Source organism: Nicotiana tabacum, chromosome 22 (assembly GCF_000715075.1).
Source record: "Nicotiana tabacum cultivar K326 chromosome 22, ASM71507v2, whole genome shotgun sequence".
Taxonomy (NCBI): Eukaryota; Viridiplantae; Streptophyta; class Magnoliopsida; order Solanales; family Solanaceae; genus Nicotiana; species Nicotiana tabacum.
The window spans coordinates 221,974,962-222,119,140 of NC_134101.1; the positions used below are offsets into that span (position 1 = coordinate 221,974,962).

The 144,179-nt window shown below is 39.8% G+C and overlaps 1 protein-coding gene and 1 long non-coding RNA gene across 7 annotated transcripts; both read left to right on the forward strand.

The window, feature by feature from the left end:
• The first annotated feature begins 45,996 nt into the window (after positions 1-45,996).
• LOC142176586 (uncharacterized) lies at positions 45,997-56,502 on the forward strand. 2 transcript variants are annotated; one of them, XR_012705270.1, is made up of 4 exons: positions 45,997-46,965; positions 47,211-48,825; positions 49,071-50,682; positions 56,199-56,502. It is a non-coding gene; the product is annotated as an uncharacterized LOC142176586 (long non-coding RNA). The 2 variants fall into 2 exon arrangements; XR_012705269.1 differs by lacking the exon at positions 56,199-56,502 and having other exon boundaries at positions 46,011-46,965; positions 49,071-50,752.
• A 21,985-nt stretch (positions 56,503-78,487) lies between these two features.
• LOC107831709 (DNA repair protein XRCC2 homolog) lies at positions 78,488-97,013 on the forward strand. Of its 5 annotated transcripts, none has more exons than XM_016659500.2 (12): positions 78,488-78,775; positions 86,336-86,483; positions 88,374-88,531; positions 90,703-90,773; positions 91,852-91,914; positions 93,258-93,398; positions 93,946-94,048; positions 95,338-95,374; positions 95,457-95,548; positions 95,649-95,795; positions 96,191-96,383; positions 96,479-97,013. In XM_016659500.2, the coding sequence occupies exons 1-10, from the start codon at positions 78,593-78,595 to the stop codon at positions 95,670-95,672; spliced, it is 1,020 nt and encodes a 339-aa protein (XP_016514986.2). In that variant the 5' UTR covers positions 78,488-78,592; the 3' UTR covers positions 95,673-95,795; positions 96,191-96,383; positions 96,479-97,013. The 5 variants fall into 5 exon arrangements, with proteins under 5 accessions (XP_016514986.2, XP_016515002.2, XP_075100376.1 ...); XM_016659516.2 differs by having other exon boundaries at positions 93,264-93,398; XM_016659524.2 differs by having other exon boundaries at positions 78,500-78,775; positions 88,386-88,531.
• Positions 97,014-144,179: the final 47,166 nt, after the last annotated feature.

Consider the following 144,179-nt stretch of genomic DNA (forward strand, 5'->3'; position numbering starts at 1 on the left):
AAGTAGGTCTTCATGTCTTCCCTGGTGAAGTATGCGGGCATAGGCTAGAGGATGAGTTCCCCTGAGGGAGCTGTAACACTAAGTCATGAATGGATGCAAGCTGGGAATATAGCATCCCAAATGGTCCCTCGGTGCAGTTGTATGTGAGGATGACTCTAATCCGGCAATAGTAGTGATGACTTTCCTCTTCTTGCTCTTTACTGCACTACCCTCACCCGTTACTCTCAATGGATGAAAGGGTTTGTTGGGCATAGGCTGGGAGGATGAGGTCCCTTGAGGGAGCCATAACACTAAGTCACGAATTGATGCAAGTTGGGAGTATAGCATCCCAAATGGTCCCAAAGGTGCATTTAACTGTGAGGATGACTCTGTCCGACAACAGTAGTGGTGACTTTCTTCTTCTTACTCTTTACTGCACTACCCTCGCCAATTACTCTCAACGGATGAAAGGGTTTGTCAGCTGGAAACCAACTATCGGTGCTATGCACCTCAACCTCTATCCGCCTGCACAATTCTGTGATCAGTGAAGGAAATATCAACCCCACGTTGTCATCTAACGAATACTCTCTCAGCTCCCTCGGGATATAGTGACCAACATTCACAAGAATGTTGTCTATAATGCATGCAACGATCAAGGCTCTAGTGTTGGAGACAACTGAAACATTTCTACAAGGTGAAACCCTGTTGTAGAGGATATAGAGCCACATTTTGGCTTTAGCTGTGAAGTCGATCGACTTCAAACCCTTTCTCTTGTTGGCCCATTTTGCTATCATACTTGCAGGATAGTGTTTAGAAACTAGACACTCTCTATTATCGCAATGATCCTTTTCTCGCACTTGCTCAAGTGGATGGTTAGGAATTCCGAGTATGTCATTAATCTGCTCAGTCCCAAACCTCGTAGTTTTACCCCTTATGGTGTGTTGTGGGTTACCGAAGTTTGTACGCTTAAGGTTCGCGTAAAATTCATGAACCCACTCCTCATTGGATTTGCACGGGGTAGGAATGAAGCATGACCATCCGGAAGTTTGTAGACGACCATAGAATTCTGGGAGCCGCTCGGCCAATTTATCCTCGGCGATCCCTTTTTCAAGCACGATCTTCTTTATGATAAGATTGTCATAATACCAGCGTTGACAATCAGCAGACATGAAGTGTGAATGATCAAATTGTTCCTCAGCCTCCTCCTTAATTTCATGATGAAGCGGAGCATTTTGTTCATGTTCGAGTCCATTTTAGCTCAAAGTACCTTAACAAAAATCAAAACAATATTAGTCAGGCAATAGAATCATGTTAAGCAATTTAAAACAATGCAATTAGGCCAAAGAATCAAGTTGAATAGGCCCGGGAAGCTCCAGTTGCAAAGCTACTGGAATTGCAGAATTTACCCAATTTTCACACATGCGGAAGAACCATCGCAGGTGTGGTCCTGCTTCTGTAGGTTTTCCTCCACTTCTGCAGTTTTGCCCTAGTTTGCCAAAAATCACACATGTGGAACAGTCAACGCAGGTGCCAGGCCGCATCTGCAGCACTTCTTCCGCTTCTGCGGTGTTCATCCAAGGGTTCAACACCCAGAAATTTTTGACTCTTTTCACTTCTGACATGATTTTTACCACCTAATTTATACTCAAGACTTATATATTAGTGCACTACATGAACCTATGACTCTATTGAGACTAATTATGTGGTACTTAGCATACAATTTTCTTTTGGGCAATTTGTCAAACACATGACAAACAGAGACGATGATATGCCTTTTCTTAATATGGTACTCAGACTTCCCAACAATTTGCTTCATCAGTAGCAGCACACACACACACAGTCTCAACCATTTTTCCTCACTCCTAAAATTAACAGTGATTAAGAAGAAAATAAAAAGAAAAATTTGAAAACTTGACTATAGAGTAGCCGAGATGAAGAAGAAGAAGAAAACGAAAAGAGAATTGTTTGTTATGCAATGCCAAACACTTAGAATTGGTTTTTTGAAAATTTTTATATCTAAATGCGAAAATATAAACTAACCTAGAAAGCAAGTAAAATGATCAATGGATGCAAGTATAGATGCATTGGAAATTACACTCAAGTAACGATCCAATGTATTTCACGATTTTACAAATATGAGTGAGTTTATGTTACTTAGCCTCGGGTAATAATTCTATATTAGCATCTTCGGAAGACTAACAAGACTTCCTAATTGAATTATCCCTAAAACAATTAAGAGATTAAGCACACCCGGATATGGCTACAAGTAGTTCAATCCTATCCCTAGGTAGAATCTATAAAATGAGGGTTAAAGCCTCAAGTTCTTATTAATTAATCTTTCCCAACCCCAAATAATATTTACCAAAATTAATTCGAAGTTAATGGACGAGTCCTAGGGTTAGATAATCCCTTTGGAAACATTAAAGAACAAGATATTTAATCCACACTCAATACATAAGCACAACAAGATATTTAATCCACACTTTAAACATGAATATTTCCATAAACAAGATTCAAGTGTTAAATAAAATACTTCACACTTAGATATTCAATACAAAGCAAGGAAATGAAGAAATGAACATAAGTGGGTAAGAAATTCTCAACCAAAAGCTTCAAATCTTCAAGACCAAAGTGTGTGTGCAAGAAACCTAGTTTCCAAACTTGTTCTCTCTAGTCTTAAGCCAAAGATGTGTAAAACAATCTGCTAGGTCGTGTATTTTTGGGTTTAAGAGTTGCGAAAATGTGAAATGTCATTCCTGCCTAGGTCTGAAGCCCGTTGACCACACTTGTGGAAGAATCCTCGCAGGTGCAGCTCCGCAGATGCGGATTACCTATCACATATGCACAAATTGAAGAAACTTCTGGCTCCGCAGATGCAGACTCTCAAGTGCAGATGCAACTCGCAGAAACAGTTCTTGTCTCACAGATGCGATCCCAAGTAAGTAGATCTGTTCCACAGATGTAGACCATTTCCTCACAAATACGAGGTCGCTTCTGCGACCAGTCTTCTGCAGATGTGGGATCACTGAAAAGTTTTGCATTGTTTCAACCCTTTTTTGCTCAATTCTACTTCAATTGAATTCAACTCTCTTCACGTCATCATTTACCTGAAAATCTAACAATACACACCATAAACACCCTCATATTATAGTTAAAGGACATAAAAACTAAATAAAAGAGACTAGAATGAGTGGTAAAATCACCACTCATCAAGAGCAAAGGCCGGTTGAAAAATCACTCCATTGGCTGAATCATACTCTAGTATGTTCGAAAAGTTGAAGTAGATGGACGTGATTGGACCCATCGTTCCCCACCATATGCATCCCGATTCATATGGATTTCAAGCATATACTAGATGTTGATGACTGTTGGACTTTGAAAAGGGCCATAGAAAGATAAAGACGCATCGCTGAAAAGTTGATTGTTGTAACAAATGGCGAGGACTCTCCTAATGTGACAAACAAACTATTACCAGCACACAATGATTTTCATTTTGTGGGAATGATTGGCTGAGATCAAGAATATAAGCCGGTTGGTCAAGCAGAAATGACAGTGGGAATGATTCAAGAAGGAACAGTACTGGAAGTAAGTCCAAGCCAAAATGTGTCACTTATTGTGAAAGGCGCCCAGATCTCAAAGAAGGCAAATTTATTTGTTCCAAAAATCTCGAGGTTGGAAGTCCGCTCCAGTATCCCAAGCCCAAGGTTGTATGTCTTGGGAGGCCACCCTGTCATGAGGCAGAATCAAGGTGGTACAAAAGGTATAATTGTAACAGCCCAACCCGCTAGTGATATTGTCCGCTTTGGCCTAGGTCCTCACGGGTTTAAAATGCATCACTAGAGTCTAAGGCTTGTTAACTTATATACCCTGCATCTCTCCTGTGTTTTGTCAATGTAGGATTCGCCTAGGGTGTCACATACACCCACTTAGGGATCAGCATCCTCGTTGAGGTTTGCCCCACCACCGTTCAAGGTTGCACGCGGAGTGGCTTTGATACCATATGTAACAACCTCGCCCGCTAGTAATATTGTTCGCTCTAGGACTAGGCCCTCATGCGTTTAAAATGCATCACTAGAGTCTAAGGCTTCTTAACTTATATACCCAGCATCTCTCCCGTGATTTGTCGATGTGGAATTCGCTTAGGTATCACATACACCCCCTTAGGGACTCAGCGTCCTCGCTGAGGTTCTCTCCACCATCCTTCAAGGTTGCACGCTTAGTGGATCTGATACCATCTGTAACAGCCCAGCCCGCTAGACTAGGTAAGCCTAACAACATGCAGAATAACTGAAATAATGATTTAAAGTATCAAAACTTTAACAATTATATAAAATAAAATCTGCCACTCAACAATGTACAACAACAATAACATACCTAGTAAAATCCTACTAGTGGGGTCTAGGGAGAGTAGAGTGTACACAGACCTTACCCCAACCCCGAAAAAGGTAGGGAGACTGTTTTAGACAGACTCTCGGCTCAATAGGAGAGACAATAATATCAGAAAAGAAACAAAAGAAAAGGCATGTAACAACAAAAGATGCTAGAAAGAAAATAAAAACAACGAATAAATGAAAGGACAATAACACAAAACTATGAAAAACAACAATGTGAACACAACATAGACCGCTAGCAAACCTAACAAAAACTCTATTAGACTACCCGGTTTGAAGAGGAAAAGAAATCTCGACTATCCCCTAGCTTACCACCCTAATTTTCAACCTCCACGTGTTCCAATCAACAGCCATATCCTCAAAAATCTGAAGTCGCGTCATGTCCTGCCTGATCAACAATGTACAATACCCAAAACACGACGAAATATAAGTCGCAAGCTCTATGAAGTGATATTAAATAACTCTATACAATAGTGTCTGTTTACCGTGAAAATGGTAACAATAATTAAATTTGTAAATGGGACTCTAAAAATATGTGATCTATTCTTGAGCTAGTCGTTAGAGCAGTTGATGCTAATAATGTGAAGTTTAACGATGAAATGCAAGCTAAAATGAAGTAGTAAACAAATTGAGGGGCCTGTTACCCGGATGCAGGACTGGTCGATGGGGGACCTCGAGGTTGATATTCGGGTCGAGCTCGAGCTATTGGGAAAATCGTGAATGGGATAACAGTTAAGATATGATTGAATAAAGCTCTTTAGGTCCAATACCGAGCGATAAAATGAATAACAAGTAAGAGAACGATGAATATTAAAGCGGCCTCTAGCCAGTGAGAACAAGCAAATTAGAAAGAAAAGAGAGAGAGAGAGAGAGAGAGAGAGAGATTATTGATTTTGTGGAGAAATGGAGCAACATCAGCCTCCTATAAGGTAATGCGAGTTCCCTTTATATTGGAGGGGAACCCAGCTACTAGTACATGGGCATTCATTATAAAGTGTGGTGATGGGACGGCTTGACGCGACGCCTCAACATAGGCTCTGGATAGGTCCGCCCTGTCAGACTTAGCCATGTGCCTTAGGAGCTTCCCCCTATGTCCTGAGGGAGGGGAATCGGTCGTGGCTCCATGCCTTCGGGGTCTTGAGGCATTCTTACGAAATGTCTTGATAGCGAGAAATTAAGTCATCTGATTTTCGCCACACACAGATAGTCTCCGTGTTTCCCAGAACGAAGCGAAGGGAAACGATTCTAACACTTGACTCCTCGATCTTCTTACAGCAACGTCACACTAGTGATGCAACCCGTGGTGCGAGCTTTGTGGCAACCGGGTCATCCTATGGTTCTTGTGTATTTCGACTTCATTCTCGATGACTATGTCGTGACCCCCTATAAATGGGGGTGACTTGGCATTGTTTTTCCTATCCCAGTGCCTTCGCTAGCTCATTTGCCCATTCCTTCTTATCATCTTCTTCTATCCATGAACATCATGCTTGGGGCTCATGGTCTCAAGGCCATTTGGCGGAGCTCTCTTAGATTGTGTTGTGGTCTTTTGCCGGGGCTCCCCTTTGTCGAGCACAATCATATTGTCCTTTTGCTGTTGTGGTTGTTGACATGTTTGTTATGGTTGTTTCTGTTGGCCCGAGGTGGTGACAGATGGAGGCCAAATTTCCTTGTTTGCAGAAAGCTCTTCGGATTACATACAGCTGCTCAAAAAGAGGCTCGGATTATACACCGCTGCTCACCTTCATACCCCGACTTGACGTGGTGCTCTGCCCCAAGCTGGAGGGCTTGCACGACTAGATGTTCCAAGAAGTGGATTCTAAGTAGCCTTGCAAGTGGGACTGAGGCTTGTTCGGTCCGCTGTCTCTCCGATGTTCTCATGGCTAGCGAGGGTCCCCGAGTTTTGGAGAGCTATGGCATTTTTTCATCCCTCCCTGCTATTCGTCTTATCCCTTGGGGATATCAGTGTGGAAGGTTGGGATGAAGCTTCCAAGGATGTGCGTCCTGAGGCACCTATTGTAGGAGGCAGACTTTCGAAGGTGGACCGATCTTCGGGATTTTACTTCGCGTGTTCATCCTTTTGTTTATTCCTTTATGCATAGAGATCCCCTGCAGCCTTTTGTAATTGTATGTAAGGACCCCTCGAGGGCTGTTGTACATGGATTTTTATGAATATGAATATACTTTATTGACTTCTACTTTCGATTCTTGCCTTATTTTTGTATGCTCTCGTGCCCTTCGAGGACTTTTGAATGCCTTTCTTTATTATTGACTGTTGATATCTAACTCGTGTGTGAGCATTCTTTCTGATCCTCTGTTGATCGATATTGCTCTTTTCCGAGCCCATCATCGTACCTCGGTCCAAGCCTAAATTGATATGATAGGCTCGGGCTGTCGGGCCCTCTGAGTTGTAAGGAGATAATATGCTGAGTTTCGGAGCTTTTTGAGAATGTTATCCTGAATGGAGGTTAGCTTTGGGTACCTTGGGGTCCCTTTTGACCTTGATGCAGATAGATTTTTGAAGCATATAGGATAGACTTCTATTGAGGAGTTGCATGTACTCAGGCGCTGCCTCGAGCCTTTGTGGAGCTTTCGTGATCGAAGCTTCGCGTGCTTATTTCTCTTTTTAGAAAAGGAAACCATGAGACCGAATACCATCTTGAGTCGAGTGATGGCGTTAAAAGCTTCCTGAAGTCCGACTTCTTTTTGGTGGGGATCCTCGAGGTAGAATGTTGCCTCGAAATTGGAGATAATACGGCCGACTCTTTGAGTCCTGGCTTCTCGTCGAAGGATGCTTTTGGGATTAGGTATCACCCTATTGATCTGTATTGAGGTTGTTCGCATCCCGAGGCTCACTCCGGGTAGGCGATTCATCACTGCTTCTCGCATATATGTGGGGCGGCCTTAGCTTCTTCGAAAGACCTCACTATTTTAGATAGTTGCCCTTCCGCTTTGGCATAGGGTTCTTCATTTCTTCAGGCACAAAAGGTGTTGGCGCACGTCCTTGCTCTCATTTGTTAGTTTTACCATAGTCATGGCAACCACCTTGGGGCCGGCCCGGCAGGGAGTGGGGAGTGTTGCTCCTGGCGCTCAGGAACCGTGGGAGTTCGCTTTGAAGACAGTGTCTTTGATAAGAGAGGGACAACTGGATATGCTGAGGAGATACTGTGGATGGAGCGAGGGGATAAAGCTGCAGGTGATTTCCCCAAATGAGATTATTACGGACTCCATTGATGGATTCTTGAGCGTATACCTATATCCTTTCACATTTGGCCCCCTTGATTGGGTCGTGCTTGATTTTTGCTTGAAGTATCGGGTTACTTTGGCGCAGATGCATCCGTCATTTTGGCGAGTGGTGCTGATGATGAGGTTCTTTGCGGAGAAGGTTGGGCTTGAATTCATGCTTAACCACCTCGTCAGGCTATATCGGCCTTTTCATCACCAAGGCCTGCTAACCCTGAGGTGCCATTCGTTCACACCCCTTTTGGTTAATGATGAAGAAGAATGGGATCGAGAGTGGGCCAGTTGGTTTGTCTGGGTCTAGACGGTCGAGATTACACCTATGGAGCTTTTGCCATTTCCCGAGGGATGGAATTATGCATATGAGCAGAACGTCTGGTGCTTTTTCAGATTTTGCCTATAGCAAAAATCAGTTGAGTAATCGTGTTTTATCCCTTTTCACAACAACTTCATCGACGTCGGGTGAAGTTCTTGACCTTCCTGGCTGGGTTCGAAGGCTGGTGACCCATTCGACTTGCGATGAGCATCGGTGGCAAGTTGTATTCCATATCAGATGGGGAGAAAAATACTAAGGTATGCGCGCACGCTGCCTTTGCCTTGGCCTTCGTATATTTAATGTAACATTTCCCTCCTTTATTTTGTACAGGCTTTGCCGTTTGCAGGTATCAGGCGGTTCTTCGGGGTGAGGCAGTGCTCTTCTAAAGGGGAGAAGGATATGTCGACCTTCGAGCCAAGGGACGACGGCGATAAATGGGATTAGCACCCGTAGTGTGACAGAGCTTTTAGTGGCGCTGAATGGGCCCATATCTTCGAGGAGAGGGCATCGTCCAAGCCAATTGATCCTGGAGTATATGATTCCCGGACGACGATTCCTCCAAGTTAATACGCTTCGTCCGAGGTTGGTTCTCTTGGGGATGAAGAGGCAGGATCAACATGAGTGTGCTCTAACTTCGAGGAAGTCCGCCTGCTTCACTTCGTGGTGAGTTTAGGCAACATATTTCTGTATTGTGCGCCCTCCGATCTTCATCGATTTTTCCTTTTGCGGCCCTGTGATGGGCTTAGCTCTGAGCTGCTTCGTCAAAGAGCCAAGCTTCGGAAGCTTCTGGACGAGGGCGAGTCCCTTAGGCTTCTTAGCAAGGAAAAAGAGGTAGAGTTGTTGCATTGGCGATATGAGGTGTACCGAAGCTCGAATTACGAGAGCTATATGATGGAGTAGGTAAACTTTTATAGCGTACGCCTTACTTCTTGTGGACATTAAGGTTAACCCCTTTTTATTATACTAGCTACAGAAAACGACAGAGGCCTTGGAGTACCTTAAGGGCAACATCGACCACATCGAAAATGCTTGCGGTGAGCTAAGGGCTAAGGTGCAACCTCAAGCTTTAGAGGAGACAGGCGTTTTGACCAAGGTCCCTACCTTCGAAGCCCAACTCCGCTTGGCTTGTGACAACGCCAAAGTTCAAGCGAATATGATCGGGAGACTTAAATCTGATCTCTTGAAGATTAGGGCTGAGATAATCGATGCCCGGGCTGAAGTGGCATTAAGCCAAACTAAGGCTGATCAGGAGATGGCGATTCGTATGAAGGACGTTGTTGATGCCCAAGCCAAGCTGAAGCAAGCCCTCGACTGGGAGAAGAGGATCTAGTAATATGTTTGTTGCAGATCCCGAAGAGAGGTACTGGAGGAGATCGGTGCAAGGGGCTGCATTCTCTCGGAGGAATTGTCTCGAGCAAGGGCGGACGAGCGTGACGCTCGATCTCTTCTTGCTGACGTCACGGAGAGCGAATCTGGCAAGTTGTAGCCATTTGGAGCGGAGTGTCAGTTTCGCCATTTTTCCTCTTTGTATTTGATACTTGTGGAGCATGTTTGTAGGTGGAGAGTGCACCTTTTTTGCGTATGTAAGATAAGAGGAAACTTGAAGCTTTATCTCTCCTGCATCTCTTTCTGTATTGCTTTTGACCAGGCATGTTAGTTTCGGTGATTGGCGGGAACCTCGTAGGTCCGGAACTGATCAGGCAGGCCCGGAGGCTTTTAAGTACGATCCTTGACGTGAGCAAGAATTAGGGCCTCTGCGTTTTGCCCAGCTGTTTAAGCTTAGTCTCCGAGTCAGGACTTGACTCGAGCTTGCCCGACCTTCAATCTTTTGTGCCCATATGGGCAGATAGTGATTGTTCTTATTTCTTGCCCTTGGTCATTTGTCGTTTCAACTATTTTGGGTCTAGTCTCTGAGTTGCATTGCGATTCGAGCTTTAATTGACCCTCAAGTTCTTTCATGCCTACATGGGCAGACGATGATGGTCTTTTGTTCTTCGTGTCGAAGTGACCTTACAGGCGCGTGTCCTGGAGGCTCACTCGGCTGGCGATAGTGGCATTCTTGTCGTTCCCTTGGGCATATAATAGTTTAAATATTTCGGGTCCAGTCTCCGAGTCGTGTTGCAACTCGAGCTTTAATTGACCCTTAAGTACTTTCGATGTTTAGACCTGCGATAGTGCCTCCTATATTGTTCTAGTCGTTGAGACCTTTTAATATGTGGCCCGGAGACTTGCATGGTTAATTATTTTGGATTCGGTCTCTGAATCCTCAAGTTGTGACTCGCGTTATATTGATTGTATCAGCCATTTTGACCATAGTCATATATGTTTGGCCAGAGCCGTTTTTCATCCCGAGTATTAGTTTAGGCATCTACACTGAGGGTATGCCCTTTCGGGATTCTTACAAATGCGACGTTTAGCCTAAAATTCAAGATCTCCATGCCTGTTCAGGTCTTACAGTTTGTCATGCTTGTTGAGGTCTTAGAGTTTTTGTTGTAGTGTAGAATAGATCTAGTTACGTCGAGTCTGCCCGCAAGGGGTCTTACAGTTTCGGGTTTTCTAGTGCATGGCGATTGGCGATAAGTTATTGAGTTTTCTTGGGCTCGAAGGCCACTGTTTGTGAGCTCGGAGCTACCTTGTTGGGGTTTCATGAGCCCGAAGTTCTGACTCTGGGGTCGTGCAGGTGTCAAATTGTTGATGCTAAGTCCCCGAGCGTTTCGGGATGTATTCGGTGGAAGGGTTCCAGCCGAGAATACATTGTTATTTCCTTGTTTAGAGAATAAGATGCTGAAAAGATATCCTTTTATTGCTTAGCATAATCACTCATTGTTTCATTGTTATGAGCTTGGCCCGTGCAGGCGCGGCTCCTCAGACCATTTGATTTGGTACATAATTAACTATTGAAACTTAGTCTGGAGTTTCCCGATCCTTCCGAGGGAATGGTGCCCTTAAAAGAAGATCATCGCTCGTCATTTGTCTGCAGGAGAAAGCCTGCGATATTGTCGGATCCTCGTCTGGGAGTACATTTCTCCGCTAATAATCTTGCTGGTGAGACCCTCTTTGGGGCGGAAGTCCGATTGAGGAAACAATGTGGTGGGCCCTGTTAAGGCTTTGGGATCTTCGGGTGGAGTTAAAACTTCCGAATGTCCCGAACGGCTATCTGCGTATAGGTTAGTGAACAAATAACAAAGGAGTGAAGCAGTTCTTCCTCACCACGAGATGTGTAGGCGACATTTCAGGATTTGGTACGTTCCTGCCCTCTCGAGGTGTGAGCCCTAATGTAGCCCTCCACTGTGTTTAATCAGGCTTGGCCGAAGATGTGATTGGTTTACCCTTTGATCCTTCCGAGGGGAGAGGCATTGATGTCGGCGATGCGCTATATGGTGGGGAATTTCCCCTCATCGCGTATTGCTCCCTGTAGACTTATTTTAATTCCGCCCTTTGAGTGGGATTTCATCCTTTTGGCAAAATGGGGCTGATGTTGTGTCTGGGCGGTATACTCGTGGCCATCTGACTAAGATGTTCGTACCATGCACCTTCTTTGATGGTACAAAGCCCGGCGTCCCAGCTCAATCTTAGACTGGCTGTATCGAGAGAACGGTATTCCTGCTTGTTGTGGTGATCATCGTTTGGAATCCGTCAAAGATTCGGGGTGCGGAAGCGATTTGGTTCGTTAGTCCGAACTGCCCCATTGACTTTGGTATGACATTGTTGGTATGCTTGATCGAACCACCTATATTCATGAACACATGTTTTATTTAGAATAGATCAAACGAGGGAGAGGGTTACCAATGCATCAATATGAGGCCGAAGCGAAGTCTCGGTGTCTTTTTTTCTGGATGTAAGGGTGTCCTCTGGAGTATATCCCTGGACTCGTTCTTTCCTGGCGACGAACATTTTTACTTTCCATTTTATGAGTCCTTGGAGGATGTCGTCGCTCCTCCACTGTCACGGTAATACACAATGGCTTGTTTGCTTTGTTCTTCCTGGTTGCCTTCCTCCCTTGGGGCTGGATTCGAGCCTGATCGCTCGGCAGTACTCGGTGGCGATTTTCATTAAGTAGCACAGTCATTGTTCTCCTGAGCTGATGGCCATTTTTGACCCCGTTGCCGCATGCGCCCTGCGCTTCCTGCGCCAGGTTGTGGTTCCTTTGAAAGGGTCTTGGTCGAGTAGGCCTAAGTCGTTCGGCATCTCTGGTTTCACTTATGGTGATCATGATGTTTGGTATAGCAATGCTGAAATCATATTCTGCTGGGCGGTGTGCCCCTGTCGGCCATGCCTCGTCGAACCTGGTTCTACTGAAGATTCCTCGAGGATGATTCCCTCGAGCTATTTCCATATCGTTGCGAGGTAGGTTGCATCTTGTGGCGTTCCTCCTATCCGTGGAGCATAGGTGGTGCCTCCACCTATTTGGCATTAATCTCTTTGTTGGGAGCCTACTTGGGTACACCGAGCCCGATGAGGCTTCCGGATGGTCGTTCACGGCCCTAATTCGTGGCTGGTGCTGGATACGGACACCCGACCAGATCGCGGTTGGATATCTGATCAAGATTTGTTTGAAATGTCCTAAAGTCATCAGGAAAAATTTGTTTAGGCTTCGGGCGAAGGCCTGTATCGCCCAGTTATCTGAAACCGGGGGCGATCTCGTTCGTTCTATTAGGGAACGAGGCGCGACTTCCTGTGGCGGTTCATTCTCTCTTTGTTCGGTCTCAGATATGCCGGGCTCTCTCGTTACTGCTTCGATGGCATCAACGTGTGCCTCTGCGGAGGAATCTATTGGTACGGTAAGCGAGTTTGCGAGGTCAGGCGCTAGGCTGCGGCGCCACATCATGGTCCCTTTTGATAGTGTTTCCTCGAACTTCTTCAAAGAGACGGGCTCGAACTCATCATTTTGAAGGTCGCTACCTTTTCCCGCACATGTGTAAGCAGTGATGTGTTCATTAGGATCTGTGGTCCCGTTGTATTTAGGGAGTTCTGGCATTCTGAACTTCTTTGGAATAGGTTTCGGAGCCGCTTCCTCTGGGAACGGCTGTTGCACGAACTTTCTCGAATCTACACCTTTCATGACCGGGGGTGCTCCCGGGATCTGTTCCACCCTAGAGTTGTAGGTCTCAACTTTTTTATCGTTGGCTGCAATCATTTTCTCACCCGATTCAATCCTTTTTGTGAGGTTCTCAAGCATCTTCACTATGGCAGGGTCGGCCACTGACCCATAATTGCTTGACCTTTGGGGTACTTGCTCGATAGGGGGAGCTGTCTCTGGTGCTGCTATGCTGGGAGTCTTCGGATGGCTTTGCAACTAGGCAATGGCCAATTTCTATGCCTGCAACATTTCAAAAATATGAAGACTAACTTCATGTTCTTCCCGAGCCAGGATTTTTTGAGCTTCATATCGGTCGCTACGTCGTGTGCTCCTATCGGTGTGAGAAGTTTTGTCGACTTGTTGCGTGTCCTGTGAATCCGTGTTCGCTAGAATCAGTACGGGCGCATTATCGGGATTCTGTGGTGGTGCTCCAGCGGTCGGGACAACACGCCATTTTCCCCGTGGTTTTCGAGGTTGTCGTTCTCGACTTTGTTAACCGAGCCATACATTTTGACTTGAAATCAAAGGGTCCTGGACAAGAAAAAGTGTGAAAGATAATGTGTGTTTGTATAATGAAACCAGCAAGAAAATAATCACTATTATTTTTAGCCCCATGGTGGGCGCCAAACTGTTTACCGTAAAAATGGTAACAAGAATTAAATTTGTAAATGGGACTCTAAAAATACATGAGCTATTCTCGAGCTAGTCACTAGAGCAGTTGATGCTAAGAATGTGAAGTTTAACGATGAAATGCAAACTAAAATGAGGCAGTAAACAAACCAAGGGGCCTGTTACCTGGATGCAGGACTGGTCGATGGGGGACCTTGGGGTCGATATTCAGGTCAAGCTCGAGGAAATGGGATAACAGTTAAGATATGATTAAATAAAGCACTTTATGGCCAATACCAAGCGATAAGATGAAGAACAAGTAAGAGAACGATGAATACTAAACCGGCCTTGGGCCAGTGAGAACGAGCAAATTAGAAAGAAAAGAGAGAGAGAGAGAGAGAGAGAGAGAGAGAGAGAGAGAGAGAGAGAGATTATTGATCTTGTGGAGAAATGGAGCAACATCAGCCTCCTATAAGGTAGTGCGAGTTCCCTTTATATAGGAGGGGAACCTGGCTAATAGTACATGGGCATTAATTGTAAAATATGGAGATGGGACGGCTTGACGCGATGCCTTAACATAGGCTCTAGATAGGCCGGCCCTGTCAGACTTAGCCGTGTGCCTTGGGAGTTTCCCCCTTTGTCCTGGCTTCGATCTCCGTCTTCCCTAAGTCTTGCCTCGACGGGCCTTGAGGGAGGGGATTCCGCCGTGGCTCCACACCCTCGAGGTCTTGAGGTATTCTTTTAAAATGTCTTGATAGCGAGAAATTAAGTCCTCTGATTTTCGCCGCACACAGTGTCAAAATAAGGACAAGTAAGTAAAATAATCCATGTGGAGGGGGACTCTAAGACCTGTAGACGCTGGCAGGTGTACCTTGAAGTCTCCACGTGTGGACTCTACTTAGTGACGCCCAGTAACAAATCAATACCAAAATTGATATCCCTGTGGGGCGGCATGCCTGGAAACTCCACCGAAAATACATCTGGATAATCTCTCACTACCGGAACTGACTCAACGGTAGGAGTATCAACACTAACATCTCTCAAATATGCAAGATACGCATCATATCCCTTCCCAACCATCTGTTATGCCTTAAGGAAAGACACCACCCTACTAGGAACATAATCTAAAGTACCTCTCTACTTCAACCACGGCAACCCTGGAATAGCCAATGTCACCATCTTGGTGTGACAATCAAGGATAGCATGATAGGATGAAAACCGGTCCATGCCCAAGATAACATAAAAATCTACCATACTAATCAATAATAGATCGGCTCTAGTCTCAAACCACTAAGAACAACTAAACACAATCGACACACACAGTCAACAACAATGGAATCTCCCACATACGTGGACACATAGGCAGGAGAACTCAAAGAATCATGGGATATACCCAAATGCGGAGCAAAATAAGATGATACATAGGAATAAGTGGAGCCTGGATCAAGTAAAACTAATGCATCTCTATGACAAACTAGAACAGTACCAGTGATAACTGAGTCGGATGCAACCGCCTCCGTCCTAGCAGGAAGAGCATAATATTTGGCCTGGCCTCGCCCTCTAAGGCGACCTCTACTTGCTTGACCTCCAGCCCTGGCTGGTTGTGCAGGTGGAGTGGCAACTAGTGCGATAACCACGGGCTGAGAAGCCTGAGGGCCCTGTGGTATACGTAGGGCCTGAGTAGTCTGTGGAGGTACACCCCTCTCGAGTAAATCCCTCACCATATGACGAGTGTCAACACACTCAAAATAAGTCATTAGAGGATGTCGTTGCTGGAACTGCTCAGGCCTGATCGGCTGGATTGACCGCTAAAAGCACCCTGTTCAGGAGGAGCACTAGACAATGGTGGTGCATAATGGGGAAACTAAGGTCTGGGAATGGTCGGAAAACCTCTTGAATCTAGAAGTGTTGAATAAATAGGGCGGCTCACATAGCCTCTACCATGACGAGTTGCAACTGGAGCACGGGCACCACTATGTGTGTCAGAATCATGAGGCCTCTTGGCCTCCCTCTCCACTCTCTTTTGGGCCTACATACCCTCCAAACTCCTAGAGATCTCCACTACCTACTAATGTGGGGCGTCCATCTCCAACTCTCGAGCCATAGTGAATCTGATGCCAGGTTTGAGCCCCTCAATAAATCGGCGAACTCGCTCTCTGACAGTAGCAACCAAGGTCGGTGCATGCCTGAACAAATCATTGAACTGGACTGCATACTCTGATATGGTCACAAAACCCTAGCACAACTTCTCAAACCCTGCGCCCCATGTATCCTTAAGACTATGGGGAACAAACTCCCTAAAGAACATCTCTGAGAACTGATCCCAGGTGAGTGAAGCTACCTCGGTTTGGCTACCCAACTTATACGCCTGCCACCACTAATAAGCCGCTCCCTTAAGTTGTAACTTAGTGAAAGCAACCCCACTCAACTCCACAATACCATAGTACGAAGGATGCAGTGGCACTCCTCAAGAAAACCCTGGGCATCCTCTAAAGCCAATCCACTGAAAGTAGGAGGGTGGTTCTTCTTGTACCTCTTGAGCCTGATCTACTCCCCCTCAGAAGTCATTGCCCTAACCTCGGGCTGAACTAGGATGATCAGCTGCACTGGTATGACCTCTAGGACCTAGTCAAACTGGACCCACTACTTTGGGGTGCAGACGGCAAGAGTTTGTGCTCCTTCCCCGGCTTGAGATATGGCAGGAGCAAGTGGAATCAACCCCGCTTCAGCTAAGGTACCAAATATGCTCAGAACCTGGGCAAAGGTCTTTTGAGGTGTTGGGGTAGTAAAATATGTCTCAGGTGCCTGTTCTCCAATCGGAGTTACTGGTGGCTCCTCTATAGCAGCTCGGGCAGGTGCTCTAACTGTACCACGTGCCCCTCCTCGGCATCTACCCTGACCTCTCGTGGCTCGAGTAGGGGGCACGGGTGTCAGATCATCAGATCTATCTATGCATGTCCTCACCGTCTGTGAGAGAATAGAAAGATAGAGATTTAGAATTCCGAAGTCAACAAATTCGCAGGATAGGGAATCAAGGAAGTGAAACTTTTCCTAACAGTTCCATAACCTCCAAAGATAAGTATAGAAGTCTCCGTACTGATCCGAGAGATTCTAGTAAACTTGCTTGTGACTCATAACACCTATCAACCTAGAGCTCATCAATCAACTTGTCAATATCCCAAGTACCCTTTGTAGGATGTCGTGACGGCACCTAATCTCTAAGACTAGGTAAGCCTAACAACATGCGAAATAATTGAAATAATGATTTAAAGTCTCAAAACTTCAACAATAATATAAAATAAAATCTGCCACTCAACAATGTACAACTCCCAAAACCTGGCGAAATATAAGTCACAAGCTCTATGAAGTGATATTAAATAACTCTATACAATAGTGTCAAAATAAGGACAAGAAAGTAAAATAATCCAGATGGAGGGGGATAAGAGGCCTGCGGACGCTGGCAGGTGTACCTTGAAGTCTCCACGCACAGACTCTACTCACTGCCACCCGGTAACAAATCAATACCAAAATTGATAACCATGTCAGGTGTTATGCCCGGAAGATCCACCAGAAATACATCTGGATAATCCATCACTATCGGAACTGACTTAACGGTAGGAGTATCAACATTGGCATCTCTCACATATGTAAGATACGCATCATGTCCCTTCCTAACCATCAGTTGTGCCTTAAGGAAAGACACCACCCTGATAGGAATAAAATCTAAAGTACCTCTCCACTCCAACCACGGCAACCTTGGCTAACCAATATCACTATCTTGGTATGACAATCAAGGATAGCATGATAAGGGGACAGCCAGTCCATGCCCAAGATAACATCAAAATCTACCATAGTGAGCAATGATAGATTGTCTTTGGTCTCAAAACCACTAAGAACAACTAAACACGATTGATATACATGGTCAACAACAATGGAATCTCCCACAAGCGTAGACACATAGACAGGGTGGCTCACATAGCCCTTTCGCTATATGTGCCAGAATCTTGAGGCCCCTTGGCCTCCCTCTCCTCTCTCTCTCAGGGCCACATACCCTCTAATCCCCTAGCGATCTCCACTACCTGTTGGTATGGGATGTCTATCACCAACTGTTGGGCCATGTTGTATCTGATATCAAGGTTGTTGAGCCCCTCGATAAATCAATGAACTCGCTCTCTGATAGTAGTAACCAAGGCTGATGCATGCTTGGACAAATCACTAAATTGGATTGCATACTCCAATATGGTCTTAGAACCCTTGTTCAACTACTCAAACTCTGCGCGACATGCATCCCTAAGATTCTGGGGAACAAACTCCTTCAAGAACATCTCTGAGAACTAATCCTAGGTGAGTGAAGCTACCTCGACCGGGCTACCCAACTCATACGCCCACCACCACTGATAAGTCACTCCCTTAAGTTAGAACGTAGTAAAAACAACCCCACTGGAGTGCACAATACCCATAGTATGGAGTATAGGTGGCACTCCTCAAGAAAACCCTGGGCATCTTCTGAAGCCAAATCGTTGAAAGTAGGAGGGTGATGCTTCTTGTACCTCTCGAGCCTGATCTTCTCCCCTTCAGAAGCCGATGCCCTAACCTCGGGCTGAACTGTGATGATTGGCTATACTGGTATGACCTTTGGAACCTGGCCAACCTGGATCCGCTGCTCTAGGGTGAGGGCGGTAGGAGTCTGTGCTCCTCCCCTGGCCTGAGATGTGGCAGGAGCAAGTGGAATCAACCTCGCCTGAGCTAAGCTTCCAAACATGCTTAGAAACTGGGCGAGGATTTCCCTAAGTTGGTATCAGAGCTCTAGGTTCATAGGTGTTATGAGTCACAAGCAAGTTTAGTAGATTCTCACGGATCGGTACATAGACGTATGTACTTATCTTCGGGAGGCTATGCAACTGTTAGGAAAATTTTCACTTCCTTGAATCCTTATTGTGCGAATTTGTTGACTTCAGAATTCTAAATCTCTATTTTTCTGTTCTCTTACGAATGGTGAGGACACGCACAGCTTAATCTGATGATCAAACACCTGCTCCCCTTGTGAGAGCTACGAGAGGCTGGGGTAAAGGCCGAGGACGGGCACGTGGTGCAGCCAAAACACCTACCCGAGCTTCTATAGAGGAGCCACCAGTAGCTCCAGTCGAAGAGTAGGCACCTGAGACGCATGTTACTACCCCCAGCACTTCAGGAGACCCTCGCCCAGTATATGAGCATGTTTGGCACTTTAGCTACGGTGAGATTGATTCCACTTAATCGTGCCACATATCAGGCCGTAGGAGGAGCACAAACTCCCACTGCCGCACCCCAGAGCAGCAAGTCTAGGTTGAACATGTCCCAGAGGTCATACCAGTGCAGTCGGTCATCCTAGTTTAGCCCGTGGTTAGGGCAACAGCTTTTAAGGGGGAGCAGATCAAGCTCGAGAGGTATAAGAAGTATCACCCTCCTACTTTCAGTGGCTTGGCTTTAGAGGATGCCCAATATTTTCTTGAGGAGTGCCACTGTATCCTCCATACTATGGTATTGTGGAGTCGAGTGGGGTTGCTTTCACTACGTTCCATCTTAAGGAAGCGGCTTATCAGTGGTGACGGGTGTATGAGTTAGGTAGCCTAGCCAAGGCAGCTTTACTCACCTGGGATCAGTTGTTAGAGATGTTCTTGAGGGAGTTTGTTTCCCAGGGTCTTATGGATGAATAGCGCGCAAAGTTTGAGAAGTTGCACCAGGGTTCTATGACCGTATCGAAGTATGCATAGCGCATAGAGTTTGTTTCCAGGCATGCAGTATCCTTGGTTGGTACGTTGATTTATCTAGGGGCTCAACCCTTATATCAGATTCAACATGGCCCGAAAGTTGGAGATGTACATCCCATACTAGCAGGTAATGGAGATCGCTAGTATATTGGAGGGTGTGTGGACCTGGGAGAGAGATGAGATGGAGGCCAAGAGGCCTCGAGATTTTGGCACATATAGTGTTGTTCAAGCTCTAGTTGCAGCCCGTCATGGTAGGGGTTGTGTGAGTCGCCCTGTTCATTCAATATTTCTAGCTTCCAGCAATATTCCGACCACTCCCAGGCCTCAAGTTCCCCATTATGCACCACCATTGTCTAGTGCACCTCCTGCAAGGGGTGCTTTCAGCAGTCAGTCCATCCGATCAGGCCCGAGCCAGTTCTAACAGCCACATCCTCTGAGGGCATGTTTTAAGTATTGTGACACTCATCACATGGTAAGGGATTTCCCCAGACTCATGAGGGGTGCATCTCTACAGACTACTCATGCCCCACATATACCACAGGGCCCTCAAGCTTCTCAGGCCATGGTTACCACACCAGTTGCCACTCCACTTGCATAGCCAGCCAGGGATGGAGGTCAGGCAGGTAGAGGTCTCCCTAGAGGGGGAGGCCAGGCTAGATATTATGCTCTTCCTGCTAGGATGGAGGTAGTTGCATTTGACTTAGTTATCACAGGTATTGTTCTGGTTTGTCATAGAGATGCACCAGTCTTAATTGATCAAGGCTCCACTTATTCCTATGTATCATCTTATATTACTCTGTATTTGGGTATATCCCTTGATTCTTTGAGTTCTCATGTCTATGTGTTTACGCTTGTAGGAGATTCCATTGTTGTTAACCATGTGTATTGGTCGTGTTTAGTTGTTCTTAGTGGTTTTGAGACCAGAGATGATTTATTATTGCTTAGTATAGTAGATTTTGATGTTATCTTGGGCATGGACTGGTTGTTTCCCTATCATGTTTTTCTTCATTGTCATGCCAAGACGGTGACGTTGGTTATGCCAAGTTTGTCGTAGTTGGAAGGGAGAGGTACTTTAGATTATGTTCCTAGTAGGGTGGTATCTTTCTGTAAGGCATAGCGGATGGTTGGGAAGGGATGTGATGCGTATCTTGCATATGTGAGAGATGTTAGTGTTGATACTCTTACCGTTGATTCAGTTCTGGTAGTGAGGGATTATCCAGATGTATTTTCGATGGATCTTCTGGGCATGCCGCCGACAGGGATATTGATTTTGGTATTGATTTATTACCTGGCATCAGTGAGTAGAGTCCGTGTGTGGAGACTTCAAGGTACACCTCCAGCGTCCGCAAGCCTTGGAGTCCCCCTCTACCTGGATTATTTTACTTCCTTATCCTTATTTTGACACTATTGTATAAAGTTATTTAGTATAACTTCATAGAGATTGTGACTTATATTTCGCCAGTTTTTGGGAGTTGTACATTGTTTAGTGGCAGATTTTATTTTATGTAATTGTTGAAGTTTTGAGACTTTAAATCAAAATTTCAGTTATTCTACATCCTCTGAGACTAGGTGCCATCACGACATCCTATAGAGGGAAATTGGAGTCGTGACAATAACCGAGCCGATCATAATCAAATCCGTCGTGCAACCCCGTGTCACAAACACAAAACAATTCCTTGGAACTACAACAAAACTATGGTGACCTACAAAGGCAAGGAAATCGTAGGAGATTAGAGTTGAGGAAATCCAAGCAAATTAGAGAAGGTCAAATGCCAAAAAAGAAACCAGTCACTTAAGAAGAGGCTAAAGAGCTTTTGAAAAATATGAAAGTTCAAAATTACTCAATCATTGATCAGTTGAGAAAGACTCGTGCTCAAATCCTCTTCTATCTCTGCTCATACATTTAGAAGAGCATGCCCATGTACTGATCAAGATCTTGAACAAGGCACATGTCTCAGAGAAGACCATAGTGAATCAGTTAGAGAATAGGGCCAACAAATTTTTTGAGGTGAATAGAATCTCTTTTACTGATGGTGAACTCCTCGAGGAAGGAACCAGGCACAATAGGGCTTTACACTTGACTGTCAAATATGAGGGGCACTATGTAAAGCGAGTCATGGTTGATGGAGGCTCAAGTGTAGATGTATGTCCACTCTCCACCTTGCAAATTATGAAGATCAATATAGATAGAATCCGACCCAGCAATGTTCACATCCGGGATTTTGATGGCTCAGCGAGAGATACCATTGGGGAGATCAACCTCACCATGACAATTGGGCCGGTTGATTTTGAAATTATCTTCCAAGTAGTGGATGTGGAAACTTCTTATAACTTTCTTCTTGGAAGGCCATGGATCCATATGGCCCGAGCTATGCCATCCACCTTGCATCAGATGCTTAAGTTCGACCATGACATGTAAGAAATTATTATTTACGGAGAAGACGAGTCATCCATCTATAAAGACCCATTTATTCCATGTATTGAGGCCAATGAAGTGTGCGAGTCCGTCATCAGGCTTTCAAAGTGGTTGTTGTGAACCATGTTGAGGAAGGAAAGCACATTTTGCATCCTCGTCTTTCCGCCACATCTGTAATGGTGGCTGCACTAATGCTGAGACAGGGTTATGAGCCAGGAAAAGGCTTGGGAGTGTCATTGCAAGGAATTTCGGAAACCATTTCTCCCTTTAGTAACAAGGGTACTTTTCGCTTTGGCTTTAGGCCAACATAGAAAGATGAAGACAAAGCCAAGCACCACAAAAGCATGGTTAGGTCTTGCTTACCAATCCCTCACATTTTCTACACTTTTGTCAGGCCACGACTCCAAGAGGGTCAAAATTCCTTAGCACAGTAAAACATTGATTAAATTTGCCATGGCCTCAGCAAGATGTTTTCTGAAATGAATATGATCCAAGCTAGTGAAGGCACTAGTCGTGCTGATATGCAACTAATTGGCCCAAACACCATGCTCAACAATTGGGAAGCAGCTCCTCCCCCACAAGGAAGGAGTCTTATTAGTTTGCTTTTGCAACTTCTTTTCTGTATTTGGGTTACTTTCAAGGTCGTAATCAAAACATCTCAGTATGATTGTTTTGTTTCGATGTTAACCCTTCTATCCTTTCAAATACAATGAAATGCAGTTCAGTTTTGTATTAAGTTTTGTATCTTTTCCTTTCCCTATCATTTTGTTTTCATTTCATTTTTGTTAATGCCAACTTTAATAACATGACATGCATGCGAAATTCACGCCCAGATCTTAAAAAGATATCTAATTTCAAAATAATGCATTAAGAGGTTGAATATGATAAAGATGAGGCTGTTGAGGAAATAAAAAAGGAATTGGAACAATTTGAAAAAGCCCAAACTCAATGAAACTGAGCCAATTAACCTTGGAAGTAATAAAGAAATCAGAGAAATAAAGATAAGCATTCACACTAAACAAAAAATCAGAGATGCCTTGATTCAAATTTTATTTGAATATAGAGATGTGTTTTCTTGGTCTTATGATGATATGACGGGTTTAAGTGCTGATAGGAAATTATGAAGCAATTAAGGCGCTAATGTGGTCATAGCCGTCCGATACACTACCTGGGTGGCAAATGTTGTGCCTATGCCGAAGAAGGATGGAAAAATTAGAGTCTGTGTTGACTATAGAGACTTGAACAAACCAAGTCCAAAGGATAACTTTCCTTTACCAAACATCCACATCCTTGTAGATAATTGCGCAAAGCATGAGATACAATCTTTTGTGGATTTCTATGCCAGATACTACCAGATTCTAATGGATGAGGATAATGCAAAAAAGACCTCTTTCGCCACTCCATCGGGTATATATTGTTATAGGGTCATGTCATTTTGTTTGAAGAATGCGGGGGCAACTTACATGAGGGATATGAACACCATTTTTCATGACATGATGCATAAAGAGATTGAAGTATATGTTGATGATGTCATCATAAAGTCAAAGACATAAGTTGATCATGTGTGCAGTTTGAAAAAGTTCTTCGAACGACTGCGAAGGTATGACCTTACGCTCAATCCAGCCAAGTGTGCATTTGGGGTTCTATCTGGGAAGCTCCTCAGTTTTACAGCCAGCCGTAGAGGCATCGAATTGCACCATCTAAGTTAAATTCCATTCGAGATATGTCACCCCCGAAGAACAAAACTGAAGTCATGAGTTTGCTCGGGAGATTAAACTACATCAGTAGGTTCATTGCTCAGCTCACAACCACGTGCGAGCGCATCATTAAGTTGCTGAAAAAGGATATTGCTATCAAGTGGACGGACGATTGCTAAAAAAAATTTGACAGGATCAAAGATTATCTATCAAAACCCCATGTACTGGTCCCACCTAAACCTAGTAGGCCTTTGTTTTTATATCTATCAGTGATGGATAATTCCTTTAGATGTGTTTTTGTCAACATAATACGATAGGAAAAGGAACAGGCAATCTATTATTTGAGCAAGAAGTTTATCAAGTATGAGCTATGTTGCACGGACTCTCCAAAATAATGACGCACCCATGTCGGATCATCCAAAAATATACTATTTATTTTTGGAGGATCCGACACGCACCCGGCAACATTTTCAGAGAGTCCGAGCAACATAGATTATAAGGTTAAGTATACCCTTTTAGAGAGGACATGTTCCTTGACTAGGGTTGCTCAGAAGCTAAGGCATTATCTTTTGGCATACACTACTTAAATCATATCTAGAATGGATCCTTTGAAGTACATCTTCCAAAAGCTAATGCCCACTGGCAGGCTCACAAAATGGCAAATTCTGCTCACAGAATTTGATATCATCTATGTCACTCGCACCGCGATGAAAGCACAAGATTTGGCAGATCATTTGGCAGAGAATCTAGTCGATGATGATTACAAGCCATTGAGAACATGCTTCCTAGACGAAGAGGTCATCTCAATAGAGGAAGTAGTTTCGAACGACAACCGTGTATGGAAAATGTATTTTGATGGGGATGTCAATATCAATGGAGTTAGGATCGGGGAAATCCTCATATTACCTATTGGACAACATTACCCTGCAACATGACGGCTTCAATTCTTCTGTACCAATAATATAGAAGAATACGAGGCTTGTATCATGGGTCTAAAAATGGACCTTGATCTGGATGTGCATGAACTATTGGTTATGGGAGATTTTGACTTGTTTATCCGGCAAGCCCAAGGTTAATGGGAGACTCGAGACATCAAGCTTATTCCATACAAACAATAAGTGCAAGACCTAAGCAAAAGATTCAAGTCTATCAATTATAGGCACATTCCCAGGTTTCACAATGAGCTAGCCGATGCCTTTGCTACCTTAGCCTCAATCATCCCTTATCCAGGCAACACTCATATTGATTCATTGGAAATCCGAGTTCGGAATCAACATGGTTATTGCAATACAATTGAGGCGGAACTAGATGGTGAACCATGGTATCATGACATAAAATGATTCTTGAAAACAAGGGAGTACCTGGAACATGCCAAGAAAGATAAAAAAAGAACTATAAGGCGGCTCGCTGGTGGTTTCTTCCTGAATGGGGAAATCCTGTACAAAAGGACACCAGATTTGTACTTGTTGAGATGCATAGACACCACAGAAGTGGAGTGGATCATGAGTGAAGTGCATTAGGGGGTATGTGGACCTCACATGAATGGATATATTTTGGCGAAGAAAATTCTATGTGCAGGGTAATATTGGTAAGATTGCTTTAGTTTTGTTCGCAAGTGTCACCATGCCAGATTCATGGCGACCTGATTCACTCGCCTCCGTCGGAATTGCAACACATGTCCTCCCCTTGGCCTTTTGTTGCATGGGGAATGGATGTTATTGGGCCAATCGAGCCAAAGGCTTCAAATGGGCATAGATACATTTTGGTCGGACCATTGATTACTTCACCAAATGGGTGGAGGTAGTTACTATCAATGCAGTCACTGAGAAAGTAGTGGTAGACTTTGTTCATTCCAACATCATCTACCATTTTGGTATACCAAGGACCATTATCACTAACAATGCAACCAATCTGAATAGTCATCTGATGAATGAGATATGCGAGCAATTTAAAATTGTGCATCGCCATTCTACCCCTTATTGGCCAAAAGCCAATGGAGCTATTGAAGCAGCAAACAAGAACATCAAGAAGATTCTTAGGAAGATGATCCAAGACTTCAGGCAATGGCATGAAAAGTTCCTTTTTGCTCTTTTGGGATACCCCATGACTGCTCGCACATCTGTGGGTGAAACTACTTATGTGCTGGTATATGGAACTAAAGTTTTAATACCGACTGAAGTCCAAATTTCCTCTCTGCGAATCATTGTGGAATCGGAGATTGAAGACACTGAGTGGATCAAGACCCAATTAGAAAAACTAATGCTGATTGATGAAAAATGGCTAGAAGCAGTGTGTTTTGGCCAGTTGTACCAGCAAAGAATGGCACGCGCTTATAACAAGAAAGTGTGCCTAAGGCACTTGAGGTAGGCTAGCTCCTTTTGAAATGCATCCTTCCGCACCAGGTAGAAGCTAAAGGAAAGTTTGTCCCAAACTGGAAAGGACCCTACATCATCAAGAAAATGTTACCAAAAGGGGCCTTGCACTTGGTAGATGAAGAAGGACGAGCACCAAGCATGACTATTAATGCAGATGCAGTCAAAAGATATTATGCTTGACATATACCCATTGCAGAACTTTCACGCATGATTTTCTTAGATCAAGATGACGAAGGTTATCATTGCTCACTATCCCAAATAGGTGTCACCCTTTTGTTAATCCTTTTGAGTCGTATTTTTCTTCTTTGTTTTCCCTCTTTTTGGAACCTGTGTACAGGTAAAAACAAAAAACAAAAAAAATCAAACAACAAATCTTCTGAGTCAGTGAACTACGTTTGACTTGATTCCGAAAGGATACGTAGGCAGCCCTACCCTGGGTTCGGTCCCATCCACAACAAAAAATCCACATTCCGGGTATTCCAAAACTGTTGTAGAAGTTTGCTTATTTTTAACGGTCGTTCTGTAAAAACAACTCCAAAAGTTGTAATTCAGTTCAAGGATCTTTTCAAATTTTCCCATTAAAACCTTTTGATCGATCTTTGAGAATGTTAAAGTCACCATGCCAAGGGTGTTGGACAACCTACCGTATGTAGTATCTTCGTCAAAGGCGGCAAAGAAAAAAAACGAAAAAAAAAATGAGAGAGTCTTATCGGTGAAAACCTATATGGGCATTGCAAAGGAGATAGTGAGTAGAGAAATGAGAGACTCTTATTGGTGAAAACTCATATCGGCACCATAAGGCGATTGTGAGTAGAGAAATGAGAGAGATCAATTGGTGAAAATCCACAAAGGGTGCTACTGATTGAACGAGAGCCTTCAATACTCCGGCATGAGCACAACCAAGAACTCGATTTCAAGACGAACATTTGCAACAGATTTTGAGAATTAGATAGCTCAGCCGTATCAAGCGTCCAGCCCAAAACATGTCATGATTCATTGAAGTCGGCACATACCTCCAGATAAGTCTCTCTATTCCTTTCCTCGAAGGGGACACCTTTTGTTTAAACAAAGTTCTTTTTCACTTTCAATTGCTCCTCTATTTTTACTCATAATTTTCTTTGAGTCCCTTTCAGTCTAATCTTGCATCAAAACCGAAGCAAAGAAATGGCTGCAAAACTGGCTACGATTTCCCCATAATACCGAGCACAATTTGAGGTATATACGATATTGACAAAGGCACAAATTCATATTTGATCTCTTTTGATAAGCCAAATAAAGTGTCTCAAAGAAACTGAAAAGGTCGCCTAAGCAAGAATTGCTTCATGGGAAAAGTTGATAACACTACGGACACAAACTAGTACTGGGTGCAAGACAACTAAGTTTGATTTTAAAGGGAAAAATTGCCTTGCCTTAGGGACAAGGGTTAGCAGTACCATAGACATCTGGATATGAAACAGTCGGGGCAACGTCGAAAAGCCAAAGTCTCCAGAAAGCAATACAGAGTATCCGAGCACCTCGGTACCATACTGACAGAATCAGTTCTTCGACAGCGGAGTGGTCGTGTATTAAACTACTTAGGGCTTCAAGGCCACAAACCGACCATTGCTTTGAAAATTCACAAAAAAAAAATTTGTTTGAAGTAGGAACAAAGCGGTGAAAAATGGTGATTCTCAAAGGACAAATGTCACCAAAGGTAAGTTCCTCAAAATCTCCATTTTTTTTATTTTTCAGCATGCATCACTATTGTTCATACCTCCCATTTTTGTAGCTTAACTCGGGTAAAACCTTTTCGCCTAGGAGGATCCAGCTTATATTTTCGGGTAGAAGTACTCTTCGCTCAGGCTGTTTTTCGTAGCTTAACTCGGGTAGAACCTTTTCGCCTAGGGAAATAAAGCTCATATTTCCAGGCAGAAGTACTCTTCACTCAGGTTGTTTTCGTAGCTAAACTCAGGTAGAACCTTTTCGTCTATGAGGTCTAGCTCATATTTCCGGGTAGAAGTACTCTTTGCTCAGGCTATCTTATATAGCTTAACTCAGGTAGAAGGGATTCAGTACTTTATCAATAATCACGCTGACCCGTAGTTACATTTTCTTTCAGTAATACAGGGTATCAACCCTTGGTTACATTTCTTCTAGTGATACAAAGCACCAACCCCTGGTTAATTTTCTTTCTTGATATAGGGCGTCAACCCCTAGTTACATTCCTTCCTAGTGATACAGGGCGCCAACCCCTGGTTACATTTCCTCTCAATAATATAGGGTACCAACCCCTAGTTACATCCCCTTACAATAATATAGGTTACCAACCCTTGGTGACATTCTTTCTTAGTATTACAGCGCGTCAACCCTTGGTTACATTTTCTTTCAGTAATACAGGGTACATGTGATGACCTGGCCAGTCGTCTCATGAGTTACCGCTCTATTTTCCCCATTTCTACTTCTTATTGCTTTGTCTATCGGTTCTATTGGTTGGCTCGGGTTCGGAAAGCATTTGGTAAGGTTTGAGACACTTAGTCTCTTGTGAGGAAGCTTAAGTTGGAATAGTCAACCGGATGTTGACTTATGTGATAGAGGGATCGTATGTGAGTTTCGATGGTTTGAATAGCTTCGGGAGGTGATTTGGGACTTAGGAACATGATCAGAATGTGTTTTGGAGGTCCGGAGTAGATTTAGGCTTGAATTGGCGAATTGGACTTTTGGCATTTTTCGATTGATAGGTGAGATTTTGATATAGGGGTCGAAATGGAATTCCAAGAGTTTCACTAGTTCCGTTGTGTCATTTGGTATGTGTGTGCAAAATTTCAGGTCATTCGGACGTGGTTTGGTTGGGTTTTTTATCAAAAGCGTAAATTAGAAGATTTTGGAATTCTTAGGCTTGAATCCGATGCAAATTTGGTGTTTTGATGTTGTTTTGAGCGTTCCGAATGTTGGAAAAAGTTTGAATGAGGTTATGGGATATATTGGCATGTTTTGTTGAGGTCCCGGGGGCCTCGGGTGAGTTTTGGGTGGTCAATCGGACCATTCCATGATGTTTGGAATTGCAAAAATTGCTGATCAGTATTGTAGAGGAAATAGCCTTCGTGTTCGTGAGGAAGGCTCCGCGTTCGCGAAGGGCTGAGTGTTTGTCCATCACGTTCGCGGGGTGGTGTCACATTCACATAGAAGAAAATGGGCAGATGATCTTCAGGGGATTTCATTCATCGTGTTCGCGAGAGAGGTAACGCAATCGCGAAGGGTTAGTCTGAGGAAGCATCGCATTCGCGATGGGCAGGTCGCAATCGTGAAGAGGAAATTATGGTCAAAGTTATTTTGTGCTTCGCGAACGCCAGGCTTTGACCGCGTTCGCGAAGAAGGATTTCAGGCCTGGGCAGAATGTTTAAATAGTCGTCTTGTCCGCGATTTTGGGGTTTATTTCCACCATAGTTGAGTGTTTTTGGAGCTTTTTGAAGAGGAATGAAGAGGGATTCAAGGGAAATCACTTGGAGCTAAGATTCATAGACTTAATACTCGATCCTAATGTGAAACTACCCAATTAAACATGGAATTTAGCCTAAAATTGAAGAACTAGGGCTTGAAATTGGAGACCTAGAATTTGGAATTTGTGGTTGGATTTTGAAGCTTTTGGTATTAATGAACTCGGGGAGTGATAAGGAATCCATTGATGTGATTTTTTCCGAAATTCGAGACGTGGGCCCGGGGGTCGGGTTTTGGTAATTTCGGGATTTATGTTGTAAATTGAATATTTTTGCTTGGGCTTCGTTCCCTTAGCATATTTTGACGTCGTGATTCTGATTTTGGATAGATTCGACATGAGTGGAGGCCAATTCGAAGGGCAAAGGCATCGCGAGCTAGGGTTTGGACCGGATCGAGGTGAGTAATGATTGTAAATAATGTCGTGAGCATATGAAACCCCGGATTGCACATCGTTGTGCTATATTGAGGTGACGCACATGCTTGATGAGAAGCATGGGGTCGTTCGCTATTGGGGAATGCCAAATTTGGGCCTTGTGCTAACTATTTGAACCCATAGGAGATTTTTATTGATATTTTCTCGCTGTTTTGACTTTATACATGAACTCAATCATGCTATATTCCACTATTTTCATAACTCAGCCATGATTACTCTATTTTAACACTTAAATGATCTTTTAAATGATATTTTGGGCTGAGAACCATGTTTTACTATTGCCCGAGTGGCTTGTGAGGATTTTGACTGAGTAAGGTCGAGGGTCTATGTTGTGAGGAAACACTGATTATGATTATGAGGTCGAGGGCCTGAGATATGTACGCCATGAGGTGGCTTGTAGATACGAGGCCGAGAGCCTAGTGATAATTCCACGAGATGGCTTGATATTGCGCTTGGGCCGTAAAGGGCCCCTCCAGGAGTCTGTACACCCCCAGTGAGCGCGGGTACCCATTGTGATGTGAGTTATAGCCCGAGGGGCTGGTAATGTTCTGAGATATTGCCTTTATGTTGAGCCCGAGGGGCGAACCTTTATGTGTTTATCTTTCTTATTGTCTGTCATTTACCTGTTTAATTGTTGAAAAGGCATTTCATGAAGTTTAAACTAAATTTAAATGATTTTACATATCTTTACTGATTCGCTGTTTTTACTAGGTTTACTGCTTCATTATAGCCTATAATGTGCCTTATGTGTTTTCATATCTCTCAGACGTTTATTTATGATTATTACTAACTGAGTTTGAGTACTCACTTTACTCTCTGCACCCCATGTGCAGATTCGGGCGCTGCTGATCTTGCTTGCGACGATTGAGAGCTCCCGGCAGATTTCAGAGTTCACGAGGTAGTTGTTCAGCGTCCATAGCCCCGTGTTTCTCCCCCTTTATCTCATTTCCTTTCTCTGATTAGTGACTCTGTAGTAGCTTTGTCGACCTTTCTTGTATTTATCCGAATTTGGTAGTTGCTCATGACTAGTGACACCCGGGTATCGGGCTATGTTGGGTTGTATTCCGCAAATTGTTTTGTATTGTCACTGCTTACTTTTGGAGTTATATCATGTTTAAGACTAAATGCTTATTATTTAATTGCTTAAAACTGAATTAGAAATGTGTCGGTTGGCCTTGTCTTCACGGGAGGCGTCATCACGACCGGGTCCGGGTGTGAGGTCGTGACAAGTTGGTATCAGAGCCTAGGTTACATAGGTCTCACGATTCATGAGCAGGTTTAGTAGAGTATCGCGGATCGGTACGGAGACGTCTGTATTTATCCTCGAGAGGCTGCAAAACCTTTAGGAAAAACCTCATATTCTTGAGATTCTTGTCGTGCGAATTTGTTGATCCGAGTACTAAACTTCTATCATTCTATTCTCTCATAGATGGTGAGTACACGTGCTACAAGTCAAGATGGACGACCATCAGTACCACCAGCTATGGCCACTAGAGGCCGAGGACGCGGTCGTGGTCGCGTTAGGGGTAGAGGTGTGGCTCGCACAACAGCTAGGGCAGCACCTGCAGATCCACCAGCCGCCCTAGTCAGGATCAGGTCCCAGTTATGGATGCTCCAGCAGGACCATCTTAGGCACCAACTTTGCCCATTGTGAGTCTAGGTCTTCAGGAGGCCTTTATTCAGATTATATCAGTTTGCACTGGCCTAGCTCAGGCGGTCTCAGCTACTAGAGCCGCAGCTACTTCTCAGGCTAGGGGAGGCAATCAAACTCCCGCCGCTAGCACACCTGAGCAGGTCGTGCAGGGAATTCAGACGTCGTGGGCACATCCAGCCCAACCGGTTGTAGCTGCTCAGGACTATGTAGTTCTTGCCATGCCAGAGGATGAGTAGCATAGGTTAGAGAGGTTTGGTAGACTTCACCCACCGACCTTCAGTGGTGTAGAGGGCGAGGATGCCCAGGGTTTCTTGGATAAGTGTTAGAGGATGCTTCGTACAACGGGTATTCTGGAGACCAGCAGGGTCGCTTTCACTACTTATCAATTTTCTAGAGCTGCCTTCACTTGGTGGGAGGCTTTTGAGAGGCGTGGGCCTGTTGGTATAGCATCCCTTACCTGGCAGTAGTTCTCCGTTCTCTTTTTGGAGAAGTATGAGCCGCGGTCTCGCAGAGAGGAGTTGCGCAGGCAGTTTGAGTGGTTGCGTCAAGGAGAGATGACTGTGACGCAGTATGAGATGAGGTTCTCTGAGTTAGCTCGTCATGTTATTTGGTTGGTTTCGATAGATAGAGAGAGGATTAGAAGGTTTGTTGATGGCCTCACTTATCATCTTCGTATTCTCATGACTAGAGAGAAGGTGAATGGTGCTACTTTCGAGGAGGTTGTGGATATTGTCCGTGAGATTGAGTCTGTTCGTTGCCAGGAGCAAGAGGAGAGAGAGGCCAAGAGGCCTCGAGGATCTGGTAGCTATAGTGGTGCTCCTTCGAGAGGTCAGTTTTAGCACGGTAGAGGCCATCCATTCAGGCATGCTTAGCCAGCTCGCCCAGGTTATCGTAGGGCGTCATCGGGTCATGGTTCTCACAGTTCTCATCAGGGCCAATCATTACTTAGTGCCCTTCCAGCTTAGAGTTCGTCCCGTGCTCCATCAGTTCAGGGCTCTTCTATGCCAAGTGCATCTGCTAGTCACTCCGGTGCGAGGGGTTCCCTTCAGTCCCATTCTCCAGCACATGGGAGTTGTTATGAGTGTGGAGAGATGGGCCATATTTGGAGGTAGTGTCCTCATCATCTTGCGGGTTCATCTTAGTCGAGGGATCAGTCAACGACTTCAATGCCAGTTACTTCACCACCACCCGCCTAGCCAGCTAGGGGTGGAGTTTAGTCAGCTAGGGGTCGCCCCAGAGGGGGAGGTCGATCAGGTGGCGGTCATGCCCGTTTCTATGCACTTCCAGCTAGACCCGATGCTATTACTTCAGATGTTGTTATTACAGGTATTGTCTCAGTCTGCCATAGAGATGCCTCTGTATTATTTGATCCCGGTTCCACCTTTTCTTATGTGTCATCATACTTTGCTCGTCATTTGGGTATGCCCCGTGAGTTTCTTGCTTCACCTATTCATGTATCTACCCCAGTGGGCGATACTGTTGTTGTAGACCGTGTGTACCGGTCATGTGTGGTGACTATTGGGGGTATGGAGACCCGTGTGGATCTTTTATTATTGTGTATGGTGGATTTCGATGTCATTTTGGGCATGGATTGGCTATCTCTGTATCATGCTATTCTGTATTGTCATGCTAAGACAGTCACATTGGCTATACCGGGTATGCCATGGATTGAGTGGCGAGGTGTGACTGAGTATGTTCCTAGTAGAGTGATCTCATTCTTGAAGGCCCAGTGTATGGTTGGGAAGGGTTGTCTTTCGTATCTAGCCTTTGTGAGGGATGTCGGTGCTAAGACTCTCAGTATTGATTATGTTCCAGTTATGAGCAATTTTCCCGATGTGTTTCCTGAAACCTATCGGGCATGCCATCAGACAGGGATATTGATTTTGGTATTGACCTGGTACCGGGCACTCAGCCCATTTCTATTCCGCCGTATCGTATGGCACTAGCGGAGTTGAAGGAATTAAAGGAGCAGCTTCAGGAACTCCTTGATAAGGGGTTCATTCGGCCTAGTGTGTCACTTTGGGGTGTGCCAGTTCTATTTGTGAAGAAGAAGGACGACACTATGAGGATGTGCATTGATTATAGGCAATTGAATAAATTAACAGTTAAGAATAAGTATCCCTTGCCTCGCATTGATGATTTATTCGACCAGCTTCAGGGAGCAAGAGTGTTCTCCAAGATTGATCTCCGTTCGAGTTATCACCAGTTGAAGATCAGGGACTCGGACATTCTTAAGACGGCTTTCAGGACCAGATATGGTCATTATGAGTTCTTGGTGATGTCTTTTGGGCTAACCAATGCCCCAGTAGCATTCATGCATTTGATGAACAGCATGTTCCGACCTTATCTCGACTCGTTTGTCATAGTCTTCATTGATGATATTTTGGTGTATTCGCATAGTCAGTAGGAGCACGCGGAGCATTTGGGAGTTGTGTTGCATATATTGAGGGAGGAGAAGATTTGTGCAAAATTCTCCAAGTATGAGTTTTGGCTTAGTTCAGTGGCTTTCTTGGGGCATGTGGTGTCTAGTGAGGGTATTCAGGTTGATCCGAAGAAGATATAGGCGGTTCAGAATTGGCCCAAACCGTCCTCAGCCACAAAGATTCGCAGCTTTCTTGGTTTGGCGGGATATTATCGCCGTTTTGTTCAGGCATTTTCATCCATCGCATCACCCTTAACCAAGTTGACTCAGAAGGGTTCTTCATTTGTATGGTCGGATGAGTGTGAGGAGAGCTTTCAGAAGCTCAAGACAGCCTTAACCACAGCTCCAGTGTTAGTTTTGCCATCAGCTTTAGGTTCATATACCGTGTATTGTGCTGCTTCAAGAGTTGGTATTGGTTGTGTATTGATGCAGGAGGGTAGAGTTATTGCTTATGCTTCTTGTCAGTTGAAGCCCCATGAGAAGAACTACCTCGTTCACGATTTGGAGTTGGCTGCCATAATTCACGCATTGAAGATTTGGAGGCTAATATGTATGGTGTGTGTAGACATGTGATTTTTGACCTTCCCTAATATTTTTCATATTTTAGCACGTAAATATTTAATTCAAGCCTAATACAGCTATTTCAACTCATTTTAACTCTTTTACTTTATTTTATTACAAGAAAGCAAAATTTACAACAATAGGTTCATTAATGTTTTGTAGTCATTTTAAATCTTGAAAAATACCAAAAATAAATTTGTTTTAACGGCCAGTCTTATTTTAATGGTTATTTTACTTAAGTAGGATTAATTAATAAATGAGATAGTATTTTAGTCTCGTTCGCGGGGAAAGAATAAAATTTGGGCTCAAGCGACCTATTTTTAAGCCTAATTTTTTTACCTAGCCCCATAATTCCCAAGGCCATAATTCCTAGACCCATACTCGTTAACCTAAATATAATCCTAAAATCATAAACCAATACAAGGAAGCAAGACCTAATGCCTAAATCATCCTAAGGACCTAAAAGCTAAAAAACAAAAAAACAATACAAAGATAGACCCCTAAGACCTATACACACGGAATGAGCGCCGCTGACAAAAGAGACCCCCCATCCCATCGATTCCTTTCCTCCTACACAGACCCGATTCGCTGCCCTTCCTCTCAACCAGTAGCCGTCGATCCCATTTTCTGTCTAGAGAAGTTAGATTGTGTGTCCATTACCAGTCTAACTTTTGGAAAGGAATTTACAGCTTCCATTATTCATGAGACTTTGAAAGTTGTGGTTGCTCAGTACAATGCAAGCCAACTCATCACCTAGAGAAAGAATATTCAGAGCTTGAAATCGACTGTTTCAGTCCAAAATCTAGCTCAAAATTAGCTGAAAATAACTTCAAAATCAGGTGGAGTTCATTCTCACTGTTTTGATGTCGTTCAAGTTTTCCGGTGAGCTTCGAGACGTCGAAAGTTGTTGTCCAATTTTTCGTTCAAGTTGTCGGCGAGGTCCCAGCACCATCACGTTTTCTGTTCGAGTCCTTGTCTGATTGGTTGAGCTTTGAATCAGTATTGTAAAGACGAGAAGGGAATTCCAAATCTTGAACGTTCTCTCTCTTCCCCATCAAAGAACGTTATCGACGTTCCAAAGTGAAGCTCATTATTCTATGGTTTACCGAGGATTAGTTGAGGTTTCCGGTCGAGAGGTCTGTTGTCGTAGTCATGTTGTTTCTGCCTTTATGACCTGCAAAATCAAGTATTGAGGTTTGTTTCCTACTTTTTAATCTCAAATTTTGTCGGTTCCTGTAATAAATAAATTTTGGCCTTAAGGTTCTATCATGTTTTCTTGGATGAATTGCGAATATCATCGTGTTTCATTTTAGTAAGTTGACTCCATCTTTGTGCTAAGTAATTCAGTGATAAGATTGGTTTTAAGTTTGAGAAATGATATGTTACTTGGATATGTTTAATTGCCATAGTAAATTTTGCTTTGCTGTTGATTTCATTAGAATAAGTGTTCGGATATAAAATAATGGTATTAGTTTAATACTAAGAGGGTTTAGGCTAAATTCATAAGTATTAGTATACCATTACTCCTTAAATTATTTGTTTGGCCTTTAGAAATTAGTTAATTCACGTCATTTTGCTACTGACAGTGAAATAGAAAGGTTTATTTTGTGAAGGCCAAAATGCCATTAAGCGACACATCCTTGATCCTTCTGCCTTAGTTATGGCATTTGACCTGTTTCATCAGGTTTGTTCAAATCAGATTTAAGATACATTAATATTTGTTTATATCAGAGATTTTGATCACCAAAAATAAATACCTTATATGAAAAGGTCATTATTTATTCATTTAATATGAATTACAGAAGGCAACTAGGATTATCTTGGCGTATTAGTTCAATATTCTTAGCCTTATAGTCAAAGTCATGAGTAGTATAGAAAATGTCATGAACTCTCATAGTTGCTTTAGGAGCGTTATTTTAATAATAATACCTTCCTAAACTCGGGTGTGCATTTCATGTTACCCAAATCCAAATCTCAACAACGTTAAATAAATGTGTTTTGGATTGCGGGTGCATTTCATGTGGCGTGGTCAAAAGACATATTTTAGATGGCGTTGAAATCTTCCTTAAACTAATTAAAAGCGGTTTAAAGTTAAAATACATATAGGTTCAAAAGTGTTTTAAAATAAAATAATAGGCCAACTATAAAAGTTGAGCGACCGTGCTAGAACCACGGAACTCGGAAATACCTAACACATTCTCCCGGGTTAACAGAATTTCTTACCCGAATTTCTGTGTTCGCGGACTGTAAAATAGAGTCAATATTTCCTCGATTCGGGATTTGAACCGGTGACTTGGGACACCATAAAATTATCCCAAGTGGCAACTCTGAATTTAATAAATAAATAATCATGTTTCGATTGTCACTTTAAGTTGGAAAAAAATCCTATATACTCCCCTCTGGGGGTAGGAAAAGGGAGGTGTGACAGCTCTGGCAACTCTGTTGGGGACAAAACCCAGAATCTCTGGTTCAGAGTTCAAGAATTCGAGCTTAGATGAATTGTTATAGTTGGCTTTATCCATTATCTGATTTTGTTACATGTTTGGGCCTAATTGGCTAATTGTTGCTTTTACCGTTCTGATATTCTGTGAACTGTATATAAACTGCTACGAAACCCTTCTTCTATCTAAGTCTTCTAAATCATGGAGGAGTGTGCACTTCGTGTGACTTCTTTTCTGTTAGAGTCATATCCCAAATTTTAGAACGAGGTTCGGACAAGTTGCAAAGCCGGTGAAGCTTCTGTAATCCTGGTACGCTACCCCCCTCGGCTCGAGTTGTCCGCTCGGGTAAGCCAGGTCTAGAACAATAAACCCAGGTTTTAAATCTAGTATAACAAGACTTCATGGCGGATCCCTAGTAAGAACGTTTGCTTGCATCACGTGCATCTGACTTTGGAAACTCAACACAGGGGTTGGGTCTGTCTAGGACAGGTGTACCCCAAAATAACAGACCATCTTGATGCATCCTATGTGCTACATGTTGCATTTCTTCAAGGGTAAAAGGGTCATTTGGCGGACCAATGATAGTTGAGGGAAAATAAAAAAAATGCGAAAGAAAAGAGGTTGAAGAATAAAAATGAAGCAAGTGGCGCCCAGTTATAATTTTCTTGCACACCTTTTCAAAAAAACCAAAAAATTGAAAAAAAAAATTAGAGTTTGCATTTTCCCGTCATTTTTTTAAAAAAATGGAAAAAATCAAAAATAACAAATAGAAATAAAATCCAAAAAGATGTTTACATGTTTCATCATTTTTTCAAAACAAAAGACAAAAAATATTTTTTTCTCTGAATTAGTTGTTATTTTTATTTCTTGCCCGTATCCAATCTGCTTGAAATACGCATACCTGATTCTCGTCTTTCGGGGCGTGATACGTAGGCAAACCACATAGGGTTCGGTCTTCCTAGTGAGTCTTAGGTTCTTGGATTTGCGGGGTCTTAGCCAAGTCTTGAATTTTTAGCCACATAGGTTAATTTTAGAAAAATAACCGCAACCATGTCTTGCATATGTCTAGTAGGCAATGTTATTGTCTCACATAGTGTTGGTTTAAGTTTTCCAATACATGTGTGGATCTATCTACCGGAGTTTGAGCATGAAAGATACCCCAGGATCACTGCATTCAGGAGCTGCTCGAGGAGCCATTTTAATGTCTTTGAGTCAATTGTTCATGTTTTACTTTCTAGTCCTATATAGTAGTATACAGTCTTTTAGGTGATGTTAGAGTTTGAATAGTCTAGTTAAGTTTGCCTAGTCTTTTGTTATTATATTTCTTATTTTGTATTTTGGAAATGTGTTACAAGTCAAAAATCTAAAAAAAAAAAAAAGAAGAAGAAATTTTGCGTTTTCGTTATAAGAAATGAAAAAAAAAATTCTTTTGAGATTGTTTTTCCTTTAGGCAATTGATATCAAAATAAAAATTATTTTTATATTTCCTCTACTATATTAGGACCAAAATTCAAAAAAAAAGATAACTTTCTTTTAGTCCTTCTTTAAGGTATTAATTCCAAAATCCAAAAAGATTTTCTTTTGAGGTGTTTCTTGGGGAAATTAGTGGAAAAAAAAAATATTTTCATTAGAACTTAGGATATTGTACATAAAAGAAAAAACATACTTTATCCTTTGTTTATCATTAGAAATTCTTCTTTAGGCAATAAAAATTGAAATCCAAAAATATTTTGTTTTATCTTTTTCATTGCTTGTTTTGAAATCTTGCATCAGAATATCAAATGAAAATTCAAAATATTTTTCTGTGATTTACTCTTTAGATTTTCTTCCTAAAAAAAGGAATCAAAAAATATCTTTCTCTTCTAGAGTTTTTCCTTAATAGAGTATTTGTTTCCAAGAAGAAAGGAAAAAATTCGTTAAGCTTGAGTTTAGAATAGGTTATAGAACATTAAGTTTAGAAAAAACTTTTTTTAAAAAAAGAGAGTTTTGCTTCTTTTATTTCTCTGTTCTCGTCGGATTAGTCATTAAGGTAGTAAAAAAAAGAAAAAAAAAGGGAAAGTTATTTTGTTTACTTTATTCCCGATCTTCTAGAACTACACAAAGATCTGACTCATGCGGCGTCATGATACGTAGGGTTCAATCGAATCATCTTTTTTTATTGTTAAAAGAAAAAAAAGGAAAAAAGAAATAAAAAGATGAAATTGTGGGATGTGAGAAATGAGAGGAAAGAAAAAGTAAATTAGAAAAAGAGGAAGGAAAATGATCAAGCAAGTGCTAGAAAAGCAAAGAAAAGAGAGGATTGAAATGAACAAATTGGGATGATACCAACTGACCTTCGTACCCTCGAAGTCATTTTAGAACCGATAACTGTGGCTAGGTACATTGCACGTAAAGTGAGATTATCTTATGTTAAATGCCCTAACGCTAATGTGATAGCTTCATGTTGTTATATTCATAGCAGAAGGGTGGTTGGTTTGTGGTTTTTAAAGTGGTAACTCTTCTCTACAACATAAAGTCAAAAGGCAATGGCAGACAACATTAGAACTGAGTTGGTTGATACCGGTGCCCGGAAGCAGTTGTTTGAACAGGACAATGGGTTGGTTGAAGAGGTAAAAATGTTAAGACAACACATGGCGGACATGTATCAGGCTTGGATGACTGGGAAGGCACCACCCCCGCCACCACCTAGCTTCCTAGATGATGCCCTTACCCAAACTCCGTACCCAATGCCAGATGATCCTCCATACTCTCCAGATCCACCTGCTTATCACAGCTTTCCCAACCACCCCATTAGCTCCATCACTCGTCCTCCAATTATCTTTTTCCAAAATTGTCCTTCTGTCATCTCCACTATCCCCAAAAAATGAATACCCACTCAAAGCTCATGATGCCCAATATTACCCCTTAGAGGTTGCCCACAAGGTTCCCAACCCATACAAGCAGGGCCTACGGGATGAGCCTTATGTTGAAAATGAAAAGGTCACAGGAAAAGAAGGGCGAGATGGGATACCCAGGAGGCTGAAAGGCATAGAACAGTCCTTAAAGAACAAGCAAGGAATGCGGGACCAGGGTAGCATGGCTTACAAAGAACTGTCTGTGTCCCCTAACGTTTGCTTGCCTGCGGGATTTAAAGTGCCAAAATGTAACTTGTATGATGGGTGTGGAGATCCGGTATCCCACCTGAGGGTTTATTGCAGTGAAATGAGAAGTGTTAGAGAGAAAGATGACTTGTTGATGGCCTATTTCAGTAAGAGCTTGACTGGGGCAGCTTTGGAATGGTATAATCGTCAAGATGTTGGTAAGTGGCCTACATTGGGTGACATGGCTCAAGATTTTGTTCGATACTTTCAATACAAATCAGGTGTTACCCCAGACCGCTTCTCCCTATCTAAAATGGAAAAGAATCCGGAGGAAAGCTTTAGGGAGTTTGGGCTCAGGTGGAGGGAGCAAGCTGCTCGAGTCAGTACCCCGATTGGTAAAGAAGAAATGGTTGAGCTTTTCCTACAAGCCCAGGGGGCCACCTACTTCAGTCATTTGATCCCGGCCTTGGGAAAGCCTTTCAATGATGTGTTAAAAATGGGGGAGATGGTAGAAGAGGGAATCAAGTCCGGCAAAATCATGAGTTGTTCAGCATTGAAAGATACTATGAAAGACATTCAGAACATCCTAGTAATTTTGGATGGAAAAAAGAGAAATAGAAAAGATGATCTGCTGGGCATTCCTACTCAACACTTTCAGCCTCGACATCGACCCCATGGATATCCTTGTGCACCAGATGATCCTCCCTAATGCTACTTTTCTCCACAGAAACCCCAAAGTCGTACGTCACTTTCCCAGTACCCTGTCCACAATACACCACCATATGCTCCATACCCACGAGGCCCGTGATGGCCCACACCACTTCCCCAAATGTCTTACCCGCCCCCTCAAACATATCAGCCCCCTGCCCGCAAAAGGTTCCAACCGAGGCTAGAATATAAACTGAAAAGACTACTGAAAAAAGAAAAGGCTTTCACCCCTATTGGAGAATCATATGCTAGTTTGTTCCAAAGGTTGAGGCAATTGGACATGTTAAAGCCGATTTAGATAAAAATGCTAAACCCTTTGCCAAAGAAGTTTGATTTTTCCCAAAGGTGTGCATATTGCTCCGATGCCCCGGGTCAGAGTACAGAAAAGTGTTGGCACCTGGAAAATGCAATTCAGAAGCTTATTAATGCAGGTGACATTGTCGTGCAAAATTCAGATGCAGCAGACACTAGTCAAAGTTCATCGCCTGTCCGTAATGAGAAACATATGGTGGGTATGATTTGTTCTAAAAAGGAATATGAGAATTCTTCTGATATCCTCGGAGGTCCACGTGCTACGAAGCTTTTAGCGCTATCAGAGTTTGATCTTAAGAACGAGCTAGAAAAAGAAACCCAAAAGCAATTTGTTAAGAACAATGTGATGAAGACTTGTGAAGGTCTTAGTATTGTTGATGCAGAATTCAGTGGCTAAGATGTTGAGCTTGGTGATTGGAAAGATGCTCCTTTCTTGGTTAGCCAGGGAGGAGTCTTGGTGGTTTATTTTGTCGTCATTTCTATTGTCCGGGTTATTTTAGGGTTGTGATTCGGATATTGTTTTGTGACTCAAATCCTTCTATCCTTTTATTTTGCCTAGTTTGTTTAGTCATAGTAGCTCGTTTAGTGTTGTCTAAGTTTATTCTAGGTTTGTAGCCCCAGTTTAGTTTGTTTGTTTTGTTGTCCAAACCTTTTCACCATCTGTCTAATGCAATTTTTTGTTTTTTGTGATTTCTAGTCATTTTCGTTTAGTTCTCTTTTCTTTTTATGGTTCTTTTCCTGTTGACTCTAGTGACATGACATGCACGCATAATTCTCAGCCTGGTTTTAAAAGTCAATTTAATCACGAAGCAATCAAACAACGTTGAAGATGTAGGGACATTTGAGGGAAATAAGTAAATGCATTTTGAGATCACTTCAAGCCCAAATTGTGTGAAACTGGGGCAGATAGAACATAAAGAAACCCTATTGAAATGCATCGTGCCGCATTGGATTGAAGCTAAAGGCAAGTTTGCCCAAATTGATAGGAGCCGTTCGTGGTAATGAGAGTGAGAGTGTTTTCCAATGGTTCTTTGTACTTAACAAATGTAGAAGGCAAATGTGTGGATATGGCTATCAATTCTGATGCAGTCAAAAGATATTATGTGTGATTTCTTTGATTTGTTTAATTGTGTCATTTGCATCTAGCATGCTTTGAAGATTGGAACGACGAAGGCATTTTGTTCTTCTATCTAAACACTTTATCCTTTGTTACCCCCTTTAAGCCTTATTTACTTCCTTTCGTACCCCTCTTTTGGAATCAGTAGCAAAGATCAGAAACGCAAGCGTGAAAGATAAGTAAAGGAAAAGAGAAAAAAGAAAAGATGAAAATTAAAAAAAAAGAAAAAAAAACAAAACAACAAAAAGAAAAAAACAAAGGAAGAAGAAAAGAAAGAGAAAAGAGAAAATCACAACAAAACAAAGCGTTTCTTGTGACATGAACTACGTTCGACCTGACTCCCTTTAAGGATACGTAGGCAGCCTCACGGTTCGGTCCCACCAAAATAAAATTCATAAGTCCCCAAGCAAGAAACTGGGGCAAAAGTTGTGGTTGTTGTAAGAAATCTGATTCCGAAAGTTGTAATTTTGAACTCATTTGAATTGTTTTGAGCCTTTTCATACCATTTCTTTCTAACGCTTTCCAAAAGCCCACGTTACGATCCAAAGAAAGACCTCTGATCAGTCTTCGAGAGGTGCCAAGTCGAGCAAGTACAGGTGATTCATGTCAGGGGAAACACTCTGGTCCAAGCAGGAAAAATAATGAAAATGAGAGTCTTATTGGTGAAAACCCTCACGGGCATCATAAGGCGGTGAGAGCTGCGAGAAATCAAAAATGAGAATCTTATTGGTGAAAACCTTCACGGGCACCTTGAGGCGACCGTAAGTTGAGAGAAAGAACGAAATGAGAGAGGCTTGATGGTGAAAGCCCTTCGGGCACTACAAGTCAAATAAGGATTGTGAACCAGATTGGATAATCGTAGCATTGAAGCTCAGTTTCACGGTTTAAGGATAACAAGAGTTGGACATCAGACTTGCTTACAGAATAGGCCACAGGTGCATGTCATGGTCATTAGAGTTAGTATCCACATCTGATAGGTTTTTACTTTGTAGTTTTCTTGTTAGGACTTATCTCTTTCCTTTGTCCTTTACTCTGTTCCTTTTGTCTTGTTTACTTTCTTTTCCTGAGTCTGTTGGTCAAAATAAGTGATAAATGACTTTAAAATTTGCCACCAGCTTTCCAATTACACAAAATGAGATTTGGCTAGCACATCAAAATGGCATAAATCAGGAAAGAACAACAAGCGCACTGAGTTGGTAACAATCAACATGCTTGGGATCCATGAGAAATACAAAGGTCTGGTATGTTTCAATTCATGAATAATGCAACAGATAGAGGATGTTGGGTGAACGGGTCAAAGGTATTCTCTATGATGAGATCAACAAAGAAAGTGGTTAACCAGTGACAAGCGAGGTCTTCCAAGCAGAAATCAAAGTTATCATGACAAGTGAGGGAACAATAGACTTCAAGGCCAAGGCCAGTGATTTAAGTTAGGAAAGAACAGCATGCGCACTAAGTGGATGGCAATTAACGTGCTTTGGAATTCATAAGAAACACAAAGGTGCAGTACATGTCAACACAAGAGCACGATGCAACAGATGGAGAGTGTTAGGTGGACGGATCAAAGGTATTTTCGGTGAAATACAAAGGTTGGTAAATGTCAGTTCATGAGCAGTGCAACAAATAGAGGAAATTGGGTTTGAACGGAGAAGGGGTATTTTCTGTGATTAGGACGACAGAGAAAGGTTAGCCCATAAACAAGAAAGGTCATCAAGTGGAAATCAGTTATCATGGGAAGTGAAGGAGTAATTGCCCTCAAAGTCAAGGCCACAAACCAACCACCACATTTTAAACTGACAAGATTTTTCTTTGATTGAAACAGGGGTAGAAAGTTACGATTGTTTCGGGGAAATTCTCCATACGGAAAGGCAAGCACCAGATAGGTTTGACTGTAAATTTTCAGGACCGTCCTGGATAATGGGACTTAGCTTTAATACTTTCTTAGATAACAAGATATAGCAGAAGTAATACCTTCAGAAGATATAACTTAGCTTTAAAATTATCGTTTAATTAAGAGTTGTCAGGACCCTCCTAGATAATTGGGAGTAGTTTAAGACCCTCTTAGATAATAAGATTTAGCAGAAGTCACACCTTTAGAAGATATAACTTAGATTTAAAATTATTATTTAATTAAGAGTTTTCAGGGCCCTCCTGGAAAATGGGACCTAGTTTAAAATTCAAAACAATCATGAGTAGCTTAATCTAGCATAAATGTACCCCAAAGGAATAAAAGTTGGCTTCAAAGTTTGCATGTTTAAGATAGGATTCAATTAGGAGTTTTCAGGACCCTCCTGGATAATGGGATGTAGTTTTAAAACTTGCTTGGATAACAAGACTTAGCATAAGACATACCTTCAGAAGACATAATTTAGCTTTAAAATTGTCATTTAAATAGGAGTTGTCAGGACCTTCCTGGATAACGAGATCTAGCTTTCAAATTCTTGATAATGTTTGGTAACATGATTCTGTTTAACACTTACAAATGTGCCCATCTACCAAACTGGGGCAGAAAATTTTCTTTGTTTTATCTATTTTGTTGAAATCAGGCACCCATTTAGAGAATAGGGAGAAGAAGTTCAAGTTCAGCAATCAAGCGCCCACCTAGAGAGCATGGGAATACAATTCAAGTTCAGCAGTCAAGTGCCCACCTGGAGAGCACGGGAATACAATTCAAGTTCAGCAATCAGGCGTACACCTGGAGAGCACGGGAATACAATTCAAGTTCAGCAGTCAAGCGCCCACCTGGAGAGCACGGGAATACAATTCAAGTTCAGCTGTCAGGCTCCCACCTGGAGAGAACGGGAATACAATTCAAGTTCAGCAGTCAGGCGCCCACCTGGAGAGCACGGGAATACAATTCAAGTTCAGCAGTCAGGCACCCACCTGGAGAGCACGGGAATATAGTTCAAGTTCAGCAATCAGGCGCCCACCTGGAGAGCACGGGAATACAGTTCAAGTTCAGCAATCAGGCGCCCACCTGGAGAGCACGGGAATACAGTTCAAGTTCATCAATCAGGAGCCCACCTGGAGTGCACAGGAATACAATTCAAGTTCAGCAATCAGGCGCCCACCTAGAGAGCATGGGAATACAGTTCAAGTTCAGCAATCAGGAGCCCACCTGGAGAACAAAGCAATTCAAGCGTCGGTAATCAGGAGCCCACCCGGAGAACAAAGCAGCAATTCAAGTGTTGGTAATCTAGAGCCCACTTGAAGAACGAAGGGAAAGCAGATTTGTTCGAAGGAGGACGGTCGAGTTCAGAAATCAGGCGCCCGCCTGAAGAAAAGGGAAAGCATCTCAGATTACAATTCAAGTCAGTAAGAAATGAATGTCACCTGGAGAATACAAGTCAACAAGGCAACAGGAATCACAAGATCAAGCTTGACGATATAGATAGGAATCTTGTAACCTGTAGTTGACAGGCTTAGTTAGTTTTTCTTATGGTGATTTTGATGTAATAATAGGGCCACGGACCGGAACCTCGGTGGAACGGCACCTCGATTGGCTCTCCATCTCGGTATACTCCATCATCTCACTCACTTCTGAACTACATGTGGCCTAATTTCTTTATAGCCAAGGATATGTATGCAGCTCAGATACCAGGGCTCGGTCACATTCCCTTCTCTCTTAGTTTTAGTCTCTCCAAATAAGGGTCGGGTCAAAAAATATGTCTAGTCATTCTTTGTCTGAAAATACTTCGTCTTTCCAGTCAAAGAGGAGCAGCTGTAGACATGTGATTTTTGATCCTCCCCAAGATTTTTCATATTTTAGCACATAAATATTTAATTCAGGCCTAATACAGCTATTTCAACTCATTTTTACTCTTTTACTTTATTTTATTACAAGAAAGCAAAAATTACAAAAGAAAATAGGTTCATTAATGTTTTGTAGTCATTTTAAATCTTGAAAAATACCAAAAATAGTTTTGTTTTAATGGCTAATCTTATTTTAATTGTTATTTTATTTAAGTAGGATTAATTAATAAATGAGATCGTATTTTAGTCTCGTTCGCAGGGAAAGAATAAAATTTGGGCTCAAGCGACCCATTTTTAGGCCTAGTTTTTGGACCTAGCCCCATAATTCTCAAGCCCATAATTCCTAGGCTGATACCCCTTAACCTTAATATAACCCTAAAATCATAAACCTATAAAAGGAAACTAGACCTAACGCCTAAATCAGCCTAAGGACCTAGAAGCTAAAAAACAATACAAACATAGACCCCTAAGACCTATACACACGGAAGGAGCGTCGCTGACAAAAGAGACCCCCCCATCCCATCGATTCCTTTCCTCCTACACAGACCCGATTCGCTGCCCTTCCCCTCAACCAGTAGCCGTCGATCCCATTTTCTGTCTAGAGAAGTTAGATTGTGTGTCCATTACCAGTCTAACTTTTGGAAAGGAATTTACAGCTTCCATTATTCATGAGACTTTGAAAGTTGTGGTTGCTCAGTACAATGCAAGCCAACTCATCACCTAGAGAAAGAATATTCAGAGCTTGAAATCGACTGTTTTAGTCCAAAATCTAGCTCAAAATAGCTAAAAATAACTTCAAAATCAGGTGGAGTTCATTCTCGTCATTTTGGTGTCGTTCAAGTTTTCAGGTGAGCTTTGAGTCATCGAAAGTTGCTGTCCGATTTTCTGTTCGAGTTGCCGGAGAGGTCCCAGCGCCATCACGTTTTCTATTCGAGTCCTTGTCTGATTGGTCGAGCTTCGAATTAGTATTGTAAAGACGAGAAGGGAATTCCAAATCTTGAACGTTCTCTCTCTTCCCTATCAAAGAACGTTATTGACGTTCCAAAGTGAAGCTCGTTATTCGGTGGTTTATCGAGGATTAGTTGAGGTTTCCGGTCGAGAGGTCCGTTGTCGTAGTCCTGTTGTTTCTGCCTTTAAGACCTGCAAAATCGAGTATTGAGGTCCGTTTCCTACTTTTTAATCTCAAATTCTGTCGGTTCCTGTAATAAATAAATTTTGGCATTAAGGTTCTATCATGTTTTCTTGGATGAATTGTGAATATCATCTTGTTTCATTTTAGTAAGTTGACTCCATCTTTGTGCTAAGTAATTCAGTGATAAGATTGGTTTTAAGTTTGAGTAATGATATGTTACTTGGATATGTTTAATTGCCATAGTAAATGCTGCTTTGCTGTTGATTTCATTAGAATAAGTCAACAAGAAAGGAATGTCACCTGGAGAATACAAGTCAATAAGGCAACAGGAATCACAAAATCAAGCTTGAAGATATAGATAGGAATCTTGTAACTTGTAGTTGACAGGCTTAGTTAGTTTTTCTTATGGTGATTTTGATGTAATAACAAGACCGCGGACCGGAACCTCGGCGGAACGGCACCTCGACTGGCTCTCCATCTCGGTATACTCCATCATCTCACTCACTTCTGAACTACACGTGGCCTGATTCCTTTATAGCCAAGGATATGTAGGCAACTCAGATATCAGGGCTCGGTCACATTCCCTCCTCTCTTAGTTTTAGTCTCTCCAAATAAGGGTCGGGTCAAAAAAATGTCTAGTCATTCTTTGTCTGAAAATACTTCGTCTTTCCAGTCAAAGAGGGGCAGCGGTAGACATGTGATTTTTGACCTTCCCTAAGATTTTTCATATTTTAGCATGTAAATATTTAATTCAGGCCTAATACAGCTATTTCAACTTATTTTTACTCTTTTACTTTATTTTATTACAAGAAAGCGAAAATTACAAAAAAGAAATAGGTTCATTAATGTTTTGTAGTCATTTTAAATCTTGAAAAATACCAAAAATAGTTTTGTTTTAAAGGCTAGTCTTATTTTAATGGTAATTTTACATAAGTAGGATTAATTAATAAGTGAGATCGTATATTAGTCTCGTTCGTGGGGAAAGAATAAAATTTGCGCTCAAGCGACCCATTTTTAGACCTAGTTTTTAGACCAAGTCCCATAATTCTCAAGCCCATAATTCCTAGGCTCATATCCCTTAACCTAAATATAACCCTAAAATCATAAACCTATAAAAGGAAGCTAGACATAACGCCTAAATCAGCCTAAGGACCTAGAATCTAAAAAACAAAAAAACAATACAAAGATAGACCCCTAAGACCTATACACACTGAAGGAGCGCCGCTGACAAAAGAGACCCCCCATCCCATCGATTCCTTTCCTCCTACACAGACCCGATTCGCTGCCCTTCCCCTCAACCAGTAGTCGCCGATCGCATTTTCAGTCTAGAGAAGTTAGATTGTGTGTCCATTACCAGTCTAACTTTTGGAAAGGAATTTACAGCTTCCATTATTCATGAGACTTTGAAAGTTGTGGTTGCTCGGTACAATGCAAGCCAACTCATCACCTAGAGAAAGAATATTCAGAGCTTGAAATCGACTGTTTCAGTCTAAAATCTAGCTCAAAAATAGCTAAAAATAACATCAAAATCAGGTGGAGTTCATTCTCGTTATTTTGGCGTCGTTCAAGTTTTCCGATGAGCTTTGAGTCGTCGAAAGTTGCTGTCCGATTTTCTGTTCGAGTTGCCGGAGAGGTCCCAGCGCCATCACGTTTTCTATTCGAGTCCTTGTCTGATTGGTCGAGCTTCGAATTAGTATTGTAAAGACGAGAAGGGAATTCCAAATCTTGAACGTTCTCTCTCTTCCCTATCAAAGAACGTTATCGACGTTCCAAAGTGAAGCTCGTTATTCGGTGGTTTACCGAGGATTAGTTGAGGTTTCCGATCGAGAGGTCCGTTGCCATAGTCCTGTTGTTTCTGCCTTTAAGACCTGCAAAATCGAGTATTGAGGTCCGTTTCCTACTTTTTAATCTCAAATTCTGTCGGTTCCTGTAATAAATAAATTTTGGCGTTAAGGTTCTATCATGTTTTCTTGGATGAATTGTGAATATCATCTTGTTTCATTTTAGTAAGTTGACTCCATCTTTGTGCTAAGTAATTCAGTGATAAGATTGGTTTTAAGTTTGAGTAATGATATGTTACTTGGATATGTTTAATTGCCATAGTAAATGCTGCTTTGCTGTTGATTTCATTAGAATAAGTCAACAAGAAAGGAATGTCACCTGGAGAATACAAGTCAATAAGGCAACAGGAATCACAAAATCAAGCTTGAAGATATAGATAGGAATCTTGTAACTTGTAGTTGACAGGCTTAGTTAGTTTTTCTTATGGTGATTTTGATGTAATAACAAGACCGTGGACCGGAACCTCGGCGGAACGGCACCTCGACTGGCTCTCCATCTCGGTATACTCCATCATCTCACTCACTTCTGAACTACACGTGGCCTGATTCTTTTATAGCCAAGGATATGTAGGCAACTCAGATATCAGGGCTCGGTCACATTCCCTCCTCTCTTAGTTTTAGTCTCTCCAAATAAGGGTCGGGTCAAAAAAATGTCTAGTCATTCTTTGTCTGAAAATACTTCGTCTTTCCAGTCAAAGAGGGGCAGCGGTATACATGTGATTTTTGACCTTCCCTAAGATTTTTCATATTTTAGCATGTAAATATTTAATTCAGGCCTAATACAGCTATTTCAACTTATTTTTACTCTTTTACTTTATTTTATTACAAGAAAGCGAAAATTACAAAAAAATAGGTTCATTAATGTTTTGTAGTCATTTTAAATCTTGAAAAATACCAAAAATAGTTTTGTTTTAAAGGCTAGTCTTATTTTAATGGTAATTTTACATAAGTAGGATTAATTAATAAGTGAGATCGTATATTAGTCTCGTTCGTGGGGAAAGAATAAAATTTGCGCTCAAGCGACCCATTTTTAGACCTAGTTTTTAGACCAAGTCCCATAATTCTCAAGCCCATAATTCCTAGGCTCATATCCCTTAACCTAAATATAACCCTAAAATCATAAACCTATAAAAGGAAGCTAGACATAACGCCTAAATCAGCCTAAGGACCTAGAATCTAAAAAACAAAAAAACAATACAAAGATAGACCCCTAAGACCTATACACACTGAAGGAGCGCCGCTGACAAAAGAGTCCCCCCATCCCATCGATTCCTTTCCTCCTACACAGACCCGATTCGCTGCCCTTCCCCTCAACCAGTAGTCGTCGATCGCATTTTCAGTCTAGAGAAGTTAGATTGTGTGTCCATTACCAGTCTAACTTTTGGAAAGGAATTTACAGCTTCCATTATTCATGAGACTTTGAAAGTTGTGGTTGCTCGGTACAATGCAAGCCAACTCATCACCTAGAGAAAGAATATTTAGAGATTGAAATCGACTGTTTCAGTCTAAAATCTAGCTCAAAATTAGCTGAAAATAACATCAAAATCAGGTGGAGTTCATTCTCGTCATTTTGGCGTCGTTCAAGTTTTTCGGTGAGCTTCGAGTCGTCAAAAGTTGTTGTTCGATTTTCCGTTCGAGTTGCCGGCGAGGTCCCAGCGCCATCACATTTTCTATTCGAGTCCTTGTCTGATTGGTCGAGCTTCGAATCAGTATTGTAAAGACGAGAAGGGAATTTCAAATCTTGAACGTTCTCTCTCTTCCCCATCAAAGAACGTTATCGACGTTCCAAAGTGAAGCTCGTTATTCTGTGGTTTACCGAGGATTAGTTGAGGTTTCCGGTCGAGAGGTCCGTTGTTGTAGTCCTGTTTTTTCTGCCTTTAAGACCTGCAAAATCGAGTATCGAGGTCCGTTTCCTACTTTTTAATCTCAAATTTTGTCGGTTCCTGTAATAAATAAATTTTGGCGTTAAGGTTCTATCATGTTTTCTTGGATGAATTGTGAATATCATCTTGTTTCATTTTAGTAAGTTGACTCTATCTTTGTGCTAAGTAATTCAGTGATAAGATTGGTTTTAAGTTTGAGAAATGATATGTTACTTGGATATGTTTAATTGCCATAGTAAATGCTGCTTTACTGTTGATTTCATTAGAATACGTGTTCGGATATAAAATAATGGTATTAGTTTAATACTAAGAGGGTTTAGGCTAAATTCATAAGTATTAGTGTACCATTACTCCTTAAATTATTTGTTTGGCCTTTAGAAATTAGTTAATTCACGTCATTTTGCTACTAACAGTGAAATAGAAAAGTTTATTTTGTGAATGCCAAAATGCCATTAAGCGACACATCCTTGATCCTTCTGCCTTAGTTATGGCATTTGACCTGTTTCGTCAGGTTTGTTCAAATCAAATTTAAGATACATTAATATTTGTTTATCTCAGAGATTTTGATCACCAAAAATAAATACCTTATATGAAAAGGTCATTATTTATTCATTTAATATGAATTGCAGAAGGCAACTAGGATTATCTTGGCATATTAGTTCAATATTCTTAGCCTTATAGTCAAAGTCATGAGTAGTATAGAAAATGTCATGAACTCTCGTAGTTGCTTTAGGTGCGTTATTTTAATAATATTACCTTCCTAAACTCGGGTGTGCATTTCATGTGACCCAAATCCAAATCTCAACAATGTTGCATAAATGTGTTTCGGATTGCGGGTGCATTTCATGTGGCGCGGTCCAAAGACATATTTTAGATGGTGTTGAAATCTTCCTTAAACTAATTAAAAGAGGTTTAAAGTTAAAATGCATATAGGTTCAAAAGTGTTTTAAAATCAAATAATAGGCCAACTATAACAGTTGAGCGACCGTGCTAGAACCACGGAACTCGGGAATGCCTAACACCTTCTCCCAAGTTAACAGAATTCCTTACCCAGATTTCTGTGTTCACGGACTATAAAACAGAGTCAATATTTCCTCGATTCGGGATTTGAACCGGTGACTTGGGACACCATAAAATTATCCCAAGTGGCGACTCTGAATTTAATAAATAAATAATCTCGTTTCGATTGTCACTTTAAATTGGAAAAAAACCCAATATACTCCCCTCCGGGGGTAGGAAAAGGGAGGTGTGACAGTGTGTCTTGTGAGGTGTTTACTGATCATCGTAGACTCCAGCACTTGTTCAAGCAGAATGATCTTAATTTGAAGCAGCGGAGATGGTTGGAGTTGCTAAAGGATTATGATATCATTATATTGTACCATCCGGAAAAGGACAATGTGGTGGCCGATGCTTTGGGCCGAAAGGCGGCGAGTGTGGAGAGTTTGGCATATATTCCAATTGGGGAAAGACCTTTTTCAGGTTATGCTCAGGCCTTGGCCAATCGGTTCGTGAGGTTGGATATTTCGGAGCCTAGTCGGGTATTGGCTTGTGTGGTTTCTCGGTCTTCCTTATATGATCGCATCAGATAGCGCCAGTATAATGATCCGCATTTGCTTGTCCTTAAGAACAGAGTTCAGCATGATGATGCCAGAGATGTGACCATTGGTGATGATGGGGTGTTGTGGATGCAGGGCTGGATTTGTGTGCCCAATGTGGATGGGCTTCGGGAGTTGATTCTGGAGGAGGCCCATAGCTTGCAGTATTTCATTCATCCGGGTGCTGCAAAGATGTATCAGGATTTGAGGCAGCACTATTGGTGGAGGAGAATGAAGAAAGACATTGTGGGATTTGTAGCTAGGTATCTCAATTGTCAGCATGTGAAATATGAGCATCAGAGATCGGGTGGCTTGCTTCAGCGGATGGATATTACCGAGTGGAAGTGGGAGCGGATCACTATGGACTTTGTAGTTAGACTTCCACGGACTTTGAAGAAGTTCGATGCTATTTGGATGATTGTGGATTGGCTGACCAAGTCCGCGCACTTCATTCTTATGTGTAATACCTATTCTTCAGAACAGTTGGTTGAGATCTATATCGGGGAGATTTTTCATTTGCATGGTGTCCCAGTTTCTATCATTTCAGATAGGGGCACTCAGTTTACTTCATAATTTTGGAGGTCTGTGCAGTGAGAGTTGGGTACTCAGGTTGACTTTAGCACAGCTTTTCACCCTCAGACGGACGGGCAGTCCGAGCGTACTATTCAGATATTGGAGGACATGTTGTGTTCTTGTGTCATTAATTTCGGAGGGTCATGGGATCAGTTTCTACCACTTGTGAAGTTTGCTTATAACAACAGCTACCATTCGAGTATTCAGATGGCTCCATATGAGGCTTTGTATGGGAGGCGATGTAGATCTCCAGCTGGTTGGTTTGAGTCGGGTGAGGCTAAGCTATTGGGGACAGACTTGATGCAGGATGCTTTAGAAAAGGTAAAGGTAATTCAGGAGAGGCTTCGTACCGCGCAGTCGTGGCAAAAGAGTTATGCTGACAGGAAGGTTCGAGATGTGACCTACATGGTTGGTGAGAAGGTTCTATTGAAGGTTTCGCCCATGAAGGGTGTTATGAGATTTGGGAAGAAGGGTAAATTGATTCCTCGATTCATTGGGCCTTTTGAGGTGCTTCGAAGGATTGGGGAGGTGGCCTATGAGCTTGCTTTGCCACCCAGCTTATCGAGTGTGCATCCGGTATTTCATGTTTCTATGCACCGAAAGTATATTGGGGATCCGCCTCATGTTCTGGATTTCAGCACTGTTCAGTTAGATGATGATTTGACTTATGATGTGGAGCCAGCAGCTATTTTGGAGCGTCAAGTTCAAAAGTTGAGATCAAAGGATATAGCTTCACTGAAAGTGCAGTGGAGAGATCGGCCCATGGAGGAGGCTACCTGGGAGACTGAGCGGGAGATGCGAAGCAGATATCCTCACCTGTTTGAGGCTTCAGGTATATTTTATGACTTGTTCGAGGACGAACGTTTGTTTAAGTTGGGGAGGATGTGACGACCTATCCAGTAGTCTCATGAGTTACCGCTTCATTTCCCTGTTTTTGCTTCTTATTGCTTTGTCTATCGGTTCTATATACGATCGGATTGGTTGGCTTGGGTTCGGAAAGAATTTGGTAAGGTTTGAGACACTTAATCTCTTTTGAGGAAGCTTAAGTTGGAAAAGTCAACCAGATGTTGACTTATGTGTTAGAGGGCTCGGATGTGAGTTTCAATGGTTCAGATAGCTTTGAGAGGTGATTTGGGACTTAGGAGCGTGATCGGAATGTGTTTTAGAGGTCTGGAATAGATTTAGGCTTGAATTGGCGAAATTGGACTTTTGGCGTTTTCCGGTTGATAGGTGAGATTTTGATAGAAATAGTTCCGTTGTATCATTTGGATGTGTGTGCAAAATTTCAGGTCATTCAGACGTGGTTTGGTTGAATTTTTTATCAAAAGCATAAATTAGAAGATTTTAAAATTATTAGGCTTGAATCCGATGTGAATTTGGTATTTTGATGTTGTTTTGAGCGTTCTGAAAATTGGAACAAGTTTGAATTAGGTTATGGGACATGTTGGCATGTTTGGATGAAGTCCCGGGTCCTCGGGTGAGTTTTGGGTGGTCAATCGGACCATTCCATGATGTTTGGAATTGCAAAAATTGCTGATCAGTGTTGCAGAGAAATTGGCCTTCGCATGCGCGAAGGGTCAGTTGGTGAAGGTTGGGATTTAATCCTTCGCATCCGCAAGGAAGGCTCCGCATTCGCGAAGGGCTGAGTGTTTGTGCATCACATTCGCGAGATGCGTTCGCATAGAAGAAAATGGGCAACTAAGCTTCAGGGGATTTCATTCATCGCGTTCGCGAGAGAGGTAACGCGATCGCGAAAGGTTAGTCTGAGGAAGTATCGCGTTCGCGATGGGCAGGTCGCGATCGCGAAGAGGAAATTCTGGTCAAAGTTATTTTGTGCTTCGCGAATGCGAGGCTTTGACCGCGTTCGCAAAGAAGGATTTCAGGCCTGGGCAGAATGTTTAAATAGTCGTCTTGTCCGCGATTTTAGGGTTTATTTCCACCATTGTTGAGTGTTTTTGGAGCTTTTTGAAAAGGACTGAAGAGGGATTCAAGGGAAATCACTTGGAGGTAAGATTCATAGACTTAATACTCGATTCTAATGTAAAATTACCTAATTAATCATGGAATTTAGCCTAAAATTGAAGAACTAGGGCTTGAAATTAGAGACCTAGAATTTGGGATTTGAGGGGTCATTTGTGGTTGGATTTTGATGCTTTTGGTATGAATGAACTCGGGGAGTGATAAGGAATCCATTGATGTGGTTTTTTCCGGAATTTGAGACGTGGGCCCGGGGGTCGGGTTTTGGTAATTTCGGGATTTATGTTGTAAATTGAATATTTTTTCTTGGGCTTTGTTCCCTTAGCATATTTGATGCCATGATTCTGATTTTGGATAGATTTGATGCGAGTGGAAGCCGATTCGAGGGACAAAGGCATTGTAGGCTAGAGTTTGGACCGGATTGAGGTGAGTAATGATTGAAAATGATGTCTTGAGGGTATGAAACCCCGGATTGCACATCGTTGTGCTATATTGAGGTGACGCACACGCTTGATGATGAGCGTGGGGCCGTGCACTGTTGGGGATTGTGACTTAGTCCGTCTCGAATGACTATTTTACTGCGTATTTGACTGAAATCTATTTGCGAACACCATGTTTTGGGCTGAATGCCATATTTGGGCCTCGTGCCAACTATTTGAACCCTTAGGGGATTTTTATTGATATTTCCTCACTGTTTTGACTTTATACTTGAACTCAGTCATGTTATATTCCACTATTTTCATAACTCAGCCATGATTACTCTATTTTAATACTTAAATGATCTTTTAAATGATATTTTGGACTGAAAACCATGTTTTACTATTGCTCGAGTGGCTTGTGAGTATTTTGACTGAGTAAGGCCGAGGGTCTATGTTGTGAGGAAACGCTGATTATGATTATGAGGACGAGGGCCTGAGATATGTACGCCACGAGGTGGCTTATTGATATGAGACCGATAGCCTAATGATGATGCCACGAGATATCTTGATATTGCGCTTGGGCTGTAAGGGGGCCCTTCAGGAGTCTGCATACCCCCAGTGAGCGCGGGTACCCATTGTGATGTGAGTTATAGCCCGAGGGGCTGGTATTATTCTGAGATATTGCTCGAGAGCCGAATTTGTTTATATTAATCCCGATGGGCGAATCTTTATGTGTTTATCTTTCTTATTGTCTGTCATTTACCTGTTTAATTGTTGAAAAGGCATTTCATGAAGTTTAAACTGAACTTAAATGATTTTACATATCTTTACTGATTCATTATTTTTACTAGGTTTACTACTTCATTATAGTCTGTAATGTGCCTTACGTGTTTTCATATATCTCAGTAGTTTATTTATGATTATTACTCACTGAGTTGGACTACTTACTTTACTCACTGCACCCCGTATGCAGATTCAGGCACTGCTGATTCTGCTTGCGTAGGTTGAGAGCTCCCGATAGATTTCGGAGTTTATGAGGTAGCTGTTCAGCATCCATAGCCCCGTGTTTCTCCCTTTTATCTCATTTCCTTTCTTTGATTAGTGACTCTGTAGTAGCTTTGTAGACCTTTCTTGTATTTATCCGGATTTGGTAGTTGTCCATGACTAATGATACCCCGGTATCGGGCTGTGTTGGGTTGTATTCCGCAAATTATTTTGTATTGTCACTACTTACTTTTGGAGTTATATCATGTTTAAGACTAAATGCTTATTGTTTAATTGATTAAAACTGAATTGGAAATGTGCCAATTGGCCTTGTCTTCACGAGAGGTGTCATCACGACCGGGTCCGGGTGTGGGGTCGTGACAGTACCAAACCCTGGTTACATTCCTTCTCAGTAATACAGGGTACCAACCTTTGGTTACATTCCTTTCTCAGTGATACAGGGCGTCAACCCCTGGTTACTTTATCTTTCAGTGATATAGGGCGCCGACCCCTGGTTACATTCCTTTTCAGTAATACAGGGTGCCAACCCCTGGTTACGTTTTGGGTGCCAACCCCTGATTATGTTTCCTTTTAGTAATATAGGAAACCATCTTCTAATTCCATTTCCTTTTGGTAACATAGGGTACTACCCTTCTTGGTTGCATATCCTCACATAGCTAGTTTATACTACTATCTATGTCTTCTTTTCCATAAATTATATGGTTTATAGCTTTGTCCATAACTTACAAAAAATTTCTAGTGCCAAACTGGGGTAGAAAATTTTGTTTGTTTTGTTCGTCTTTGATGGCTTTGCAAGCCCCTCCATAGAGCATGAGTGACTATTAAAGCTGGTAGTTTCAGTTTCTCATCAAAAGAAAGAAGTCTTTCAATCACAAAATAGTTGGAGTTTGTCTTTCGATCTCAAGTTTCATTTTCTCAAATTCTGATCGGGAAAGCAAGCAATGGAGAATAAGCCTTAATTTTTTCTTCAAAGAGCATCGAGATCCAATCTAAGGTTGACAAAAGCAAGCAAGTCAAAAATCAAGATTTGACTGAAGGCACATAGATAGGAATTTTGTAACTCTTCGCTTGCAGGCATATGTAGTTCTCTTCTCTTTTCTTTTGATGTAAGCAGCAAGTAACAATAACAACAGCAACAATAGTCTTAACTCCAGTATCTGGTAGTCCCAGCTACCAAATATTTTCCAGAACTACATTGACCTAATTCCTTTATAGCCAAGTATATGTAGGCGACTTCAGAAGTAATGTCCGGTCACCTTTTTCAAAAATACTTTCATAAGAGTAATATGTGAGCAAAATTAGTCATGACATTCACTATCTTTGCACTAAAACTCTTCATGTCTCGAGCAAAGAGGGGCAGGTGTAAATGCCTAAAATTTTGTTCTTTCTTCTCTCTACATTATATTTTCTTTTTAGGTTTATTATGTATATATTTGTAGATTTCAGAATTAGATTACTAAATAGTTTGTTAAGGGGGTTAGGGAATGAGTATTATCATTTTAAAGCCAAAATTGACCCAAATATTGGTCTAAAATCGGCAGCCTAGGACTCGGTCCGGATGCTTTGGCTTGAAAGATGCCAAAACAGTGTCGTTTTGGTTAAGTGGTTGAGATTGAATCTCAGCCACCCATCTTAACATTATCCAACGGCCCTTGTTTAATCTTCATTTATGTTATTTAAGGCCTAAGAAGGCCAAAAATTGCCCCCATTTTCCCCCCTTATCTCTTCTCTTCTTCCTCTTCTTTTTCTCTCTTCTCTCTCTCAACTCTTTGCCGCTCCACCCACTGTCGCCCATCACCGCTGGCCGGAAATCGCCACCACGGCCGGCCACCGCCAATCAAAATTACACCAATATTCTCCTCTCTTCATCCTCTATCCAGATCCAAACCCCAAATCCCCGAAATCACTCTCAATCTCACCAAATCTGCCCATAAACTGCAAACCTTAGCCGCCGCCACCTTTAAATTCGGCAAGTTTACACCTCCCCTTTAGTTTCACCACCAAAAAGACCCATCATTGTCGTACGACCACCCCATTGCCGGCAACCACCACCAAACACCCTGAACCTCTTTTTTTAGCTATTTTTGACTCAAAGACACTCGTTTCTTTTTTGCAAGTTGCTGAAACCCTTTTGTTTTAGCGTCTGCTTGAAAGAAACGTGCGCTTTGGAGTCGGACAACCGCTACTCGAGGTCCCTGGCCTTGCCTCGTTGCTCGATTCGGCCTTGAATGTCCCTGGAATTAGGTAAACTCAAACCCTAATATTTTCCTCTATGTTTCTAATTTTTTATTTTTTACTGTTTGATTGTAGTTTTTGTTATAGTATAAAATTGATTGTTATTTCGTCTATGTTCGTAGTCATTTCGTGTAAGCACTTGATTATTAGTTTGAGTAGCAGTTGTTTATCTATTGGTTATTAGGGCGGTTTACCTTATTAATGTGATGAGTTTCTATTTATTTAGGTGAGTTGTTTAGTCATAGTTGTTTAATGCAACAATTAGCATGTATGTGATATGTTAAGCTGATGGTTTCAATGAGTTAGTTTGGATAATGCATTTGTTTTGTTTGATTTCTAGTTTTTAGGTTTTGAGTTTCCTTTAGTTAATTTATAGTTCAATTTCTAAGTCTAGTTATGTGTTTTTCTAGCTTGGTTTTGTTTGAATCACATTGTTAGTGCTGTTGTTGTTAAAATCTAAATGGTATATGAGTTTAATCATAAAATAGGGTATTTAGTAGTGCACTTTTACTAGGAGGGTGGCTGAAAGGACCCCTTTCCTCCTTGTTTCTTCCACAGCAGGTGTGAGGCTGTCCTTTCACCTTTTGGACAGCCTTTGAGCAGTGTTAGCATGCAAAGTCTGCCCTTTTTGGAAAAATTTTGGAGAACCAAAATCTATCCAAGGCTTTCTTTGCCTACTTAAGGGCTGCTCTTTCCTAGGGAAGGCAATGGGGCAGTGCGGGGCGGGTTCTGCCTCAACCCACCCCGCCCCTCCCCGCATAGCATTTTGACCTGCATCCACCCGCCCCATATCTATACCCGCGTCCAGCCGCCCCACTAAATTTCCCTTTAATTTTCTTCCTAATTTGTCTTTTTTCCAATTATATTAATATATATTTCCTTCTAAATCCTTTTCAGTTTATATATATATATAGAGAGAGAGAATTGGCAATCTAAATCTTCCTCTTCCACAGGTATTGTCAAAATTGTTTTTGAGGTTTATAACTGAGAATTATCCAAAAATGTTATATACACAGTTGGAACAAATTGACTGCTCAAATGTAGTCTCTATTAACTTTGAGAAGCCCCTAAGAATATATTCTTCTATAAAATATTAGGCATAGTTGGCACAGCAGAATGGGAAGTGGAAGCACGATCTGCAAAAGAATGAGAGATACACCAAATTTAACAAAAAGTAGTAAGATTTGGAATCCCACCAGCGAATCAACCCGCACCCGCGTAAATTTAACAAAAAAATATTTTAACCTGCACCGCTCCGCACCGCACCTGCATAGTGCATACACTCTAACCCGCCTCGCACCTGCACCGCCTCATTTCCATCCGTACTCTTTCCACACTTTAAAAAATATCTATCACACTTCACATAATCTTTACACTCTAAGAAAGACACAACAAAAAGAGAGTTAAAAGGCATCAGCTGAACATCAAAGTAAGCTAAAAAACTGAAAATTTGTGAGTGAGTTCTTTCTTCCTTTTCTAAGTCACTCAACTTCTGGTTGAGTTTTTGGGTCACTTTGGGTTTAAAACATTGTTGTTTGACGTGAACGGCCGCTTTCTTGGAACTAATTCGTAGGCACTTTCCATTAGTTAAACTTCACATACTATATAAACAAATAGTTAAAGCGTGCCATAGAAAGCGAAAAAACGAATTGATTGACTATTGAGTGCAAGCCTGTAAATAGACAATTATGGGTAGTTCAGGTGCGATTAAAGTCAATTACAACTAGAAGGCATGTCGATCTTGCCACCAACAAACCTTTGACTTTGACTGTAAAAAGCGAAAAATCGGCACACAGTAGTTTAGAGTAGAAGGAGTGAAAGCCACTTGACTGTAAGGAGAGAAGGGCAAGAAGATAAAGTCTAATCTGATCCTAAGTAGATTTTTGACATCTTTCTCGCATTCGCTTTCAGGTTTGACATGACATTAGAGCTCTCATACTTAGTGACGAGTTCGGGCCTTAGAATCATGCAAAGGGATAAGGTCTGGAATAAGTCTTGTATGAGTCCTTTAATCGAGTCCCTCTTCTTTAATAGGTGCTTTAAAGTAGCAGGCTTTATTATCTTTTTTACGATTACAATGTCAGTACTAAATATCTTCGCCTCCCCATTCCTTTATCAAAGTCTAGTATTTATGGGCGCAAGCCAATCTCTTCAAGTGGAAGCAATCATAAGGGGTTGCTAAAACTCAAAACAACCTATGGGGTCTTTACACCAGAACCTAGTAGAACTTTGTTCTTGTATCTGTTAGTGATGGTAATTCCTTGTGGTGTATTCTAGGTCAACATGATGCCACGGGTAGGAAAGAACAATCAATTTATTACCTGAGCAAGTGTTGGATATAAGATTTGGGTCGTGGGTCGCCCATGTGGACTGACCCGACCCGTTTTAAAAGAGATAAAACTTAAGGAGGTTACACGTAGGTTTTATTACTCCTAAAACCACCGCATGTTATTTTGTGAGAGACGTGAGAACGTGGAATGGTGGTTTTCATCGGTAGTTTCCTTTATTCCTCTTCTATATATCTATTCTACAGAAGAACTATCAAAGAGAGCGTATGAAAACTCTTTTCTTCTCCCAACAAAAATCACATACACAGAAAGGAAGGCTTTTAGTTTGTGAATTAACCTTTGTTTCCAGGTGATTCAAAGTTCGACTTGAGGCAATTCTTTTGGTGGTGAGTTCAACGGTTTTCGCTGCATCAATAAGGTACACAATTCATTGTTCTCGCCCCTCATTTTTATCCTACAATGGCATCAGAGCAGTGGTTGTGTTCTTTTGATTAGAACACACATCTTGATCTTGGATTCTTGAAAATTAAGGTACTATGAAAAGGTCAAAAACCAAAACAAACAAACAAAAAAAAGAGAAATCTTGATATTATGTGTTCTCTTACTGCAATTTTATGATCTTATTTGGTGTTAAAGTCGATCGTTGGTTTGCGAGAGCACAATAATGTATGAATTTAATTCCTGCTATATTGTTGATGACACAAACTTAGTAGTGAAAGCATGTTGTTTGGATCTGAAGGTTGTTACCTATGAATCGTGATTGGAAAAGTTAAAAATAGAAGTGGAAAACTTTATTTTGTGTTAGTATTCTGTTTGATTCAATAAGAAAGGCAAAAGCCCACTTTTTTGCAAAAGATCATTCATTGTCCGTAAGCAAATAGTAGAGGTTTTTTTTTAAACTGAAAGTTTAGTTCATTAGTCAAAAGAGAAGAAGATGGAACCTAGTTGTATAGAAAGGTTTGACAGTTAGAAGCCTTTACCTATTTTAGTTATTGGTGTCATGAATTTACTGTATTATAAAAGGGAACAGTTGGTATTTTCTGGTGAAAGAATTTTGTTGTCCGTTTATTTCTATTACTGAATAATTGAAAGTCATTGTCAAGCCCAATCCTGGAACTGAACCATGACCACTGATCACCTCGGGATAACCAAACGAAAAAGGGAAATATTACCAAGCCACTAAAGGTAGGATTGCTAATCAAAGCGTCACGTTTGGCTTCCATTGCTTTGAACAAAAACCAACTTATTTGTAGTCTAGTGTAAGTTGATGTTGATGCCTGCTTCAGTTTATTTCTATTTCTGAATATATATATATAACAAGTCCTAATCATTCTTTACTGATTCGTTAGCAGTCCTAAAAGGGTCGAAATTTAATAAGCATATGACCCTTAAATTAAATTTCTCTTCTACAAGTAAGAGTGATATATGTTGTCACATTGGATGGTTGTAGTCATTTTTATTGTTTCCTTGGTCCTATTTCAGATATGGCTGAACAGGGACAAGTTCGAATTACTCCAAGTGGGAGTTCTTGAATTCAAGGAAAGGGACAACGTAGAAGGGTACGTCATCGCAGGACTTATTTCTATAATGATTCAGACTCGGAGCCTGAAGTTATCAGGAATGTCCCTAGGGCGAGACAAAATGAGTCAAAGGATCGAAGGGCTGAAAGAAGGGAAAGAGAAAAGAAATTTAGGGAGTTTAAGGAATTTAAAATGGGCCCTGATGTTTCCGTTCCTGAACATGTACACCTTTTTAAGATAAAAAGAGCTGAATTGGCTAATTACGTAGAAATTACCAATTGGGAAGCATTAGCTATTTTAGCGGACTCTCTTCGAGAGCCTTGGAGTGAAATTTTAATTGAAGTTTATTATGATGTTTGGCCTAGTGCACCTTTTAGTGTATATGAGCAAGAGTTAGTGTTCGATTGGTATATGGATGTCCTAGCAAATATGTAAATTGTTATTGTGTATTTTATCTTAATGAAATTTATATTATGTTATTTGTCTCACCAATTACATACATTGTTTATTATATTTTTTTGTAATGGATTGAGACTTGAAATAAAGTACACACTAAGAAGTGATTTTAATATTAATTAAAAATATTTAGATATAGATGATGAATGGAAAACGTAGTGATCGTTCGATTCTATACTAAATGTGGAATTAATATTATAATTAATTTACTTGAGTGTGTAATCACATGCATAAATTAACTGAAGTATATATCGATGAGTTAAAATTGTAAAATTGTCTCTAATAACAGACGTGACATCAAAAAGTATCATTGCCGACTTGAACAAGGGTGACAAACTGAATGGTGAAAACTACGCTAGCTGGAGTCATAAGATGTGGTATGTGCTCAAAGAGCAAGATGCTCTTGAAAGTATTAACCATGTTATGAGTCACCTAGAGGAGAGTAACACAGCCAAATACAGGAGGGATCTAGAAACTTACAATGTTTGGAAAAAGAAAGATTCCACTGCACGTGAAATTATTGTAAGTTCAGTTGCTGAAGATATCATCCACGAGTAATATCCTACTGCTCAAGCCATGTGGGCACATTTAAGAGAGGCATATGGGGGTACGACTGTGACTCGCCTTCGACAACTGACAATCAAGTTTGACACATACAAAAAACGCCATGATCACAGAGTTAAGCAACATCTAAGGGTGATGTCAAATATGATTGCTCAACTCAAAAGTGTTGGCCATGTTCCCTCTGATGAGCAGCAGGTTCAGGTAGTGATTCGGTCTCTTCCCAATAATTGGGAATATTTGAAGTTTAACTTGAGACACAATGATAGTATCAAAACTTTTGATGATGTTGCCCATCATGTGAAGCATGAAGACGAGCGGCTTGTTGCTGCTAAAGCCGTACTTAATGCCTTTGTGGCAGAATCAAGTGGTACAAACAGATCAAGCTTCAAGCACAGGAGAAACTGAAAAAATGATAGAAAGGGTAAGGAGACCGGAGAATGACCCTCCAAGAAAAGAAACAGGCCAAATTCCAAGAAAGGAAAATGGTTCTACAAGAAGAAAGACAAGAGCAAGATGAAGTGTTACAATTGCCAAGTCCTAGGGTATATTGCTCGTGAGTGCACTGAGCCGAAAAAGGTAGCATTTCAAAGCGCATATCTTAGTGCTCTATATGTTTCTAGCACTGTTTTACTAACTGAATCTTATCCTATGTGGATTGTAGACTCAGGGGCCACCGACCATGTGAGTCGCGATATAGAAGCGTTTATAGAGTTTCGTCGAGTTCCACCTGGATCAAAGCATGTATATGTGGGAAATAATGCTAAGCTTGAAGTCAAAGGAATAGGCACTTGCAGAATGGACATGCGTGGTTGACGATCTTTGATGTTGCATGATGTCCTATATGTTCCAGAGATTCGACGAAACTTAGTATCTGTGTCTGTTCTTCTAGATTTAGATTTCAATTTGAACTTTAGTGGCAGTGGTCTTAGAATTACTCAAGACAATGTTTTGTTGACCGTTGTGTTATGGCATGTTATTCTAGTAACAATGATGTTGATGTTATTACATGACATGCAAGATTAGGTCACATAGGGCAGGATCGAATGAATAGATTGGCTAAGGAAGGACATCTAGGTCCTTTCTCTAAAATTGAAATGCCAACTTGTGAAAATTGTCTTGACGGAAAGATTATACGTAAACCATTTGGAAAGGCTAAGAGAGCTGATTTTCCATTGCAATTAATCCATTCTAATATCTGTGGTTAAATGAATGTGAGGACTAGGTCTGGTGCTTTATATTTCATTACGTTCATTGATGATTTCACACGCTTTGGTTATGTCTATTTGATCTCTCATAAATCTGAAGCACTTGAATGCTTTAAGAAATATGTGAATGAAGTTGAGAATCAATTAGACAAAAGAATAAAGACCTTAAGAACTGATAGAGGGCGTGAATATCTTTCAAAAGAATTTGAAGGATTGTGTAATGAAAAGGGAATCACCAGACAGTTAACTATTCCATACACACCTCAACAAAATGGTGCAGTAGAAAGGAGTAATAGAACACTACTGGACATGATAAGGTCCATGATGGCACAGGAAAATTTACCTATCTCCTTTTGGGGAGATGCGTTATTGACTGCAACCTACATATTGAACAAAGTGCCTTCTAAATCAGTTTCTTCCACTGATTATGAGCTATGGACTGGTCCTAAACCAAACTTAAATGATTCATGACCTTGGGGTTGTGCTTCATATGTAAAAGATTCCTTTAGCAAGTTTGGTAAATTAGGTCCAAAAGGCAAACAATGTATCTTTATGAGATATTCAGAATAATCTAAAGGGTATGAGTTTATTGGTAAATTAAGAATGGAAGTGTTACTGAGATTGAATCACGAGATGTCACATTTTTGGAAAATGATTTTCCAAAGAAGGGCGAGATAAAAAATGGAGAGCCTCTTTATGAGATGTTGAACTCGGATAGTCAGCAAGTGTCTTCTGACACAATTGATATTCAAATTGATCAAGATATTATTCTTGATCCGAGTGGGAGTGGGAGTGGGAACTCTCAATCCCAAAATCCTTCTGACAAACCTGAATTTCAACTATGAAAGAGTGCCAAGTAAAATATACCCAAATGTACTTATGAAATTGAAGATTATATTTTCTTGGTATCTCCATGTGACGACCCGGACAGTCGTCTCATGAGTTACCGCTCTATTTCCCCCATATCTACTTCTTTATGCTTTGTTTATCCCTATTATGTGGTATCGGGTTAGTCGGATCGAATCCGGAATGATTTTTGTAAGGTTTGAGACACTTATTCTCTTTTGAGGAAGCTTGAGTTAGAAAAGTTAATCAGATGTTGACTTATGTGTTAGAGGACTCGTATGTGAGTTCTGATGGTTTGGATAGCTTTGGGAGGTGATTTGGGACTTAGGAACGTGATCGGAATGAGTTTTGGAGGTTCGGAGTAGATTTAGGCTTGAATTGGCGAAGTTGATATTTTGGCGATTTCCGGTTGGTAGGCGAGATTTTGGTATAGGGGTCGGAATGGAATTCCAAGAGTTGCAGTAGTTCTGTTGTGTCATTTTGGATGTGTGTGCAAAATTTCAGGTTATTTGGACGTGGTTGGGTTGAGTTTTTTATCAAAAGCAGAATTCAGAAGATTTTGGGAACTTAGGCTTGAATCCAGTGTGTTTTGGTTAATTTGTTGTTGTTTGAGGTGTTTTAAATATTGGTACAAGTTTAAATAAGGTTTTGGGATATGTTTGTGCTTTTGGTTGAGGTCCCGGATGCCTCGGGATGATTTCGGATGGTTGACAGGGAGTTTGAGGAATTATTGCAACTCTAGATTATGTTGCTTCTGGTATTTCCGCACTTGTGAATTGGAGACCGCAGGTGTGATGCCGCATATGCGGGAAAACGGTCGTAGAAGCGGAAGTTGGGATGTAGGCAGGAAACCGCAAAAACGGTGAGGAGGACCGCATCTGCGATGTCGCAGATGCGGATAAGGGATCGCAGATGCGGAATAGGGGAACATAAGTGAAAACCGCAGAAGCGGTTGATTGGCCGCAAATGCGGTACCGCAGAAGCGGTTATAGGGTCGTAGATGTGAAAATGTCTGGACAGAAGGTATAAATTGTCTCTTTCGCGATTTTGAGCTATTTTCACCATTTCTAATTCGGCTTGGGAGCTTTTTGGACGATTTTGAAGACAGATTTCAAGGGAACATCATTGAGGTAAGGAATTTTGACCTAAAACGCGTTCCTATGCTATTATTTCATGGATTAGAGCTATAATTAATGGAATTTAAAAGCTAAAATTGAAGAACTAGGGCTTGGAAACTTAGACCTTTAATTGAGGATTTGAAGGACCATTTGAGGTCGGATTTTAGAACTTTTGATATGTATGAACTCGTGGGGAGATAAGAAATCTATTGATGTAAAAATTATAGAATTCTGAGATGTGGGCTCGGGGGTCGGGTTTTGGTAATTTCGGGATTTGTGTCGTATATTGATTATTTTCGCTTGGGCTTCGTTCCTTTAGCATATTTTGACGCCGTGATTCTGATTTTGGATAGATTCGATGCAAGTGGTGGCCGATTCTAGGGGCAAATTCATCGTGGGCTAGAGATTTAGCCGGATTGAGGTGAGTAATGATTGTAAATGATGTTCTGAGGGTATAAAACCCCGGACTTGCACATCGTTGTGCTATATTGAGGTGACACACACGTTTGATGACGAGCGTGGGGTCGTGCACTGTTGGTAATTGTGACTTAGTTCGTCCCGAGTGACTACTTTACCGTGTATTTGACTGAAATCTATTTGTTATCATCATGATTTGGGCTGAATGCCATATTTGGGCCTTGTGCCAACTATTTGAACCCTTCGGGGATTTTTATTGATATTTTCTCACTACTTTGACTTTATACTTGAAGTCACTCATGTTATTTTCTACAGTTTTCATACTCAGCCATGTTTACTCTGTTTTATTACTTAAATGATCTTTCAAATGATAATTTGGCTGAGAATCACTATTTTACTATTGCCCGAGTGGCTTGTGAGGATTTTGACTGAGTAAGGACGAGGGCCTATGTTGTGAGGAAACATTTGGTTATGATTATGAGGCCTAGGGCCAGAGATATGTATGCCACGAGGTGGCTTGATTGATATGAGGCCAAGAGCCTAGTGATTATGCCACGAGATGGCTTGATATTGCGCTTGGGACGTAAGGGAATCCTCAATGAGTCTGCACACCCCCAGTGAGCGTGGGTACCCATTATGATGTGAGATATAGCCTGAGGGGCTGCTATTGTTCTAAGATATTGCCCGAGGGGCGGATGTGTTGATATTGTGCCCGAGGGGCGAACCTTTATGTGTTTATCTTCCTTAATTGCCTATCAATTACCTGCATAATTGTTGAAAAGAGCTTTTCATGAAGTTTAATTTGAGTTAAATAACTTTCACGTATCTTTTACTGATTTACTGTGTTTACCGGTTTTACTGCTTTATTATAGCCTGCAATGTACCTTATGTGATTTCCTTCTTTCAGTCTTTATTTATGATTATTACTCACTGAGTTAGAGTACTCACTTTACTCCTTGTACCCCGTATACAGATTCAAGCGTTGTTGATCCTGCTAGTGCGAGTTGAGAGCTCCCAGCAGACTTCGGAGTCCACGAGGTAGCTGCTTGGCATCTGCAGTCCCGTGTTCTCCCCCTTTATCATTTCTATCTCTTTATCAGATATTTTGTAATAGCTTATAGACTTTTCAGACTTGTATTAGGATTGATAGATGCTCATGACTAGTGACACCCCGATATCGGACAGTGTTGGATTGTATTCCGCAAATCATGCTATTATGTGCTACTTTGAGAATCTATTTATTATGCTTTAGACTTATTTCTTATGGTTTAATAGTTAAAAATTATAATGGGAAGTGTCGGCTGGCCTTGTCTTCACGAGAAGCGCCATCACGACCGGGTCCGGGTTTAGGGTCATGACACTCCCACAGAAATGGATGAGCCAAAGTCTGTGACTCAGACTTTATCGAGCCCTGGAAAAGATGAGTGGATGAAAGCAATGAAAGAAGAATTAAAGTCCATGAAAACCAACAAAGTCTAAGGTCTAGTTGACCTTCTGCCTGGGCGTAGAGCTATTAGGAACAAATGGGTTCTCAAAAAAGTGGATGGGTCAATAGAAAGATACAAGGCACGATTGGTGGCAAAAGGCTTTACTCAAGAAGCCAGAATAGATTACGAGGAAACATTTTCACCAGTTGTGAAGTTTACCTCAATTTCCCTTACTTTTGGCTATTGTTGCACATTTGGAATTGGAATTACATCGAATGGACGTGAAGACAGCTTTTCTCAATGGAGAACTAAACGAAGAGATCTACATGGAACAACCTGTAGGCTTCATCGTTAAAGGCCAAGAAAAAAAGGTATGTAAATTGAAAGATCTATTTATGGCCTGAAGCAATCTTCAAGGCTTGAAAGATCTATCAATGAAGACCATTGCATTTATGTGAACAAGTCCAATGGGATGTTTGTAATTCTTTCTCTTTACGTGGACGATATTTTATTGGCCGGAAATAATTTGGATTATTTGAAAACTATCAAGTCATGGCTTTTGAGGTCATTTGACAGGAAAGATATGGGTGAGGCAGATTATATCCTTGGAGTTAAGATCCAAAGAGACCGTTACAAAAAGTTATTGAGTTTATCTCAAGAAACTTATATAAAGAAAATTTTGGAGCATTTTCGCATGAACAGTTGCAAATCCATCGATACTCCTATAGCGAGAGGTGAAACTTTAAGCCTTGAAATGTGTCCCAAGACTGAAAATGAAAGGGAAGACATGTCCCGAGTTCCATATTCAAGTGTTGTCGGGAGCTTGATGTACGCTATGATGTGTACTCGCCCTGACATTTGTTATTCCGTAGGTTTAGCAGGTATCAATTCAATCCTGGAAGAAATCATTGGAAAGCTGTAAAGAGAATTTTCAGATACCTGAAAGGAACTGCAGATTATTCACTATGTTATAGTGGAAATGATTTATACTTGAGAGGATATGTAGATGTTGATTGGGCTGGTGATCGGAATGATAGAAAATCAATATCCGGTTATGCCTTCTTACTTAATGGTGGTGTTATATCATGGAAAAGTAAGAAACAAACCTGTATAGCCCTTTCAACAATGGAAGCTGAGTTCGTGGCTTGTGCGTCTGCAATACAAGAAGTTGTTTGGTTGAAGAGATTCTTTGAGCATTTGGATATTGCAAAGAACTCTCAGGGTCCCATGACTCTATATTGTGATAGTCAAGCGGCTATTGCATATACAAAAGATCCTAAGTATCACAGCAAGACCAAACACATTGACATCAAGTATAACTTTGTAAGAGATATGGTAGCAAGTGGAGAGATAAATTTACAGTACATTCCTATACGAAGCATGATAGCTGTTCCTTTTACAAAGGCAGTATCTAGAGACCTGTTTTAGAAACATGTTATGGCTCTAGGTTTGCGAAGGATATGAATATATTTATGTATTGTAAAACGACTTAAGTATTATAATACGCTCATCAATATTTGACTCTGAATTTGTGCTTATATCTTGTATGCATGTGATGAATATTTTGTTCATAAAGTGTGTCGAACAAGTCACGAGATTGGCTCTCTCACACGAGCAATCGCCTCTTACGTTAAGAATCGTGAAGAGATGAGACCTTATAGAACCTTGAATAATGCGAGGTTATATGTACTTGTAAAGGTCGATCTTGATAACTAATCAGACTTATGAATTTCAATATTCGATTATGACTTGTTTTGTAAGCCAGATGCAAGTTTCTCTAAGAAGATGGTTTGAGGATTATTGAAGTGAGAAACTCGGGTTAGACATTTGGAGGTGTCTAGACCAAGATCTGTACGGTGTTGAATGATTAAAAAAATAAGACACACGCGCCAATATAATATGAGAACATTGTAACATGTGTTTCATACCACGTGTGCTATCAATCAATGGGATAATGGAAGAATGAATCCCTGTTTTTTTATTGTGTGAGATCCCAAAGAAGTTACATTAACTTTTATTGGAATACCCTTTGACTTTTTACTGTTTCTTGAAGTGCCAATCAGTGTTGCTACTTTAGCATGTTACTAATAGTCATGAGTGATTCGGCAATGCAGTGCATGTCTAGGAAAGCAGCTGATTTGGAATGGAAAGATTCGAGTAGAAAGGGAAGACAAATAAATATTTTTTGTAATTTAACTTGTATTCATAGGTCGACCATTATGCTTACCATGAGGGTATCAAATGTAATTATGAATATAAAGTTAAACATGAACTCGAGTTCACCTGTTTCGAGGATAGGGGATTAAATAACTAGCTACTAGAGTAGCAGGTGATGTCTGGGGTATTGCGAGTAACAAAATCCTCATGTTAGTAGTAAATCCCTTCCGTATGTGATTGGATTTCTACATAGAGTTGTTAAACAACCTTAAAGGGATTAAGAATATTATGGCTCTTAATGCTCGCAAGTCGCACGAACTATTTGCCGGTATGAATTATGTGTGTTGTTTTCACGGTAGTTACTAGTTTGAATCTAGTCCACTTGTGCGAAGTGGGAGATCTTGGATATAAGGTTTAGGTCGTAGGTCGCCCATGTGGACTGACCCGACCGGTTTTAAAAGAGATAAAACTTAAGGAGGTTACGTAGGTTTTATTACTCCTAAAACCAACACACGTTATTTTGTGAGAGACGTAAGAACGTAGAGTGGTGGTTTTCATCGATAGTTTCCTCTTTTCCTCTTCTATATATCTGTTCTACAGAAGAACTATCAAAGAGAGCGTATGAAAACTCTTTTCTTCTCCCAACAAGAATCACATATACAGAAAGGAAGGTTTTTAGTTTGTGAATTAAGCTTTGTTTCCTGGTGATTCAAAGTTCGACTTGAGGCAATTCTTTTGGTGGTGAGTTCAACGGTTTCGGCTATATCAATAAGGTCCACAATTCGTTGTTCTCGCCCCTCGTTTTTATCCTACAGCAAGAAATTCACTAGCTATGAGATTAAGTACACACTTTTGGAAAGGACATGTTGCGCCCTGATTTGGTTTGCTCACCTTTTGTATAGAAGGCGTAGGGGTTGGGGCAATTCTTATATCATCTGCCCGTCAACACTACCTCCTAAAAGCCCGACTTCGGTTCTTCTGTACCAATAATGCTGGTGAATATGAGGCTTGCATTATGTACGTGTGTCCTATCATTATGTAACTTGTTATTTTTGTTTCTTCTGTCTTTCTGTATATTTTTGAACATGGTTTTTGCAAATTCAGATATAATATAATTGGCCATGGTTTAGCATATTTAACTGGGAATTCTTAAACCAGTGTTGGCTTTCCTTACTTTATTGTCCTTTAAATTCTTTTACTCTCTTGCCTTGCTTTAGATGGTAATGTCTTGTTGCTTTGCTAAGAAAGATATAAATTAATGCCCTCCTTCTAAGGTTTGTTGTTTATCCTCATTTTGCAAGCCAAGAAAATTGGTTGTGAGTTTGTATTTCAAGCCTCATTGTTACCAATAAAATTGGTTGTGAACTTCTTGTTAGAAATTGTTTAAATAAAATTAAATATTTTAAACTAGAAGTTGAGTCTTTTATGAAAGGGTGTAATCCTTTCAAATATTGTAACTACTCTTGTCTATTTAAAGACTACTGGTTTTGTATTTTGAATGGATTATAACGTTACATTTGGCCAGAAAACTTCTCTCCGTTTTCACCGTTGTACATTCTCTTACTTGTCCAAAAATGATCAATTTTAGTTCTTGCTTTCCTAGACGAGTTTCTTCATTATTTGCTTAGTGAGAATTTTAAAGGCATGTCATATCCACTAAAGTTATTTGCATACAATCCCATAGCAATCTTGTCGAGGAGAGGGAGCAAATGTCACTTTTTGGTGTCATGAATTATCTTTCTCCAAAATTTTGCAGGAAAGCAAAGGTAGAAGGAGATGTTTCTTTCCTTTCGGACAACTCAAACAACGCGAAAAATCCAGATTGTAAAGGAGAAGGGCCAGTGGGGGGCTTGGGAAAGTCGGGCTGATCGGGTGTGTTCATTCAAGCGACAGACAGTCCAAAAGAAGAACGAAACAAAGTGAGAGACCGGGGCAGGGAAAAGAGTCGAGTCGATTAAGCGTATGAATGAAAAGATTTTGGGAAAAAGAGCAGTGGAAGGAGGGAATTGGCATTTATGGCAATAGCTGCAAGCTCTTTTGCAAGAGTGGGGTCGAGCGGGTGAAGTCTTGTCTCGCAAAAAGTTTTAATTGTTTTGTCCCCGCTTCCCTTGGCAATTTTCCTCTATTTTCACTCGTGCCTGCTGCTTCTCATAAGTTTTTTTCTTTTATATTTGTTGTTATTCAACCAAATTTGACAGAAGAAGAAGAAGAAAGTTCTTATATTCAGTTTAGGATGAATTATAGTTTCTCATGCAGCAAGGAAGATTAGCTTAGATCCCCGACTGACTCTTCTTCTTTGTAGTATTCAAAGAGAATCAAGATTGGCTTAGTCAGAGTTAATGAAACTGAAGTTTTCTTTTTTAACCTACTCTTGCCCCCATCCCGCTTTTGAAATGCTATCTAAGCTAAGTAGAGCATGCGCGTCAAAATGAGTCCTTTCTCACTATTTCCTACTGTTTGTACTAGTATAGCTTACCTCCTAGCTTGTTTCTTTAAAATCTGTCATACACTGCTCACCCAAAAACTAAATTATTCCATGTTGCTGAGACACAATGACAATGAATTAAACAAGTTTGAGACAAGCAAACGATAAGAATTACATTACACTACCTCTTTAAAAAATTGTACTGACGAATTTCACTTCTTTAATTTTAAAATAACTGTTCCAGATCATGCATCTTCTTTTACTAGTTGAATCCGTAAGAATGTTAAATGCTACAGCATTTGGATAATTTTGAAAATAAAGCTAAACGAAAAAAATCTTTTTAAGGTGTTTTCTTTAATAGAGTGAGTAAATAAATAAAATGAATATATAACATTTTAGCTATTTTTTATAGAACTAAAAACAATTTCGGTGCAATTCTTTTTCTAATGTGCTGTACCTTTTCTCAAAATGCCAATAATAGAGACTAGGCATGCTGTTCAGATTTGGCCTGTCCAAATTTCGACAATATAAGTACTATAACAAGGGAAAATACATTAAATCCCCCTTCAACTTGTCCCCAAAACTGAAATGAACACTTAAACTAGACGTGCGTTTCTTTACCCCCTAAACACATTCCGACAGAATTATTTTCCCCCTGAACACTTATAAGTTATATCAGTCTTACAATATGAGATGTTTTACACGTGCGCCACGTCATTGCCATATCATCGCCATGTTAACGCCACGTCAGAAAGCAGGACTTATATGCACGAGGTCATCTTTCTCATGCAAGGCTTCACGATTGTGTTTCAAAGTTAAAATGCCTGAAAAGCATAATTTCTTTCTTCTTTCCCTCTTAATCTTCAACCTCTATGGTGATTAAAGCTTGTTCTTCCTTCTCTTTTATGTTATTTTCTGTCACTTTAGAGGCCATGAAGAACCGAGAACTTAAAATCGGAAAATCAAATTGTTGGGTTTATCATTGCTTCAAATCTGCTTGAGCAATAGCTACTAAAATTCATTTGTTAATATTGGTTGAAGGTTGAAAACGTGATTACACACTCATGGTGGTGAAGGAGCCAGCAAACACTATTATCGATCAGTGAAGCTACAAAACTTTAAACTCAAGTCTAAGATTTTGGAGTTTATCTCGAGTGGGTGTTGCTGAAATTTGTTGGGTCTAATTTGTAGAGTCTATATCTAAAATTTGGGGCTATTTGGTGAAGGATTTTGGTGATTCGGAGTTGATTTTTGTAGAGTAATTGTACTATATGTGAGGAAGGATAAGAGGACGAGGAAGAAGGAGAAAGAAGAGGGGGCCATCTTTTTTTTTTTTTTTTTGTTATTTATGTGCCTATGATTTTTATTTTTATTTTTTTGCCACATCAACTATTAGGAGAAAAAATAATTCATTCGAAATGGGTTTAGGGCGATCAAGAAAAGCCCGTTTAATTTAACTGTTCAACCTAGTTTTCGGAACAAGTTCAAGCGGGATTTTATATATTTTCCCATATAACAAAAATGGTCTCTAATGTCTGGAGTATGTTTGAAATGTACTTCTTTAACTATATTCTTGATCAATGTTGGTCCTTTAGTTTTGTTGGGAAAAAAGGGCAGCCCAATGCACTAAGCTGTCACTGTGCGCGGGGCCCGGAGAAGAGCGACCACAGTGGTTTATCGTACGCAATCTTACCCTACATTTCTGCAAAAGGCTATTTCCACGACTCGAACCCGTGACTTCTTGGTCACATGGCAATAACTTTATTTTTTTGAAAGTGAATAATTTCCATTTGCGTCAATTATTTAAACAAACTCTACATCTTATATTTAACAGTTATTATAAAAACATTATTATCAAGAAATACAGGAAAATCCTGTCAAATTTCAAAAATTGCATAAAAATGTGTCACGACCCCATTACCCCACCTTAGAACGTCGTAATGACACATAATCTCTAACACTAGATAAGCCTAGCATACGTCAAGATTTAGCAAATATATCAACTTAAATATCAACTTAAACTAGTAATCTATCATAATAAAACCAAAGAATACAATTGTCAATAACTCTTAAAACCTGGTGGAACCGAGTCATAAGCTCTACAGAAAGTTACTAATAATTTCGAAATACAATACTGTTTTGAACAGGAAATAAACAGTAATACAACTAAAAGCAGAAGGTGATTTTGAGGCATGCGAACGTCGAGTAGGTGTACCTTTAAGTCTCCGAATATAACTGATCAATCACTAGCGTCCGGCACGCGCGAATATATCTGGATTTGCACAAGAATATGCAGAACCGTAGCATGAATACACTACAATGGTACCTAGTAAGCATCAAAACTAACCTCGGTAGAGTAATGACGAGGCCACGTCAAGACACCTATTAGGACAAGAAAGTTGAACAAAGTATAATAAAGTCTAATGACGAGAAATGAGGAAATGAATGACAATAAAGCAGTAAAATAATGTAGGCTAACAACGGAATTTAAAGCAATGAAGGCAACAAGGAGAGGGAACAATTGATAAGAACAATATGTAATCAAATACGGACAAATACAAGTGAGACAAATGAAGAGATAATAAAAAAATTGTTCAACCAACAAGCCTTTTTAACGTAAAATTTACAACAAGAATCGCAACCGTGGTACCGTACCTCACAATCTCATTTCGCAAGTCACAATCGCAATGTTCCTTATATCACCCCGTGAGCTTTGCATTGATTTTGAAAATATTTTTCCGAAATAACTACATGCGTTTTAGCCCCCTTATCTCACCGCGTAGCTTCAAGTAATTTTCTTACTAGTAACACGCGTATAAATTCTACCTTATCTCACCGCATGCGTTTCAATACCCACCCTTATACCACTACACACGTATCAATATCACAACATAATAATCAACTCGCACCACACGTGCCCATATGCCACAACACTTGCCAAAATCAATAATACCAATGTTACCATAACGACCCAACCACTATTGAATAAGAATCTCAATAATAACAAAATGGATGAGAAATGCTCAATGAGGAAAGATATCTTTATAATTAACAACTTCAACCTGAATGTGCTGATAGCTTTCACAACTTCAATTTCAGTGACTTATTATGAAGGTATTCCCACGAAATAACAACTTCCAAGTCAAGTGTATAGCATAAGCTTAACGATGAATAAGATAGTATGAAATAGCAACTACGTCTAAGTACATAAGAATAAAACAACACGAAGAGACATCATGTAATAATAACTTCAAATAAGAATAATCCAACAATTAAAGAGGTAACAAGACAATAAGACATGTAACAACTTCATCTAAAGATATAAGAGCAAACTTGACAATAAAGAATAGAACATGTGCTAACAACGTCAAATAGAGCATGTAAGAGTAAATTTAACAATTCAAGATATAACATGTTATGACAATTTCAATTAAATGCATGGAAGAAGCCTAAGAGTCTAAACCGGTCAAAATACCACATATAAGACCATGTACACACTCGTTAACTTGCGTACATGGCTTTCACATAGCACAAATGAATCAATCAATACCAATCCTAAAGGGTAGTTCCCCCATACAAAGTTAGGCAAGATATTTACCTCAACTAGGCCAATTCAACACTCGAAAATAGCTTTTCCCTTAAAATTCGCCTCCATACGGCTCAAATCTAACCAAAAACGGCTTAATAATATCAAACAATGCAAGAGAAACCAATGATGATAGATAAAGCTATGATCTTTACGCAATTTCTCAAAAGTAAACAAAAGTCAACATCAGGCCCGTCCGGTCAAAATCCGAGTTTAAGGGTAGATCTTGATTACCAATGACCCCACGAGTCTATATATGTGTTTTGCTTTTTCGAATCCTAGTCCAATTCTACTCTAAAAATCCAAATTTTTATTTTTCTAAACTTAGACAAAAATCTCCAAAATATCATTTTAATTTTCATAAATTTGATGTGAAATTTCATATATAATCATGAAATATCGTTGAAAAGTGATTAAAACTACTTGCCCAGTGATTGTAGGTGAAAAATCCCCTCTCAAAATCGCCTCCTACCGAATTTAGGGTTCTAAAATGAGAGAAAACGAGATGAAATCCCGACTTTTCAGCCTTTTGTTCAGTTGCAGATATCGCAATTGCGATCTCGCAATTGTGAAGAAAGCCTCGCAATTTGCGGCCCTGACAACCTAATTGGAACGACGCAAATGTGATAATGGCCTCGCATTTGCGAAGCCTGTTCCCTTCGCAAATACGTACCTACCCAGTCTAGTCTTTTTTTAGCAAATGCGATCAAGACATGGCAAATGCGATACCTGAGGCTCCCTTTGCTATGATCGCATTTGCGATGTTGGTGTTCGCAATTGCAACACTTGAAACACCAGCACACCAGCTACCCGATTCAGTTCAAAACTATTCCGATACACGTCCGAGACTCATTCGAGCTCTCGGGGCTTCAAACCAAACATCCACACAAGTTTAAAAATATCACACGAACTCGCTCGCGTGATCAATATACCAAAATAATATCTAGAACCACAAATCGGACATCAAAACGCATGAATTTCAAAAGAAAACTCAAGAACCTCTAGAATTGCAAATCAAACCAACTCCAAATTACATCAAAATTTGCAAACAAGTTTCAAATAGCAAAACAGACCTAGTCCCAATCCCAAAACCAGATTTTAAAACTGATAGCCATAAAGTCAACCTACTTTCAAACTTAGGGAGACTCCTAAACCTCAAATTACCAACTTTCGGCAAAACACGTCAAATCAACCTAAAGACCTCCGAATTCAATTCCGATCATAAGTCCAAGTCCAAAATCACGATACGAACCTATCGGATCCATCAAAACACCATTTCGGAGTAGTTTTCACAAAAGTCAAATATTGGTTAACATTTCTAACTTAGGCTTCTAAACCAGGAACCAAAGGGTCTAAATCAACCCAAAATTTTCCTGGAATGAAACTAACCAACTCTGAAGTCACAAAACCACAAATACACATGTGTGAAGTATCAAAACGGAAACGATGCTCAAATACACAGAATGACCGATCAAATCATTACAAAAAGGCTTCATTATACACCACGAAGAAATTAAAACAGGTAGAAACTACAATATAAAAAACTGCATCTTCAAATATGAGTTTATTAATTTTTTAATAATTTCATTAAATTTAATAATCAGAATTCGGTAAATATTTAACGAAAACTAAAAAATCAAGAAACCATATTAATAGCCTGTTTGGTCAAGCTTCTTTTTGTTCAAAAATATTTTTTTTTGGGCCAAAAGCACTTTTGGCTAAAAATTGAGTTATTTGGCCAAGCTTTTGGAAGGAAAAAAAGTACTTTTGAGGAGAAGCAAAAATATTTTTGGAGAAGCAGAAAAAATTAGCTTATCTCCAAAAGCACTTTTTTGAGAAGCACTTTTGAGAAAAATACACTTAAAAGCAGTTTTTTAAAACTTGGTCAAACATTAATTACTGTTTAGGAATATTTTTCAAACTAATTAGCCAAACACAGACTCCTTCTCACCGACCAAAAGTTTATGAAAAATACACTTTAAAAAAAAAAGCAAAACTTATTTTTGCAGCTTGGCCAACCGCAACCAACCCCCTAACGGGAATATTTTGTCATTTTCTCCCGAGCTGGTTATACTTTCCGTTTTCCTTTCATCAAAGCAACAGAGAAAGAGTGTGAAAATGGCGTCGGCGCGGCAATGGATAGAAGGAGACGAAACGGCCAAGCAGTTCCTAACAAGGGTTCTCTCGGAGCGGCCATTCTTACCATTACCTCCACCTCTTCATCGCATCCCTCTCCGCGCCGGCAACGTAGTCGAAATCGTCGGCCCTTCTCCTTCTTCCAAAACTCGCATTCTTATTCAGGCAAGTCACAGAATATAAACTCTAATTCTCCTTTTCATCTGCGATATTTTACATACATATTCCAGAATTTAAAGTAAGTAGTTTCGAGTGTGTACGTATTGTTATTAAATATAAATTTATATTCTACTTCTTTGGCTCCTACATTTTATTGTCTACTAAATCAATTAACTAGGTTTCAATCCGGAACTAGTTGGGTCCTAATTTTGTAAGCTCCTAGAGTTTTTAGGTAGGAGGATAAGTAATGTATAGGAGCTTACTAAGCTTTTGTACTGATTTACATCCCCTGGATGCCTATTGAATGAAATTCAGCCTTATCTGATCAAAGAAATAAAAACTTGTTGCGTCCTACTTGTAAATTTTTTGTGACTGCTCTGTTCTATTTCATTCTGCATTTGGACCATATTTCAGATGAAACAAAAAATAAAAGATTATTTGAAGTTAAAATTGAGAAAATGTTTGTGGAAGTCTTCCCATCTGCTAAGCTTTGGTGGGCAAAATTACTTGTGCTGGTTGGATTAGCAACTTTTGATTGGGGGCAGGTGGAGCTTTGGAATACCGGGTTCATATGATCCCAATACTTCTATGAGTAGTAATTCTCTAAAGTTGCAATGAGTAGTAGATATGAACCTATAACCTTTAAAATATAATGAGTTCAACGCTAAGAACCTTAAAGATTGAATCCGTAAAGCTTAAATATTGGATCCGTCTCTGCCTGTACTGGTTGGTGTGAGGTAGCAGGTAATTGGTGAAATAGTTGAGATACGCGAAAGCTGGACTAGACACCCGCCTTATCACAAAAAGAAAATAGGAAGTGTTTGGACATGAACTTAACTTGAAAAATAAAAGGTTTGTGAAGTTGAAGATTTGAAGACTGCGGTTGGTCAATATAGGTTGTCAAATTTGGTGGTGGTAAAGTTTCCAAAGTTGTTAGTCCTTGATATTTTCTCTCTCTATTTTCTTGAGCTCTCAGGCACACTCCCCGAGGAGTCTGAGAACAAGGAATCTTGAGGATCCATAAACACCATGAGCATGCTTATTCAATTCTGACCAACCCTCTGAAAACAGCTCCGACAAACAGTCTCTCACGCGCCGCCACGCGCGGCACTTTCCGGCGAGCCAAACACCACGCGCCGGCGCGTGAGCTCAATCCCGGCCACTTTTCAAAATTTTTGTTTTGGACAGCTTGCTCGCTGGGAAATTCCGAGCACATCCATACAACCTTTTCTGAATTCCGACAACTTTTATTTTTTCCGGTGGCGGGGAATCTCTCTCTGTCCAGAATTCTGGTTTTTCTGTTCTTTTTTTCAAGCTTTATAGCTCACGGTGATAACTTCCAAACAACACCTAAAATTCCATAACCTGAGCAGCTGATTAGTACAATATGGGAGACAACAGGATATACTTCAACGCAGGATTCAAATCTTTTGACATCACCAGATAGAACTCCAACAAAGATACTTGGTTTGAATGGGTGGAGAGAAGGCGCAACATGATGAGAAGATCATCCATGGGTAGAAAGGCAATGGAATGGATATGCTTTGCACTTAAAGAAGCGTCGACAGATCAAAACAATCGAGTGAAGAGATGGAAGTACAAGGAGCAAATGACAGAACATTTCTGTACTAGGAAATTTAACGCCCATGGAAGATATATGAGTATTCTGTCACTGAAGAGAGAAGGGAGGTCAGTGATTATAATCCCAGAGTTAACTTTGAATTCTGGCTGGAAAGACATAGCAGCTAAGTTAGAGAGATTCATATCCACCAAGTTGAATCCCATAGTACCACCCAGAAATACTGTGGAAAATTTCCCTTATGCCCAAGCAGTTAAGGAGAGTAAATGACAATCCAATACTCTTCGAGAGGCAAGGGTCAGCACGAACAATGGCGATATCACTGTTTTGGAACCTACTGGAGGAGAGGACACAAGCCTACTAAAAAGATGCATTATCGGGTCTTTAGGGAAAGAAATCAATGAGAGACCCACTTTAGCAGATATAAGGCGATGGGCTAGTGCTTCATGGGACAAAGCATACGGAGTAAACATATATGAAATGACAGGAAACATGTTTCTTTTGAATTTCCAAACAGATTCATGGCAGAGCAGATTGTGCAAGGAGAATGGAGATGGAAAAAATTCAAGCTTCATCTGGATTGGTGGAATCATACAGCCGGTTGCATTCCAAACTCACAAATTGAGGAAACATGCTGGATTAGAGCCATGGGGATTCCTTTACATCTATGGTCACAAAAGATCTTCAAAGAAATAGGAGATCTCTGTGGGGGTTGGTTAGCTACAGAAGAAGAAACTGATCTCAAAAACCATCTTAAGTGGGCGAGAATCAAAATTGTTGGTGATGGCAGAAAGACTCCCAATGAGGTGGGGATTGAAAAAGACGGTACCAAATTCTTCATCCCAATCTGGGCTGAAAGAAAGACACGGTATGAGCTAAACACTGGTAAAGGAAAAGCAAGTGGACAATTTACACAAGGTTCAACTTCGATGAATCAAAGCAGTAAAGTGTCAAAAGTCAAGCTGAAATCCTATGGCCCCGATATGGCTGCACAAGTCATTTTTAATGACCTCTCGTGTGAGATCTCTGATGATACTGGGCTGAAGCCTTATATCGAGGAAATGGGAGGACCTTCTCAATCGGGGGCAAAAGAGTCACCTCCAGGGGATCAAACCCTTAATGTGAATCGTGAAAGTATGCAAAAGGAAACAATTACCAGTTGCAGTCAGCCAGAAGGTGGAGTAGATTTAGCAAGATTGGAACAGAAGGAAGGGGAGCAAAGCATAAACTCAAAGATGGGGAATGATCACGTGGGAAGTACTTTGGAACATCTAAAGCAATTTAGCCCTATTCAAGAGTGGGAAATTGAGGAGGTGAATCCTTTAGCAGTTCAGCAACACAATCCATTATTGGATAAAGACATGGATGCAACAATATGGGTCCATCAAAATATGATCAAATTGGGGAAAATGTTTGGAGTAGATTTCCAAGGACATGAAGAAGAAGCACTGGAATTGTTAATGCAAATTGACAGCTGCAGACAGGTTAGAAGGGTGGAGACAGAGTTGGAGGTGAAGAAACAAAGATTCAAAGGATCACTGGAATTAAAAGGTTTGACTTCTTTCGATGTCAAATTCAAGAGTGACGGGAAAAGGAGTAGGGGAAGAGATCTATCAATTATTTCTATATGAGGATCAAAGTAATTTCCTGGAATGTAAGGGGTCTAAATGATAAGAAGAAAATGGAGATAATAAAAAGTCAAGTGTAGAATTGGAGGGCAGACATTATTTGCATGCAAGAAACAAAAGTCGAGGGGGATATCGAGGAAATAGTCAGGCAAATATGGGGTGGTAGATGGGTTAGGTATGCAAGTTTAGAAGCTAGCGGCACGAGAGGGGGGATTTTGTTGTTATGGGATTGCAGAGTATGGAAAGGGGAGGTGTTACAAACTGGTGCATACACTTTGACGTGCAAGTTTGACGCTCTTCTACAGAATTTCAATGTCACATAACAGGAGTGTATGCTCCAAATTGTAGAATAGAAAGGAAAAAAGTATGGAGTGAAATTGGTGCAGTGAGGGGATTGATGGAAGGTCCTTGGGCGGTTTGTGGCGATTTTAACGTTATAAGGTACCCTTCTGAAAAACGGGAATGCTCAAGGAGGTCCAGAGCGACGGTGGAGTTTTCGGATTTTATAGAAGATATGAAGCTGATAGATCTTCGACTTGAAAGAGGAAACTATACTTGGTTCAAAGGGGACAATCATACAGCGGCTTCAAGAATTGATAGATTTCTCATTTCAGAAGAATGGAATGTAAGGCTCAGAAACATCAAGCAAACTATCCAACAAAGGCTGATTTCGGACCATTCACCTGTGGCTCTAGACTGTGGTGCGTGAGAACAAGCTAAATCATACTTTAAGTTTGAAAATTGGTGGCTGAATGTGGAAGGTTTTGAGGACAGAATTAGAGAGTGGTGGGGATCTTTTGAATTCTCAGGAAGACCTGATTACATTTTAGCTTGCAAGTTAAAAGCTCTCAAGGGTAAGCTAAAAGGATGGAGCAGAAGTTACGAAGGCAATTTGGGACTGCAGAAATCAAAATTGCTAAGTCAACTAGCAGATTTTGAGACAACGCAACAACTAAGAGCGTTGACAGAGGAGGAATCAGTCAGGAAAGCAGCCACTCTAATGGAGATTGAGGTGCAACTCAAGAATGAAGAATTTGCATGGAGACAAAAATCAAGAGCTTTGTGGCTCAAAGAAGGGGATAGGAATACAAAATTTTTCCATCGGACTGCAAATGCACGCAAGAGAAACAACAACATTGACCAAATAATGATTCGACATGAAGTAATCGAGGATCCAGAAAGAATAGAGAACGAGATTATTGAATTCTACAAGGAGCTATACACAGAACCTGAACAGTGGAGACCAACAGTCAATTTCGAAAATAGTCCAAGCATTTCTGAATCGGAAAGGGAGTCTTTACAGAGTAACTTTGAGGAACAAGAAGTGCTGAGCAGTCTGAAGATGTGTGCAAGTGACAAGGCTCCAGGTCCAGATGGATACACAATGGGTTTTTTCAGAAAGTGTTGGGACATTTTGAAGGAAGATATCATGGCGGCTTTTAACAACTTCCATTCACAGGAGATGTTTGAGAAAAGCTTCAATGCAACATATATAGCATTGATTCCAAAGAAGACAGGTGCGAAAGAATTGAGAGATTTCAGACCGATCAGTCTGATAGGGAGCTTCTACAAACTGCTCTCAAAAGTCTTAACTGAAAGACTTAAGAGGGTGGTTGGGAAACTTGTTGATGCTCAACAAATGACATTCATCAAAGGAAGACAAATAATTGATGCAGTGATGATTGCCAATGAAGCTGTGGATTCAAGAATAAAAAAGAAAGAATCTGGAATCTTATGCAAATTGGATATCGAGAAGGCCTATGATCATGTGAACTGGAGCTTCCTACTAAGAATGTTAGAACAAATGGGTTTTGGGCAAAAATGGATTAGATGGATGAAATTTTGCATATCTACTGTGAAATTCTCCATTCTTATAAATGGAAGTCCTAAAGGTTATTTTCACTCACACAGAGGTCTCAGACAAGGTGATCCTTTATCTCCCTTTCTATTCATCATAGCCATGGAAGGATTGAACAACATGATCAAAACGGCTAAAGTCAGTGGATGGGTTAAAGGCTTTGAGGTAAACATGAGTGGGGCTAACAATCTAGAGATCACACATCTCCAATATGCTGATGATACTCTAGTCTTCTGTGATGCTGAAAAAGACCAACTTAGATTCTTAAGGATCATTTTGGTTTTATTTGAAGGAGTATCAGGATTACACATTAACTGGAGAAAGAGCAATATTTTTCCCATTAATGAAGTTAACAACATGGGGCAACTGACTCAGATATTGGGAGGAGAAGTTGGGTCCCTACCAACTGTTTACCTTGGGATGCCTCTTGGTGCAAGATCCAAATCAAAAGAAATCTGGAATTCAGTCATAGAAAAGTGTGAGAAGAAGTTGTCAAGATGGAAATCGCAGTACCTATCATTGGGGGTAGGCTAGTTCTAATCAACTCAGTATTAGACTCTCTACCTACTTACATGATGTCTTTGTTCCCAATTCCAGCAGGCATTTTATAGAGATTGGACAAACTCCGAAGAACATTCCTCTGGCAAGGCAATAAGGAGAAAAAGGTCTTCCATTTAGTCAATTGGAAGACACTAACAATGGATAAAAAACAAGGTGGATTAGGGATAAGGAATTTGAAGAACCAAAGCAAGGCTCTTAGAATTAAATGGTTATGGAAGTACTCTAAAGAACCCCAATCTTTATGGGTCAAAGTGATCAAAGCAAAGTATGGTGAAGAAAACAACTGGGTGTCAAAAAAAGTCAGTACATCATATGGAGTAGGTGTGTGGAAATCCATCAGAGAACTTTGGCCAATAATGAAGAATCACTCCTCCATAAGAGTGAACAACGGAAGGAACACATCATTTTGGAATGATAACTGGTTAGGAATGGGAAGCTTAAAGGAAAGATACCCAGATATGTTTGGTTTAGCACAAAACCAGCATAAGACAGTCGCTGATATGAGGAGTTGTCAAGGATGGGAAATAGCTCTAAGAAGACAGCTGAATGACTGGGAGATAACAAGATTAACTGACCTCTACAAAGAGTTGGAAGCATTTACAGGACTACAGGAAGGTTTGGATTCAATATGGTGGAAGAGGCACAACAAAGGGATTTACCGAGTGAAGGATGCATATCAGATTTTGAATCATGATAATCAACAGGTAGACACATGGCCTTGGAAACATATATGGAAAACAAAGATTCCATACAAGGTAGCCTGCTTCACTTGGCTACTAGCAAAGGAGGCGGTTTTAACCCAGGATAATCTCATAAAAAGGGGAATTTCTCTGTGTTCAAGATGTTTTCTGTGTGGGAAAAATGCAGAAACTGTCAACCATTTGTTTCTACACTGCAAGATTACAGACCAACTATGGAAAATCTTTATTAGTCTTAGGGGTATTTCATGGTCAATGCCATACAGGATTAAAGATGTCATTTATAGCTGGGAAGAAGCTGGAGCTGAAGCAACTAGCAGAGATAGATGGAGGACTGTTCCGGCATGTATTTGGTGGACAGTCTGGAGGGAAAGGAATACTAGATGTTTTGAAGACAGAAGCAATTCACTGCAGAAGATCAAACTCAATTGTATTCTTCTATTTTGTTTTTGGTGCAAACAGATGTACACAGAAGATACATTGACAATCATAGACATACTAGGATCCTGCTAGGTCTCAAATTAGAATATCTATAAATTCTCTCTATGTAAATTTGGTTTTCAGTGCAACCTATGTACTGATTTTTATAATATATACAATAGTTACCAATTCAAAAAAAAAAAAAAAAAAATCTAGTCCAAAAGGATCGGCCCCAGACGGATTTCTCGGTCATCAAAAAAAAAAGTTGAAGATTTGTTGGTGGAAGTTGAAAAGCTTCACTTGAAATGCACATTATTACCGACCTTTCAGTGGTTCACTTGAAGATCCCCAAATGACATGACCAAACTAGTATTTGCAAATATTGGAATAGGGCGGGCCCATTATCCACCGAGTTTCAAAGACTGCGGTTGGTCCAAAAGGATCGGCCCCTAGACGGATTTCTCAGTCATCAAAAAAAAAGTTGAAGATTTGTTGGTGGAAGTTGAAAAGCTTCACTTGAAATGCACATTATTACCGACCTTTCAGTGGTTCACTTGAAGTTCCCCAAATGACATGACCAAACTAGTATTTGCAAATATTGGAATAATTCTTCATGGCCAGGGAAACAATTTATGTTGGAAATAAGGAGGTCTCTAAAACTCTCACATATCCCTATACAACGTCCCTAACTTGCTTAAAAGGATTTCTAACAAATATCAAACCTAATGTAAGTATGAAAAAAAAGCATCAATACCATAGTCTTTGGATTATATGACTTTTCAATTTATAAGCTTAATGTTTTTTTTTTTGGTTCAATGCTAGGCTGCTATTAATTGTATTTTGCCTAAGGCATGGAAGGGCATCAACTATGGAGGTTTGGAGCGATTAGTAATGTTTATTGACCTGGATTGTCGTTTTGATGTGTTAAGCCTTTCACAATCACTGAAGCAGCGGATCATTAAAGAAAATGGTAGATGCTTACTCTTGAGCTTATTTATTTTGTATTTTGGAATTCCCTCGTTTAGACTTGGGGGGGCTTTAATTTTATAGTTTAGTCAATTGCTGGAGGTGTATGGTTACTTTTTTTGCTAATAGTTTCAAAACATTTTTTTGTTTTTCTTTTGCGATTAATCAAAGTAATTATTGATAGCACAACAAGTTGGCATTGAATTTAAAGAATTATATAGTATAAACACACATTAAGCCTCCCAAAATGTAGCCAATCATCTATACGTACAAAGTAGACCAACGCCTCAACTCTTGTAACAATGAGCCCTCTTTATAAATTAAAAGAAAGAGCATGTAGCAATGAACTCATGGCCACTTCAAAGTAAAGAGCATGTATCTGAGTGTCGATAATAACTTTTACAAAATCCATCAACAATATCCATTTTTGCCGTCCGTGATGTTATGATCTTGACAAGCTGGCTGAAAAGTAAATGGATATTGTTTATTTTGGTGTTAGAATGGCGGAATTCATCGTAATGTAATTGAAGAAGCATAACCCAATTCGGAAAATGCAGTATAGTTTCATGAACTAAGCTGCCACTCTTCTGTTTGCTTTTGGAACATCTTCTAATTGCCTGCAGATTCCAATCTTGAGGAACTTGTGTTGATCATAATTTCAAATGTTCGAGGTGAAGGGCTAGCTATTTACCTCTAAGCTCTACAGGATAACATTTCTTGAAAAAAAAAAGTTTAAAACTTTCAGTAACTGCACAGAAGATTCGAAAGCAAGATAAAATATATGTAGCACAGAATTAGTAGTGACCCTTTGGTGAAATCCAATAAAAAAACAGAATTTCAAGTGGAGTTTTATAATGATGAGTTGTTAGTGTATGTGCAAGAAAGAAGGGAAGGACTCTAAGCATTTGCCCCTCATTTTTTTATGTTGTGGAGCTATGTAGCTTGGTGTATTCCATGTTTAATATATCACGGTTACTCCCTTAAGAGTTGCTGATGCCCTGGAGACGAGCAGGATAGGGAAGGAAAACAAGGAAGTTTGGAATTTGCACTGTTAAGCATTCATTGGATGATATGTAAAGAATGAAACAGGAGGACGTTTGAAGGAGTTGACAGACCCATATGGAAGATCGACAGCTCTGATTTCTGGTTATACTTTTGGTGTAAATAAAAGATTCTTGTATGTGTAGATAGTTGATAGAATTTTTAGAGTTTAACATTGAACACTTGTATCCATATAATCTGGCATCACCTTGATGCATATTGGTGACATTTCCTTGACTTATCAACGGGAAAAAAAAACAAAAATGAAGCATTTAGGTATCACTGAAAAATTGATAAGCGCTGAGAGCTATCATATGCTCCCTTAATAGTAGGAGTTGGTGTTTTTCTAGTAACCAGTATCCATCTTCAGAATTTTCATAAGAGAAACTAGAAAGTAGAGATAGTGTTGTCCAAGGGTGAAAACCATAAAGGTTCCAAATTCTGATAGATCAGTGCAAAGTGCAATTCAAGTGACTATCTCAAGGCTTAGCGAGGAAAGGTGCAAAATGAGGCAGAATAGGGACTTACCTCCTGCAAAAAATGCTTCCTGACAGTGGGGTAGGGGGATAATGTTCTAAGCACTTCTGCGAAGAGGCTACTTCTATGCCTCAAACCCTTGTCCTACAGGTTCCACAGGAGTAAATTTGCTGATGTGCCAAGGCTCGCCTTTGCACAAATGAACATACACACAGACACATATAATGATAAGGGTAGAAAGCTGGTAATTTTCTTTAGAATGACAAAAAAGTACTAGTTTTAATTATTTTTTTCCTTACCCGAAAGCTAGTAATTAATATGTTTAAGGCCTCATACATTTGATGCAACTAGTCTTTGGTTTATTTTGTCTAATCAGGCAATGATGTAGGCCACAAGCTAAATAAAGTGGACGATTCTCCTATTGGATCAAAGGATGTGCACGCAGAATATGACGAAGAATTGTTCGCGGTCAGCATGAGAAGGTTCTTGTACATACGCTGTTATGATAGTTTCGAATTTCTTGCCACTCTTAAGGTGAGTTAGAATGATCTCTAAGGTTTTAATTTCCGTATTTTATTTTTTTATCTACTTCAGGGAAAATATCCGTGTTTTATCTATTTACCTATCTTTTTTTATCTTTTAATAAGTCATCTTTCCTATTCTCTCTTGATCGGAAGGAAGTTCTCTCAATAGACCTACAATTTCTTTGAATCTATGAATACCTAGAGAACATTAGAGCATAATGGGAAAAAATCTATCTAGGTGATGTCATTAGTTATGATTAAGTTTTAATCATGTTACTAAGTCTACTTAGGTCCAATAATTGCAAGGAGGTCTTGTTAGAAATTTATATGCCCGTAGAAAATATAGGGAACTTCTAGTAATTGAGAAACTAAGTTCTTATGCTATTTGACTGTGACGGGTTTATAGTGCAATAGGGAAAATGAGGAGTCATATAATCGAACTTAACTTGCTTTGGGATTGAGGCATAATTATTGTTGTTGGTCGCACAATGCAACTTGGCTGGGCATATATCGAGTATAACCGATAGTCCGAACCGATAAAAGCTTATTGGGGTATCGATATCGGGTAATCGGATTAATGGTTTTGTAACGGTTTTATATTTTTTCACTATTGGGTTATCGGTTCGGGCCACGGGTTTCCAAATTTCTTAACGGGTTAACCGATAACCCAATAAGATTTAATAAAATTAGGATTTTACCCAATTTCTAGGGCTTTATTCTCTCTTTTTCTCCTAATTTTCTCAATCGCATTCAAGATTGAAGTTTCAATGTTCACTCTTCAGACTCTGATTCAATTTTTGAACAGTTCTTCTTCAAATTTCAATGTACAACCACATTCTTAGAATCTTAGCTTAAATTTGTATTCCAAAATTACTTCTTTGTTAAGAACAAATTTCGTTCCTTTCTTTTGAGTTTTACAGTAGAGTTCGATAATAAAAATATAGGATTTTTGATTGTTTTCGATTCTTTATTTTATGCTCATGTTTTAGTATTATGTTTGTACTTTTTTATTTTAAGGTGAAATTGGTACTACTTTGTATTGTTATTAATGTATTAGGATTGTTGAAGAATTAACACTATTTTAGTTGTGTTTGGACAACTTTTGAATTACTGGCACTCTTATTGCTCTTGCTACCATTGGACTCTGGAAAATAATTGATCTCTTGATTATAGTTTGGTAGGAACCCAAAAAATTGTAATTTATGTTCCCGTTAACTAATATTTCCAGTGAAATGGAGATGGAATACTTGTGGAGTTGTAGTATCAATTTTTGAGATTGCACAGGTCATGAATTTGTCACAATGAAACATTCTTCAAATATTAGTTGTGGCTAGAGCGCAGAATTGGGTAGTATATTATATATGTGAATTCGTCTCTTTTTTGCTTAACTCGAGTGATTGTCTTCTCTTTTTTGCTTAACTCTAGATTGAGTTATCTTATCGGGTAAACCGATAACCGAACCGATAATGATCGATAACCGATTAACCGATAACCGATAACTAATATCTTATCGGTTTGGTTATCGGTTTATCATATTTGTAAACCGATAACCGATATGCTAAACCGATAATATTTATAACCGAACCGAACCGACCGATGCCCATCTATTGCAACATTGTATCAGAACATTCGTCCTTGTTTTGTTTCTCAATACATTTTTTCACATTTCAGATGTCCAGTCTTTGGTATGCAAAGAGGTGTTAGTGTTTCCAAATTGGTTAAGAATATGAAATGTAGTCTTTTTACGTGGTTTTGGCAACCCTCTTGCATTATGTTCAAGGTCCATTTAAAAAAAAACATTTTATAAGAATTAGACAAAGGTCAGCAGTGGTCCTGATTTCGAAGTCTCACCATCGTCCATTGTAGAAACGGATGTCGACGTGCTTGACTCATGAAAAAAGAATCAGGCCCACATGTGAGGAGGCGTATTGAAGGTATAAGTGAAGTAAATAAAAGTGTGTCCTCTCTAACAAATTATCTTTTAGACGAGCCGGTCACATGATTCAACACTTTCTCTGTGAATACATGTTAATTTTTATTATTATTTATCATTTTGTGGATTTCTAAAAGCTTTCTTTTTGATTGGCTAAGTACGTGAGGTACTTTCTTTAACTTCGAATATAAAAATTTCAATTCATATACAAGCATGTCACCTATTCTTTCAATCTCGTTTTGCTGCAGACGATGCATTTCCAACTTCAAAAGGAAAAAGAGGCGCATGGTACTGGTGTTTATTTGCTTATGATTGACAGGTTTCTTCTTATGATCTCTTCTCTGTGATGTTAAGTATGGTGTTTTAGTTTCATAGAAATACTAGAGAGACACACTTGATGTTTTATTGGTTGATTACTATGAATAGGATTTTCACTTGCAGTGGGGGTCTTAGATTGACCTCTGAAGCAAGTGGATCCCATCGACATCAAAAGCATTTACATGATGTATGAACATATCCATGAATTGATGAAGATGTGTTTAATCCCCATGATAAATGAAGAATGCATAGACAGTTATAGATAAGAAGGAAAGGTAGCTTAACAATGGTAACATCCAGAATTGGCCTAAGAAGGGTCAGGTTTATCCTCGTTTATGCATGAAGCATTTCAGATCAACTTACAGAATAAAATTTTTCTTAGGATAAGTATATGGATACATAAATCAAACATCTCCTGATAGTGCATAGTTTTTGACCTTTAAATCAAACATCTCCTGATAGCGCATAGTTTTCGACCTTTAATAGCCAGTGCATAAATCCTAACTTATTTGGTTTTAGGCATTTTGTCAATTTCTTCATGTGGCCATGTTAAAACAACCAATCCTATGGTATGCTGATAGAAACCACCAGTAAGATTGTCTTCTCTAAAATGACATTTTGTTCATTTTTTATCGGGGGAATGCCCAAGGACACCATCAATTTATCAAAAGGTGCCTTGTTATCGGAAAAGTTTGTGTTAATTTTTTTCATTAGTGCCTTGTCCATTTCTTTGGCAGTGCCCTAGGGGGCCTGGGGGTGAGAAATATATTCTTGTCCTGTTTTCGCTTGGACTAGATTTTTTCTTGTCTAGATTTGACATCTATGTTACAAGGACTGCACTTGCAATGAATTATCCATTTAGCTGTTCTATATTAACCCACCAGATCTGTGTTCAGACATTAGGATTGTATCAATTCAGTGGTTATTGGTTAGGTCATCAGATCTGTGTTCAGACATTCTGTCTGTGTTCCTATTGCTTTTGTCTTCTTTAGGTCTTTTCCTTTTTTTTCTAACACTCCTTAGTGGTTTAACTAAATTCTGTACCTTACTAAGATATGTTGCTTCTCTTGTATGACCAGTATTGGAGCTTTTTATTGGATGGATCGTGCTTCACCTTCTATACCACCAGGGAGGATTAACAGGTTAGAGTCCACTGTAATTACTTACATTTAAAGAGAAACAACAAATGAAAGAAGCAGTCTGAAATGAACTCCAATTCCCCGAAAAGAGTGAGTAATGGAGAAGCCTGAAATTTTGTTTATGTCACCAAGTACTCCCCTTAAGCACCTTACTATGTAGCATTTTTCGTGGTTTTATGTAAGGCTGCAGTTTCTGTTACCTATTTATTACTTCCTCTGTTCCAGTTTATGTGAACCTATTTCCTTTTTGGTCTGTTCCAAAAAGAATGACCCCTTTCTAAATTTGGTAATAATTTAGCTTAAACTTACAATTCTACCGTTAATGAGATGTTTTTATAACCACACAAATACTCTGGGCCCCTTTGTGACTTGTTTAGAACCACAAATTCCAAAAGTCTTCATTTTTTCTTAAACTCCGTGCCCAGTCAAACAGATTCACATGAATTGGAATGGAGGGAGTAGTTAGAAAGTGACCATCAGCATTTAAACATAGAGGATAAGAAGTGCAAATGTGCAATTATCTTGCTGGCAAAATTTGTATTCTACTCTCCTTAGATCTTTCTTTTACTTGCATGAGCGTCAAACCAATTTCGAGTTTATTACACACTGTGTCTGCTTGTGTTTATTAGCCTGTTTTACTATTTCATTCTCTTGGATTCATCTTAACAAATGAACCTATTCTTGATCATGCCAAAATGCTGGTTGTGTTGTACTAAATTCACATATACGATAATAGCTCTTGCAAACCTGCCTCAGCTCTTGGAGAGTGCTTAAAAGATTTAAAATATAGACTTTTCAGTTTGAGAATGGTGCTTCTTAAGAGCACTTTTACTGCATGCATTTTAGATGTAATTCCATTCCTATAATGAAGGTTACAATTAATTGTCTTTTCTTTTGTTTTTGCATAAACTCTTATTATGTTTAATAAGCCACAGTTTAATTTTCATTTCTTTTTCTTCTTTTCTCATGGAGATAGGGAGCCTCGCATGTCGTTAATTCAAGTACATACTTCTAGCACTATATATTAATGATTACGAGTTCCCTTCTCCTTGTTTATATCTGTTCATGTTTCCCACCCAGCATTCTCTACATCAACACTTACTTTGGTTCTTAGGAGGGAAAAGGAACGGTAAGGAGATAGGAACGAGGAATGTGTCTCTTTCATTTATTTTCCTATCATATAAACTAATGTGAAGTAAGGACAGAGAAACTCATTGGTGTACTTCTCATGCATACACATATGCAGTATGTTCCTTTTCTTCCTGAACAAGTTGCACCTTTCTTTTTTCGCTTCGTATTCTTAAATTATAATTTATGATTGTTTTAGCATTAGATATTTGTCTTAGTACCAGGAAAAGCCTCTCTCTGCAAAGTGTGTCAGAGAGTGTTGTTCAGGAGATCCAGAAGATTCTTTTGGTGCATCCGATGCTTGTTCTAACTACAAAAGCAGCAAGTTTGCAGGATAAATATACAACACGCGAAATTAGGTTGGTTTCATTACATTTCTTTTGGCTAAAGCGAAATAAAATAAATCTTGTATTGCATTTTAATTAGGGGTATCAAATGGGCGGGTTGGGCCGATTTTGGGCGGGTCAAAATAGGTTGAGTTGACCCGCCAAAAGTTACTTGGGTTAACATGGGTTGGGTCAAGAGGGGTTAAAATTTGCGTCATAACCTTGGATAGTTTGTGTTCTGATTGACTGATTTTTCAACTAAACAAGTAACATCATATGTATTGAGACTTTAGATGATTGACCACAGACCATCAATAGTGGTTTACGACCTTGGAAGTACCCAGTTTAGGACCAGTTTGTGTCTGGTTTGAATTTGATCAAGTGAAGTGTAATTTTATTGGCAATGAGAAAACTCCTGCATACCATGGTTGTTGAACTGTTCAGTTGCTCCAGATTTAATTGAAAACTGATGGCAATTGTTTTCACAAGTTAATTTCTTGATGATTTAAAACTGCTGAACTATACGTTTAAGTTTTCTTTCTAACATTTATCATTCTCTAATTTGCAACAACTCAAACAGGAATACAGGACAGTTGTCTGTTGAGAGTACCTTGGACTCGAAAAACATCAGAAGTAGTGCTAATGTCCAACTGTATCGGGAGTATATGCCTTCTGTGTGGCAGGTATTAAGACGTGTCTCAAGTATCTAAAGATATCTGTGTTTACGTGATGTGAACAAAATGTTGTGTAAAGCCAGTGTGTTATTATTTGTTGGTTCTGTTTGGTGTTAAGAGCGAAAATATCCATTGTTGCATGTAATACTATAACCTAAGCAAGGGGGTTCAAATACCCTTGCTGAATAAATTTTTGTGCAGTCACTTCACTTTGTAGTAGAGGAGTCTTTTGCATCTGCCTTTGCCATATCAGAGAAGGAAATTCTAGGGGATGGTCTGTAGATATTTTTTCATACCTTAAAAATCATTTGTTGTGCATCTTGTTAAAGTTAATGGTATACTATATTAACTATTTCGTTAAGAATCATAGTGACTTGTTAATGAAGGTGAACTGTCAAAAGTTTAGGATGCTTCCAGTCTATAGGAGCATCATAAACTTCCAAAGATCATTACAATCTTTCGCATTGAGCATCTGATGTTTCTGTAACTCTTTTAAGTGATTTTCCTTTAAATTGGTGTTCCTTTTCTTTTTTCCAGTTCTATTTGTGTGGATCCCCTGCGCTTTTCATAAACAACTGTGAAAGTTGAATACCATGGTTGAACAAACCAGAATACAGCTTTTAATTCAGTAGCAAAATTATCAGTACCTCCCATCTTAGAGAATAAATTTTTTCCATTGAATGGCTCTCAACCAATGACTCTATAGCTTCCTGCAAAAACCTTATAATTACTTAAGAATCCTTTATAACGGAGTGTCTTGTTTTAATAATAGTTTACGCTGAATTAACTTTTTATTTGAAGTTGACAAGATTTTGCCAGGGAAAATAATGAACAAAATGTACCGATTATATATTTCCCCAGATTTTGTGTGCATATAGATGATGCAGGCAGCTTTACACCCCTGTAGAGCACAGTTTAAGATGGAGCAACATCGAACTACCACAATAACTTGGCATCCAAAACCCTGAAATCTAGGAACAATATTTATTTCTGTCCTTCCAAACAGACAGGTCTTTCACCCTTATCAAAAAAAAAAAAAAAAAAAAAAAAAAAAAACAGACAGGTCTTTCACAACGTCAAATCTTTTACCAACCTATCATAAATCCCGCATATGAATTATGCAAATCAAAAAGTGTACATAGTTCTATATCTGTATCTACATGCTACTGAGATGAAAATAAACGACTCAGATACAAAGCCAATATTAGATGATTGAAGGCGTGAAGCCATCATGTTATATTGAATATTTGGACTTTAAGGATCTTATTAACCTTAATAATCTTTTCTGATTGTTGCAGTCCTTTGTTTCTCATAGAATGCTTGTGCGCCCTTCAGGTATGGCTCAAAGTCATTTAGGCCAGTCATATTCTCTTGCTCTTTCCATGAATAAAAAGCTGGCTTTCTCATTATTCTTCAGATGATAGTAGTAAATATCAAAAGCAGCCCATCTATTCGTCGGAATGGCTGTTACCATCCCTGAAGATATCAGACAAATTCACATTCAATGATGTATGTGCAATCTAAGATTTGAGTGTTTAATACGATGTTCTCTCTGTAATTGAGAATTCATTCTCCAGTGTCACTAATGTTGTCTCGCCTCGAAATGTAGGATGGTGCATACATCATATCATGAAGGCATCATTTTGGACTGATTTTTGACGTACTGATTCTTGATTGCTCCCTCAACCTGAGGTCAAGCATTTAAACCAAGATGAATTTCCAAATGTCACTTGTTCATCTGGCATTAGTATCAACTGTAAGTTAAATTTGGTTCATTCATCTCTGCACTCCTCTCTGTCCCTCCCTCCCTCCCTCCTCCCTCTCTTAATACTTGGTTTAGGTGTGGACATAGTCGATCCCTTGGCTCTTCGTGGCATACTTTAATCGTTGCTGCTATACCCTGGAAAAGAGTTGGTGTGCAGTAAAAATAAACCATGCATCTTTGATTTTATTGCTTTTTAAATAAAGTTCTGGATTATCAAAAGTAGATTTTGAGGTGCTTGTAAGACAGAAGGTGACAGTGCTGAAAAAGAGGGTGTGAGCAAGGTAAAAACACTTGATGCCTGAGGAGAAATGTTCCAACAGCCCAAAGTACTTGATTCTCATTAGTTTACAGTTTTAGTTATTTGACCACTATTTTTTGTTCATCAGGTCTCATTAGTTCCTCGAACCATATTGGTTGATTGCTTGGAGCCTTAACCCTCTGGCAAAAATTGTTTAATAACTATGGATGACCCTAAGCTAGCTAAAGGTTGAAGTGACATGCAACATGGAGGTTTTCTGCCTACAAAGATTTTGGATAGACAAAATTCCAGGCAAAAGATATTGTGAGTTCCTCAATATGGTATGCATCTCTCATGATTAGATTTTGACATGTTCATTATTGTGTATCGTGTTGAGTGATGTAAAAGGTGATTTATAGGACTCAATGTCTTGCAGGTTCTGGCGACGGAGAGACATGATGTTCATCTTCTTTACACCAGCCAATGTAAATGACAACCAAAGCAAGAAAGAAAAGGAGAACAGATGTAAAAAGTTTTCCAGTATTTGTGGATTTTTCACATATTCTCTGAGCTCAACATAAATCTACCAGAGAGTAGGACAAATTGGAGGTGAACAGTGAAGCAGATAAAACTTATAAGTGCAAGCAGCATAATTGCTAATTTCAGTAGCAGATGAGCTGAAGTTGCAAAAAAAAAAAAAAAAAAAGTAAGGCTGCATTTTTTTTCTTCAGTTGGCAATCTTTTGTATTGCTGCTGTCATAATTGCTGGGATGATAACTAGGAATAAGAAGAAAACCTCATTTGGACCTCGTTTGGAGTTCGTAGAATATATATTTTGTGTTTAGATAAATTAATGACGACTTTTGCGCAAGAGCTGTTGGAAACCTTGTTCTGGAGTTATTTTTTTCTTTAGTTTGGAAGGTCTTAGAATGTATGTTATGTTGATAAATTATTTTAATGACTTTGCACAAGAGCTGTTGAGCATTGTTCATTGTTACAGTCGTAGGGGGATTCGTTTAGGATTTAAACTTAATGGATTTAACTTTTAGGGTTCTTAGCACTCAAGTCATTGTCCTTTCGAATTTATGGAGTCAGAATTTAGTAGTATTTGTTGAGATTGTAGTGGGCTTTCACACACACACACACCTGCACACATTTTATGTATATTTTATTAGAAATAATGGTGTCAGTCACGTCCAGAAAATCAAACAAACTGTTTCTATAAAGGCCCTTGGAATGTACATGACTTAACTAAATACGTAACGGAAAATTAATGGTACAACTGCTATCTTGATTCTCACCGAAAAAAACAAAGGAAAGTAAAGAAAAAGTAGTAAAGAGGGAAAGAAACGCTAATAGTAAAAAAGAAAGAAAGCATCTTAAAGAGAATATAAAAAAGAACTTGACGCCCTAAAAAAGTCATGCATTGGTTGAATGTAATAATGCTTTTAACTTTGTAATAATTCAACCCTTTGTTTTGTGTTTTTTTAATCGTGTTTTGATATGGGTATATGGTATTTTTTTTTATGGCATGTTGGTATAATTTGGGTTGAGTCATGAGGAAGTTAGGACATTTTCCAGATCAGTTTAGGATTGAAAATGGTCCTTGTGCACAGTTTATGGGGCAATCGCGATCAAAGAAATAATATTGCTAGGCCGAGCGTATGCAGAGTGGATTTCGTGATCGCGAAAAGATGGGGGCTTGGGTAGGTTCTCGTTCGTGGAATGGGACCTCTGTGGTGGTGGTAGTTTTTTGCACAACTTTGACCAAAAAAAAGATTTTTAACACGAACAACCCCCTTAAGTCATCCAAAAATTAAACGGCGACGAGTTTTCACTTCCTGGATTGTTGGTAGGACATTGATATGTGTAGGGGAATGACATCGAAAAATAATATTTCAGCAATAATATACTGCAATAATATTATTTATGAATAGATACACGAATTGGCTTGAATCGTACTGGGCACTGAGCTAAGAAACTATTTCAGCAATATGAAATTTTCCCCCAGGATTAAACAAGCCTACCTCTATTTACTTAGAAGATATAAGAATCAACAAAATTAATATACCAGTAAGTTGTTAAAGAAACAAATAAAATATCTATTGAAAATAGAAAAGAGTGGAGATATAAAAACTAACATTGGAATGAAAGAAAGAGAGCAAGTTAGTGATTTTTTTTGGCAATCCGCTAGGCAAGCGCCTAGGGCTAGATTTTTATTAATAAAAAGAAAAAAAAATACAACAATTCGGATAAGTACAAATAAGGGGGACAATAGCACCGGTTTTGTTACCCGTATGCCTTGGCTATATAATCACTCCTCTGCGCCTCACATTGCCTTATGATGGCAGCCTCATGTAGAGGATTCATGGGGTAGCTGCCGGCATAGTCTCACGAGGGCATATAATCTCATAGCAGTGTGGTTCCAAAGGCATAGGACCAAGGTAACACCAACCCGGCTAAACCTTACCTTACTATTCCTATTGAGGCTTTAAATAGCCTCACCTACTAACATGCATGTAAAAAATAAGAACTGAAAAGTACCAAATATTCAATGATCATCACAAAGTTTATAACATACTCTATGATGATATTACAAATGAGAATGCTAATATAATGGTAGAATAAAATGATGAAAGAATTAAAATGTTGTCCCTTCTTGTCCGAGCTTGTAATTTCTTCAATTTGTAACTCATTTTCATCACAATCCCAATTCTTCAAGATGTATTCAAAATTCAAGATTTCTTTTTTGAACGATTGGACTTTGTAGATGTAGTTGGGGCGGCCATCTTTTGTTTGGCAACTCTCATTGGAGGTCGCCTAACATTTAAAAAATCACTAACCTTGTCGTTCCAACTATTTTTCCTTGTATGAGTCTTCTTACCTTTGCCGCTATGCATTGGTGATAGATCTCCTTTTCTTGCTGCCTCTGCTCTACACTGTTGTAACATTGCTTCTTCCTCTCCGTCTTCATACAAGTCTCTCCCCAGGTGCACTGGTTGTGGAACATTTTGGTCGATAACAATTGTCTCCAATGCATATTGACCTTGTATATTTGTCACCATTGTCTTGCTTTGTTATGTGTTTTGCAAGTTGTTCTTTCTTCTACTCATGTGACCAGTGCTACAAGTAACAACATTTAAAGGTTTTACTGGATGTGGACTCACCATTGCATCCAATAATTTTCTTTCCTCTGCTGAAATGACTGGATTGGTTGTGACAATTTGTTGCTGCTCAGCTTGTATTGTTGTTGCTGCTTTTCGATCTCCAAGTTGCATAACAACTGAAGTATTTGAAGTGAGCTGCTGCTGTTGCGTCATAGTTGTATATGGTTCTGCATGTTGGCTTGAGATATCCATTGAAGAAGGCTTCTCAACATTTGTTGTTGCATTGTACTCCAATCTTTCAGTGGTCACCATTAGCTCCTGCCCAGATTTTCCTCGATCAGCTGTATTAATCTTCCCCTCGCCTGTTGCAGCAGCTTGATTTAAACTTCTTGTTGGAGAATTGGTAGTAGCACCTGGAGTGACCTGTTTGGAAGATGTTGCTATGTCTTGAGGTAAACTTCCAGTTGCAGCATTTGGCTTAGCACCAGTTGGAGAATTCCTGGGAATGAAAGCAGGTGCATGACAGTTCAAATTGCTCGTTGGAGGTGCTGTAGTTTTCCCATGGGACTGTGTCTTGATTGTAGCATCAAGGTCCTCTCCTGCACTATCCTGATCAAACTCCTGCTCGCCTTCTTCAGATTAATAGCCAGCAAATCCATCACCTCGATCTTCTTCATCATCATATTCTCGTTGGTGATGCCACAACTTAGAATTGATATCCATTTCCTTTGCCTTTGACTAGATAACCTCATTATTGTTCCCAGTTGACAGCACAAGCTGCCCAGATTCACCTTTAAATTCCCCAAACGACTCCACAGATTGAGAAGGGATATCAAATACGGAAGTGTTCAAGGTTACCAACGGTTGTTTCAGCAAAGTATGATTCATCATCATTTCATTCTGGGCATCTTTGATTATTTTTTCTACATTAGGATTGGAAAAAAAACAACTAGGAGCATTGGAACTGTGTGCTTCTGCCTTTTGCGCATCAACAGGAACAATGTCCTTCGAAATAATTATCCGATCACCTGTGTTTGTGGAAGTTTGCTGCTGTGAGTTATTGCCTGGAGCTTGTGGTTGCCCATTTTTTGAAGTTATGTTCATCAGCATAGTTGTAGAGCTGGTTTTTCCAACTATTGATTGTGTGTCATCATCCATCTGTTGCCCCGTATTTTCAGCCTCCTTCGTAACATGCTCACCCTCATTCACCAAAGCATCAAAAGAGTTCGAGACCCCAATAACATTTGATGGAACAATCTGATTTTGCGCACCTGTAGCTTGCTTCTTGTTAGTCGATTTATTCACCACTGCCCACTTTTTGCTCTTTATATCTGGGTTGCATGGAACTGTAGCATTTTGCCTTAGATTATTCGACACCTGCCCCTCAACATGTACGACTGTAGCCTTGATACCTGATGATCTTCCAACAATATCAGCTGCAACATTAGTTTTAGGATCCCCCACAATAGCTAGATAACCAGTTGTGTTCAATGCAACAGTAGCCCCCACATTTGAAAATGTAATAGCTGCTTCAATTCCAGATTTCTATCCTACAAACACATTTGTTTCATGATTCTTGGCATTGGTTGCTCGATCAGCTATTGGTTCAGCGACCCCAGCATCATCTCGATCCCAATCTCCCTTCAATGCAACAGTAGCCTTCAAATTTTTAACTTATGCAGCTCCACGATTATCTCCAACATTGTCATCCAACTTCGAAACAGTAGAAGCTGCACCAGTTTGACCTGGTATTGCATCTCGATCAGCAGCTTCCATTAAATTTGCATCTTTTGACGCAACTGTTACTGCTGGATTATTCTTGGCATAGAGTGCCCGAACAGCTGCAGCTAAAGCAATGTCATCTATCATCCCAGGTTGAACAACATCGTTGGGCCTTCATTAGTTGACAAAACAGCTGTAGCATTAGAAAAAGCCAAATTGTCGTATGCTTTCACAATTGGATTCACAGCATTGAAAATTCTTGCCAATGCTGTTTTAGCAGGGACATCACGTGGAGGCTTAGGAGGACCTTTATCAATCATTGAGGCATCAACTACAGTTTGCATTACATTCTCATTGTTTTCATTAACAATGTGTTTTCCTCCTTCAATTTGCAACACCTGCTGACCAACTACTGCTTCTTTTGCTGCTTCAACTCCTTGCTTTCCATCTTTTTCTGGTACATCCTTGGTTGTTTGCCCAGCTCTTTTAGCGTTTAAGTATTCCCTTGCATCCCTTTGTAGCTTGTCAACAACAAACACCTCCTTACCAGGCAGATTACTGTGTAAACAATTCTCCTCTGCCACCACCTCTGTTCCAGCTTTTTTTTCTTAATTCTACACGCCTTTTCATCATGTCCTTGATGCTTGCAAAACGTACAATACTTAGGAAGGTTGTCATACACTATCTCTTGATAGAACACGACAGATTTACCTGTAACTCGATCTAAGATCTGCAGCCTGACCTTTTTAGGATGTTTATCTAATAGATCAAGAATAACCTTGAACCTAGCAGCACTAGGTCACGTTCTTTCTTGTGTTGCCTTATCCACAGAAATAGCCTTACCAACAGCATAAGTAATAGACATTAACGACCTTTTAGCGAAGAAGTTAGGCGGTAAACCTGGAAGGAGATCCATGCAACTGCCATGGACGTTTCTTCCTTGGGATTGTAGCTTAGTGTCCATGGAAACGTTCTAAAAAAGAATTCCTCTCCTTTTGATTTCATATAACCAGTTGTCCTTGACAAGAACTTAACAAAATCATCATATAAATCAAAACGAACCAGCAGGTGACGATATTCCAACAGGCCAATATTACATCGACCTTGAATTTCGAATTGCACTGGGAGATTCTTTCTAATCTCTTGTAATTCTGGTTTTCCATATGAAAACTTCACCACTACTGCCTGATGCAGTCCTTCTTCTCTAATAAATTCATTGACCTGGTCCCTGGTGAACTCGATTGTTGGCTCCCCATGAACGACTGCTATAGGAACTAAATCGATCTTGGACGGGGCAGATTGTTTTGGTTGAAGCTGGGCTGCATACGATGGTTTGTGAATGTAATTTGTTGGATGTTCAGTAGTGTTTTGTATATCCTCTCCCATAGCCAAAAGCTGGGGAGAGGTTGCAGCAGCCATGAATTACTTCAAATCTCCATTGTCGTGCAGATAGTGATTTGAAGCTAATGATTGGCTTTTTTTGGTGTTCCATCCGTAGAAATTGAAGGCCTATTTATAATCTCCATAATGACAATTGTTTGAGACAAGTGTTATGTCTCCTCTGTCACTTAATACTTGGCTTATGCCACTTACCCAAAACTAGGAGAAAGGATGCCACATGCTGTATATTGAAATAGACCAAAGACGCTTGTGGAATTTCTCACATGTATAGTAGCTACTTAGATATAGGTGTGACATTTGTAAAATAGGACACTTGGCAATTTTTGAAAATACTGCCACAATCCCCACATATTTTCAAAATGGAAGAATTAACAACTTGCTGGATTTGCATGATCCAAATGTAATAGGTTTGGGGTTTTCTGGACTATGAACCAAACTTAGACCAATAAAATTTAACTCATAGAATTACTGGTAAAATATAATATTTCTATCAACAAATAATTCTTATTGTAAGTCAAAGATGTTATCAATCACATTTTGACCCTCATAATTTTGTTGTTCAACGCAATTTTGTGCCACTAGGCCATGCGCGTGCCTGGTTATTGATGAGAGCTCTAGAGACTAGGCCAAAATCTCATAGGAGCGGCCCCACTCTACTCTCATATGGGTGAATTCATCAATTGTATACTACTTTTAAATACACCATCCATAAGGACTATGAATTTCATTAAGAGTTATAACCCTGCCTTTCAATTAGTAGCAGTTAAGCACTCTTTTTTAGTGCTTCAATGCCAATATCGACTTGTTATTACCCATATGAACCAACTTCATTGGATGTCCAATCACATAGGTTGGGTTACCATCTCTATTGACAATATATCAGCCTTAATCCCATCTCTTTTGATGTTTGAAGAATTAATTTTCTCCCCGCATGTTTAATCAGAGGATAGGTTAAATTTATCTCTGATTTCACATAGTCAACTTTTTCCATCTCTCAACAGCTATTTTATGACATCATGTCTCAACTTCATGTGTTTACTTTTACAATTATAAAATTTATTTTTTGCTATAGCTTTGCCGCTTGGCAATCATAGTGTATAGACACAGGAGGCAATACATCCTTTATTAAAGGGATATTAGCTAAGAATTTTCTTAGCCACTCAACTTCAGAACCAGCTAACTCCAGAGCTACAAACTCTGATTCCATAGTCGAGCTAGAACTGATCATCTGTTTAGCTAATTTCCACGATATTACACCACCACCAGAATACATAATCACTATTGAATTTTGTCTCATTTGAACCAGAGATCCAGTTTGCATCACTGTACCCTTCTAAGGTAGAAGAAAATCCACTATATGGGATATCATAATTTATGGTTCCTCTCAAATATTTCATTAGTCTATCTAATGGAGACCAATGCTCTCTGTTGGGATTATGAGTATACCTATTTAGCCTACACACAACATAGGCTATATCAAGCCTTGTAAAATTTATTAAATGCATCAGACTCCCAATAATCTGCGCATATTTAGACTGAGCAACTAGGTCACCATTATTCTTTTTTTAACTGAGAGTTAGCATCAAAAGGAGTGCTCACAGACGTAACATTAAAATATTCAAACTTCTTAAGAAGCCTTTCAACATAATGTTCTTATGACAACATTATTTTATCTTCACTCCTTATAACTTTAACTCCCAATATTGTATTTACTTCACCCAGATCTTTCATATCAAAATTAGCAAACAAAAATAATTTAGTACTTTGCACAATATTTAAACTTGTACCAAATATAAGTATGACATTGATAATAGGCTAAATTTTTTAATATAGCCTATGTTTTAGCTCAACTTAAGGATGGTTTACTATTGTAAATGTTCAAATAATGCAAAAATTGGCTCTAATCATGACTTTAATGTCTCACAGGAGTTCAATAAACAAATGAGGATTTATGATGGTAATCAAGTGAAAAATGGAGTCAAATGACGAAATGTTGAGCAACAACATCTCAACAAGAGAAAACCCCACTAGCGCGGGTCATGCGCTCCCGCACTAGTTCAGTGATTTGGACAGAAAGACACTCGATATGCGCTGTCATGCGCTCCCGCGCTAGTCCTGTCCGGGAAATCAATTATTTGGGGGCAAAATGGGAAATCTGAGAGGATCCACTCAACTTACATAAAGTAAAGCTCCATTATTGAGATAGGAGATGAGATTTTGAGGGAGAAAAAGCTATAGAAGAAGGAGGAGCTTCATCTTGGAGCGAAGAAAGGAGAAGAAGAACAACATCTTGGAGCAAGGATTCAAAGAGTTCTTCTAAACTTTCTTCTATTTGTTTGTTTATATTATGTTTAAAACTTTTATTGTTAATTTTTGTATGATTATGAGTAGCTAAAAAACTCTAGTATTCTTGGGTCATGGATGTTAGATAATTATGTTATTTGAAGCTTAGATTGAAGATATTGAATTTATTGTTATGGGTTGTTTATTTGATTCTGCTTCTAATTATTTTACTGCGTAACTAACAGTGAAATATTATTTACGAATCTTGAATTAAACTTGACAAAGAAAATTCTTGGTTGCATATAGAATCAAATAGAACAAGTTTTGAATCTCGGGCATCGGGTGAAGAATTCGCAATTAAGATAGACATATACTTAATTGTCTTGTTTGGTTGAAAAATAGGAGTTGTAAATGCATTCTTGCTAATTTTAATACCATAGACATATAGGTATTAGTTTAACTTGAATAGATGCATAAGAACTCGAAAGATTCTTATGAATATTATTAACCCTATAATCAATAACCCGGTTAATTCAATAAATTCATTTTAAGCTAAAATAGTAGCATAATTTCTAGCAAGTCCATGACCCGGGAATATATTTATCCAAATTGTTATAAACATATTGTGAAATTGGTGTAGTAATTTTGTGTTGAATTATTGTGCAATTATTAAATAAGTTGTAAATTGGTTCTTTAAATATTTTGTAATAATATAGCATAAATTGATAATTGTTTGAGTCTACATCAGTCGATAAGTTGATCACAATTCCTCGTGGGAACGATACTTTACTTACTACTATATTACTTGTCGATCGCGTACACTTGCGTGAGTGTTTTGGTCGCAACAAGTTTTTGGCGCCGTTGCCGGGGAACTAGATATTAACTATTCTTCTGGGTTAGACTTTTATTATTATCTTTACAAGTTTATTTTCTTTTCTTTTTGTAAATATGTTATTTTTATAACTATTTGATTTTTATCTTAGTATGTTTCTAGTTCTCTCAGGATGACATCTGAGGATGAAATATATAGAGGTAAGGTTAATGATGAAGATGCTTGGTTAATCAAAGATTTTTATGGCCCGTATTTTTTGGCTAGTCATGACCTCACCTCTTGGACATCTGAATTTGAATATGGGAGTAAGGGTTGGTATTGGGACGGATATTCTCGATTAGTGGATTCTGCGAAACGATGTTGTTTACTAACAACAGTGATGAAAGATTGGTCTAAGGAGAGAGATGAGCTTGCACAAAAAAATGATAATTTCGGCTTGGTTGTGCATAACTTGGATTCAGATTTGAGGGCAAAGGTTGATGCGTGTAACGCCCAACAATTTAATGATGAGTTGTATGAAGCTGAAAAAAATCTTCTAGACCAAATAGAGGAGCTAAAACAAGAATACCAATCATTAGATCATATTTTTCTTGAGGATGTCCATGTTAAGAAGAGTGCTCTAGAGTCATGTGAGGGAGTAGATAACATTACTTTAGAAGAATTTAGTGTTTGTATAAATGGGAATGTAAATAGTAGTAAAATTCATGAGTTATGGCGCATTAGACCTCATTCCAATCATTTTTCCACATTGTGTTTAGATAGTAAGATAGTAATCTAGCCACCTGACCCTATGGGGAAGTCAAAGAGTGAGGATGAAAATGTCTATATTCTTGAATTTATTGTGCCAAAAAGCAAAAATTACATTCCTCATCCAAAGGCCGAGAAGTGTCGAGTGAAAAATTTATTACTTGGCCTGGTTATCTTTGTAGCCCCACCAAAGAAGCATATCGACAGACTTGATGCCTTGTTAGGGCTACAATTCATAAGTTCAAGGTGGAAGCAAAAAGTGGTTCACATTGTATATTGTCTATGTAGGATTTGTATATACGCCTGTGTAGTATATTTTGTATAATAATTTTGAATTTTGTAAAATAGACTAATTTCTTTTTATGTTTATTGTTTATATTTTCAGCTTAGTTTGTAATTTTTATTTTTATGTACAATTGTAGTAAGTATCTCTAATATTAGGTAGACCGATAAACATTATATCATTCTAATTGAAGAACAGGGTAGTCTGAATCCCTGTTATACATACTAAGTGTCAACATGATATTAACAAAAGTGTGGGGTATTTACTCCACCTGCTCTTAAAATGATTTTTTTAGCTAATATATCATGTTGCGCAGATAAAATGTCTAGGCGCCCAAGCAAAAGATCAAACATTGGACTACCTGAGGTTGCATCTAGTAGCCGACAAGGATGAGGATGGGGACAATGTTCCCTCAGAAGACGAGGAATATCTGCGCACATTTGAAGAAAAAGATGCTTAGGCCAATGGCCTCAGGGAGTATTTTTTCTGAACTATTTTGTTTTTATTTTGCATTAGGGACAATGCAAGTTTTTAAGTGTGGGGTGGTTTGCTCCTATTATAATGTATTTACTTTGTCAAATTGCTCTTTGTTTGATTGAGTTTAATTATTTTTTTTGATTTTATTTAGTGTGTTAAAGTTGCTTTTAGTTTGTTTTATTAAATTACAGTATTGATAGATAGTAGTCCTAATATCGAAATATTGCTACTAGATTTTCTTGATTTAGTCTTGATTTAGTCGGAAAAAAAAAATCAGAACTAATTCGAAAAAAAAATAATAATATATTTTTGTTTATTTTATTTTTCAGTTTAATGTACGCTAGTTTTGGTTTAATTTAAATAATTCCCCTTGGTTTTTCTTTATGTCATGGTTCTTTTCCAAGGGTGTATTGAACCGGGTATAGTAATTTTGTTTTTCTCCTTTATGTCAATTGAATAAAAAGTTCCTAAATTAAAGAGTTATTCTTCTCAAATGCACATGCTTGAAAAGTGATATATGCCTTATTTGTGATGTTCAAATCTCAATTCTTGATTCTAAAGTAAGTGCCTTAAATTGTATAATTATGACTATGCTTAACTGCTTTGACTAGAGAGTCGAGAAAGATCCAAGCTTGAGTGAATTGTTTTCCAATGTGTGAGTAAGGATTGCTGGAATATTCTGTGTATAATAGTTGATGTCTAGAACTTGCCCCCAAGTGTTTTGCAAAGCGAAATAGTAGCATTATTCAGTTTAGGAGATGATATAGGCATTTATTTGTTGAACCAGTTTGATAATTATTTCCACCTAATTATATATATCTTAGTCAAACATTTTGAGCCGTTAATCCTATTTCTTTGGCACCCACGTTATAAACCTTACTAATTTATGTAATATATTAGTTGTTTGCACCTCTATCTCTCATGAACACTTAATGTTGTTTTAGTGTTGAAGAAGTTGAGAAGAGATTGGTTGGTTTATTTGGAAAAAAAATCAAAAAAAGAGTAAAGAATAATTCATATATGTATATATGTATATATATAGGGGATGAATTTTCAGTAGTAACATTCCCTAACCTAAGGTGCTTGAAGAGAATGAAATTTGTTGTTAGTATGTAAAATCTCAAAAAGGTTGGAGATGGTTTAACATAGGAATGATGCTGAAATTTTGAAATATGTTGTATGTATGGAAGTGTTCAAAGAGGTGTAGTTACTACATTCTATATTTTTCACACCTTTTTTTTCTAGCCTACATTACAACCAATAAAAGTCCTACTATATCCTTGACTGAATAAGTTCAATTAGCAGAGTATTACACTAGGGGCAAGCATATGGTATGTCATCTGTTGCACATGAATTTCTATTCTGAGAGTGAGTTAATTCTTCCTATTTTGAGTTCCTGAATATTCTTGATTATTATTTTGAGAGGAACTAGTCTATATTATTTGTGGGAGGGCACATGATTTTTAAAGGCAAGGAGAATTTTTGACCTTTGTGTTAGAGCAAGTAAGCAAGTTACGAAAATGCGTGACACTTGTGAGTCATGTCTTGAGGTTGAATTATTATGAATTGGTACCTAAGTGTCAACATGTGTTATTACAAGAAATTGTTTGATAAAAAGATCGTCCTTATGTGAAGTGTATGTTAATTGCTCGAGGACGAGCAATGGTTTAAGTGTGGGGTGTTGATAATAGGCTAAATTGTTTAATATAGCCTATGTTTTAGCTCAACTTAAGGATGGTTTACTATTGTAAATGTTCAAATAATGCAAAAATTGACTCTAATCATGACTTTAATGTCTCACAGGAGTTCAATAAACAAATGAGGATTTATGATGGTAATCAAGTGAAAAATGGAGTCAAATGACGAAAAGTTGAGCAACAACATCTCAACAAGAGAAAACCCCACTAGCGCGGGTCATGCGCTCCCGCTCTAGTTCAGTGATTTGGACAGAAAGAAACTCGATATGCGCTGGTCATGCGCTCCCGCGCTAGTCCTGTCCGGGAAATCAATTATTTGGGGGCAAAATGGGAAATCTGAGAGGATCCACTCAACTTACATAAAGTAAAGTTCCATTATTGAGATAGGAGATGAGATTTTGAGGGAGAAAAAGCCATAGAAGAAGGAGGAGCTTCATCTTAGAGCGAAGAAAGGAGAAGAAGAACAACATCTTGGAGCAAGGATTCAAAGAGTTCTTCTAAACTTTCTTCTATTTGTTTGTTTATATTATGTTTAAAACTTTTATTGTTAATTTTTGTATGATTATGAGTAGCTAAAAAACTCTAGTATTCTTGGGTCATGGATGTTAGATAATTATGTTATTTGAAGCTTAGATTGAAGATATTGATTTTATTGTTATGGGTTGTTTATTTGATTCTGCTTCTAATTATTTTACTGCGTAGCTAACAGTGAAATATTATTTACGAATCTTGAGTTAAACTTGAAAAAAGGAAATTCTTGGTTGCATATAGAATCAAATAGAACAAGTTTTGAATCTCGGGCATCGGGTGAAGAATTCGCAATTAAGATAGACATATACTTAATTGCCTTGTTTGGTTGAAAAATAGAAGTTGTAAATGCATTCTTGCTAATATTAATACCATAGACATATAGGTATTAGTTTAACTTGAATAGATGCATAAGAACTCGAAAGATTCTTATGAATATTATTAACCCTATAATCAATAACCCGGATAATTCAATAAATCCATTTTAAGCTAAAATAGTAGCATAATTTCTAGCAAGTCCATGACCCGAGAATATATTTATCCAAATTGTTATAAACATATTGTGAAATTGGTATAGTAATTTTGTGTTGAATTATTGTGCAATTATTAAGTAAGTTGTAAATTGGTTCTTTAAATATTTTGTAATAATATAGCATAAATTGATAATTGTTTGAGTCTACATCAGTCGACAAGTTGATCAAAATTCCTCGTGGGAACGATACTTTACTTACTACTATATTACTTGTCGATCGTGTACACTTGCGTGAGTGTTTTGGTCGCAACAATCATCAACATACAGACATATTATCACATAATCATTGTCTACCACGTTAGTATAAACACATTTCTCCACCTCAACTGAAGCAAACCAGTCTCTCAGTAAGACTTGTTCTAATTTCTCATACCACTGCTTAGGAGCTTGTTTAAGGCCATAAGAAGATTTAATTAATTTACAAACTTTATTTTCTTGTCCAAAAATGAAACAACCTTCAGGTTGAACCATATAAACTTCTTCTTCTAAATCACCATTTAGAAAAGTAGTTTTTACATCCATTTGGTGGATAAAAAACTTGCGGATTGAAGCTAAGGCAATTAAAACTCGAATAGAAGAAATTCTAATCACTAGCGCAAATGTATCAAAATATTGTTTTTGAGAAAATCTTTTGTTACTAATCGAGCTTTATATTTATCTAAAGATCTATTAGGATTAAATTTCTTTTTGAAAATTCGTTTATAACCAGTAGGCTTTGTACCAGGAGGTAAATTAGTTAAAATTCATGTTTTATTTTTCAAAATAGAATCGATTTCAACCTTTATTGCATCTTTCCAATAATTAGCTTCTGAAGAAGATATAGCGTCAAATAATTTGATGGTTCGTTATCGACAAGAAAATTTTGAAAATCATTATCATAAGAAAAATATTGTTTGCTAGGCTTTTGTTCCTTTTCAGTTCCCCATTAAAGGTAATTTCATTATTTATTTCAACAGGTGTATGAGAAATTTTATCAGACAATGCTTCTGTTCCAGCTATCCTGCCAAATATCCATGGTTGTGGATGCAACAGTGCATGTGCAACACCATAGACATCAACCAGTGAGAAAATACATTCTTGCCAACGCTTAAAATTTTCATTGGCAAATTTTTTGATATTTGATACATCTGGAAATGGCCTGGCATATGATAGTGCAACTGAAACTGGGGCAGCGGAGGTAGCGCCAATATTGGTAATATCAGTAGTATTTTCAACATCAGTATTGTTTGCCGAAAAATAACAATAATAATACTGCAATAATATTATTTGTGAGTAGATACACGAATTGGCTTGAGTCGTGTTGGGCACTGTCTTAAGAAACTATTTCAGCAATGTAAAATATTTTCCAGGATTAAACAAGCCTACCTCTATTTATTTAGAGGATACAGGAATCAGCAAAATTAATATACCAGCAAATTGTTAAAAGAAACAAATAAAGTATATATTGAAGATAGAAAAAAGCGGAGATATAAAAGAATATTGTAATGAAATAAAAAGAGCAAGTAGTGATTTGAAGCTAATGATTAGATTTTCTTGGTGTTCATTCTGTATACGGTGAAATCGGAGGGTCCAATTCCTCGCCATCGAGGCACCTCAGAAGATCATTTCGAAGCCTCGAGGCTGCAAGGCTATGATCGAGTTTCCTCCCTCTAGGTTCGTCGACGCCCGACCTTGGGATAATGTTGACCACAGCTATGGTATAAATGGGGAGTTCCCAAAGTACACGGCTAGGACTAACAGAGCCTGGTGGACTAGCTTAACCCTGAATCAGGGTGTCATTTAGCTGTCCCTTCCCCTTACCTTTGTAATTAATGCATTTTGTATTATGATGTGATTTTCCTCATATATAAAGGGGATCCTTATCATTTTAGAGGGGCCTATTGCTTCAGTTGCTCTACACGAAATATACAAGAACATTCTCTTTGCTCTCTAACACATTCTTTGATATTTTTGCGTCCATTTATTGTCTTCATTACTATTCTTCATTTATTGCTTATCATTGGCTATAAGGATCTTTCATTAATTTTACTCCAACTGTTAGTCATATTTCGATTACCTTCGATAGCTCCTAGCCGAGCTTCAGAATCGACCTCGAGGCCTCTGAATCGACAAGCTCGAGGCCCCGATTGTTAGCCTATCAGTTTGATTATCACCCTATCCTTAACTCTCATTTTGTTTCTAAGTCTCACATACATAACATCAACTGCTTAACAATTAGCATAAAAATAAATCACGTATTTTTAGAGTCCCATAATCAAATTTAATTGTTATTACCATTTTCATGGTAAACAGTTTGGCGCCCACCGTGGGGCTGAAAATAATAGTGATTATTTTCTTGTTGGTTTTACTACATAACACAAGTTATCTTTCACTATTTCTCTTGTCCAAGATCTTCGATTTCAGGTCGAAATATCTAACTCAGTGAATGGAGGTGAAAACAATAATTTTAAGGACCACGGAGAAAACGGTGTGGCTACTCCAGGTATTGGTGTGCCACCACGAAACCCTAAGAATGTACCAGAACCACCCCGTAGACGCGGTCTCACACAACGCCCAACACATCGACATAAGCTCCCACACTGACAGGAGCATGCACCAATGGGATCCACAAGAAGCTCAGAAAATCCCAACCAGAGAAGAGCGGGAGTTTAGCCTTCATGTTGTTTTTGAAATGTTGCAGGCATAATAACTGGATATTGCTCAGTTGCAAAGTCACCAGAAAACTCCTAGCACGGTAGCACCGGGGACAACTCCCCCGGCCGAACAGGTACCGGAGAGATCGAGCAATAGCGGGTCGATGACCGATCCCGTCATCGTAAAGATGCTCGAGGACCTCACTAAAAGGATCAAATCGGGCGAGAAAATGATAGAAGTCAACGATAAGAAGGTCGAGACTTACAACTCTAGGGTCAACCAAATTCCGGGCGCACCCCCGATCTTGAAAGGTGTGGATTCGTAGAAGTTCATACAAAGGACGTTCCCAGAGGAAACGACTCTGAAACCCATTTCGAAGAAGTTCAGAATGCCAGACCTCCTAAAATACAACGGGACCTCAAACTCCAATGATCACGTTACTGCTTACACTTGCGCAGTGAAGGGCAACAACATAAAGGACAACGAGATCGAGTCCATCGTACTAAAGAAGTTTGGGGTAACACTCTCGAAGGGGGCCATGATGTGGTAGCACAACCTAGCTCCTAACTCCATAGACTCATTTGCCATGCTGGCATACTCCTTCATAAAGGCACATGTCAGTGCTATCAAAGTAGCAACGAGGAAATCTGACGTGTTCAAGATCAAACAGAGGGAGAACAAAATGCTGCGAGAGTTCGTATCTCGCTTCTAAATGGAACGAATGGAACTACCACCGGTCTCTAACGACTGGGTGGTGCAGGCCTTCACTCAAAGTCTGAATGAGTGAAGCTCGGTGTCTTTGAAGCAGCTGAAAGAGAATCTGGTCAAATATCCTGCCGTGACCTGGTCGGACATCCAAAATCGATACCACTCAAAAATCAGGGTTGAAGATGACCAGATGGGAGCCCTCTCGGGCTCAGTATACTAGGGTTGTGCATTTGGATCGGATATCCGAAATCCGATCCGACATACTCTATTTCGGATTTTCGAATTTCGGATTTCAGATTTTCGGATTGGATACGGATTATGTTTTAAAAAAAATCGGATTTTCGGATTGGATTCGGATTGGCATGATTTTAATCCGATCCGATCCGAAATTCGAAATTATATGGGCCTATATATAAATAGTTAAATACTATACTACCCTAAAATTTTAGGGTTAACTTAACCCGGTTAAGTATACTATACTACCCTAAATTAGGGTTGTGCACGGATCTCTTCAGTTTTTCCGCCTCTCTTTAGTAGTTCAGTTCACTAGTTCACCTTCATTCTTCAGACTGCCACAGTCAAGCGACCAGTGAAGTTCAGAGTTCAGTCGAGGTCGACCAAGCTTTCGCGGTTCCGCCTCTCTTATTCTTCACTCTTTATCTCAGTGACTCAGTCCTCTCGGTCTCGAAGTCTCAACTCTCAAGCCAGTGAAGTAGTGAACTCCAAGTTCTCTCGAAGTCTCAAGACAGTAAAGTAATCTTCTTCTTCACTATTAGTTATTATTGGTTCATACTTCATTGTTGCTTTCCCCTCTGTCTTAGAGCTCAAATGTCCACCTTTTATTTCTCGACAGAAATCAAATAATGTGTGTTTTTGTGTCTTTTTTTGTGTGTTAGAGAGATATTACAACATCTTTATTTTGAATTTTCATACTGTTTTTTCAATTTTTATGTATGTATCGATTTGTCTTTATGTTCTGTTTTTTGTCTCTTTCATTTTCTATTCTACTATTTCTGATTTTTTTTTGTTTTTTTTTGTTTGTGTTGGTAGATGGAAAACGAGACAGAGACAGTGAATGAACTTCAAATTGTTGAAACAGTTGGTGAAAGTAATGTTTCAATTGATTCAGATTCAACAACCAATAACAGTGAATCTGAACCTGGTTCGATGAAACGAAAAGTGGTTAAAGAAAGATCAATGGCTTGGCGCTACTTCAACAAGTTCACTGATTCTGAGGGTGTGAAAAAAGCGAGATGCAAGTTTTGTTCAGAAGAATATGTAGCTGATACTAAGCATAGCGGCACAAGCAATTTGTTATTGCATATTTCAAATGTCCGACCAATCCCTACAAGGCAGAAGGTAGCCAGACAACATTAGGTTTTCAGCCGCAAGGTCTAACAGGTGATGTTTCAGTTATCCCTTGGAAATTTGATCAAGAGGCATGTAGGAGGGATTTAGCTCGTATGATTATTAAAGATGAACTTCCTTTTATTTCTGTTGAAAAAGATGGATTTAGAGACTTTGTTATAAGTCTTCAACCTTTATTTCATATTCCATCTCGTACTACTATGACTAGGGATTGTCTTGAGATTTACCATGAAGAGAGACTTGCTTTGAAGTCTATTCTTAAAGAATCAAAACAGAGAATATGTATTACTACTGATACATGGACTTCAATTCAAAGAATTAATTATATGTGTGTTACAGCCCATTACATTGACAATAATTGGAAATTACATAAAAGGATATTGAATTTTTGTCCAATTACTAGTCATAAAGGTCAAGATTTAGCTAGTGGTATTGCAAAGTGTTTACTTGAATGGGGAGTGGATAAAGTATTTACTGTGACAGTTGATAATGCGAGTTCTAATGATGTGATGGTTAGAGAGTTATCCAAGCAATTTACTAGATGGAACACTAACTTGATGGAAGGTAAGCATGTTCATGTGAGATGTATGGCTCACATCATCAATCTAGTTGTTCAAGATGGGTTGAGAGATGGGAGTGTGTCTGTTGAACGAATAAGACAAGCTGTTAGGTACATTAGACAATCTCCCGCAAGATGGAAAAAGTTTAAAGAATGTTGTGATCTTAATAGGATAACTTCTAAAAAATCATTGTGCTTGGATGTTCCTACTAGGTGGAACTCCACATATTTGATGTTGAAGGTTGCTACAGTTTATGAGGAAGCCTTTACAAAGTATTGTGATATTGATTATGGTTTGATGTCATGTATTTCTAACTGCATTTGTGAGGATGGACAACCTGCAGGTCCACTTTTAAGTAGTGATTGGGATAGTGTAAGACGTATTGTGAAGTTTCTGGAAATTTTTTATGAACTCACCTTGAAAGTATCAGGTACACTTTATATTACGTCTAATGTGCACTTTCTTGAAATATGTGTTGTTGATTCTTCTTTGAAAGAGTTGATGCAAAATGAAGATGCTTTCTTGAGAGAAATGGCAAAGAATATGAAAGGAAAATTTGACAAGTATTGGGGGGGTCCACATAAGATGAACAAAATGATTTTTATCTCATGTGTGCTTGATCCACGCCATAAGTTTAATACTCTTTCATTTGCACTTGGTTCTATGTTTGGAGAAATAGTAGGTTTGAAAATACAAGAGGATGTGAAAACATACATGGATACTTTGTTTAATGTGTATGCAATGAAAAATGGTGGTTCTGGTTCATGTCCATCTTCTTCTTCTCCATCTTCTCCATGTTCTGGTCCATCTTCTCCATCTTCTTCATCATTGCTCTCAAAATTCATGCTAGATTTAAAGAAGCATAAGAAATGTGGCGGAGTTGATTCTAAAACGGAGTTAGATAAATATTTGGGTGAAGATGTTGAGGAAGACCATGAAAAGTTTAACATTCTGGGGTGGTGGAAGTTGAACTCACCTAGATTTCCCACTCTTGCTGAGATGGCACGTGATGTGCTAGCCATTCCGATTTCTAGTGTTGCCTCAGAATCAGCCTTTAGCACCGGCGGACGCATACTTGATCCATTTAGGAGTTCATTAACTCCTAGATTGGTTCAAGCTCTTGTGTGTGTCCAAGATTGGCTTCGTAATTAATCAACAACTCCGATTAAAATTGAAGAAGATTTAGATAATCCTGAACAACTTGAAGCTAGTAAGCCTATCTTATTACTTGTGTTTAATGTATACTTTATTTGTATGTTTATTTAGATTACTTCTAAACTAATTTCTTGTGTTACTATCTTATTATACATAATTTATGAATACGGGAAGAGAGCCTTGCATTGTCGACATATAGTGATTTTCCATTTGTTGTACAAGCTCAGGTTACAGGTATTTCATTATACACTTGCTCTGAAAATGCTCTTTGTATTGATTCATTATACACTTGCTCTCATGTATTTCATTATGAGCTGTCTTTTTCTTTCTTTGAAAATGCTCTTTGTATTGTTTGAAATTGCAGATTTTTAACTTGTCTCACAGTCCTACTGAGAATCTGAGATTGAGAGCTACATTTGGCCTGGTTGCTGGTTTGTGTTGACTGTTGCGGCTTCCCAAAACTTGGAACTTGGAACTCTTTTGTTTTGTGTAATATGTTAAAGAACTGTTGGGACTTTAGTAGTTTGGTTTGTTTTATTTTGCTATGAAAATATGGTTTGAAAGGCAATTGATTGTGTTTTGTTTGGGGTCTTCAGTTTGGTTTACTGTCCAGTTGTGTAAATTTCAGATTGTTGTTTTGTTTTGTTAAGTTCGAACATTGTTACTCAGCAGTCAGTTGTGCATTGTTGTGTAACTTCACAATCTGCAGAAACTTCCCTAGGGCTGTGCATTGTTACTTCAAAGTTCAAACTTCACAAAACTGATGGACAACCTGCAAAGTGCAAACTTCAAACTGATGGACAACCTGCAGTTCGAACATTGTTACTCAGTGAGTCCAGTTGTGTAAATTTAAGACGTATTGCGTAGAGATCCCTAGGGCTGTGCATTTTTGAACTCAGATGCATAATTGCATTATTAATTTTTATGAGTACTCAGTTCAGTCAGTTGTGTACTGTAAATTGAACATTGTTAACAATGTGAACTGTGAAGTACTTAATTTCGAAGTTCAAACAAGTATTTGAAAAGTGATTGCTCAATTTGTATTTGGAAAGTAATTCCCAACATTTGTTTATGTACTTCTAAGTTCGAACAAGTTCTGAAAAGTGACAATCCGATCCGACAATCCGAAAAATTATTCGATCCAAAGTTTCAAATCTGATCCGATCCAATGTTAATTCGGATCGGATTCGGATTGCCCTTTTCAGAATCCGAAATCCAAAATCCGAATCCGAAATATGCTAAATCCGATCTGATCCGATCCGTGCATAGCCCTACAGTATACCCAAGCAGGCTCCTGGCGAAGGGGCCAAAGTCAAACAAAGAAAGATATCAGCCATACATCGAAGAAAAAAGGAACTCCCAAAGATCGAAGGATAGACCAAGGACAGAATCCTTCGGGACTCATCAACAGGGACGAATTTGATGGGAACGCAGGGTCAACGGAGGCACCTCGCTTATCAGAATACAACTTCAACGTCGATTTATCTGACATCATGTTCACCATCAGTAAAATTAGAGACGCGAGATGGACCAGGCCTGGACAATCAGATCCTTCGCAAAGGAATCATAACTTACTATGTGAATTTCACAATACGTACGGCCACAAGACCGAGGATTGCCACCAACTCTGAGAAGAGGTAGACCGACTACTTAACAAAGGTCACCTCCGGGAATTCATCAGCGTTCGAGCCAAAAATCAGTTCTGGGAAAGAGAGGCAGCCAAGAAGAACGAAACGAATAAGCCACAACATGTCATCCACATGATCTTGGGAGGCATCGATGCCCCATAAGAACCCATGATTAGAAGGACGAAAATATCCATCACTAGAGAAAAGCGAACCCGGGGGTATATACCCGACGATGCCCTCACTTTCAGCGAAGAAGAAACCGAGACCTTGTCTCAACCCTACAATGATGCCCTGGTAAATACATTTCAAATAAAACGTGTACTCGTGGATCCATGTAGCTCGGCCAACATTATCAGGTCGAGGGTAATAAAGCAGCTCATACTGCTTGACCAAATCGTGCCCCCCACTTGAGTCCTATGGATTCAACATGGCCAGTGAAACAACGAAAGGAGAAATCACCCTCCCAGTCAACATGGACGGCACAACACAAAACATCAAATTCCATGTCATCGAAGGAGGCCGTGGATACACTGCATGAGAGTAGTACCATCCACCCTCCACCAAATAATGATATTCCCGACAAATGATAGAGTTAAGACTGTCTATGGGGAAGAACATGCGGCTAGAGAAATGTTCGCGGTGAACGATGTGGCGCCAGCACCAATACCTCCACTTGAAAAGGAGCCAAAGGGTATCAAATTACATCTTCGGTTAAGCTCGATTAAAAAAAGCAAAGGACTGTATCGCGTCCTTATCACAAGCGAGTAGAACATATCAAACCTCGAAATGTCGCACATCCCACACTAAGTTATAGCCCTCTCTCTTTTCATTTTATATTTCATACTAACCCTTATGCAGGCGCTCGACTGAAGCAGTCAAAGCGCTAACCTAGCCCGAATACCTTTAAGGTTTTAAAGAATCTGTTGCACTCTTTTCATTCGATTGAGTTTTTATCCCAAAAAGGGTTTTATTGGCGAGATTTTTAATGAGGCAACATCCATATGCTACTAAGAAAGACTCAACAAGTATTCGAGGATTCATTTACAATCAATTTCGAAAACTGGGAGGTACCCCCCGGAAGGCCATCTACTCAAAAAAGCCAAGAAATGCCAAATGGGGCCCCAATAGGAATATGATGTACCGAGCCAAACGGTCGAACGAACCGTGTCCGTATAGCCAGGACCCTAATGGTGAAAATAGTACACTTGTACCAAGTAATCGAAGAACATATTTTATCAAAGCATCTCACACTCCAAAGGAAGCTCGGCACCTTCACAAAAATGACTCCTCCAGCAAAACGCCCCGAACACTCGAGGACTGGCATCAACGACTCAACACCTGAATGACCTCCGGGTCGGGCTCCAAACTCATAAGCCCTCAATGAGGCAATATGAAAATCACAAAATGTCTCCAAGGCCGAAAGTGACCCTAACACTCAAGGACTGGCATCAAAATCTCAAAAAACACACGACCTTAGGATCGGAATCTCTAAAACTGTATGCCCTCAATGACTGGGGGACTGTCTCCAATCACCATTCATTAAAAAAATTGAGGCCATAAGACCCAGAGCAGGCAGACTCGGTCTCGTAAGAGCTACATAAGGTAGCAACAATATCTGTAAGACCTCAAGCAAGACATGAACAATACTTGTACCAAGTATCCAAAACTGTAAGACCTTAAAGGCATGTAAAACTTGTAAGACCTTACTAAAGGCATAAACTCGATCTAAAAGTTTCGGCTATATATCGAACTTGTAAGACCCCTAAAAAGGCATACCCTCGATATAGATGCCAAAACTACTTCACTCGGGACTTAAAGGCTCCGGCCAAACACAAATGACTCTGGTCACAAGGTTGTACCAGCCAAACTAACGCGACTCGGGGACGCCCGACCGTTGCTACAAAATCATAGGACTTCAGTTACTTCGAATCTACTTCGAAAATAACCTATTAAACAGGCTACCCTCGACATAGGCAAAAGAGCATCGACCATGTCAGCTCCAAATCAAAGGCTTCGAGATACTCAACCTCCAAGACAAACCTCTCGAGGTGCTCGATCACCACCACATAACGACTCGTAATCGATGTTCTTCTCGAATCGTCGAAGAGTAAAGCAAAAATTATTTCAAAAAGTCCTTAATGAGGGAAAACCAAAGCCTAAAAAAGGTTGCTTTGACCCAAGGCGTAAGAGCCATTATCACCAGCCCATACGTAAAAGGCCGCATCGGCCCAAGACGTAAGAGCCATTGTCGCCAGCCCACACAAATCCGAAAACTTGAGGGTCAAATGAGCTCGAGTTGTAACCCGATTCGGAGACTAAACCCAAAATAGTTAACTAAAAAGGTCACATCGACCAAAAGCGTAAGAGCCATTGTCGCAGCTCACACACATTAAAAGGTCGCATCGACCAAAAGTGTAAGAGCCACTGTCTCCAGCCTAAAACTCGGTAACTTGAAGGTCAAATAAACTCGAGTCGATGCCCGACTCGGGGACTAAGCCCAAAACAGTTGGACTAAGTATGCCTAAGAGTAAAAGCACGTAAGAGCCCACGGGCCAGCCTAATGAGCCCCAGGGACATATCACGAATCTAAGAATTCCTACCAACTCAAAGACCAGCTCACCTCATACCGCAAGTGCACCAGCTTGACTTCCTTTTAATTTCAAAGGAGCCTAAGGGATCTCTCCTCGTCCAGAGCTTTCCACAGCCTGGCTTCATGACAAAATAGCCCAAACTTAAGCTTGTCGAAGGCCTGCAAAAGAAAACCCAATAAGGAAGGGAAAATGCGAAGCTCGGAAGGCCCGTTCCAAAACTCACCACAAAGTGAAGCCGCAAGGATTCCTTGAAGGCCGAGTGCACATCTGCCAACCTAGTTCCCTCAGCTCTGAAAGGGTCGACTCCGGTCGAGGCCCGGCTGCTTGGTGTATGCGAATCCGGGTTTCTAGTATCTCTCGAAGTACTGCCGACGAAAAAAGAAGGCGACAACAACGGAGAAACCCTCTTTCCAGAACCAGGAACAACGGACATGGCAGGCTTAGATGATGCTTCCACTCACGCCCCGGTCCCATTTTTCCTTGCTTTGAGTGCCATCACCTTGTAAAAGCATCTCTCGCTTATTGTTGTCGTTCTTTAGCCAGGAAGCTGACAATCCCTCCCCCTCTCCAGAAGAGCATGGCCTCGCCTCTGAAGGCTCTCCGATGACTACAATAGAAAGATTAACACGCATAAAGGGAAGATGCCTCTCTAAATGAAGGAAGGGAAAGGAAAAAATAGCACAACCCACACCATGATGTTTTTCTTCCCATATACCCTGGGAAAAAGCTCTCCACTTGTGCTCATAACAATTCGAGTGGGTAACCAACTTCCGCACCCAATCCGACAGACCAGGAACGTCGCCCGACGCCCATAAAACCGCTGCAGAAAAACAAAAGAAGGCACAGTTACGAAACTAGCTTTCCCCATAGACAAAAATGAGAAGGCCCAGAATGCACCACTTATGTGTATAGTTCCATTCCTCAGGGAATGGAATAAGCTCCACGGGGATAATGTCAGCGGTTCGCACTCGAACGAATCGACTCATCCACTCCCGGTCTCCATCTTCCTCATCATTAACAATGAAGAACGTGGTCGATCGACATCGCAAGGTTAGCAGACCTCGATGGTGAAAGGGTTGGTACAACCTAATAAGATGATCGAGCGTGAGTTCAAGCCCCTCCTTCTCCTCAAAAATCTCATCATCAACACTGTTTGTCAAAATGACGGGTGGATCTACGCCAAGGTAACCCGATACTTTAAACAGAATTCGAGCAATACCCTATCAAGGGTGCCCAATGTGAAAGGATACATGTATATATTCAAAAATCCATCGGCACGATCCGTGATGGCCTCATCCGGGGAAAATGTCTATAACACTACTTTCTCCCCCCATCCGCAGTCTTTTCTCACTAACTCAAGATGCCCTTCTCCAACCAAAGAAGTAGTCTTCAAGGTATACTCTCGTTGGTCTTGAATGTCGGAGGCGGGACTCTCCCCTCTCTGCTGGGCAGAACCCAACGTAGCAGCCATGGCTATGGCAAAATTAAGAGAACTAAAGCAGGAATCTGTGCAAGTTCGTTAGTACTAAAGTAATGAAAGACTTAACGCAAAAAAAGAAGGGTAACTACTTAGAATGCTGGGATCTCCAAAGTAGCATAAATGACCATACATATGGAAAAAGCGGCAACGATCTGCCTGCCTAAAAGGCCAACAGCATTATCAGCAGTCCTGAGGTGGTACCCGACCTCAAAAACCTACATCAAAGAAAAGTTAGGCTCTAAGGAGCCAACAACATCATTGCCAGTCCCAAGGTGGTACCCGACCACGAGGACCTCCATAAAAAAAGTTAGGCTCTAAGGAGCCAACAACATCATCGCCAGTCCCGAGGTGGTACCCGACCTCGAGGACCTCCATCAAATAAAATTTAGGCTCTAAGAGGCCAACGGTGTCATCACCAGTCCCGAGGTCGTACCCGACCTCAAGGGCCTCCATCAAAGAAAAGTTAGGCTCTAAGGAGCCAACGACATCATCGCCAGTCCCGAGGTGGTACCTGACCTCGAGGACCTCCATCAGAAAGAAGTTAGGCTCTAAGAGACCAACGACATCATCGCTAGTTCCAAGGTGGTACCCGACCTCGAGGGCCTCCATCAAGGAAAAGTTAGGCTTTAAAAAGCCAACAACATCATCGCAAGTCCCAAGGTGGTACCCGACCTCGAGGGCCTCCGCCAAAGAAAGGTCAGGCTCCAAGAAGCTATTGGCATCGTTACGAAACTCAAGAAGGAAATAAGCACTTAAACTACACCCGTATGGGCTTGGCCCCGGGGTACCATATGAGTTCGGGCAGACCCTCTTCCGAGATCTATCTACAGTGCCTTCAGGCTATCTACGCCAAGTTCAAAGCAAGTTTCAAACTGGCCCGAGTTTGAACAAACCTCCACTCGGGGACTGTTCTCGAAAGCTCAAAGGCAGACCCCACACTCGAGCCTCTGAGCAAATTTCCCCTCAAGGACTACCGCGGGGTCTAGGTGATAAATCACGATCTCAAGGCTCGAAGCGTTACTTTCATTCAACCCGAAGTAAGGGTCCAGACGACCCGAGTTTATCGGATCAATCCGGGATCGATCCAAGGAATGGCGAAGGGTTCCACGAGAGGTCGTATTAGTCAATCAAAGGTCAGAAAAAACACTCGCATTTGGGTTCGATATTGGTAGTAGCCGATAAAGTCATGCCTTCAGAGTCTCCATAACTGCCAATAAAGGGAAATATGGCAAACATCAAAAACAAAATTGAGGAAATATCTTCATATTAATAAACCATGATTACAAAAACCCACGAGGGGTCCTTACATATGATTACAAAAGCTCACTACGAGGGGTCCTTACACAGAAACAAAGAAGAAAAAAAAGTACATATGTAGCAAAAGACAAGTGCCTAATCTATTCTCAAAGGTGCATCCTCGGCAGCAACATCTTCGAGCACCATCTCTTCGGGCATGCATCCCCGACGACAATATCTTCGACCGCCACCTTTTTTAGGGGTTTATCTCGGTCCTCCAGAATAGTATCTCCGAGGGCGAAGATGAAGAAGAGGAAAAGGTGAAGATAAAGAAGAGGAAAGTGACGCAAAACAAGCAGAAAAAAGAGACATAGCCCCCCGAAGCCAGAGGTTGAAAATTTGGCGGGCATCAACCCTACTTGAATGGCTGCTCCAAGTCCGCCTTCTGGGACATTGTGTCGTGCAAGTCTAATGGCTGGTAGTGCCACTTTATCCCTTGGAAAACCAAGGGGGTGAAGTGCCACACCAGACCAGGGTAGGAGAGTGAGCAACGGTGTATAGTCTGAATGCTCTCCCGAGTAGCAGTGTCACACCTCCTTTTTACCTACACCCGAAGGGGCGTACAAGGGAGTTTTTTCCAATTTAAGTGACAGTCAAAACAGGATGATATTTATTAAAATTCAGAGTTGCCACTTGGGATAATTTATGGTGTCCCAAGTCACCGGTTTAAAATCCCGAATCGAGGAAAAGAATGACTCTGTTTAACTATCCGCGAACCAGAAATCTGGGTAAGGAATTCTGTTAACCCGAGAGAAGGTGTTAGGCATTCCCGAGTTCCGTGGTTCTAGCAAGGTCGCTAAACTATTATAAATGGTTCAATTATCTGATTTTAAAACCATTATAAACCTATGTGTATTTTTACTTTAAACTGCTTTTATTTAATTAATTAAAGGAAGATTGCAACATCATTTAAAATATGTTTCAAACCACGTCACATAAATACACCCGCAGTTCGCAACACATTTCAGCTAACGTTAAGATTTGGATTTGGGTCACATAAATGCGCACCCGAGTTTAGGAAGGTAAATTATTAAATAGCGCGCCTAAAGTAACTACGCATTTTTAATTTTGTGAGGGCCATGGAAATTCAACTAAATAGCACACCTCGGTTTCAAAGGATTAAAAAGATTAATTGAATGAGGGCCATGCATTTAAGATTTTTTTTTTGGTATGACACACGTCGAATTACTTTACTCAGCCAAAACAAACTACGAATGTTCATAAGTGATTATTTTGCTAAGTGGAAAAATATGCTAGCTTTATGACTTAATTGCTTTACCAATTCATATATGAAATGGCTCGAGCCAATATATCATATTTGTTTTAATCCCAATCCAATTTTGTATCTTCCTAAGACTAACAAACGGCCCAACCAATGTAAATGCTAACCAAGCAGCCTATCAATTAATAAGGCAATTGGAATTCAACTTAACGAAATTCACATTTTTCTCAAATAGCTTATTTTCCAACTGAAGATGGAAGATACAGAATCTTACAACAAAAATCATGAATACTAGCAAATGACCAAATAAATACAGAGGAGGCAAATTATATTTATTCAATTCTTACACATCAAGAGAACAATAGAAGTTCGCCGATTATTACTGGCTTCAAATGATTACTAGTTTATATCTAAAGCCATTAAAAGTGAATAGCAATCGAAGTAACTTAAACAAACATATACCAACACTCTACAGTTAATGTCCAAATTTCAAAATTTATTTTTTATTCAACTAGAAGAAACTAAGCTCATTCACCTTAAATTATAACAAAGTCCAAATCTAAGAGGAATCCAAGTTCAAAATCCATAGTAAACGAGTTCAATTATAGTCCACCCCAATTTAATCCAGATTCGACCAAATAACAAACTCAACCAAGGACCTATGCATTTTAAGGAAGATGATTACAAGATTTCTTCAATGTTAACATAGAATCAATCGGATTTCGAAATTACGACAAGTTCATTGCTGTAGAAATGAAGGATCGTAATTCAACATACTTCAAATTTTCATTCAAACTTAAAAGCCAAACAAATCAAACCTAATAACGGTTTGATTATGAAAGCAATATTAAATTCCAATTTCAATGATTAACAAAAGGCAATGGAATTTAACAATTTCAACTTCACAACAACGCAACTAATCACACTGCTCCTGCACAGAAGTTACCATATCTAGTGATATTTGATCATTCAATATCTAATTAAGCAAATGGCTACTCAGAATTATATGCAGAACTCCATTACTGACCTAACTAAGCAAACATGTTGTTCTAACTTTTAAGCAGATTTAAACATTATGACCAGGTCCATTTACACAGTGCTGGTTTTCATATTACAGAATATTCGACCAAAATCGAATCCCATATCCATTTTAAACCAAACTCAACCCCTAAAAGCACTATCACTGACCAACATTCAAACGTAAATATATTCAAACTAAAACTCGAAATAAAGACAGAATTAAACTCTTCTCATGAGAATAAATGGCCAACATGCTTCAAATCTTCCTAATTTCCATATCACAAAAGGTTTTACAACGGGTAGAGTAAAAATGTACCTGGAAATGAGAGTAAAAAGGGGTAAGATTCAGCAGTAGCAACAATAAGACCCAGCAGTAGAAATAAACCAAGGAAAACCAATTTTTGAGCTAAATTCAAACCAGTAGAAGGATCAAATGATGCTCGGTAATCAAAATGCAGCCAACACTTGAACGAAACACTTGAAAACCAACAAGTTCAAATCATTTTTAACCTATGATTATTCAGGAATTATTTCAGAAATGAAAAGCCTCAAGAATTTCAGAAATTTTAATGGAACAGTAATATTTTGTATTTTTTCCCATATTTTCTGAATGTTTTTCTTTGTATTTTCGAGTACCCCTTCTAACTCTTAAGCTCTATATCTTTCAGAATATTCTCCTTTTCTCCTTTTTCTGTATTCTTCAGCCTTTTATAGGCATTCAATTAATGTAATCCCCATTACGAGTGTCCCTTCTTTTATTTTAATTATCCCCACTAACTTATTTTCCCTAAATTAATCAATTAGTGTCATTCCCATTATCAATTTCAGCTTTTTATTTCTTAATTGTCTCCACTAGCCTAGCGCCTTTAATTAATTCAGTAGTGCAATTTATACCCTACCACTATTGAGAAGCTTCCTAAGTTAGATAAACAATTGAATCAAACTTACACTAATCAATTTTTATCAACAAGCAATTATCAGATTAATGTTAGTTAAATCGACTAAATTATTAACAAGATATGACTGATAATACCATTAAGGAAACAAATAACATATTCACAATCAACAAAACCCCATGGACGGAAGATATTTTAAACCTACGAATTGGTCGAGTTTTAACTGAAATCGACCAAAAAAAAAGAAAAAAAGATGAGGAAAGATGAACAACAGAATATTACTAATCGAAAATAAATAATAAACTCTGAAAACTTACCGGCCAGGCTCGAACTTGAAATTGACACTCTGAATCAACCCAAAATAATACCAAACGTTTGTTGTTGGTGGAGAACAAACGAGCGTCATTAATTTGTGATGAAACAGGCTTGAATAAGCCCAGAAATACAGCCAAATGATCTTTCATGCACTGGTCAGAATTTAGGGTTCTAAGGCTCGAAATCAGATTCGATATTCGAAGAGTTATAGGCAGATTCGAAAGAAACTGAGCGGGTATTTGGGCTGAGTGGGGTCTGGGGGTTCCGGGGTGTAAATTTGGCGGTGAAAGGAGCCGGTGCTTCCACCCTAGGGCGGTGAGGGTATGGTGGCGGCTGGTCTCTAGGGTTTGGGTGAGGGAGACGAGAGATGAGATGGGGGGTTCTGAGGGGGCGGGGTCCGTTTGGGCAATTATATACTAGGGGTGGAATTTGATCCAGGCCGTTCGATCAAATGAGATCAACAGCTTAGATCATCTGACTAAATAGAACGACAATGTTTTAGACACTTTTGAGACCGGATCGGTCTCTGAAAAATGGGTCAGGGTCGGATACGGGCGATGGGGCGCGTTCTAGAACGTTGGATGAACGATCTTTAACGGCTTAGATTAACGTATGTCCAAACGACGTCGTTTGGTTTAGTACGGTGATGGACTAGGTATTGGGGAGGGTTTGGACCGGTTTTGGTTGTGTTTTGAGGATAATTTTGGGCTTGTAGATTTGGGTTTAAAGAACAGCCCAAACTTTGATTTTTCATTTTTTTACTTTTCAAATTAATTCCCTCTTTTTTTGTTTTATTTTTTCCAAAATTAAAATCTTAAATTAAGTTATAAAACCAAAATTAATCTTAAAAATACTAATTCACTCTAAATTATAATTATCACGAATAATTAAATACTAAATTAAAAGAAAAGCACACAATTTGACTAAAAATATGTTATTATTTTTTTGCTTTTTCATTTTTGTAAAACACCTAATTATTAATTAATCCAAAAAATATAAAATCAAATCCTAAATGCAGATACTATATTTTTATATTTTTTAATACATTAATAAAATTAATCATGTACACAAACATATGCAAATAATCAGGAAAATAGCGTAATAATTCCTAAAAATAACACATAATTAAAGAAAAGACCTAATTTGGGAATTCTTTTTGGAGTAATTTGTGTGAGGCAAAAATCACGTGCTCACAGGTGCCCCTCTTTGCCCGGAAACACGAAGAGTTTTCGTGCAAAGATAAAGTGAGCGGATACGAGCAATTTTTGCCCGTTTGAATACTCTGTGGGAAGCATTTTTTGAAAGATTTGACCAAACCTCTTCTTCAAAGGTTTCCTATGTATCCTTGCTATAAAAGAATCAGGTCAATGTAGTTCGGGATGTTTCGGTAGCTGGGACTACCATGAAGCTGTGATTTTACTGTTGTTGCTGCTGCTGCTACTGCTTACTAACCTCCTTATTACACCATGACAAAAATAAAGAAGCTATACTAAACTATGATCTATGCATTACAAAGATCTACTCTATGCTTCTCAAGCTTGATCTTGTGATTCTTGTTGCCTTATTGATTTGTATTTTCCAGCGGAAGTTCCTTTGCTTCTGACTTGAATTGTATTTTTTGAGATGCTTTCTCTTTCCTCCAGGCGGGCACCTCATTGCTGAACCTTTAAACGTCTTCCTTCGACCATTGTTGCTTATCCTCTGTTCTACAGGCGGGCTCCTATTTACTCGAACTTGAATTGCTTCTTCACCTCGTTCTCCAGGCGGGCTCATGACTACTTGGAATTTGAATTGTATTCCCTTGTTCTCCAGGTGGGATCCTGATTGCTGAAACTCGAAATGTATTCCCTTGTTCTCCAGGTGGGCTCCTGATTGCTGAATTTGAAATGTATTCCCTTGTTCTCCAGGTAGGCTCCTGATTTCAACAAAATAGACAAAACAAAGAAAATTCTCTGCCCCAGTTTGGTAGCTGGACACATATGTGAGTGTTAACCTGAATCATATTACCAAGTATCAATATGAACTTGAAAGCTGAAACTTGAATCGTACTCCCTTATTCTCCAGGTGGGCTCTTGATTGCCGATACTTCAACTGTTGTTCCTTGTTCTCTAGGTGGATTCCTGATTGCCAATACTTCAACTGTTGTTCCTTGTTCTCCAGGTGGATGCCTGATTGTTGATACTTCAACTGTTTTTCCTTATTTTCCAAGTGGACGCCTGATTTCTGAAATTTGGTCCATCTTCTTCTCGCAACTGCCTTTCTTTGGCTTATTCTCCCTCGTCCCTCCAGGTGGGTGCCTAAGTACCAATACTTGTGCCAATCTTCCTTGAAACTTGATTTATTTCCCTTGTTCTCTAGGTGGGCTCCTGATTTCAACAAAATAGACAAAACAAAGAAACTTTCCTGCCCCAGTTTGGTAACCGGGCGCATCTGTAAGTATTAATTGAATCCTTTTGCCAAACATCTCTAACAATCTGCAAGCTATATCCCTTATCCAGGAGGGTCCTGAAAATCTCTAGCAAGTTTCCAAAGCTACATTATATTTATTAGGGGGTATGATTTCTGTCGAATCTTGTTACTTAAGACAGTCTTAAAGCTACATCCCATTATCCAGGAGGGTCCTGAAATTTCGAATCAAAGCTTATCTTACGAATGACAATTCCAACGCTAAACTGTACTCTCTTATAACAACACTTACTTATCTAATGGAATGCTTAAAGTTACGTCCCATTATTCAGGTGGGTCCTGAAAACTCTTATGCGAACTTTGAAGCCAACTTATATTCCTTCTGGTGTACATTTATGCTATATCTACTACTTATGATTGTTTTGGATTTTAGCCTAGGTCCCATTTTCCAGGAGGGTCCTGAAAATTTCTAATTGAGTCTTGTCTTAAAACAAAAACTTCAAACCAACTTATATTTTCACCAAGTAGAGCTTATGCTAGATATTGTACTCATGTGAATATTTCGAATTAAAGCTAAGTCCCATTATCCATGAGGGTCCTAAAAATTTCAAATTAAATAGGGGGAAAAGGTGGAAAAAGATGGTGTTTCTTCTTTCTTGAGGAAGTAAAGCGGAAACGGGTTCTTTTCGGTCCCTTTGTTGGCCAACCCGAGAGATAGAGTCTATGAGAGTTTCCCCAAATTACTTTGAAATCCGAGGCCTCTGGGGTAATGTCCAAAGTGTATCTCAAACATGCAAACATTGAAGCTTCACTTATAATCATTTGGGGTGCATTTATGCCAAATTCTGCGACTCATGATTATTTTAGATCTTAAACTAAGTCCTGTTTTCCAAGAGGGTCTTGAGAATTCTGCTATCAAACCTGCATGGTACTTGCTTTTCCTTACCGAGTGCTTCCTGAAACAAATGTCATCTTTGCCCCTATTTCAAATCAAAGAAAAATCTTGTCAGTTTAAAATGTGGTAGTTAGTTGTGGCATTCTTGCTGGGGATGGTTTTCTCTTTGCCATGCTTTGCTTCGACCAACTTCCTTGAACTGGTCGAGAATTGTTTTAACCTCCCGACTGATCCTTAACTGCAGGATCCCCAGCTGTTGTTTTTCACTTCTGACCCTTTTATTCGTAACCATACATCTCCCATGACATTACTGAACCATTCCACCGATTTAACCTTTGCTTACACCCTATGTCCCACTTTTCATCATACTATCTCCAGCATGTCCTAGCCATATTTTGCTTTGAGCGATTTTGAATCTGGTAGTACACTTTGACATTCCTTCTTATTTGTTGAAACAAAGCTAACCTTGGGAGAGCTTTAGAGGAGTAAAAATTAACAGCAATGAAATGCAACGATTTTGAGAATTAAGAATAAAGAAGAAAATCCAAATTTGGATGATTGTTGGAGATAGGAAAAGGAACTTATCTGAGTGGAGTCACTGGCACCAGTGATCATGGTATGCATTTTGGATTAATCAGCCTAGTCTATTTAACCAATCTTTTTTCCAATTAGTTTACTTTGTACTCCAAGATCTCCACAACCCAATTTACTTTCCGCCAACTTACGGACCTTGTTTGACTTGCAGTGCCCTGAAGGGTTTTCACCGACAAACCTCTCTCATTTGTTCATTCGTCAATTCCTTGTCGCCTCATGGTGCCCGTGAAGGTTTTCACCAATAAGACTCTCTCATTTTTATTTTCTCTCAGCTTTCGTCGCCTCATGGTGCCCGTAAGGGTTTTCACCAATAAGACTCTCTCATTTTTTGATTTCTCTTGCTTAAACCAGAGTGTTGCCCCTGATATGAATTCTCTTTACATTGCTTGACTTGGAATCTCTCGAAGACTGATCGGGAGGTCTTTCTTTGGACATCAATGTGGGTTCTTGGATATGTTTGGAAAGAAAAGGGTACAAAACGGGCTCAAAACAACTTCAAATGGATCAGAATTACAACTTTTGGAATCACATTTCTTATTACAATCACAACTTCTGCCCCAGTTTCTTGTTTGGGGATCTTTTGACTTTTTGTTTTACTATGACCGAGCTGTGAAGCTGCCTACGTATCCTTAACAGGAATCAGGTCAAATGTAGTTCATGCCTGAATTTCCTTGTTTTTATACTTTCTCTTTTTCACTTCTTTTCTTTTCACTTCTTTTCTTTTCTCTTTTTCTTTTCTTTCTTTTCTCTCTTTTTCATTATTTATTCCAAAAGAGGGGTATGAAAGAAATAAATAAGGCTCAAAAAGGGGGAACAAAGGGTAGAGTGTTTAGATAGCGGAACAAATTGCCTTCGTCATTTCATTCTTCGAAACAATGCCAAGTACAAACAATCAACGATTATAACAAAGAAATCATACATAATATCTTTTGACTGCATCGAAATTGATAGCCATGTCTATGCATTTTCCTTCGATATCTATTAAATATAAAGCACCATTGGACAATACTCTGGTTACATAAATGGCCCTTGCCAAGGCGAACTTGCCTTTTGCTTCAGCCTGATGTGGAAGGATACGTTTTAGCACTTGCTGACCCACTTCAAACTTTCGGGGATGCACCCTTTTGTTATATGCTCTTGCCATTCTCTTTTGATATAACTGGACATGAAATACTGTTGCCAATCATTTTTCATCAATCAAGTTCAACTGCTCCAAACGGGTTTTGACCCACTCATCATCATCAATCTCAGCCTCAGCGACAATCCGAAGGGAAGGGATTTCAACTTCCGCAGGTATCACTGCTTCAGTTCCATATACCAATAAATAAGGAGTTGCACCTACTGAAGTACGGATAGTAGTGCGATAACCCAGCAACGCAAATGGTAATTTTTCATGTCATTGCCCGGAACCTTCTACCATTTTCCGAAGTATCTTCTTTATATTTTTGTTGGCTACCTCGACTGCTCCATTCGCCTTGGGACGATATGGGGTAGAATTGCGATGTGTAATCTTAAACAATTGACATACCTCTTCCATCAAATTACTGTTAAGATTAGCACCGTTATCCGTGATGAACACCTTTGGGATTCTGAATCGATAGATGATATTTGAGTGAACAAAATCGACCACTGCTTTCTTAGTTACCGATTTGAAAGTTTTGTCCTCAACCCACTTGGTGAAATAATCAATGGCTACCAGAATGAATCTGTGCCCATTGGATGATGCTGGCTCAATTAGTCCAATGACATCCATACCCCAAGCAACGAAGGGCGATGGTGCCGATATTGTGCGCAATTTTGATGGTAGAGAATGAATCAAATCTTCGTGTATCTGGCACTGATGACATTTGCGCACAAAACTGATACAATCTCGCTCTATGGTGAGCCAATAATAACCTGCTCGGAGAATTTTCTTTGCCAGCACATATCCGCTCGTATGTGGTCTGCAGACTCCCGAATGTACTTCGGACATGACAGTCACAGCTTGTCTAGCATCTATGCATCTTAACAATCCAAGGTATGGAGTTCTTTTATACAAAACTCCTCCACTTAAGAAAAACCCACTTGCCAACCATCGAATTGTTCTCTTTTGATCCCCCGTGGCTTGCACTGGATATATCCCCATTTTGATGTATTCCTTGATATCGTGGAACCATGGTTCACTATCAAGTTCTTCTTCTATCATGTTACAGTAAGCATGCTGATCTCGGACTTGAATATGCAGAGGATCGACATAAGCTTTGTCTGGATGGTGTAACATTGATGCCAGGGTAGCCAAAGCATCGGCAACCTCATTATGGACCCTTATAATATGTCTGAACTCCACTTATCTAAACCGTTGACAAAGATCATGTAAACATTGTCGGTACGGTATGAGCTTCAAATCTCGCCTTTCCCATTCTCCTTGAATTTGATGTATTAGAAGATCCAAGTCTCCCAAGACCAAGACTTCTTGGATATCCATGTCTGCAGCTAGCCTTAGACCCAAAATACAGGCCTCATACTCAGCCATATTGTTGGTGCAATAAAACCGAAGCTAAGCCGTAACAGGATAGTGGTGCCCTATTTCAGAAATAAGCACAGCTCCTATTCCGACTCCTTTCATGTTAGCAGCCCCATCAAAGAAAAGTTTCCAGCTTGGTTTTTCAATTTGCTCTAGTTCATCGATATGCATCACTTCTTCATCGGGAAAATAAGTTCTTAATGGCTCGTAATCTTCATCGACCGAGTTCTCGGCCAAATGATCGGCCAATGCTTGGGCTTTCATCGCAGTCCGAGTCACATAGATGATGTCAAACTCTATGAGCAAAATTTTCACTTCGCAAGTCTTCCTGTCGGCATAGGCTTTTGAAAGATATACTTCTACGGATCCAAGCGCGAAATGAGGTAAGTAGTGTAGGATGACAAATAATGTTTCAATTTCTGAGCCACCCAAGTTAGGGCGCAACATGTCCTTTCCAGATGAATGTACTTAACCTCATAAGCCATGAACTTCTTGCTAAGATAGTAGATGGCCTGTTCCTTTCTGCCGATGATGTCATGCTGTCCCAGTACACAGCCAAATGAATTTTCCAGGATTGTCAAGTAAAGAATCAAAGGTCTCCCTGGTTCTGGCAGAACCAGCACGGGTGGGTTTGACAAGTATCCTTTTATCTTATCAAATGCTTCTTAACACTTATCAGTCCACTTGACTGCAGCATCCTTCTTCAGCAACTTGAAAATCGACTCACAAGTTGTCGTGAGCTGAGCAATAAACCTGCTAATGTAGTTCAACCTCCCTAACAGACTCATCACTTCAGTCTTGTTCCTCGGGGGTGGCAATTCTTGGATGGCTTTGATCTTTTATGGGTCCAACTCGATGCCTCGCCGGCTGACTATGAACCCCAACAGCTTTCCGGATTTAACACCAAATGCACACTTGGCAGGGTTAAGCTTGAGATTGTATCTACGAAGCCTCTGGAAGAATTTCCTCAAATCCCTAACGTGGTCGGCCTGATGTTTTGATTTTATGATCACATCATTTACGTATTCCTCGATCTCTTTATGTATCATATCATGAAACACAGTAGTCATCGCCCTCATGTAAGTTGCCCCGGCGTTCTTCAAATCAAATGGCATTACCCGGTAGCAGTAAGTCCCCTATGGTGTGATGAATACCGTCTTTTTTGCATCTTCTTCATCCATTAGAATCTGATGATACCCTGCATAGCAATCCACAAAAGATCCAATCTCACGCTTGGCACAATTATCGATAAAAATGTGGATATTGGGTAGTGGGAAGATATCCTTCGAACTTGCTTTGTTGAGATTGCGGTAATTGACGCATACTCTTATCTTGCCATCCTTCTTCGGCACAGGCATGACATTAGCTAACCAAACAGGATATCGAGTGACCCGAATAACCTTTGCATCCAACTGCTTGGTGATTTCTTATTTAATCTTCACACTCATATCAGTTTTGAATTTCTTCAAGTTTTGCTTGACAGCAGGAAACGTTGGATCAGTGGGCAATTTGTGGACCACTAAATCAATGCTCAAACCTGGCATGTCATCATACGACTATGCAAAAACATCTTTGTATTCGATGAGTGCTTTGATTAACTCTTCCCGGATCTTTGGCTCGAGATGGACATTTATTTTAGTCTCTCTGATATTATCTGTGTCCCCTAAATTGACGGCTTCTGTTTCATTCAGGTTGGGTTTGAGTTTTTCTTCGAAGTGAATTAACTCCTTACTAATCTCTTCGAAGGCTTCATCTTCATCGTATTCTGATTCATAGTCGCAATCTACTTCTTGAACTATTATTTCGAAATCAGATTGATTTTTAAGACTGGGCTGAGGATTCCTCATGTATGCCATGTCATTAGAGCCAGCATAAAAAGAATTGTACAGAAAAGAAAAGAAAAACAAAAAGGAAATTATCAGGAATGACAAAGAAAGGGGAAATTGCATTTCATTGAGTCTTAAAGATAACAAGGTTTAACACATCCAAATGGACGGAACATAGAATCTAGATTACAACCCTGGAATAATCGAGATAAACTAAAAGAAAAATCAAAACCCACTACCAAAGCTCCTTCCGAGTAGGAAGAGGAGTAGCTTCCCAATTATTGATCTTTGCACTTGGCCCAATGAATTGCACATCCGCTTGACTTGATCCTTCTCCAGTTTCCACCATGTTAACATCACTAAACAACCTCTCGAACCCCTTTTCTAAATCTCCATCAGCATCAATCAATGAAATGGGAACCGTTGCTGTTAGGCAATTTCTGGCACTGGGCCTAACAAATGATCTGGATAGCCGCGGGATGGGCTTTGGAAGAACCCACTCCCTTTGCCTCAACTTTCTAGCTCTTCTTACATCCGCAGCTATGGGCTTAAACCCCAAACCAAAGGTATCTAAGTTTTTGGGCAGAGACACTGGCTGTACGATGCCCTGCAACGAAGCACCCAAACCCTTGCCAGGTAAGAAGCCATTCTTCAACATCTTAGAAACCACCATGACTGACGCGGCTTTCCCCTCTGGGATCTTTTCAACTGATACTGCGTCAAAGACCTGATATACCTATGGCCCTTTGTCATCTTCAACTTCGATGAAAGGTATGATGGTATCACTTTGGGCACATATATTATCCTCATCGTGCACCATAATTTCTTGTCTGTCCCATTCAAATTTAACCATCTGATGCAAAGTAGACGGTACTGCCTTGGCGGTATTAATCCAGGGTTGCCCTATCAAAAGATTGTAAGAAACTGCCACGTCCAACACTTGGAATTCCATAGTGAAATCAACGGGCCCTATTGTCAATTCCAGTATTATATCACCTAATGAATCTTTACCCCCGCCGTCGAATCCCCGAACACAAATGCTATTCTTGTGAATTCTATCATTGTCCATTTTCAACTTGTTCAATGTGGAGAGAGGGCAAATGTTTGCACTTGACCCATTGTCGACCAGAACTCTGGTAACTATAGAATCTTCGTACTTTACCGTCAGATAAAGTGCCTTATTATGCTCGGTACCCTCCACGGGCAACTCATCATCGGAGAAAGTAACTCTGTTTACCTCAAATATTTTGTTTGCTATCGTTTCCAGATGGTTTATCAAGATCTTGTCGGGAACATGGGCCTCATTCAAGTTTTTATTCAGTGACTAATGATGCTCATCTAAATGGATTATCAATGATAGCAATGAGATCTGAGCAGGCATTTTCCTCAACTTCTCTACAACTGAACAGTCCCATACTTTCATTTTCCTCAAAAACTCTTCCGCTTCCTCTTTAGTTACGACTTTCTTTACTAGTGCCGGATTATCTTTTGCTCTTCTTAACTCCTCGGGAGTAAAACACCTTCCCGAGCGAGTTAAACCCCGTGCTTCACAAACTTCTTCTTTGACTTCCTTCCCTTTGTACATCACTACCACTCATTCATAATTCCAAGGAACGACCTTGCTGTTAATTATTGGTAACTGGGTTACTGGCTTTATAATAACCCGATCTGTGCGGGCACCTTCCACGATTATGACAGGTTGGCCGATCGCTCCTGGTACAATCACCTTTATCCCTTTATGTTTCGTTACAACCTTGCTCGAAGACCCTTTCTCAACTGCCACAGCTGGCTCAACACTCTTTTTGCTTGGCTTGAGCACCAACTTCTCACCTGCTGATTGTTCATCTGTCTTGACTCCACTAGATCAAATCATCATGACGGTCTGTGATGGCTTCTTGGGCTCTCCCTCCGCATGCACTATTTCGATCATATTTGCCTTCTGGTGGGCTGGCATTGGATTCCTGTTAATATTGGGTGCCTCGAAAGCTTGAACTTCAATCCTATTGGTATCAATAAGCTCCTGTATCGCACTTTTCAAGTGTCAGCACTTCTCTGTATCATGACCCGGAGTACCAAAACAATACTCACAGCTGGCAGTATAGTCAAGATTCTTTGGCGGTGGATTTGGAAGTTTGGACTGTATCCGCCTTAGCATATCTAGCTGTTTTAGCCTGTGGAACAAACTAGTGTATGATTCTCCCAACGGAGTAAAGGTTTTCTTTTTCTGCAACCTTTCACCCTTGAATGCTTGACTAGGACGGAAACTTGGTCCGGGGGTGTTTTGTTAGGCTCGTGGATGTGGGTAAGTATTTTGTGGGACGGGAGCACGCCATTAAGTGTGGGCAGGAGGTTGGTTGTATGCTTGTGCATGGTGGACGAAAAAATGAGGTTCTGGTGGGGGATAGTAGTGTTGGGGTGGATTGTGGTGATAAGTTTGTTGGTGGGGTCGAGGTTGATTGTAGTGATAAGGTGAACCTCCGGATTCAAACCAAGTTCCTGAATCAACCATTGTTGCTTCCTCTCTCTTCTTTTTCCCAATCCCTCCTATGCCACCCTAAATAGCCTGAGTAGTCGCTTTGATAGCCGAATAGCTCATGATTTTATTCGACTTGAGGCCCTATTCTACCATGCCTCCCATCTTTACCACTTTGTTGAATGACTTTCCCATAGTTGAGACCAAATGGCCATAGTAAGTAGGTTCCAAAACCTGTAGGAAGTAATCTACCATCTCACTTTCCTTCATTGGGGGATCTACTCTTGCTGCTTGCTCCCTCCATCAGAAACCATATTCTCTGAAGCTTTCACTGTTCTTATTCTCCAGTTTAGTCAAAGATAGTCGATCTGGAATGATCTCAAGATTGTATTGGATGTGACAAGCAAATGCTTGCGCCAGATCATCCCATGTGTACCATCTTCCATGGTCTTAGCGGGTATACCATTCCAATGCTGATCCACTCAAACTCTGACTGAAGTAAGCCATTAACAATTCATCTTTTCCTCCCACTCCCCTCATATTGCTGCAAAAACCCCTCAAGTGGGCTACTGGATCACCGTGCCTATTGTATAGATCAAACTTAGGCATCTTGAACCCTGCCGACAATTGCATATTCGAAAACAGACATAGGTCCTTGTAGGCCACACTTACTTGCCCTCCCAACCCCTGTATGTCTCTGAATGATTGTTCTAAGATTTTAGCTTTCCTGAACATCTCCTCCTGCTTGGTATTTTTGACTAGTTTATCAGCTTCTATCGGGAGGTCAAAGCGAGGAGTATAGGAATGGGTTTCTGGAGCTTTGAAAGTGGGCTCCGAGGGGTAGTATTGGTTGTCTTGGGCCTGGAACATAGGCTCGCTAGGAGATTTGAGGAGTGTAGCTGGTAGAGGTGCTACGAAGACAGGAGTTACTGGTGGAGGAGTGTATGGAATTGGTTTAGGGGGTGGAGATTGTGGTGTATGAGAAGTGGTGCCCCGGTAGTGTTAGTAAATGGGAAAGCTCGGGGATAGATCGGTGGCAGGATGATCCTGAGTTTGAGCCGGTGGTGGAGTAAAGGTAGGGTTAGTTGGGTAAGATAATGGTGATTGTCCTTTAGCCCAGGCCTGATACATTTCGGCCATTTGTTGTTTCAATTTGTACATCTCTTCTTTCATGGCGTTAACGTCCAACTCTTCTCCTTCGATGACACTGGTGTCTACATCTGGGATAGACATGATTATTTCACCTTTGGATCTAGTTTGGTATGGGTGGGTTGCCAGTATGCTTAAGTGAACTAACTGCTTGAATTCTGGAAACAACAACCAAACTTGTTAGTGATTAGAGTTTTAACAAATAAGCAACCACACATAGGAATACAATGCACCTAGGTAATTAGTCATTTCTATCATGTATTTGCTCGGTTGCTTGTGTCATCCCGGCGTTTCCTGAACTTTCCCTTTTATTGTTACTCACGCCTATCTTTTATTCCCTTTTTTTCCATTTTATTCTTATTCTTTTCTTTTGGTTATGGTCGAATCCTATGAAGATTGCCTACTTATCATGACCCCGCATGAATCAGACCGAGCGTAGTTCTGGGGTACAAGTAACAAACCTTTTTTTTGGGATGTTCGAATTTTCACAAAAAGCAACTATTTTGATTATAACGACTCAAACTAACGGACTTTGATGAAAGGAAAAACAATCCAATATATTACAACAGAAGAAAATACAGGTTTGACAACAAACTAACTGACTCCAATAGAAAGAAAATATATACTCAAGTGAAAATCACGAATACATAAGTGCCTCAATTGTTCCTAGGGTCCACGGGACATCATTCGATCTCGCATCGGGCCGACGTGCTGAATCCCCTTGGAGGTGGTAGAGACTTTCCATTATCCGGTGGACAAAGGTCATTCCAATGGCGAAAAACATAGATCTAGTCATATCCTAACAACTACTACACTTCATTGTGATGTAGTCAGCGATCTTTCTGACTCTCTCTCTTATGACAAACTTTTCTTGCAACCAACGCCCAATCTGTCGTGCCCTAGCTTCCAGAGTTTGTTCGGCTGCTTGATTTTGTTCTTGAAGTTGTTACAAATCTCTTTCCAACTGTGCCATTTCTGTATAACAATGTTTTCTTTCAGCCTTGAATTCTTTCGCCTGTTTGATCATTTTGTCCTCAATGGTGACGACCCTTTTCTTTAACCCCGCAACCTCATTGTCGTACCTTTCTTTTAATTGTTTAACCGGGCGTGCTCGTTCTTCCGCACTTTTATCCAATTGCTTTCAAGCCCTGGCTAGTTCACCTTCTGTTTTGTTCAGATCGAAACTATATTCACCCACTTTATGCCTCAGGTTATATATGAGATTTTCATCTTTGGCACTTCTGACAGGATTTTCTGCCGCTATTTTCATTTTATAAATTTGGGCTCGAAAGGCCTTATTTTCTTTGGCTAGCCTTTTCTTTTCACCCTCATCTGCTGCTGCTTGTAAGTCATTCTCGAATTGAAGGTCTTTGACTTGCTTTTCCAGCTTTCCTATTGTGGCCATGTACTCATTTTCTTTGGCCAACCAAGCCCACGGTTCTTGCGATGCCTCAACGAATTCCTAAATGTGCAGTTTTTTGTCTGGTCTTTCTGGTTCAGTCCTTACTATGTTCTTCTTTCTATACTAGGCAAGATAGGCAGGTGGGACCTCGCCTCTAGATAGGTCCCGTACTCGAGTGTTCGCTGTCAAATACTGGCACTCGTTCCAAATAGAACGAACTGTTTCTTCGTGAAATTGGCCGTCGGAGCTAATCTCAACCGCGTAAATACTGAGATCTTCATCTGGATGCATCACCTGACACCATCCCAATTGTCTCATCACTCGGTAGGGAGCGTAAGGCTGAATACCTCGAAGACCCATTAGGAGGAAGTAAGGACCAGTGGCGGGTATATACATAATTTCTTCAACAGGAAGCCAACCCAGTGTCCATTCTATTTGTCCCGTAGTGATGGTGCGAAGGCGGGCTATCCATTCTCCAAACCCCTCCGGTAACTTGAACCCTAAAATCCTTGTGTCGAACTCTTCGATGCAACTTTTCTCTGCAGACCCATAACTCATATACTAAGGGTGGTGACACAGGTGTTCGATCATCCACATTTATAGTAGCAAATTGCATCCCTCGAAGAAATCTGTCCTAGCTTTACAAGCTATAAGAGCTCGGTATATCTCAGATATTATCATAGGGGCAAGGGTGCTCTTGGCATTGGTAATTAAGACTTTGACGACTCCAGCCACCCGTAGATCGATATTCCCATCTTTCCGGGGAAACACCACAAGGCCTAAGAAAGCTATCATGAAAGCGAAACGCCTATGTTCATCCCATTTTACTTGGTTCCCTTTGCTACAAACCCCGCTTTCCGGATTGTTGAACCCTCTTATATGCTCGTACCTTTGGTATATAAAATGTAGAGTGGAAAAACCACCCTCCAACTCGGAATATGGGACTTCCTTGCTTATTTTTAACAAATCCATGAATTTGTAAGAGTTAACGACTCTTGGAGCGATCAGATATTTATGCCTCAGACCTTCAGTACTTCCCATGTAATCTGCTATCTCTTCCAAGGTGGGTGTGAGTTCAAAATCCGAGAAATGCAAGACGTTCTGAGCCGGGTCCCAAAATGTGACCAACGCCTTTATGATGTCTCCCCTAGGCCTTATCTTCATCAACCCGGTGAGACCTCCCAAATGCAGATTGACTTTATCTTGCTCTGACTTGTCCAGATCTTCCCACCACATACGCAACTCCAAAGAGATTTTGTTCATAACTATTGCCGGCAAATTCTGACTCGTCCTCATTCTGCATGTTTATTACGGTGTTAGGCAAAAATTAAGACTTATTTGACTCGAAAATAAAATTAACACACATATTTTTCAAAATAAAATAAAAACCCGATTTTGCAAATACAGTCTTTCAGCATTTCGAGAACGAAGATTTTAAGGCTGTGTCGGCTAACCAGCCAAAACTTTGAAAAATGACCAAAGGTGGATGTTCTTGCAAAAGCAACCTTCCGGCGCCCTTTTGGGGACATTCGACTATTTTTGACAAGAATGACATTACTTTAATTATTTTCAAATGAAAAATGAAAATTTTTGTTCATTTCGGGCTATTTTGCAAAATAGGCAGTTGGACCCGATAGGGGTTGCCTACGTATCTCACATCCGATAAAAATCACATTGGCATAGTTCGGGAAATTTTGACAAAACAAAAAACCTGTCACACCTCCTTTTACACTACCCGAAAGGTGATATAAGGGAGTTTTTCCAATTAAAGGACAATCGAAACGGGATTTGTTTAAAGATTCAGTGTCGTCACTTGGGATAATTTAGGGTGTTCCAAGTCACCGGTTTAAAATCCCGAATCGAGGAAGTTTGACTCTATTATCGGTCCGTGAACACAGAAATCCGGGTAAGAAATTCTGTTAACCCGGGAGAAGGTGTTAGGCATGCCCGAGTTCCGTGGTTCTAGCACGGTCGCTTTGATCATACTTGGCTTATTAAAATTGTTTAATTACTGACTTTAGATCCTATGTGCATTTACCCCTAACCGCTTTTAGATTAAAAATTATCTTGAAACGGGTCACGCATACGTGTACCCATTTGTTTGGCGCGTCAAAAATCGTGTCACGTGAACGTGTTCACAATCAATAATGCTTTATTATTGTCAAAAAGTTTGGCCGAAGTTATGCGTACGTATAAGCGGTCACGATAGTGTATTAAATGCGCATAGAGCAAACTACCAACATTTGTCATATTTTTTATCTAGGCTATTAACATGATGGCCATGAATAATTAAATTGTAGACGGCATGCTTCGAAACTCTTAAAATTGATTAGTGGCCTATTAGCAACTGTTTCTATTGTTGAAGGAAATTGTTCGAAGTTGCGCGAATGCATACTCCAATTTTATTTTTTAGAAATCATAACTGTGTCACGCGAACGTGTACACAATCATGATGGTATTTTAAACGGACCTAAAGGTTTCTCTACGAACATTTGTTATTTACATCTATATTATGAGATTAACACAAGAGCCATTTGTTACTAAGTGTCTAATTATGGCTTGCCTCAGATTAATTACCACAAACAATTGAACTAACACGATTTAAGGCCGAGGTATGCAACTATTAGGGAAAGGGGAATGGGCGTTGGATGTTCAGAAGTTGGACCATCCTTATTAGTTAACGCCAGCAACAATAGAACTTTTAGAGGAGGAGGCCCAGGACAAACGAGAACAGAGAGACCATTCCGCATTTCCAAAGGGGCCTCCGAGACCAGGCCCAAAAGTCAGCTGGGCCTACTGGCCCTGGCCAGCACATAACTGATTGGTATGCGTATAAACCAAGGTATGACTGAACAAAAATGCCTCACTTGAATTTTAAAAGACAAAGCAATAGAAGATTATAATACAAAACTCTGATTCTGAAAGGAAAAAAACTAAGCTAAACATGAAACCAATTTAAACTAGATCTAAAGAAAAATAACGAAGCAAAATTAGACCCCTGCTATAGGAAAGCAGATATTTCCTAACATCGAGGCTTATCGCACAAATCAGACTCAAAAGTTATGGCACTGAACCATCAATTTAACTTGTATACAAGATTCAAATTCATACTATAGTAGCCTTAAAACCTTATTTAGCACACATTTAAAGTCTAACAAAAATCAAATTGACTGCACTTAAATAGGTCCAAATCCTGACCTTAAAATGAAGAAGTAATGCAAATGACTACATTTGAAGAATCAGACTAAGATGGACATCAAACTAAACTACCAAGTCGTATGATAATCAGAAATTAAAGGATGATCCCATTGTTCACAGTTGAAAGGCAATAAGTGACATGTCCAGCAAAACAGAGTAAACAAGCATGCTATATTCTAATTTAAACTCAAATTGAATACAACTCAAAGCTCCAGATTCCATTTTCTGATTTCCCACATCAAGCTTTACATTCGAATAAAGTGCAGAGATGTGTACCTGGGAATGAACAAAGACAAAAATGAAAAATCAACAGGAGCAGCAATAAGAATCAGCAATGAGACAGCCAGCAAAACCAGTTCCAACCCCAAAAATGATGTACAATAGCTCAATACAACAAATTCAAACACTCGGCAGCCCAACAAAACTTAAGACCCAACTTTGGCGACCAAGTTCAGTCACTTTCCCACTTGGACGAGTAAAAACAGTTTCAGAAGTTGAAAAAGGAATCCACAATCACTGAAATTCAATGAAATAGTAAAATTCTTGCCATTTTTGTATTTTTCTGAGCTCTTCTTCTTTTCAGCTCTTGGGTCTTGCCTTGAAAGGCAAGAAAAGCTGCCTTTATAGGCAAGCTATTAGGGTAGACTTAATTTTGCACTTTGCCCCCTTCTCAATTTTCATTATAGCTCAGATACTCTTATAAAAAAAATAGAAAATCATAACCAACCCCTTCCCCAGCTTCCTAGAAGCTTCCTAGTCTGTTATCGCAAGATTCCCTTAGGTGACTTACCCAATTTACCCATGTATTTTACCTTGAAACCCGGCCAGACTTGAACATGGGCTTTGAATCCCCAAACGGGCTCAATGCTAGCCAGACATGGGCTTTGAATTAGGCCAAACAGAACGCCTTTAATCATGAGATCTTAGACTGACCTCAGAGCCCAAAGACGAAACCCAAACAAAAACCAAAAACCAAACAAATGAATTAATTAACAATCACAAACAGGCGGGGAACTTAATTAAGCTAACTAATTAAGCTTAGTGACCAAAACAAAGACAAAATGAGAAATTTAAGCATGGCACTAATGAAATTTAACCAGACCATAAACTTCAACAAAAGAAAGCTGAAAAGTCAATGGAATAACTACGAATGCAAAATCAATCTTAAGGGAAACTGGGTCCAGAACCTTATTCAAATTTCAGTCAAGG

What these genes read in the sequence shown, in the direction of transcription:
- LOC107831709 (XM_016659500.2), top strand. Translation starts at nt 78,593, where the DNA reads ATGGCGTCGGCGCGGCAATGGATAGAAGGAGACGAAACGGCCAAGCAG. An exon ending in CCACCAGGGAGGATTAACAG is followed by an intron (nt 91,915 to 93,257) that starts GTTAGAGTCCAC and finishes TATTTGTCTTAG; the next exon opens with TACCAGGAAAAGCCTCTCTC. An exon ending in ACAAATTCACATTCAATGAT is followed by an intron (nt 95,549 to 95,648) that starts GTATGTGCAATC and finishes CTCGAAATGTAG; the next exon opens with GATGGTGCATACATCATATC.